Source organism: Pipistrellus kuhlii, unplaced genomic scaffold (genome assembly GCF_014108245.1).
Source record: "Pipistrellus kuhlii isolate mPipKuh1 unplaced genomic scaffold, mPipKuh1.p scaffold_m20_p_2, whole genome shotgun sequence".
NCBI classification, from domain to species: Eukaryota; Metazoa; Chordata; class Mammalia; order Chiroptera; family Vespertilionidae; genus Pipistrellus; species Pipistrellus kuhlii.
Genome location: NW_023425515.1, coordinates 1,907,543 through 2,034,911, shown reverse-complemented (window position 1 = coordinate 2,034,911; position 127,369 = coordinate 1,907,543). Strand labels below are relative to the sequence as shown.

At 41.3% G+C, this 127,369-nt stretch overlaps 2 protein-coding genes and 1 non-coding gene across 11 annotated transcripts; 2 read left to right on the top strand and 1 right to left on the bottom strand.

Annotated features, from left to right (window-relative positions):
* The first annotated feature begins 6,731 nt into the window (after window positions 1–6,731).
* Window positions 6,732–12,967, top strand: HMGN1 (high mobility group nucleosome binding domain 1). The gene is made up of 6 exons (XM_036446105.2): window positions 6,732–6,938; window positions 7,262–7,294; window positions 7,384–7,413; window positions 7,498–7,548; window positions 10,696–10,824; window positions 12,100–12,967. Exons 1-6 carry the CDS (start codon window positions 6,924–6,926, stop codon window positions 12,145–12,147), a joined length of 306 nt encoding a protein of 101 aa, XP_036301998.1. The 5' UTR covers window positions 6,732–6,923; the 3' UTR covers window positions 12,148–12,967.
* Window positions 12,968–36,560: 23,593 nt separating this feature from the next.
* On the top strand, window positions 36,561–124,753 carry BRWD1 (bromodomain and WD repeat domain containing 1). 9 transcript variants are annotated; one of them, XM_045585242.1, is made up of 42 exons: window positions 36,562–36,922; window positions 37,036–37,094; window positions 37,244–37,273; window positions 37,447–37,506; window positions 49,219–49,369; window positions 51,439–51,537; window positions 51,886–52,046; window positions 54,232–54,453; window positions 58,732–58,832; window positions 60,145–60,215; window positions 61,731–61,831; window positions 63,134–63,174; window positions 64,400–64,498; window positions 66,618–66,768; window positions 67,599–67,733; window positions 68,770–68,898; window positions 69,099–69,324; window positions 70,071–70,256; window positions 73,828–74,011; window positions 76,478–76,568; window positions 81,965–82,096; window positions 82,572–82,675; window positions 85,429–85,618; window positions 87,174–87,305; window positions 87,402–87,509; window positions 89,462–89,586; window positions 90,204–90,286; window positions 92,567–92,678; window positions 93,318–93,379; window positions 95,536–95,691; window positions 95,899–96,019; window positions 97,716–97,841; window positions 99,731–99,803; window positions 100,938–100,979; window positions 102,515–102,661; window positions 103,807–103,959; window positions 108,341–108,507; window positions 108,953–109,179; window positions 110,931–111,098; window positions 112,233–113,120; window positions 114,189–115,121; window positions 124,399–124,753. In XM_045585242.1, exons 1-42 carry the CDS (start codon window positions 36,874–36,876, stop codon window positions 124,716–124,718), a joined length of 6,915 nt encoding a protein of 2,304 aa, XP_045441198.1. In that variant the 5' UTR covers window positions 36,562–36,873; the 3' UTR covers window positions 124,719–124,753. The 9 variants fall into 9 exon arrangements, with proteins under 9 accessions (XP_045441200.1, XP_045441201.1, XP_045441203.1 ...); XM_045585243.1 differs by having other exon boundaries at window positions 36,563–36,922; window positions 82,572–82,657; window positions 85,423–85,618; XM_036447935.2 differs by having other exon boundaries at window positions 36,563–36,922; window positions 87,177–87,305.
* Window positions 63,250–63,388, bottom strand: LOC118725170. The gene has a single exon (XR_004989901.1). It is a non-coding gene; the product is annotated as a small Cajal body-specific RNA 3 (non-coding RNA).
* Window positions 124,754–127,369: the final 2,616 nt, after the last annotated feature.

The window sequence follows — 127,369 nt, the reverse complement described above, 5'->3', positions numbered from 1 at the left end:
CCCTGACTGTGCAGCAGTGAGGGGAGAGGACCTGCCTTCAGGGGAAACCCACCCTGAGTAACTCAGCTCTCCCTATTGCTTCATTTGGACAGGGCTCAAAAGAAGCAAATGGAAGACTGACTTTTCCTAACGTGTGGAAAGAAAATATGAAAGCCAAGACATCTCAGGAGAAAACAGTCTAGATCTAGTAACCAGAGATGTGCTCAAAACTGAGTGCCTTAGAGGCAGTTGCTGAGGACAGCCAGCACAAAGTGGATTCTTCTCAAGACAGGCAACCCAGAGGCAGCACTGAACTACAAGGTGAAACAAAGATGGTCTCAACTGTTCCCAAAATAGTGAAAACAGAAAGTACAAGAAGAAACAATTTAGCAGGAATGGACTTACCTATTCTTTGGTTTGCCCACTTGATTTTACTAAATGAAAATAATGATAACCACGACAGTGATGATGATGATGATGATGATGATATACAGTGCTGAGTCAAAGAGCAGACTGACAATCTTTCCAGAATGAACTAAGTGAAATCTGCAGTGTTTATTTTGGTGACTGGCACCAAATAAGCTCAGGGAGTTACCTTGAATGCACAAATGTATAGCCATCATATTTTTCATTAGCTGTCACAGAAATGATAGGTTGGCAGCCTGTTTTAAGATCCAGGATAACAATGAATGAAGTATGAGGATTTCTTAGGAAATTGAATTCTAGCATAGCTGAGTATTCAAGTATTCCCTTTCTGTTCACACACATGTATGTATTGTATATGTGTATGTGTGTGTGAGGAGCTACTCAGTATGAAAAACATAACATTGTAATTTGAGCTATTTTGCCCTTTTTAACTTTGTTAAAAAATATAAAAAATGTTAGATGCAAATGTTAAAGTATATGTAAAAACAGCACTGTGGATGTTGCTAGGTATAAATAAAAAAGATATTGCTGATTAGTTGTTGAATAACATTGGGAATATACTAAATGCCCCTTAAAATAGTTAGTTGTACGTTATGTAAAATTCACCTAAATTTTTAAAAACTGCTAGAACCACCCAGGCTGTGTAGTTGTTGGTTAGAGCATTGATCCCAGAAGCCAAGGTTGTTGGTTCCATCCCAGGTCAGGGCATATATAAGAATCAACCAATAAATGCATAAATGGAACAATAAATTGATCTCTCTCTCTCTCCCTAAAATCAATTTTAAAAAATAAAAAATAATTGCTAGTGCCCTAGCCAGTTTGGCTCAGTGGATAGAGCGTTAGCCTGTGGACTGAAGGGTCCCGGGTTTCATTCCGGTCAAGGGCACATGCTTGGGCTGTGGGCTCTGTACAATGTGCAGGAGGCAGCCAATCAATGATTCCCTCTCATCATTGATGTTTCTCTCTCTCTCTTCCTCTCCATTCCTCTCTAAAATCAATAAAAATTTTTAAAAAATAATTGCTAGAACCAAGTAACCTTAATTTTTTTTTTTTTATTTTAGTGTGCCCAGAGTGCCTCAGTTGGTTGAGTGCCCTCCCATACATCAAACGGTTGGGTTTGATTGCCATTCGAGGACTGATGGAAGGGAACCAATCGATGTTTCTCTCTCTCTCTGACCATCAGGATTTGAATTCCGTTCCTCTACATCCTATCCAATGTCAGTCTTTTACATTTTAGTCATCCTAATAGGTGTGGAATGGTATCTCATTAGACTATTTTGCTTTATTTGTGTTTCCTTCAAGACTATTGATATTGAGCAGATTTTCATGTGCTCATTTGTCACTCTTATGTCTTTCTTGATGATGTATTTGTTGAAATCTGTTGCCCCTTTTACTTAGTTATTTTCTTAGAACTGGATAGTGTTTTGAGTTCATTCTGGATACAAGCCCTTTACCTGGTATATATTTTGCAAATATTTTCTCCCATTCTTTGGTTTGTCTTTCATTCTCTTAAAAATGTTCTTTGAGGAGTAGAAAATTTTAAACTAGTAACAGAAGGCAAATCAGTTATTGCCTAGGGGCTTGAGAGTGTGACAAAGATTGGCTGAAAATAGACAGGAGGAATTTTTTCCAGATCTTTTATATGTTCTCTAACTGGATGTGGTGATGATTGCAAAACTGTAGATTTACTAAGAATCATTGAATTTTACACTTAAAGCAAGTGAATTTTATGCAATGGTCTTTTAGTACCATTTTAATTTTTTAAAAATTATTAAGGTATGAAACCCTTGGGTGTGTCAGACACTATACTAACTGCAGGGTATAAAATGATGGTGAACAAAACATCCAAAAGGCCGAAACCGGTTTGGCTCAAAGAATAGAGCGTCGGTCTGCGGACTGAAAGGTCCCAGGTTTGATTCTGGTCAAGATACGGTATGTACATTGGTTGCAGGCACATCCCCAGTAGGGAGTGTGCAAGAGGCAGCTGGTCGATGTTTCTCTCTCATCGATGTTTCTAGCTCTCTATCCCTCTCCCTTCCTCTCTGTAAAAAATCAATAAAATATATATTTTTTTAAAAATCCAAAAGAAGGCCCAAGGCCCCACAGCATTGCTTCACAGCTGGGCCTCATCTGGGCACCTCCAAAACCCAAACAAAGAAGAGGAATCCGCAGATCTCTCCATAGCTCCTGCTGGGTGGCCTCAGGCAGAGGCTAAATTGGTACCTCCTTGGAGACCCAAGAACCAATGTACCCAGGAGTCAGAGTAGGACCATCCAGATTATAACTCCTCAGATCCATAAGGGACACACTCAGGGGCAGACTCAGTGAGCACCAAAGCCCTCCTGAAGCAAATCTTGTCTCATAAGGGTATCTCCAGCATACAAGTTCTCCCATCATAGACACAGCTGATCCTCACAGCCAGTTGTCCTGGAGGTCAATTCCTCCCAGTAATACCAACAACAATCAAGACTTAACTACAACAAGACTGTGCACACAGCCCACAAAGGGATGCACTACGAGTGTCCACCTCAGGTAACTGGGGAGGCTGAACCACAGGGCACTATAGGACACCTAGCACACAAAGCCACTCTATCAACTCAGGGAAGCAGCCATTCTATCAACTCAGGGAAGCAGCCATTCTATCAACTCAGGGAAGCAGCAAAAATGCAGAGACAAAAAAACAGGTCACAAATGAAAGAAATGGAGGAAAGCAAACTACTGGATATAGAGTTCAAAACCAAAGATAAGGTTTTTCAAGAATTTTCTGGAAAAGACTGCTAAATTTAGCGAGACCCTCGAGGATATTAAAAAGAACCAACTAGAAATTAAACATACACTGACCGAAATAAAAAATAATACAGAGATCCAGCAGCAGATTAGAAGATTGCAAGAATCAAATCAAATATGTGAAATACAAAGAAGCAAAAAACATCCAACCGTTAAAGCAAAAAGAAAAAAGAATGAAAAAATGAAGATAATGTAAGGAGCCTCTGGGACAACTTCAAGCATACCAACATCCAAATTATGGGGGTGCCAGAAGAAGAGAGTGAGCAAGATGCTGAAAACCTATTTGAAGAAATAATGACTGAAAAGTTCCCTCACCTGGTGAAAGAAATAAACTTGCAAGTCCAGGAAGCATAGAGAACTCCAAACAAAAGGAATCCTAAAAGGACCACACCAAAACACATAGTAATAAAATGCCAAGAGCAAAAGACAAAGAGAGACTATTGAAAGCAGCAAGAGAAAAACAGTTACCTACAAGGGAGCACCCATATGATTGTCAGCTGATTTATCAACAGAAACTATGCAGGCCAGAAGTGAGTGGTAAGAAATATTCAAAGTGATGAATAGCAAGAACCTACAACCAAGATTACTCTACCCAGCAAAGCTATCATTCAGAATTGAAGGTCAGATAAAGATCTTCACAGATAAGAAAAAGCTAAAGGAGTTCATCACCACCAACCAGTATTATATAAAATGCTATAAGGTATTCTTTAAGAAGAGGAAGAAAATAAAGATAAAAATTATGAACAATAAATACATATCTATCAACAAGTGAATCTAAAAATCAAGTAAATAAAAAATCTGATAAACAGATCTGGTGAATATGATAGAATCAGGAGTATAGAAAGGGAGTGGACTGACCATTGGACCATTGGAGGGGTGTAGGAGGTGAGAGAAGAGATTGGACAAAAATCATATACCTATGGATGAGGACAGTGTGGGGAAGGGAGGGGGAAGGGTAGAGGGTGGGGTGGGAACTAGGTGGAAGGGAGCTATGGGGGAAAAAAGAGGAACAACTGTAATAATTTGAACAATAAAGATGTATTTTTTTTTTTAAATCTGTATGCCACCAGTTTGTTACCTGTAACCTAGGCATCTTCAGTTATCCAGGAAGAAAGATCTTTATGAGCCAAGTTCAGATCTCAGCACTGTCAATGTCTGAAGACCTTGTAGTGTCTCCCACTCCTTGGAAAACAGCCCAACTATTTAGCCTGGCATCAACCACCTCCAGTAGGCTGTGGCTATACAGTTTTCTGCCTCTTCCCTTAAGTCTTCACTGCCACTCTATCTCCATCCCTGCCACTCTGAAGGTCCCTGAGGGCCATCAGGGTCTATTAAGACCGCATGCTGTGGAATGTACTGTCCCCCTGGCCAGTTTGTGTGCTTTCTCTCCCACTAAATTACCACCCTGAGTCCTTGGGATAGATGTTCCTTCTGCAATATCTCTACCCCTAGGCCAAGCATAGTGCCTCACATTAAGAACATATCTGTGCCAGGTCCTCTCTGGTGTCATTTTCTTTTAAATGCAGATCAGAGAGAAAAGGATCAATTTTAATATTACCCTGCTGCTCCCAATTGTTCTCTCCAGAAGCAACCACTGGCAACTTTCTTGTATATTCTTCCTTAGATATGCAATGAGTGTATAATTTCATACTCAATATACCTATATTCTCAATAGATGCTATGGAAAAGCCAGGCTGAGGTGGACATAAGGAGTTGCTATTTTAAATGGGAAGGTCCGGAAGGCCTCATTGAGAGGGTGACATGTGTGCAGCCTGGAAGGAGGTTGAGGAAGAGCACTGCAGTGGTCCGAGGGAGCAACAGATGACAAGACCCTGAAGCAAGGAGTGCAGGGGGGTTGTGGTTTGGAAGGTGGAACGGGTGAAAATCATCAAAGTTGCCCAGATCAGAGGGCTGTAAGCCACTCTAAGGATTTCAGGCTTTCTTGAATGAGAAGCCAAAGCACGAGAATTATTGATCAAGAGTTAAGTCTAAAAAAAAAAAAAAAAAAGAGTTAAGTCTAATGACTTTCAAGTCACTTCCCTAGTAAAGCGATGCCTCCGTTTTTCTTCCCAATGGCTCGGTTTTCACCATGTGGAGATGCCACGGTTTTTACCTGGGCCCCTCAAATGGCCGACATTTGGTCTAGCTCCAAGCTTTGGGTTTGAAGTAGCCTCATGTTTTTTCCTCTCCAAGAATTCCAGCTGACAATTTTCCGATTAAAACCTTTTTCTATAATCACCCACTCAATTACAAGTAACTATTTCTTCACTTAAAACACACACACACACCCCAGAATAATGTACGGTCTCACTGATTCTGGGGTTCCTAGCTCAGACCCCCCGCCCCTCCCCCAAGTCAGAAGCCCTTATTTCACCTTTAAAAGGTGCTTATAGCCAAAACCAGTTTGGCTCAGTGGATGGGCCATTGGTCTGTGGACTGAGGGGTCCCAGGTTCAATTCCAGTCAGGGTCATGTATACTGGTTGCGGGCACATCCCAGTGGGGGGGGGGGGGTGCAGGAGGCAGCTGGTCCATATTTCTCTCTCATCCATGTTTCTAGCTCTCTATCTCTCTCCCTTCCTCTCTGTAAAAAAAAAAATCAATATATATATAAAAAATCAATAATGTACATATATAAAAAATCATTTATTTATTTATTTATTTATTTATTTATGTATTTTTTTTTTTTAAAGAACGGTGCTTATGTGAGCAGCGGTTAAAACCCGCAGGAACGGAGTGGGTGTGCTTCCCACTTCACTTAAGCGCCGGAGGGTGACCATGGCCCAGGAACCCACAGGCTCCTGAGTCGACCCCCGTGCACCCCCCAGTCCCGAATGGACGGGCGATCACCAGGCAGCTACGCAGAAAGAGCGGACAGCGAACACCCGGGTGGGTGGGGGGGGGGGACACCGCCGGAGTCGGCGGACGTCGCAAAGACCCGCGCCTGCGCACTCGGCGCCTCGCGAGCCGCCCGCTCCCGCTTTCCTTCCCACGGCCTCCCTCCCGGCGCCTGCGCACTGAGACCAGCTTCCCGCCGGCCTGCGAAGCCGGAGACCCTGGCTATCCTTTCTTGCCGACTGAGGGGGGCGGAATGGATCCTACTTGCATCCATTCCCCCTCCCTTCTCAGTCCACGAGAATGGCTTTCAGTGTTTCACCGCCATTCTCCCCGGATGGACGGGAACGAGTCCTGGCGGCACGAAGAGCGGGCGGGAGCCCAGGTTATCCCGGAGCGCTGTGGGCGGGGCCTCGCACAGGTCACGTGGCGCGCGCCCGCCAATCGGCAGGCAGACCGCACTTTGCGGCTCGGCTTCAAACTGCCGTGAGGCGAGAACGGCCCCCGAGGCCCCGCCCCCCTCGCCTGAGTCTGGGGCCCCGCGAGACGGCGGGCGGGAGTGGGGGCGCCGGGGGGCGGGGGCGGGCGCAGTGGTCGAGTGACGGCCCGCCTCACCTATTCCGGGCTCGGGCCGCCGCCGAGGGGGCCCCGCAGCCAATGGGAAGGGGCGGGGGCCGGCCCGGCCGGCGGGGAGGGGGAGCGGGCGGCCGGGGGACGCGGGGGGAGGAGAAGGCGGGCTCCCAATCCGGTTTCATCTGGTTCTCCCACTGCCCCCATCGCGGGTCCGAGCAGCCCGGGCGGCGGGAGACGCGGCAGCGGCCAGGCAGCCCAGGTTCGCCCAGCCACTAGGCGCGCCGCGGCCCTCAGGCACCCAGCACGCGCGCGGCCCGCCGCCACGATGCCCAAGAGGAAGGTGAGCGGGGCCCGCGGCCCGCACACGCCCCCTCGCCGCCCGGGCCCGCCGCAGCGCCCGTGAGGCCCAGGCCTGGCGCGGCCCCGGCGGCGTGGGCCCAGGCGGCGCCCCGGGGCCCAGGCGGCGGCGGGCGGGCGGGCGCCTCGCGGCCTCGTGCGCGGGGCCGGGGGACGCGCGGGGCCCGCAGCTCCGGGGAGTGGGGGGGGGGGGGATTCGAACCGGCGGCGGGAAGCCCTGACGTCAGCCGGGCATTGTTCTGCGGGCGCGGGGCGCGGGCACTTTTGTCTGCGGGCTGCGCCCACCGCGTGCGCTTCCTCCCACAGGTCAGCTCCGCGGAGGGGGCGGCCAAGGAGGAGGTAAGGGCCCCCGGGCCGGGCCTTGGGGGAGGGGCGGCTGGCGCCGCAGCCTGCATTGGTCGCTCATTTTCCTTTTCTCTCTCCCAAAGCCCAAGAGGAGGTCGGCCAGGTTGTCAGCCGTAAGTAGAACCAACCCCACCCCCGTGTCCTTCCCGCGGGCTCGGGCCCGGGGCAGGGACTCAGCCGCTCCCTTTGCCTTGCAGAAGCCCGCGCCTGCGAAAGTGGAGGCGAAGCCCAAGAAGGCGGCGGGAAAGGTGGGTGCCCATCACCTAACGGGCCCGCGTGTCATCGGAATGCTGCTGCTGCTGCTGCTGATGGGCAAGGGACCTTTTCCCTAACAAAACGCCCGTGCCGCCACCAACACCTTGATTTTTGCAAAGTTAAATGTCAGGCTCTTGAAATGTCGGCATTTCACCTTTTCGTTTTCTTTTTAAGCTTTACATCTTAATAACTAAAGTAAACTTTTTTTTTTCCTGGTCTGAGTATAAAATATGGGCATAAAGGTCGTGACTTACGGGGTGTAATGTGCCCCATGAACGCTGCTGCAGAATTTAGGGAACTTATGACTAAAAGTGTTAAACGTTAACTTGAGCTTGCCAAGAAACCCTTCATTGTGTGCGTGTGCATGGTCAGTGCTCGTCCGTGGTCGCATGCTTGTGTTTCTTCTGACAATAACAGCGAGGCTGGGCCTGCGGCCAGGAGGAAAGTGTATGTTTTCGCATGTAAAGTTCACAAGCCAGGGTAGCGGGTCCTCTTTGTCGTGTGTGGGTAGATCGAGTTGTGTTCTCTCAGAGAATGCTCTTCTGAAAGTATTTCACGTGCAGTCATGTGTAGAGTTCCCAAATCCATTTTTTCCTGACGGTGTTGGTCATGACACTTGCTGCTCTGGAAGAGATTGATGACCGCATTGCTCACCTTGCAGGTCGTTGGAATGAAGTCCCTGGGGATGTGTACATGGGAAAGCTTAAGTTGGAAAGGCAGGACATATGTAAATCATTTGTGACTTTGTTTTCAGACATGACGCGAAATCACCCTCCTCCAAGCTCTCCGTGTTCTTCAAGGCCAGCACATGGTGTGATTAATTTCTGTCCACTCACAACTTGAGAGTTTAGTGTTTTTGATCTCTTCCCCCAAAAACACCCCTTTTCTAAAAACATTTATTTAAACATTGAACAGAGTGTAAAAATCTTAATTTTTCTTTAAAAGCAAGTTCTGCTTTTGTGCTGGCTTTTTAAAAGGTGCGAGGAAGGTATGAACATAGTATGTTAGCTTAGAATTTGTCACACCAAAAGATAACGCAGAAATTCTGTGTGAACCAAGTTTGAGTTCCCCAGAAAGTTTTCTTGACTGAAGAAAAAAAAAAGGTGGATTGTATTGCAAAATGTTGACAAGAACAGTGTACTGTCATTACCCATCTTTTATTTTTTGCTTTTTAAAAAAATTATTGTTGATTTCAGAGAAGGGAAAGGGAGAGAGAAACATCAATGATGAGAGAGAATCATTGATCAGCTGCCTCCTGCATGCCCCCTACTGGGATCGGGCTCTAGCAGCTGAGCCAAACTGGCTAGGGGTTATTCTTTGCTTTTTTTTTTTTTTTTTTTTTTTTTTTTTTTTTTTTTTTTTTTTTTAATATACCAGTTGGATTAAAGACTATGCTTACTTACCTTTTAAATTGTTCTTTCTTTCCTTATTGACTTCTGTCTATATTTTGGTCTGCTTTAAAATTATTTTAATGTAAGCAGTTCAATTTTAATTCCAGTTTGGGACATCAAATGTAATAAACATTTTATTTCCCTCCCCTCAGAGGTCAACAGGTAAGTCCTCGTCTCAGTGTCCTTAAGGAGCAAGCCTGTCAGTTCGTCTTCCCAAAGAAAAGAGGATCAGTGGCTTTTTCCTTTAGTTTATGTAGTGCATCTTTGGTTTTATAATTAACCCATTTAAAGCCTTAAATGAAGGTAAAGCTTTTGATGTATTGATTATCATACTATAGGTTAGACATGCTGTTTTCAAAACATATATATCCAATATGTGCTCCTGACTTGGATAATTTCCTTAGAAGGATTTTGAAAGTAGAAGCATACATTAGAGAAATGTGTTAATTATTTTGTTTCATCTAGCTTTCTGACTATTAATAGTTAAAAGTGGTATTATTTCAGCCCTAGCTGGTTTGGCTCAGCAGATAGTGTGTGTTAGATCCTGGTCAAGGGCACTTGCCATGTTGCTGGCTCGATCTCCAATAGGGGGCATGCAGGAGGCAGCCGCTCAATGATTCTCATTGATGTTTCTCTTCCCTCTCCCTTCCTCTCTGAAATAAATTAAAATATGTTTTAAAAATAAAATAAGTGGTATTATTTCAATCCACTTCATGGTAGCAACCTGTGGAACAGTGTTGTCCCAAATATGTTCGTTTACCTAATTTAGTATTTATCCTAAAGATATGGAATGCCACAAGTGGTACAGAATACAGTGCACTGATTTTTCCCCTCTGAGTATTGATGTTTGTGAGACCACATGCCTGCCTTTGTGGCCATTTAACTCAAGTATTAGGGGTATTGATCCAACTTCTGGTGACCTAATTTTTGGTGTTGCTACGTAATTTATAGGAAATGTTAAAATATTTGTTAAACTTACCATAGATGAGTAGTATCCAAAAATATTGTTCTGTAGTGCTTTAAACGTGGCTTAAATTTTAAACCTATTTCATCATACTAATTAATATGTGTGCTTTCAGATTCTTCAAAACACCTAAATGATAACGATAAACTCAAAATTGCTCTTTTTAGCTACTCATTATATGATAGTCAACCTGACCATACAACATCTCTCAGGTGAATGGGCTATACTGTGAGGGTGATTGTCTTGTCAGCTCAGTGGACATGTGACTATTTGATTATTGTACATGCTTAAGAGAAAGTTTGAGAGTTACCAGGGAAAGAGATCCCTGCACTCATTTGTTCCGCCGTGGGAAATTCAGAACATAGTGGGAGATGAGGAAGGTGTGGGGCAGGGGTCCTCAAACTTTTTAAAGTGGGGGCCAGATCACGGTCCCTCAGAGAGCTGGAGGGCCGGACTATATGAACTACTAATTCCTACTGTAACACCTCGGCTGCGCAAAAAAACCTGGCGGGCCAGATCAGACTCCTCTGCGGGCCGCATGTGGCCCGCGGGCCGCAGTTTGAAGACGCCTGGTGTGGGGGGAAATTGTGTAGCTCAGGCCTTAGGTTTAAACATCATTAAGGCTCGCTAGGCCAGTCCTGTTACAGTTCTCCTTAGTGGACTTGGTTGTCCTGGTTACTGGGGGCGGCGGACCTTTAGGTGGCTCCTGTAAAGTGTCATGTGGCTCAGGCTGACACAACAGAACATTAACATTAAAACTATTGTGGATACTGTCTCTCTCATAGGATAAGTCTGCGGACAAAAAGGTGCAAACGAAAGGGAAAAGGGGAGCGAAGGGGAAGCAGGCCGAAGTGGCTGACCAGGAGCCTAAAGAAGATGTACCTGCGGAAAACGGAGAAACTAAAAACGAGGAGGTTGGAATGTTTGTTGTTGGTTTTTTACTCTTACAATAGATAGTAAGTTATGTAGCTGATAAGATAGTCTTTATTTTTTATATTAAGTATTTCATGGCTCAGTGGTTGGCTGACATTCCGTGCACAGAGAGGTCTTGTTCGATCCCCAGTAGGGGTGTGTGCAGGAGGTACCGTATTTTTCGGACCATAAGACGCACTTTTTTCCCCCCAGAAGTGGGGGGGAAAAGTCCCTGCGTCTTATGGTCCAAATATAGCCTACACATATACTTTAAAAAAAAAGTTTTTTTACTTGCCCGGCTCTGTGTGGTCTCTGTGTGCTTGCCCGGCTCTAAAATGGTTCTAAATGCTGCTGTTTACTTTACAGGGTTGATTACATGTGTTTATGACTGTGATGTTGGGTTTTAATGCACATAAAATATTTTAGGACACTATTTGTTTCAGAATCTTTTTTTCTTCATTTCCCTTCTCTAAAAACTGGTGCGTCTTATGGTCCGAAAAATACGGTACTTAATTTTAAGCTTTTCTATTTAAAGATCAAATTTTAATGTAATCATCCACTTCTAAATTGTAAGATTTACAAATTCTTAGTTCTAACCACAACATCTAATATGTGCTATAAAAAGACATTACTATTCTAGTTATGAGGGAAATATTGAATACGTGTTATCAAACTACAGTTGATTCTTGTTACTCGTGATGGTTATGTTTTAAGAGGTTGCTGTGAATACTGAACAGTTAGGGGAAATGCAGGGTTAGAATCCTTCAATGCTGATCATAACACTACGATCAACTGATTAGAACCTTATTTCATGTGTGTTTCTGTTTAGTACATGTTGTCGGTACATGAGCATTGAACTTGGAAAAGTTGCTTGTTTACTGTGTTAGCACGGAAACAAGGCAGCACAACCTCAGCTGGGAATGTGCATGCTGGATAACACATCATTGGCGTTATCGTGGAAGCGCCATGAGCATTAATTGGGGTTATAAATAAATTTTCATTTATTCTAGGGGTGGGGGAGAATACCAGTTGGTTGCCTTCTGTGTGTGCCCTTACTGGGAACGGAACCTGCACCCCTTTGGTGCATGGGACAACACATCAACCAACTGATCCACATCAGCCAGGGCAAGAACGGACTGTATCTTTAAGACCTAAGAGTTATACATATATATTAGTTATATATATGTATAACTTACTATGTTAACTTTTAATCTCAAAGATCATAGCAATAACACCGAAACCAAATGTTTAATCATTATTTTTCCTTCGATTTGCAGAGTCCAACCTCAGATGAAGCAGGAGAAAAAGAAGCCAAGTCTGATTAATGTCATATACCATGTCTTATCAGTGGTCCCTGTCTCCCTTCTTGTACAATCCAGAGGAATATTTTTATCAACTATTTTGTAAATGCAAGTTTTTTAGTAGCTCTAGAAACATTTTTAAGAAGGAGGGAATTCCACCTCATCCCATTTTTTTAAGTGTAAATGCTTTTTTTTAAGAGGTGAAATCATTTGCTGGTTGTTTATTTTTTGGTACAACCAGAAAATAGTGGGATATTGAATATGGGAGACTTTGATTGTCTTGGATGTCAGCTTAACATTCCATAGATGGGAGTAGTTTTTATATCCTGTAATACAAAAAGTACTAAATGGCAATTTGGAGTCAGTCATGCGTTTGCTATGTCTTGAACATTTTAAATTACTTCTATTCACATGTTTTTGGTAGAATTGTTTCCTAAAGAAAACCACTCCTTGATCTTGGCTCTCTCCCTGTCAGAATTTTGTGCATTTGTAACATCTTTGGTGTGGTAGTCCAGTTTTCCTAGTAACTTTGTCAATGTGCTGTGAAAGATTGAAAATCTGATTATGTAGTATATATGATATTAAATTGTGAATTAGTGGGACTTGGATGTAACAGCGTACCAACATTTGAAGATATTGGTACTTGATACTCTATTAAGGAAAGTTAGCCTCTAAATTTTAAGCTGGAAAGTCACTGGAATAACTGTTTAGAGAAGAATCACAATTACATGACTTTACATTTTTGGTACGTATGTTAAGAATTGTGTACAAATTGAAATGTCTGTGTACTGATCTTCAAAACAATAAAATCTCAATTATGAAAGAATTATTTGAGGCACATGGATTAAGTTTAAACAAGTTCCATATACTTCCAAAACTTCCTTAAAATTTTATTTTACTGTGAACTACTTGGATGTGAAGGCAATCTGGGATGTGTGGGCGATCTGGCTGCGACATTTGTCACCCCGTTGATCTCCAGGGTTGTAAATTACTTGAACACATCTACATTGTACTTTTTTGATAATCCTTACCTGAAGATATTTTTCCATTGATTTTTATGAGAGAGTGACAGGGAGGGGAGAGACAGACATCAATTGGTTGCCTCCCAGGTGCTCCCTGGCAGGAACCAGGAATCTAATCTGTAACTAGGTACCTGCCCTTGACCAAATAAAATCTGCAACCCTTTCATCTGAGGGCTGGTGCTTTATCCCCTAAGCCAGTGGTCTGCAAACTCATTCGTCAACAGCCAAATATCAACAGTACGACAATTGAAATTTCTTTTGATAGCCAAGTTTTTTAAGCTTCTAACGACACTTCATAATAGACTTGCCCAGGCCATGGTATTTTGTTGAAAAGTCACACTCGAGGTGCCAAAGAGCCACGTGTGGCTGGAGAGCCGCAGCTTGCCGACCACGGCCCTAAGCCAAACTGGCTAGGGCTTCGTGGTACTTTAAGATGTGTAGGGCTTTAAGATGTGTGTGTGACTGCATTGGTTCGATAATGGGAGAAATAGCCAATGTCCACCGGAGCAAAACAGCCCAGGAAGTGAGCTTGTAAGGACTGACGAGGTCGGATCTAGGCTCCAGTGTGTTCTGTATTTGCATATTTTTAAAATTTGCTTTCTTGTATATTGGACTTGGAGTTTTGCCATCAAAATAGTCTTTAGAGATGGCTGGTGTTTGGCACTAGTGCTGATTTGGCAAATGCAAAAACCAGGCCCAGAGAAGGCACTTGCCAAGATGACTGCTGAAGAGGAGGGGGCCTTGGAACAAAGTTGGAGAGATTCTCTACACTCGGTGTGTGCCTTTGCCTGTAGACTGATGGGTGGGAGGCAAGAATGCTTAAACAGGATTGCTAGGGGGTCACGCCTCTGCAAGGACTGCACAAATGACCATTTTGAACAGAGTTCACAGTGGAGAGGCAATGACATCTTAAAAGTGTGAGACTAGGAAAAGCAGATGCAAAAAGGAGGACTTTGGCAACCCCTGGGGCATGGAAAAGGACTCGAGCAGGATCCCCAGTATGTAAATTAAGTAAAGCACTCACACTTGAGCAATTTTTTTGGTGCCAGGATTTCTCCAGCTCTTATTTGTACCAGTTAAAGGGATACCTAAAAGCAAACTGCTGAATTTTAACGCACGCATCCAGCAGGGTTCATTTGTACTGTCCAGCTTCCTCAGCCCTGGGAATGGTGATTGTACCGTCAAAAAAAGTTTCTCAATTGCTCTCATCACTAATAACATTTTTTTAAAAAAAATAGTAGAAGGGTTTTTTTTTTTATTTCTTAGATTGATACCTAAAAGATTGTCTTCTCTACAGAAAATTGGAATAGAATTCCAGATCCTACTTGACTTCAGCATTATCCTTTTGTGATCAAATGAATCCTCAACCCTTTGCTGTCAAAAGAAAAAATTTTTTTTTTTTTTACTGATCCACTTTGAGATGTAATGTGGGATCAGTTACAAAAAAATCTCTTGCCCTTTCAACTACTTTTCGTTGTGTTTTAGAGAGAGAAGCACACTTGGATTTGTTGTCCTACTTAGCTGTGCATTCATTGGTTGATTTTCGTGTGGGCTCTGACTAGGTATCAGACCTGCAACCTTGGTGTATGGGGTCTACACTCTAACCTACCAAACTACCCAGCCAGGGCTCAACAACTAGTTCTGAACAAAGAACTGCATGATAAAAAAAAGTGGCTGACTTGACATCAATTCAGACATCCTAAAAGGACAAAAAAAGATAACTAATAACAATGCAAGCAAGTCAGTCTTATTTGTTAACTAGAAAAACCAGTTACCAAGCACCCTTCAGGCTTGTCAGGTGGAATTTGACCTTTCCAATGAGGATTAATCGGGTTTTAAAGCACGGAACCAGTGCCTGGTACTCATGGATGCCCGAGGGGAAAGATGTGGTTGTAGAAGTCAGTGTTCAGAAGTGGGTGTAGAAGTATGTGTAGGGGTTTGGGCAGGTGCAGGGGAGAGAAATGTGTATGTGTCTGTAATTGAAGCACAGAAGCAACTTGGGATAATTCAGTGCAGGCAAGCTAAGAATACCCTTACGCCAAAACCGGTTTGGCTCTGGATAGAGCGCCAGCCTGCAGACTGAAGGGTTCCAGGTTCAATTCCGGTCAAGTGTGTGTACCTTGGTTGTGAACACATTCCTAGTAGGGGATGTGCAGGAGGCAGCTGATCGATGTCTATCAATTGATGTTTCTAACTCTATCCCTCTACCTTCCTCTCTGTAAAAAATCAATAAAAAAAGGTATTTAAAAAAAAAAATAATACCCTTGCCGAAACCGGTTTGGCTCAGCGGTAGAGTGTCTGTCTGCGGACTGAAAGGTCCCAGGTTCAATTCCGATCAAGGGCATGTACGTTGGTTGCAGGCACATCCCTGGTAGTGGGTGTGCAAGAGGCAGCTGTTCCATGTTTCTCATCGACGTTTCTAGCTCTCTATCCCCCTTCCTCTCTGTAAAAAATCAATTTAAAAAAAAGTGAAAATTCTCTTTAAAAAAATAATAATACCCTTAATTCACTTTCTAGACAACTAATGCATTTTTATCTACGTAAGTTTTCCAAATTGGTGTTATACATCCTACTTTGTAATCTCATACTTCTATGTTAGTATAATTCTATAGCATTTGTAAGTGCTGTATAGTATTCAGAGAACATGGTTTTGTCTGATTTAGAGATTTTTCCTATTGATACAAGCATGGTGGTATGAAAATAGGGGTAATTTCTTCTAGTCTTTACAGATACATCCCTAAAGATATATCTGCCTATCACAATCCACAGTTGTTCCCATGAGTTTGCAGCAAAAATACTTAATTGCAAGACAGTTGAAAGTGTGAAAACATGCCGAAACCGGTTTGGCTCAATGGATAGAGCGTCGGCTTGGGGACTGAAAGGTCCCGGGTTCGATTCCGGTCGGTCAAGGGCATGTACCTTAGTTGCGGGCATATCCCCAGTAGGGGGTGTGCAAGAGGCAGCTGATCGATGACTCTCTCTCATTGATGTTTCTAACTCTCTATCCCTCTCTCTTCCTCTCTGTACAAAATCAATAAAATGTATTAAAAAAAAAAAGTGTGAAAACATTAGACTTTGAATAGGTAAGAAAATAGACTTAAATAGATGATGAGAAGCAGCTCAGTAACAAGTTGGTTTACATTACATTAATAATATGTAATATTTTGTTTAAAAAAACCCAACACAACAAAGACCTGAGCCCAGCCGAACGACTCAGTGGTTGAGCATCGGACCAGAAGGTCACAGTTCAATTCTCGGTCAGGGCACATGCCCAGGTTCTGGGCTTGATCTCCAGTGTGGGGTGTGCATGCCCAGGTTCTGGGCTTGATCTCCAGTGTGGGGTGTGCATGCCCAGGTTCTGGGCTTGATCTCCAGTGTGGGGTGTGCATGCCCAGGTTCTGGGCTTGATCTCCAGTGTGGGGTGTGCAGGAGGCAGCCAATCAATGATTCTCTCATCATTGATGTTTCTGGCTCCCTTTCCCTTTCTGAAATCCATAAAAATAGGTTTTAAAAAAAACACATGAAAAATAAATATAAAGTCAAACCATTTAATTCCAAAAGATAAAGGTAGTTATTTTAGACATGATTTACTTCATATATATTTCAGTATTTCTTTATTTGTAAAATGTGTTAATATTTACTTAATAGTTCACCCTGTGATTATGCCATAATTTGGCAGTTAAAGTTAGATGTGTGAGATTATATATATATATATATATATATTGATTTTTTACAGAGAGGGAGAGGAATAGAGAGCTAGAAACATCAATGAGAAAGAAACATCAATCAGCCGCCTCCTGCACACCCCCACAGGGGGGTGCAACCAAGGCACATGTCTTTGACCTGAATCGAACCTGAGACCCTTCAGTCCGCAGACCAATGCTCTATCCACTGAGCCAAACCAGTTTCAGCTGTGTGTGGTTTTTAATTAGGAATAATTTTACCCACAGTCAAGTACAGTATATTGATCCCCATATACCAGTCAGTCACTCCCAACAGCCACAAACTGTTGTCCAGATTATTTTGAAACAAAGATTAACATTTTTAAAATTATATATATGTGAAATTAAAAGTGAACAAAATTCGCTGATACCAGTTTGGCTCAATGGATAGAGCATTGGCTTGGGGACTGAGTTCGATTCCGGTCAAGGGCATGTACCTTGGTTTCAGGCATATCCCCAGTGGGGTGTGTGCAAGAGGCGGCTGATTGATGACTCTCTCTCATCGATGTTTCTAACTCTCTATCTCCCTTCCTCTCTGTACAAAATCAATAAATATATTTAAAAGTGAACAAAATTCACATAAAGCAAATTTAAGTTTTACATATTTTGTCCGGATTGGATGCAAATTCAATTTAACTTAAGTTTTCTTAAAATCCAGTGTGGCTAGTTCCATCTTTAGAATCAACATATGTCTTTCCAGAAGCTAATTCGACATGGATTAAAACCAAGGAAGTAAGTGGGTGTTTTGAAATCCTTTGAGGGCATGAGAATGTCAAGTGATGTGATTAAATGATAGGAAAGCATTGGGAGAAGGGAAGCCACAGCCCAGAGATGCCAGAGGGAATCTCAGGGTGGTACCCGTGCAGGTAGAGTTGGAGATCCTTGATTCAATTCCCAGTGGGCACATGCCCAGGTTTTGGGCTCAATCGCCAGTGGGTAACACACAGGAGGCAGCTGATCGATATTTCTGTCTCTCCCTCTCCCTCTCTCTCTCTAAAAACCAATAAAAACTTTTTTTGGGGGGTGGTCACTGCATGCCACCCTGGTTAGATATGAATGTGACCCCCCAGGGGTAGGGAGGGAAGAAGGGCACTTAGCTGAAGCCATAGTTCCTTTCTCGGAGGGTCTGAGAATCTGCAGGCGCACACTGAAGTCTGGTGCTATCAGTGATTTTCAGAGCTTACAGCTGGATTCCTGGTGGGTTCCCTCCACCTTTACAACGATACACATCTGTTAGTGAGAAAAGCTTCAGAAAACACCTTTGACTTAACTAACTTTAGGTGAGAGTAATAACGGAGAAGACCCACCTGTGTTATCTTACTGGTCTCTGACAATTAAGTCCAGGTGTCGAACTCAATCAGAGAAGGGGCCAAAATCTAAAATCCAGCCTAAATCGCGGGCCAAATGGTTTACTGAACAGTCATAAACTGTCATTGTGATGGAAACGCAGCGGAGTGCAGTGATGACAGCGCGGTGCGGGCCACATTGCAAGGCCTGGCGGGACGGATTTGGCCCGCGGGCCTTGTGTTTGACACATGTGCCTTACACCCTTAACTGGAAGGATTACTGCTGTGTTTTACAATAGTTTTGCTTCTTAACTCTAAATACTGTTAACATTAAATGTTATCTCTTTATAAAATGTGTGGGCACTTCATGTTACCCATAGAAAATTTTAGTTCAAAAACATGAAAGCTAATGATAAATTCAAATTATATGAAAATGTTAAGTACGCTCATCCATTCTGCATGATTCATAGAGAGGAAAAGCTGACAGTCTTCATGCTTGGATGTGTCCATGTCAGGACTGGCTGTACATTATACTGCACAAGGTTATAATTTTTACCAGTGCTGACTTGGGTTTTCATAAGAAATATATTTCAATCCCTGACTGGTTTGGCCCAGTGGCTAGAGCGTCGGCCTGCAATTCCGGTCAAAGGCATGTACCTTGGTTGCAGGCATATCCTCAGTAGGGGTGTGCAGGAGGCAGCTGATCAATTCTTCTTTCTCATCAATGTTTCTAACTCCCTATCCTTCTCCCTTCCTCTCTAAAAAAAATCAATAAGATATATTTTAAAAATATATATTTCAAGCCAAAACCGGATTGGCTCAGTGGATAGAGTGTCGGCCTGCGAACTGAAAGGTCCCAGGCTCGATTGCAGTCAAGGGCATGTACCTTGGTTACGGGCACATCCCCCGGTGGGGTGTGTGCAGGAGGCAGCTGATCAATGTTTCTCTCTCATCGATGTTTCTATTCTCTCTCTCTCCCTTCCTCTCTGTAAAAAATCAATAAGATATACACATGTGTGTGTGTATATATATATATGTATATATATATACACACACATATATATACACACACACATATATATATTTTTTAATATATTTTATTGATTTTCTTATAGAGAGGAAGGGAGAGGGAGAGCTAGAAACATCGATGAGAGAGAAACATCGACCAGCTGCCTCCTGCACACCCCCTACTGGGGATGTGCCCACAACCAATGTACAGGCCCTTGACCGGAATCGAACCTGGGACCTTTCAGTCTGCAGACCGACGCTCCACCACTGAGCCAAACCGGCTTCGGCATATATATATTTTTTAAAGACAGTCTTAACTGTTGTAGTAGGATTACTCACTTTTGCTCATTTCTCCTTATCTTTGAAGCTTGTGCATAGACATTGCTAAACTTGGCATTGCATTTATTTGGAATCTTAAAATATTTTTAAAATGTGGATACTTGCCGAAACCGGTTTGGCTCAGTGGGTAGAGTGTCGGCTTGCGGACTGGAGGGTCCCGCGTTCGGTTCCGGTCAGGGGCACGTGCCTTGGTTGCGGGCACATCCCGGTGGGGGGTGTGCGGGAGGCGGCTGATCGATGTTTCTCATCGATGTTTCTGACTCTCTGTTCCTCTCTGTAAAAAATCAATAAATTATATCAAAAAATAAAATAAAGACATGTGTCAAATGTGACATACTTTATTTTTTTTAATATATTTTATTGATTTTGTACAAAGAGGAAGGGAGAGAAAGAGTTAGAAACATCGATGAGAGAGAGTCATTGATCAGCTGCCTCTTGCACACTCCCTACTGGGGATGTGCCCGCAACCAAGGTACATGCCCTTGACCGGAATCGAACCTGGGACCTTTCAGTCCCCAAGCCGATGCTCTATCCATTGAGCCAAACCAGTTTTGGCCAAATGTGACATACTTAAAAAAAAATAAAAATAAAATGTGGATACTTTTGCTGAAGCCTCTAAATTTAGATTACAGAGTAGCCATGGAGAAACGTTTGCTCCTTGAATCGGACATTGGAAAGGTAGAGTTGATTTTGGCAGGATCTACCTTACCTACTGGCTAGGAGAAAATGTTCTCCCTCCGCAAATCATATTTGAATTTTACAGTATGGCTATTCAGAAGAAGCATGTACTGTTAGGAGTTAGACAGAAGTTGTCACTCTTCTGGAATGCCAGGAGGAGGAGCAAGAGGTGGCCAAAAATATGCGGTAATGATAGGAGACTATATAGCGAGGTTGAGATGCATGCTTGATCTTGGGAACACAGAAAGGACTTATTCTGAACATTTCTAGCTGGAGGAGAGGATAAAACGGAGATCCTGTGAATGGAGTCAAAGGATTTATGAGTCCTGCCGGCCAGCACGGCTCAGTGGTTGAGCATAGGTCAGTGTTTGATTCCCGATCAGGGCATATGCATGGATGTAGGCTGGATCCAAGGGTGTGTGTGTGTGTGTGTGTGTGTGCAAGAGGCAGCCAGTCAATAATTTTCTCTCATTGATGATGTTTCTAACTCTCTTTCTTTCCCTCTCTGAAATCAATAAAACATATTTTTTTTAAAAAGGACTTCTGAAAAAACACAAAGGGTGGTGATCCCTTTCAAAAATAATATGTAAAGTTGCTAAAACCGGTTTGGCTCAGTGGTCTGCGGACTGAAGGGTCCCAGGTTCCATTCCGGTCAGGGGCATGTACGTTGGTTGCGGGCACATCCCCGGTGGGGGGTGTGCAAGAGGCAGCTGGTCGATGTTTCTCTCTCATCGACGTTTCTAGCTCTCTATCTTTCTCCCTTCCTCTCTGTAAAAAAATCAATAAAATATATTTTAAAAATAATAATAATATGTAAAGCCAAAACAAGATTGGCTCAGTGGATAGAGTGTCGGCCTGCGGACTGAAGGGTCCTGGGTTCGATTCTGGTCAAGCTCATGTACCTTGGTTACAGGCACATCCCCAGTAGGGGGTGTGCAGGAGGCAGCTGATCAATGTTTCTCTCTCATCCATGTTTTTCTCTATCCCTCTTCATTCTTCTCTCTAAAAAATCAATAATATATATACACACATATACACACACAGACACACACCGCATTTTCCGGCGTATAAGACGACACTGTGATCTAGTAAAAAGCCTGCTCAGATTGGCCAGAGTCAGAGAGGCGATCTATTAAAAAAAGAACTGGTGTTGCCTCGGAAGTGGGGGGTAGTCTTATACAGCGAATATAGACCTAAACCTATGTTTTAACTGTAAAATTAGGGGGTCATCTTATACGCCAGAAAATACGGTGTGTGTGTGTGTATGTGTGTGTATGTGTGTGTATGTGTGTGTGTATATATATATTTAAAAAGATAATTTCATTAAAAAATAATTTAAAAATACTTTAGCCTGGTTGGTATGGCTCAGTGGTTGAGGGTTGACCTATGAACCAGGAGGTCATGGGTTTGATTCCTGGTCAGGGCACATGTCTAGGTTGTGGTCCAATCCCCAGTGTGGGGCCTGCAGGAGGCAGCCAATCAATGATTTTCTAATCATTGATGTTTCTGTCTCTCTTCTTCTCCCTTCCTCTCTGAAATCAATAAAATTATTATTTTTTTTTAAATACTTTAGCCAAAATTGGTTTGGCTCAGTGGATAGAGTGATGGTCTGTGGACTGAAAGGTTTCAGGTCCGATTCCAGTCAAGAGCATGTATTGTACAGTACATTGGTTGCGGGCATTTCCCTGGTAGGGATTGTGTAGAAGGCAGCTGGTCGATGTTTCTCTCTCATTGACAGTTCTAGCTCTCTATCCCTCTCTCTTCCTCTCTGTAAAAAAAATCAATAAATATATTAAAATAAATACTTTATTCACTTGCATGTAATAGATGTCTTTTATCATTTTAAAGAACTAATTATCTTTTTTTAATATATTTTATTGATTTTTAATAGAGAGGAAGGAAGAGGGATAGAGAGTCAGAAACATTGATGAGAGAGAAACATCAATCAGCTTCCTCTTGCACACTCCCTACTGGGGATGTGCCCGCAATCAAGGTACATGGCCTTGACTGGAATCGAACCTGGGACCCTTGAGTCCGCAGGCTGACGCTGTATCCACTGAGCCAAACCGGCCAGGGCTAAAGAACTAATTATCTTAATGAGTGACACATTTAAACCAAAAGCACATTCTTTGAGCATCTAAGTTATCAGTGGGATCAATGAACTAATTGAAAAATTTGAGTATCTTATAGTCTAGGCATGGAACCTAGAACTTATATTATTTCACATAATTTGTTAGCATAAGAAACATTCAAGTCTGTGAAGAATTTTTGTGATTTTATTTGAGCCAAACTGTCAACAAATGGCAAGAAACAGGATTTCAAGGGATTGGGACCATGCTCCGGAGAAGGGCAGTTTTGCACCTTATTTTATACATTAAATCAAAAGAGGAGGTGGGAGAAAGCAAAGTGGAGTTGGGGGAGAAACCTCTGGAGTTGGATTAAAAGTAAGATGGCAGACACATACATCTTTTACAAAGGTCTGTACGGGAGAGTTAACAGTCAACAATGAACAGGGTACAGCAGTGAGAGGATTTATGGTCTCTGTCCTAGTTGTGCCTGGGGGTCTGGACAAAAGGGGAGTTACCCTGACATTCCAAAGGGTTTAATCATAGATGCAAAGACAATGGACAGACCTCAGGTAAAGACTGACCTTTGTCAGGGAAGATACCGGCCCAGGACATGACTAGCCACCATAAACTGCTCTTACTAATAGTTTAAGAAAGCTTCAATCTCTGACCATCGTTTGTGGTTACTTTAGGTCTCTGAGTTTGCAAAGCTGCCACGCCAGCCGTCCCTGTATTAGTCAGGTTAGCATGTGGCCACCCCCTCCCCCTTTTTTAAAATATATTTTATTGATTTTTGCAGAGAGGAAGGGAGAGGAATAGAGAATTAGAAACATCAATGAGAGAGAAACATGGACCAGCCCGCCTCCTGCACACTCCCCACAGGGGATGTGCCCGCAACCAAGGTACATGCCCTTGACAGGAATAGAACCTGGGACCTTTCAGGCCGCAGACCCACGCTCTATCCACTGAGCCACACCGGTTTCGGCATGGGTCATTATTATTGTTCACACTGTGCAGATGGAGTGAAGGGACTTCCCCCCAGGGATGCCAGCTAACCGGTGCAGCCACGTGGCTAGGCTAGCTGGGAAATGGGCCGACTTGGTGAGCTGAGCTGCGCTTCTCAGCATCTCCCTCTCTGAGTGTTCCTCGCAGAGTGGCTCACAAAAACCACGCAGCAGCAGCAGAGGGGGAGGCAGGTGTGCAAGAGGCAGCTGATCGATGTTTCTCTCTCATCGATGTTCTAACTCTCTATCCCTCTCTCTTCCTCTCTGTAAAAAATCAGTAAAATATATTTTTTTTAAAAGAAAGAAAAAAAGAAAGGAAGACAACAGCCTGGCAGAGGCAGAGACGCAGAGACCGCTTAACCAGCTTCCACACCTGCGGGTCAGCTCCTCGTCACAGACCCCGGGATCTGCTTCTGTGGTGGAACTCTGATTATTGTTCGAAGCCAGAACTTTAAAGAAGAATGCAGGTGGCCTGACGGAGCTGACTTTGATCGTTCGTATTTAAATAGCTTGGAGTCACATCTGAGCTTATCCCAGAGAAGCATCTAATTAAGCGAAGAAGGCCGGGACCGGTTTGGCTCAGTGGATAGAGCATCGGCCTGCGGACTGAAGGGTCCCGGGTTCGATTCCGGTTAAGGGCATGTACCTTGGTTGCGGGCACGTCCCCAGTTGGGGGTGTGCAAGAGGCAGCTGATCGATGATTCTCTCTCATCGATGTTTCTAACTCTCTAATTCTCTCTTCCTCTCTGTGAAAAATCAATAAAATATATTAAAAAAAAAAAAAAGTAATTAAGCGAAGAAGGAAGTTGCTTCTCGCACCTCTTGCTGCTGTAACCAGTCACCACAAACGGAGTGGCTTACCCCGCGTTTAGGATTTCCCAGTGGAGGAGGTCAGAAGGCAAAAAGGGGTGTCCGTGGATCACAGTGAAGGACCCACCAGGGCTGTTACCCTGGAGGCACTAGGGGAGGGTCTGTTTATTTCCCTTCCAGCTCCGGCAGCCGCCCACTCTCCTCGGCTGGAGGCCTTCCTTCGTGAGGAAATGCTTCTGGAACCTGCTTCTTCCTCTGAGGACCCTTGTGACGACATTGGGCCCACCTGGATAATCTCGAGACCCTTAACCAAGTCACATGCCAAGTCCTTTTTGCCATAAAATAGAATATACTTCCACATTCCGGGAATTCGGATGTGGACATGTTGGGGTAGCCATTATTCTGACTACCACGGGCACTGTAGAACTTTTCCTTTTGTGTCTCTCTCTCTTTTTTTTTCTTTTCACTGAAGCAGAATTTTTGGACTGGGCAGGCTGTCCCGGATTCTTTGTCCACAGGAGTGGAAGAATGAATCCACGGACAGAAGGTGGTAACAGCAAAGGTGGAACTTTATTAAAGAACAAGTCCAGACTCCCACGTGGGGAGGGGGAAGAGTCCGCTGAGTTCTTTGCCTCTAATTTATTTATTTTTTAATACATTTTTTTACTGATTTTTTACAGAGAGGAAGAGAGAAGGATAGAGAGTTAGAAACATCGATGAGAGAATCATCCCATCAGGGATGTGCTCACAACCACGGTACATGCCCATGACCGGAACCGAACCTGGGACCTTTCAGTCCGCAGGCCTACGCTCTATCCACTGAGCCAAACCAGTTTCAGCTTTGCCTATGATTTATAAAGGCTGCAGGCCTTTGTGCCTTGATGTCCCCTCTGATTGGTCACTAGTCCCCGACCTGTTACCATGGTAACTCCTGAGCTCAAAGGAATATATTCCCTTAATCTATAAACATTATACCCATTTTTATTCTTTTTTTAAAAGATATTTTATTGATTTTTTACAGAAAGGAGGATAGAAGAATAAAGAGAAACATTGATGAGAGAGAATCATTGATCAGCTGCCTCTTGCACACCCTCCACTGGGGATGTGCCCGAAACCAAGGCACATGCCCCTGACCGGAATCAAACCCGGGACCTTTCAGTCCCCAGGCTGATGCTCTATCCACTGAGCCAAACCGGTTTTGGACCATTTTTATTCTTTTTGCCTATTTCACCATGCCTGTAATACCCATTTTAAAAATATATTTTTTATTTATTTTAGAGAGAGGAAGGGAGAGGGAGAAACATCAACAATAAGAGAAAATCACTGATTGGTTGCCTCCTGCACACCCCCTATTGGGGATGGAGCCTGCAGTGCCCTGACTGGGAATTGAACTGTGACCTGGTTCCTAGGTGGATGTTCAACCATTGAGCAAAGTGACAGGGCTGTAATAGCCATCCTTAGACACTTATTTATTTATTTAAATATATTTTATTGATTTTTCATAGAGTGGAAGGGAGAGGGATAGAGAGCTAGATACATCGATGAAAGAGAAACACCGACCAGCCACCTCCTGCACACCCCCTACTGGAGATGTGCCCACAACCATGGTACATGCCCTTGACCGGAACCGAACCTGAGACCTTCAGTCAACAGGCTGACGCTCTATCCACTGAGCCAAACCAGTTTTGGCTAAACATTTATTTTTATTGTGAAAGTACAGACAATTCTCGGTTTACACTGGATACAATGTACTTTGTTTCACGATTACATTGCCATCTCCCATTTATTTATTAAAAAAAAATTTCCATCATTTTGACATATGTACATATGTGCTTTATGTTTTTTATTATTTATTTACCACAAGTAAAGGTCAGGAATTGTTATCTTTCTTTTACTTTTTTTTTTTTACTTCATTACTGCTGTGTGTGTGCTCCATGTGGGTGACAGGTGCTTATGTAGGTGGGTTCTGACTTATGGTGAAAATTGCATTACCTCGCAACGTAAAAATGGATCTCCGACAGAACCAGAGGACCTACTGTATTATAGCCCTGCCAACGTAGCTCAGTGATTGAGCATTAATCTATGAACCAAGAGGTCATGGGTTCAATTCCCAGTCAGAGCACAAATCCAGGTTGCAGCCTAGATCCCCAGTGGGGGATGTGCAGGAGGCAGCCAATCAATGACTCTCTCATCATTGATGTTTCTCTCTTTCCCTCTCACTTCCTGTCTGAACTCAATAAAAATATTTTTTAGCCCTAGCTGGTTTGGCTCAATGGATAGAGCGCTGGCTGCGGACTGAAAGGTCCTGGTTTTGATTACAGTCAAGGGCATATGCCCAGGCTGTGGGCTTGGTCCCTGGTGGGGAGCATGGAGGAAGCAGCCAATCAATGATTCTCTCTCATGATTGATGTTTCCATCTCTCCCTCTCCCTTCCTCTATGAAATCAATAAAAATATATTAAAAAATATATTTATTGATTTTTTACAGAGAGGAAGGGAGAGGGAGAAAGAGTTAGAAACATCGATCAGCTGCCTCCTGCACATTCCCCCACTGGGGATGTGCCCGCAACCAAGACACATGCCCTTGACATGAATCGAACCTGGGACCCTTCAGTCTGCAGGCCAATGCTCTATCCACTGAGCCAAACTGGTTTCTGCTAAAAAACAACAACAAAAAAACCACATTTTTTAAAAAAGTATTACATATGTCCCCTTTGTGTTTCTTTCTCATTGACCCTTCCACCCTGTACCCATCCCTCCCAGGCCTTCACCATACTACTTACTGTGCATATAAATTCCTCCGGTTAACCAGCCTCCCCCCACCCTTCCCCAAACACACACTGGGGGTGGGGAACACCCATCCTTATTCCTTTTGCCTATTTCCCCAGTTAATCTTTGTCCTTCTGCCCCACTTATGCAGCTGGCTTATGTGGGGGGAGAGGAGGTGCAGAGCAGATTTTCATGGACGACCTGCTGCTCTCCACGCTGCCGGCGTATTGGAATAAACGCTCACACATGGTTCAGCCCTGTCTCCGCTTAATGGGCTCAAGCAGTGACAGGCCGCCGGACCCACTGGTTGTCCGGTTCATACCCACTTAGTGAGCACTCTGGCACTGCCCATGGTGGCGTTCATTTCATCCCCGTGCAAGCAGCATGAGCCCTCGGGCTGCAGCTCGCTGTGGCTGCCGTCTGGGAGGCCTGCTGCAGACAGACAACCCCGTCCAACCAGGCACAGCCTCGCTCTTCCTTTGGGGAGGGGAGTGTTCCGCCCGCGAGTGGCCGAATGACCTGCTGGTCCAAAGCCATGGCCAGGAGTCCCAGCTTTGGCAGGGGTGGGCCTCTCCAGCTGGGTGTGCACTCTGGCTCCCGGGAGCCTGCTCTTCCCCCACTTCCCACTCTCCCCTCCACCCCCCATCGCCCGCCTTGGCACTGCTGGGCTGCTTTGTCTCGGTCTCCCAACACTGCGTGTTCTGAACAAACGCAGGGAGGGGCCGAGAGGTTTACAGCCGTGAGCGTGTGAAACAGTTTGTTCTTTATTATCACTCACCAGTGGCTGCATTGTTTCCCGTAGGAAAGAAGTCAGCTCCTTTTGCCCACCCGAGTTCTCCGTGCCCCCCGCCCAGCTCAGCAGGGCCGGGCGGCGTGGATAAAGTGCCCTGACAGCCGAAGTCCCCCAGTGGGTGCTTGCCTCCGTGGCCTCGAGGGACAAAGTGGCGGCTTGAGAAGATGTGGAATTCTGGAATCCGGAGCCAAAAAATCATCTTAACCTCATTACCGATGTTCAGATGTTAAACCTTCCGAGGCTTTGCTATTTTATTTATTTATTTAAATGTATTTTTTATTGATTTTCTGCAGAGAGAAAGAGAGAGGGATAGAGAGTCAGAAACATTGATCAGCTGTCACTTGCACAACCCCCACCGGGAAGGCGCCCGCAACCAAGGCCAAACCGGTTAGGGCCCGAGGCTTTGCTATTTTAAAATTAAGGTTATGCCCACGCTCGTTTGGCTCAGCGGATAGAGTGTCGGCCTGTGGACCAAAGGGTCCCAGGTTCCTTGCCAGTCGAGGGCATGTACCCTCGTTGCAGGCTCTTCCCTACCTGGGCCCTGGTTGGGGCATGTGCAGGAGGCAACCAATAGATATCTTCTCTCACATCAATATTTCTCTGTCTTTCCCTGTCTCCAAACAAACAAACAACAAACAAAGCAAAAAACAAAACTCAATGGAAAAATATCCTGAGAGGAGGATTTAAAAAAAAAAAAAAAGGAACCTCTTCTTTAAAAAAATAAAATTAGGTTTATATCACGTTTGACTGTGGGTCCGGGCCAGCCTTGTGCTTGGTGAGAGAGAGGGGCCGGACTGCTGTCCAGGCTGCAGCCCAGGTGTCACATGTCCTCGCAGAGGCTGGGAAGGCCTGGCCTCGGGCACCAGCACACACTGAGCCATGGTCCAAACTCGTGGTCAGCAAACTGCAGCTCGCAAGCCACATGCGGCTCTTTGGCCCCTTGAGTTTTTAGGAAAGGCCAGCCTAGGAGGACCCTGATTAAGTTACTAACAATGTACCTTCTTATATACCGTATTTTTCGGACCATAAGACGTTCCGGACCATAAGACGCACCAGTTTTTAGAGAAGGGAAATGAAGAAAAAAAGATTCTGAAACAAATAGTGTCCTAAAATATTTTATGTGCATTAAAACCCAACATCACAGTCATAAACACATGAAATCAACCCTGTAAAGTAAACAGCAGCATTTAGAACCATTTTAGAGCTGGGCAAGCACACAGAGACCACACAGAACCGGGCAAGTAAAAAAACTTTTATTTTAAAGTATATGTGTAGGCTATATTTGGACCATAAGACGCAGGGACTTTTCCCCCCTACTTCTGGGGGGAAAAAAGTGCGTCTTATGGTCCGAAAAACACGGTAGTTTAAGTTTAAAAGATTTGGCTCTCAAAAGAAATTTCAATTGTTGTGCTGTTGATATTTGGCTCTGTGGACTAATGAGTTTGTGACCACTGGGGTAGTGGGAAGGGACTGTCCAGGGAGGTGACCCAGCAGCCCTGCCCACCCGGTTCCCCGGCCTCTCCGCCCAGTGCTTTCCCCCCAGGCTTCCTCTCAGCCGCTGGGCGCTGGGGTTCCCCTCCCCCAGGAGCCGGAGGCTCAGAGGGAGCAGGCGGGCCAGTTTCTTGGTCGTTGCCATCAGCGGGCCCGGGGGGAGCCACAGGCTGGGGGGAGGGGGAGGGCTGGGAGCCTGGTCTCTGCCCTTCCGTGTGGTCAGGACGGAGGCCCCTGGCAGTTGGCAGCTGGGATGAAACGGGCTGGCATGGGGTGACAGGGACGCTGGTGGCCAGGGGGAAGGCAGAGGCCACACGGGAAAGGCATGACAGATGTTCCCTCCCCCAGCAGCTCGTTCCTGGTCCTGGGCCCGCTCTTGCCTCTCGGCCTCTGGACACTCGGCTTTCTCCCCCCTTTGAGAAGCCTCCGTCCAGCTCCAAGGGCCCCCAAGGACAAGGCTGTGAAGAGGAACAGGCGCGCCCAGCCCACAGTCCACCCTGCGGCCTGTGTGCAGGGCAGCCCGGAACCTGCCTGGTGGGGAGGAAACCTGCCTGCCCCGGCCCAGGTTTGCCAGCAGCCTTCAGGTCTTCCGGGCTGTCCCCACACGACACCACCGCACCAGCCAGAAGGTTCCTGAGTGCCTGCTGAGAGCACAGCGGGCTCACATTGGAGGGCCTGTCCTGTCGAGGCATTTAAAAATATATATATATATTTTATTGACTTTTTACAGAGAGGAAGGGAGAAGGATAGAGAGTTAGAAACATCGATGAGAGAGAATCATCGACCAGCTGCCTCCTGCACACCCCCCATCGGGGATGTGCCCGCAACCAAGGTACATGCCCTTGACTGGAATCGAACCTGGGACCCTTCAGTCTGCAGGCCGACGCTCTATCCACTGAGCCAAACCGGTCTTGGCCTGTCCAGGCATTTTTAATAAACATCCAACAAATATTCATCGTGCACCTACCAAGTCACTGTAGCTCCAGACACACATCAGAGAGGGAGACAGAAAGAAACCTCCGCCTGCCTCCAGACTGGGAGGAGCCAGGTAGAGGCCGAACTGACAGACTTAGAGCAGGTGAGGAGGTCAGAGGTGCTGTGGAGAAGAGAGGCAGGAAAGAGGAAGGGGGGTGAGTAAGGGTGAGCTTTACTTTTCTGTGCAGTATTTGGGGTAATCAGGAAAGGTCTCCATGACAATGCAACATCGGAGCCAGTGAGTGCTCCAGGGAAGTGTTCCTGGCCAAAAAACAAAACCAAACCTGTTCGGTACAAAGGCCTGAGGCAGCGAATGCCTGGCTTGTTGGACCATCCAGGCCGCCATGTGGCCGCAGCAGGAGGAGACGAGGGCCAGAGGTCGGGAGGTACTCACGAGGCCAGCTCCTCCGGCCGGTAGGACTGGGCTGCCCTGGGTCAGATGGGAGCCATGACAGGTTCTGGCAGATCTGTCTGGTTTGCCCATGCCCTCCGCACTCCGTTGAGGTGAAGACAGAAGCAGGAGGACACCTGGGAGGCTGGGAGCTCCTCCAAGGGAGAAATGCTTAGGTTCTAGATGTGTTTCGAAGGCCGGGGCCCATCAGGAATTCCTGATGGATCCCACGTGTGATTATTACGGTGGGGGGGGGGGGAGCATGCGAAGATTGTTGACGAGAGACCAACTAGGGCCAAAAGGACTTAGGAAAGACTCTGTGAAGGAAGTCCTTTAGGGGTCTAGGTGGGTCCTTTCGAGCTAGGGGACAGGAAGAGAGCAGAGGCAGAGGACTGGAGGGGGCTGTTCTGACGGTCCGAGGGCCTGTAGGTGTGTCCGTGGAGAGCTGAGTAGTCTCAGAGTTCTGGGAGAAAACAAGGCACCACCCAGGAGAACTAACGGTGGGCGTGGGCAGTGGAATCAGCCGGGTGGCTCCATCGGACTCAGCAGGGAAGCACAGGTCCTGAAGGACCGGGGAGGAAGGGGTGCTAAACCCAGAGACGGTTAGTGTGGAGTCAGGGCTGCCTCATCACTGTGGCCTTCAGTGAGGATCAGCCGCCCGGGAATCTGTGTGCGGCTTGGCAGGGAAGGGGGGGAGGCACATAGAAACCCACCCTCACTGCCCTCTCACCCACTGCCCTCTCATCTCCTGCGGGGTGAGGCCCGAGGGCAGAGAGCCCAGCCCGGTGCCCCGGCCTGGGGACGCAGCAGGGTGCCCAGCTTCACAAACAAAGCCAGGGGTGGGGGACCAGGCGATAGGGAACTAGAAAGGATTAAATGGGGGCTGTGTTAAGCAGTACTTAAGGAAATTTACAAGTGATTAGATTAAAGGAAAGGGTAGGGCCTGGCCCGCTGTGGCTTTGTGGCTGAGCTTCGACCTATGAACCAGGAGGTTAGGGTTCGGTTCTGTCAGGGCACGTGCCTGGGTTGTGGGCTTGATCCCCAGTGCAGGAGGCAGCCAACTGATTGTTTCTATCTCTCTCTCCTTCTCCCTTCCTCTGAAATCAATAAAAAAAAGTACGCGTTAAAAAGAAAAGGGTGCCAAAACCGGTTTGGCTCAGCGGTAGAGCGTCCGTCTGCAGACTGAAAGGTCCCGGGTTCGATTCTGGTCAAGGGCATGTACATTGGTTGCTGGCACATCACCGGTTGGGGGTGTGCGGGAGGCAGCTGGTCGATGTTTCTCTCTCATCTATGTTTTTAGCTCTCTATCTCTCTCCCTTCCTCTCTGTGAAAAATCAATAAAATATATTTTAAAAATAAATAAAAAGAAAAGGGCCGTGGCCAGTTTGGCTCAGTGGACAGAACATTGGCCTGCGGACTGAAGGGTCCCAGGTTCGATTCTGGGAACCTTGATTTCAGGCACATCCCCCGTGGTGGGTTTGCAGGAGGCAGCTGACCAGTGTTTCTCTCTCATCGATGTTTATAACTATCCCTCTCCCTCCCTCTCTGTAAAAATCAATAAAATATATTTTTAAAAAAGAGAAAAGGGTAAGGAGTCCAGGGGCTCTTTGAGGAGGCTCTTTGGTGACTGGGGGAACTCAGAGAAAAAGAACCCCTTTTATGGGACAGCATCGTGTTGAGAGCTAGGTATCGCTCAAACAACGCTATAGGGATTCTCTCCAGAAATGCTCACCGACAGTCCACGTAGCCCAGCTCTCTCATGAGGACTAAATAACAATGTGGCTTAGCGCGGGGTCCAGGATATAGAAACACGTGCTATATTAGTTGTTATCCCCATTTCGACAATTATTAATAAAAACCAAACACAAACAGAGCCGTGGAGAGTTCGGTGCCCAGACGCAGACACGTTCGGAGTCCAGCTCCCACGTCCCCAAGGTCTCGCCCAGCACACGGAGTCCCCAGTGGGTGAGAAGCACGCGAGGACAGCTGCGGGGACTGGCACAGACCGGCCAGCGGGAGCACTGGGAGCACCGGGAGCGCGCAGCGACAGAGCAGGGCCAGGGAGATAAATGTGGAAACCATCTGCGGAGAGAGAGGCGGGCTCAAGTGGCATTAAGGGGACAGCTGGCTGGGATCAAGGGAAGAAAAGGTCCCGAGGAAAGATAACGTGGCCAGGAGGAGGAGGAGGGGCCTGGGGAATGAGGCTCAAGGTCTCCTTCCAGCGACCTGAGGGCTTAAAAACCTGGATTAGCCGAAACCGGTGTGGCTCAGTGGATAGAGCGTTGGCCTGTGGACTGAAGGTTCGATTCCAGTCAAGGGTATGTACCTTGGTTGCTGGGGATGTGCCCGAGGCAGCTGATCGATGTTTCTCTCTCATCAATGCTTCTCTCTATCCCTCTCTTTTCCTCTCTGTTAAAAAAAAAAAAAAAAAAAAAAAAAATCAATAAAATATATTAAAAAAAACACACACACCTGGATTAGTCTTTCTTTCAAAGTCCTCTGGAGATCTCCCAAGGTGGGGACGGTCCCTTCTGAGGGGATTTACCTACAGAAGTCAGTGTCACACTCTGAAGGCTTTCACCACCTTGCTTGTTAATGGTGGGAGGAGGCACGTTTCCTGTGCCCTAGATTTCACCTCCACGTCCTGAGGTGGTTTGGTGGCACTGTAATCACATAGTTCCGGCGTCATCTGTTCTGTCACGTCCCTCAGAAGTCTGCCATATCGTGCACAGGTGGGCACCACCTGGCGAGGGAGCCTAAATCCAGTTCACCCACATTTGCATCAGCACACTGCGGTCAGAATTTGAATGTTGTGTATCATTTCCTTTGCATAGCCTGCTCGTTTCTTTTTAAAACTCTTACAAAATTGACCCTACTCTACTCACTAGTCCTCACTTTTGACCACTCTCCTAGGTGAACAGACTGGTTTGCTCACCATTTTCCAGACACGCTGTTCACACGGAATGCGTTTGTGATTGGACCACCCCAGCGAATTCTACTTTTGTATTTTTTTTTAAAGGTTTTTCATCCTTGACAGCTTCTTAAACTTTCCGAGCCCGTTTCCTCATCTTTAAAATGAAAACAACAACAAAAAAACAAAAAAGAGGACATCTAACTTGAGTTGCCTGTGTTGAGACCATGCATGTGTTTATGACTGAATTTTCCGGTTTCAGTTCTCTCAGGTGCTGTGTGGTCTTGTGAGGTACATGTGAATGGTCTAGCACAGTGTCCAGGACATAGAAACACTCACCGCATTCGTTGCTATCCCCATTTTAACAATTATTGAGAAAAGCCAAAAAGCAAACACTGAATGGAAACCAGGTCCTCAGCTGGTTTGCCTTAGTGTAGAGAGTGTTGGCCTTCGGACTGAAAGGTCCCAGGTTCGGCTGGGTAGAAGCTGCCTGGGTTGCGGGTTCAATCCTCAGTTGGGGCCGTGCAGGAGGCAGCTGATCCGTGATTCTCTCTCATCATCGATATTTCTCTCTTTCCCCTCTTCCAACTCAATAAAAATATATTAAAAAAAGAAGAAAAACCAGGTTCTGGTTTCTTCCTTACTGACCAGCGGAGAGAGTTGTGCAGTGCCTGGTTCAGACTAAGGGAGACTGTCCTCCTGGGCTGGCAGCCTGGTGAGGGACCCTGGGGCCCAGCTTTCTCAGCTGAGAAGTGAGCATGTTAACAGCACCTGATTAAGAGCTGTGTGAAGATCAGTGATGCTTATCCAGGGGCGGGATTGCTGGCTCAGGACTAAAACATCTTAGTTTCCTTATAGTGGAGATGGGGGACAGCACTATAGCTGATGTCACCATTCCATTCATTAAGATCTAACCCTCACTTACCAAGCAACTTTTTGCTACAGCTTTCCTACTGGGGATGTGCCCGCAACCAAGGTACATGTCTTTGACCGGAATCGAACCCAGGACCCTTCAGTCTGCAGGCAGATGCTCTATCCACTGAGCCAAATGGATTAGGGCCCTACATTTTTCTTAAAAAAAAAAACACAAACAAACAAAAACCAAAAAACAAAACAAACTAATTTCAGAGAGGAAGGGAGAGGGATAGAAACACCAATGATGAGAGAATCACCCACGGCTGGCTGCCTCCTGCACACCCCCAACGGGGACCCAGCCTGTAACCCAGACAAGTGTGCCTAGACCGGGAATCAAACTGTGACCTCCTGGCCCACACTTCTATGCTCAACCACTGAGCCAGGCAGCCCCCTACATATTTCTGATCCCTTCTTCCTCTCCCTCCTTATAGCGATCACCTTAATTCATCTACATGTTTCCTATTTCAGGGGTCTACTAAGTACTTTTCCCTGCCTCTCGGTTTTAATCCTGAAATGAAAAAAACACTTTAGAACCTTTCGCTTGCTCCCAATTTTAACTTTTGACTTATTGGGGGGTCCCATCCATACCTTAAAGTCACCCCAAGTGGTTATACTGAACTTCAGTTCCTTATTCTTGAAATTATCCATCTCTTGGCCCCTTGCTGTTTTTCATAAGCTGGGACCGCTTTTTACACACACTTCTGGAAAGCTCAGCCTTCTCTAACGTTCCTGCCTCCCACAGGCAGGCTGATCTGCCTTCTTCCTCTGCTCTCCATCTCCTCATTGTCTGCTTACTTCTGTTTCCCCTAAAAGACACTGAGGTCTTTGATGGCGCAGCTGTGTGTGGCTCATTCCTTCCTCTGGTTGTCTATCTCCATCACCTGGTACAGTGTTTGCTGAACAAATAAAAGAATGGATTAACTGGTGTCCTTGATTGTTTGCTCACAAACATAAGAACTTGGGTGTAAATAATTATAAGAGAGCCAAAACCCGTTTGGCTCAGTGGATAGAGCGGCGGTCTGCGGACTGAAAGGTCCCAGGTTTGATTTCGGTCAAGGGCATGTACATTGGTTGCGGGTGTATCCCCAGTGGTGGGTGTGCAGGAGGCAGTTGGTAGGTGTTTCTCTCTCATTGACGTTTCTAGCTCTCTATCCCTCTCCCTTCCTCTCTGTAAAAGATCAATAAAATATACTTTAAAAAAGTTATGAGATCGTGGACGGTGCTTACTATATGGTCAGAACCCATACGAACCCATGGAACCAGGCGGACAAGACCAGGGGTGCGTGCCTCCCCAGTCCGATGGGGGCCCATTCCATCTGCCATCTGTATCTGGAGGGCATCCCACGGGGTAGGCATCAGGACCACAACGCGCACTACTCCACGGAGGCAGGGACCTTCGACTTCTCCCTGCTGTCCTTTAGGCTCAGACCAGGGCCTGCCCCGGGAACGAATGCAGCCGGGTCAGAGGCCCAGCATGACAAAGGGAGTTTTCTTGGCCCCTGTCCACAGGGCTCCAGCCTCAGCTCCCGGCTTCCAGAATCCTGGTGACACAGGGTTCCCCCAGAGTTTCCTGCTGGCTCCCTTGGCACGGAGGCTGCCGCTTCCTCCCAGCCCGTCCCCATCCGCCCCGGCGATGCCCTGGCTGCGTTCCCGGCCTCGCCAGGTGGACATCCCCGGCGATGGGCTGTGCATTTGCCTTAACCCCTTCTCCCCGCCGGCCCGCGGGTCTCCCGGGACTCTCTCCACCTCCGCCTCCCTCCAGTGCGTGCACCTGGCCGCGCGGCCGCCCCGCAGACGCCCGCCGCGCCCCCCGAGCCCGGGCGGGGGTCGGCGTCCGCGGACCCGGCCTCCCCCGCGCCGGGGCCGCCCCGCCAGCCTCCTCCCTTCCCTTCCCCGCGAAAGCCGCCCGGGCCTTCCTCCTCCGGGCGGGCGGCGCGATCCCCCCTTTTTAGGGTTTTGCGTCTCCGAAGAGAGCGATCTCCGTTGGGGGGGTAAAGGGGACGAATACAGGGGTTCCCGCAGGACCGTCCGTGAAAGGCCCCCTCGGGCGGGGAAGGCCGGGCGTGCAGGGGGCGCCGTTCGGACCAGGGAGTCCGGCCCCGCCGCCACCCCCGCCCGCGGCGCCCGGCCCGGCCCGGCCCGGCCCCCTCCCCGCGGCGCCGACCTCCCTCCGCCCCCCGCGCCGCCGGCCGCCGGCCGCTCACCGCGCAGGGATCCGGCCGCGCGCCGCCCCTCCCCCGCCGCCTGCCGGGCCGGGCCCTCGCCCGCCGGGTCCCCGGTGCCCGCACCCGCCCAGACGGAGGGCCGGGCGCCGAGGGTCGCTCTTCCCGGCGGGCCCGGCCGCCAGAGGCCCCGGGCGCCGGCGCCCCTCGGGGGACTACTTTCCCTCCGCGGAGGGACTACTTCGCGGAGACGTCGCTGGCGGCGCGCGCGCGCACGCGCACGCGCACGGCTGGCGGCGGCGGCGGCGCGCCTGGGAGAGGGACGCCGGCCCGGTCAGGCCTCGGCGCGGCCTACACGCTCCGTCGCTCGCTCGTTCGCTCCCATCCTCGCCCCGCGCCCGGCCCGGCCATGGCGGAGTCCTCGCCCGCCCGACGCCCGGTGCCCCTCATCGAGTCCGGTAAGGCAACTCCTCCGCCCGCGGGTCCCCGGGCGCCCCGGCCCGCGTCCCTGCCCCGGCCGCCCCTCGCGGCGCGCCCGCTCCTGACCCGACGATTCCCCGTCTCCCCTCAGAGCTGTACTTCCTCATCGCCCGCTACCTGTCGGCCGGCCCGTGTCGGAGAGCCGCCCAGGTGAGCGCGGGCCTCGCGGGCGGCAGCGGCGGCCTGTCCCGGCCCCGCCGCCGCCTGGGGTCGCGGGAGGAGGGCGCGGGGGGACCGGGGCGGACGGGGGGACCGGGCGCGGCCCCCGCCCCTCTAACCGCGCGTGTCTTCGGCTGCAGGTGCTGGTGCAGGAGCTGGAGCAGTACCAGGTCTGTGCATCGCGGCCCCGCCCGCCCCGCGCCCCCGTCCCCCCCACCCCCCGGCCGGCCTAGTTCGGGGTCGCCCGCCGCCCCCGCCCCGCCCCGCCGCCCCGCTCCCGCCGCCCCCGCCCCGGACCCGCACCCGCGTGGTGGTCACTCGTGTGCATCTCGTGTCTTTGCAGCTGCTGCCCAAGAGGCTGGACTGGGAGGGCAACGAGCACAACAGGAGCTACGAGGAATTGGTGAGACTTTTTGACATTGGCGTCCGGGGGCTCCGAGCCGCCGCCCCCCTTTTCGGGGCTCCGGCGCCCCCGGGGGCGGAGGGTCCGAGCCGCGCTCGGCGGCGGGGCGTCTGCGGCAGGTTCTGTTTTGTTTTGGGGCGGCTGTGTTTGTTTTGGGAGGAAGCGGCCCCCCGGGGGCCCCCCCAGGGACGGCGGGGCGGCGGAAGGGGCGACCCGGCGGGCGGTTTGCGGCGGGGCGGGCCCCCAGGTGTGCGGCCGGCGGGGGGCGGCGGGGGCGCGCGTGCGCGCGGGGGCGCCCCCGCCTCCCAGCGAGCTGCTCCGGCCCGTCCGTCTTCTCGCCCAGACTGGTAACTGCGGCGCTGATTGGTCCTCTTCCCCGGGCCCCGCCCACGCCCCTGGGCCCCGCCCACATCTCAGACCACTTGTTCCCCAGGAATAGCGAGAGCCTTGTGCGTCTGAAAAGGTGGAGAGGAACGTTCCTGTTTAGCTTTTTTTTTTTTTTTCCTCCTTCTTTTACCCCCTCATCGTAATAAAACTATAAATATTGGTGCTATTGAGGATATGAAACGCCTCCATCAGTTTTGCTGCTCTCAACTGTACACTTGTTGAATGCCGTAAAAAAAAAAAAAGATTAATTTTGATGAGTTTTTAGTCATCTGCTGGACATATTGTAGGTTGTAACTGCAGTTTCTGTTTTGGGAGCACCGTTAACATAGGTCGTAGCTCTCTCTTTGTTATACTTTGTCAGCTTAACTTGGTGGCCATCACAGTATTCCACTATAGGTTTTACCCATTCGTTTGTCCGTAGTGGTAAACATTTTCCGGAAAAAAAGTTTTTGTCAATTTGTGCATTTTAGGGCAAAGGATTTCTTTAGTTGCTGGGCCGTATTCAGCGTCTTGTATTTGCATAATATCTAAATAAAGGGTTCTTGCATAATCTTTTACCACATTTCTAATACGTGTAAGCAGAAGTTGTAGGACACGGTTTTCATTCCTGAGTTAAATAAAAAGGAGAAAAACTAAAGGGGATTTGTCACCTCTTTATGACCATTTACATTTTAACACAAAGTAACAAAGGGATTTTATTTCAGTTGCCAGTTTTAATGTTTGTCTTACTAGAGGTTTTTTGTTTTGAATATTAAAAAGCAAATATTTTCAAGAAAGTGAGTTCTGAAAATTCAGCATGATAGTAGAGTTTTTGTTTTATTGCGTTGGATATTTTGAGATTTGTTTTTAATGTAAGGAAATGTGTAAAGGACTGGTGTGGAGTCTTGTGGGTAAGAGATAATAGTGTTTCCAGTGAAGCATACAGTGTTGAGGTGACTGACAGTAAAGATGCTGCCAAATAGAAAGTTGTCTAAAATTTGAAGCAAGTGTAATGAATACTTACTGGAAATAGACATATTTTAACAGGCATATACATTTAGGCTTTTCTGTCAGAATTGCTTAAAACTCTTCTTACCATTTTGCTTGCGATTATTGAAAGTCTCTGATATACTGCAGTGATGTGACTGCGACATTTATTGCTCATTGCCTGCTGATTTGGTCTGTCTGGTGGGTATCCTCTTCCTCCTCTACCTTCCTCTCCCCCACCCCGTACAGCACTCAGTAGAACAGGATGAGCTTCCTCTGGAGAATTGTTTTGTTAAAGGTATGTGAGTAGCTTCTAGTTCTCCAGTGAAAGTCGTCTTTTAAAAAAGTTTTAAGAAGTATTTCCAATATATATGTAATGAATCCTCATTTACCATAAACAAATTCATTACTGGTTTGCTAAATTTATTTTGGGTTCTATTTGAGGTATATTATTATAAGCTATCAAATTTTCAAATAGAAAAAATAGAATAACAGATCATCCACTAGCCTTAGAGAGAGTGAGGAAGGAGAAAGAAAAAAAAGAAATGTTTACCAAAACCGGTTTAGCTCAATGGATAGAGCATCGGCTTGGGGACTGAAGGGACCCGGGTTCGATTCCGGTCAAGGGCATGTACCTTGGTTGCGGGCATATCCCCAGTAGGGGGTGTGCAAGAGGCAACTGATCAGTGACTCTCTCTCATCGATGTTTCTAACTCTATCTCTCTCCCTTCCTCTCTGTACAAAATCAATAAAATATATTAAAAGAAAAAAGAAAAAGTTCATCATTTGTTGCACTTATTTATGTGCTAGAGGCCCAGTGCACAAAATTCATGCACTGGGCAGGGGTGGGGTGGGCAGGGGAAGGTCTCCCTCAGCCTGGCCTGCACCCTCTCCCAGGCAGGGACCCCTCGGGGGGTGTCCGAATGCCGGCTTGTGGCTGGATGGCCTTCTGCTGCCGCACATGTTTCAGCAGCTGCTGCACATGTACTGCCTGGGCCACCATGGTTTGTCCTGTAAACACCATCGAGTGGGTGAGTCAAGCATGGAGGTAGGCTCATGCTGACTTCCTTGCGCTTACCTGAGTCACTGAGTTGTTCAGACTGACTGCCTTCTTCAGAGAATGGCTCTGGGATCAGGCCTAAGCTGGCAGTTGGACATCCTTCTCGCAGCACGGGAATCCTCAGGAGGTGTAGCAGTGTGCCAAGTGGCAGGTGGCCAGGGTGGAGCCTGAATCGGGCCGGGTGTCGTGCCACTTGGGTTCATCCCTGCCTGTGGTCGCTGCTTGGTAGTGCTGCTGCTCCTGCTGTGGCAACTGGGCTCACCAGCCATAAGCCCGGCTTCTGGCTGAGCAGGGCTCCTCATGTCGGAGCTCACTGACCACCAGGGGGCAGCTCCTGCATTGAGGTGGTCAGTGTGCATCATAGCGACTGGTCGTTCTGCCATAAGCCACTTAGGCTTTTATTATATAGATTCATTGGTTGATTCTTCTGTGTGTCCTCTCTGGGGATTGAACTCGAAAGCTGGGATGATGCTCTAACCAACTGAGATACCTGGCCAGGGTCTACCCTTTTTCATTTTTTTACTTTTTTTTATTTTTTATTTTATTTTTTTTAAATATTTCTATTGATTTTGGAGAGGCAGAGAGGAGAGAGAAACATCATTGAGGAGAGAGAATCAATGATCAGCTGCTTCCTGCAAACCCCCTATTGGGGATTGAGCCTGCAACCTGGGCATGTGCCTTTGACTGGAATCAAACCCGGGATCCTTCAGTCCGCAGGCCCACTCTCTGTACACTGAGCCAAACCAGCTAGGGCTACTCTGTTTCTTTTAACTTAAAAAAAGTTATATTTAAAAGACTGAATTGAGTTGGGTTATTGTAGAAAAAACATTTTTAATTGGAAAATTGTTAGCTGGAATTCTTGGAGAGGAAGAAGCTATTGTCACCCTTATGCCCTTTGAGCTATTATATTTTACTTTCACCTGTTTAAAAATTTTCCAGATGCTATTGCTATTGTTTTATTAATTTTGTTCTTCTCACCTGAGGATATTTTTTCCAGTTGATTTTTAGAGAGAGTGGTAGGGAGGGGGAGAGACAAGAGAGAGAAACATGATGTGTTGACACATTGATTGGTTGCCTCCGGCAAGTGCCTGAGCCTGCAACTGAGATACAGGCCCTTGATAGGAGTCACACCTAGGAGCCTTCAGCCCTCCGGCAGATTCTCAGTCCCACTGACCCAAACTGGTAGTGCCTGCTAGTGTTTTAAAGTCAATATTCATTTGCTTGCTCATCTGTATACCTTTTTTGATGTTTTAAATTCCTTTTCATGTGTCTTATCTGATTATTTTTCTTCACTGTGAACAACCTATTTTGTTATAATGATTTTTTTGTCAATTACTTCAGTTTTCCTTTTTCTTATTTTTTTTTAATTTGAAAACGTTTTGTCTGTATTTATGAAAACATGTTTTCTTTTTCTAATCTTCACCTGAGGATATGCTTTTATTGATGAGAGAGAGAGAGAGAGAGAGAGAGAGAGAGAGAGAGAGAGAAAGAAAGAAAGAAAGAGAGAACACACACACACATTGGTGAGAGAGAGAAACATTGACCAGTCGACTCCCGTACATGCCCGCCCTGACCAGGGATTGAACCTGCAACCTAGCTTATATGCTCTGGTTGGGAATTGACCCCTTGGCCTTTTGGTGCATGGGATGATACTCCAACCAGCTGAGCCATCTGGCTAGGTCTCTCTTTTTCCCCTCTAATTTAATTTTAAAAGTATTTTTATTGATTTTTAGAAAGGAACGGAGAGAGTGAGAGAAAAACAATGGTGTGAGAGCAAAACATCTATTGGCTGCCTCCTGCATGCCCCCCATTGAGTCAAGCCTGCAACCCCAGCATGTGTTTGGCCAGGAATCGAACCAGCAGCTGTTCAGTGCAAGGGAGGACACCAGCTGGGCCGCGCTGGCTGGGCTCTTTTTGTTTTTTTGTTTTAAGAAGTCTTTGTTAGCTGTGACATTCTAGTTGATTAGCTGTTGCTTTTTGAAAAGCCATCCTTCTTACTGTTGTTCCTTTGAAGATACTGTTTTCCTCTGCTTATGAAGATTTTCATTTTGCCTTGGATTTTCAGCAGTTTTACTATGATGTACTGCAGTCATTATCTAGGGCTGCATAACAAATCACCCCAAAACTTGGTGGCTCTAAACAATACAAATTTATTATCTTTCAGTTTCCGTAAGTCAGGAGTCCAGGCACAGCTGAGCTGTTTGTTATCTTAGTCTCTCTCAAGGCTGCTATCAAAGTATTGGTTAGAGCTGAAAGCTTGACTGGGGAAGGCACTGATTCCAAGTTCAGGTAGTTTAAAAAAAATCTATAATAATAAAAGCATAAAGTGCTAATTAGACTGGACATCCAGCCCACCTTTCAGATGAAGCTAGGACTTTGAGGGAAGCCTAGGTCCTGGGTGCCAGAGGGAAGCCGGTGCTGACAGCTGGGGGAAGGAAGGCCTACTCATGCACAGATTTCGTGTATCGGGACTCTTAATATATATGTGTATGTGTATATGTATATATATATTTTCATTGATTTCAGAGAGGAAGGGAGAGAGAGAGAAACATCAATGAAGAGAGAAAATAATCAATTGCTGCCTGCTGTACGCCTCCCACTGGGGATTGAGCCTAAAACCTGGGCATGTGCCTGACTGGGAATCAAACCATGACTTCCTGCTTCATGGGTCGAAGCTCCACCACTGAGCCACACTGGCGGGTCATGTAGTTTTTGGCTGGACTCAGTTCCTGGAAGGGATTGTTGTATTGAGGGCCTCAGTTCCTAACTGGCTGTTGGCCAGTTGCCACAGTGGTCTCTCCAGCATGGCAGCTTGCATGATCAAGAGATGAAAGCTGACGTGACACTAATAGTCTTCGTCTAATCATGGAAGTGGTATCACCTCAGTGTTATGTGTTTTGTTGGTTAGAAGTAACTTATCGGCTGGGAGGGGATTTCTCAAGGCTGTGAATACAGGAGAGGGGTGGGAGGCCATGTCAGAAGCTGCCTACCATATGCGCCAATGTATTTGCATTTGCTTTGGGGTTCTCTGAGCTCTTTGACTCTGTAGGCTATCAAATAGTTTAATGCATCAAGTCCCAAATGGAAAGGATAGAAGATGGGGCAAAATAATTATTTTGAAGAAATAACGGCTGAGCATTTTTGAGCATCTGGACCATTTTTGAATCTGCGTCTAGGACAGTGGTTGGCAAACTCATTAGTCAACAGAGCCAAATAACAGTACAATGATTGAAATTTCTTTTGAGAGCTGAAAACCAACTTCTGCCCATGGGCCACGAAGTTTCAATTGCACTGTGCGTGCGTGCCCGCACGTGGTATTTTGTGGAAGAGCCACACTCAAGGGGCCAAAGAGCTGCATGTGGCTCTCGAGCAGCGGTTTGCCAACCACTGGTCTAGGGATGACTCCCTCTGTGGACTAGGATCACATAACTTATTTTGTCTCATCTTTTAAAAAAAATGTTTTTAATGATTTCAGAGAGGAAGAAGAGTGAGAAAGAGAAACATCAATGCTGAGGATCATGAATTAGCTGCCTCCTGCATGTCACCTACTGGGGACCGAACCTGCAACCTGGGCATGTGCCCCTAGTTCGAACACTGGCCGGGCTCATTATCTTTTGAAGTTTGCTGGGCTTTTTTGTGTTAGAAAGAGCAGAGGCTGACCCTAGCAAGTTTGGCTCTGGGAATAGAGCATCAGCCTGTGGAAGGAAGGGTCCCAGGTTCAATTCCAGTCAAGGGCACACACATGTCTGGGCGCGATCCCCGGTGGGAGGCAGGTAGGAGGCAGCCGATCAATGATTTTTTCTCACCATTGATGTTCCCCTTACCATTCCTCTCTGAAATCAATAAAAATATGTTAAAAAAGTAGAGGCTAAAGTAATGTAATAGACCGCATAAAGAAAGTGCTCTTTTCTTAAAGTTGTTATGTGTGTAGGGCTGGGTCAGTGTAGTTGTATCTATTCTCTGGACTTGTAGCTTTAGTTGCATTTGGTTCGCACTGGCCTCCTCTTTTGAGGGTGGGATCAGGACTTGCCCTTTCAGCAGAGTGGGATATGGGTACTGGGGAGATTCCCGAGTTGTCTGTCTATAGCAGGTTTGTGCACTTTCTAAACTTGGGGAGGGCTTGCTGTAGTTTATTTGCTGCTGCTAACTTGCTGGGTTGTGGAAGAGCACTCCTTGACCTCCAGTCCTGCCCTGGGCTTTCCACCTGTTCTTTCATTCCGAGCCTTAGGGGGCCTCTGCAGCGCACTGTGGAGGGGCTCCTGTTATCCCTCCCTCACTGGGATAACACGCCAGGTTTCTGCTGGGTACGTTGGTGAAGGCCTGTGGGATGGAATTGGGGTGAGTGCAGACTCACTGACTGAGGCTCCTCAGCGTTCCTGTCAGTCATGCCAGCCCACAGGTGGCTGTGAACTTGAAGTTTGACAGGCTTATCTTTATTCTCTTTGGTCAGTTCACAGAAGGGCTCCTCAGTTTTTGAGGTGTAATTTGTAGATTTGTTTCCTTAGCTGTGTGGTGGGCTAAAAAATTATTCTTAAGCTAATCCAGCTTGTTCTCAACCAAGAGTTTGGTTATTAAATGTTTGTATGATTTTTGATTTCTTAAAATTTCTGTTAACGTGTACTTTATTTGTAGGTCAGTTAGAGTAGTTGTCGCCAATCTTTCGGACCTCACGGACCACCGGTTGGCGACCACTGAGAGCACTATTTAGCATTGAATGGCCATTAGATAAATGGAGGTTATACATCCCATTAGAAAAAAAAATATTTTTAAAAATTTTTTAAATTTTTATTGATTATTTTACAGAGAGGAAGGGAGAGGGATAGAGAGTTAGAAACATCGATGAGAGAGAAACATCGACCAGCTGCCTCCTGACATCCCCCACCAGGGATGTGCCCACAACCAAGGTACATGCCCTTGACCGTCATCAAACCTGGACCTTTCAGTCCGCAGGCCGATGCTCTATCGACTGAGCCAAACCGGTTTTGGCAAATATGTGCAGTCTTGACTTTCTTCTTCAGTTGATGGGGGAAATCACAAAGAGCTGAGAATATTTGTCCTGGTGTTCTTGAATAATCTTGCTTAGGTTTAGCATTGATGGTGTTGTATGGATATCCATCATATTGATATCTCTATTCAAAATAAACTTTGGAAAGGCCCAAATCAGTTAGTTTAATATGACCTTCATTAGAAATAAGCATATTGTCTGGTTGCAAATCCCTGTGAATGATTCCATGTCTATGAAGGTAGTGTAGAGCCAGTGCCACTTCAGAAATATAACCATTTATGTGTAGGAGAAATTTGACAGCTCTGCCAATAAGGTTTTCCATTAGCAAGTAGACATTGTTTGCTGACTTCAAGGAATACTACAGATGGACAGTGAAAGGACTTTTGCTTAGGGCCAGTGCATCCCTCGCAGCTTGTACCGGATCAGTCATTTTTTGTTGATCATGTCTGCTTTTTGACCACCTTGCCTGCCTACAACTTGCCACCTTTCTGTCCTAGATACACCTTCCCAAAGGCCCACGGCTAATGGGCTTCACTATGCTGAAGTCCTCAAGGGAGGGAGGTCTTGGCACTGAGATCCTATTCACGCATTTCCCTGTAGCTGCACCTTTCCACGCTCCTCGCTCCCCGCAGCGGGCTCCAGTGCAGGCCAGCCCAGACTGAAGTCTGCAGCTGCTGCCAAAGCCCTCAAAGCTTTTTGTTTTTTTAAAAAAACGTATTTTTATTGATTTCAGAGAGGAAGGGAGAGGGAGAGAGAGAGAGAAACATCAATGATGAGAATCATTGATAAGCTGCCTCCTGCACGCCCCCACCCGGCATCGCCTGCAACCCGGGGAACCTGGGACCCTTCAGTCCCCAGGCCAGTGCTCTGTCCACTGAGCCAAACCGGCCCATTGCTCTGAGGGGGATCGAATCCACCACCTTGGCATATCAGGATGCTGCTCTAACCAGCTGAGCGACCTGGTCAGAGCTGCTGTCTTTCCTTTTTTGAGTAGAAATTGGAAGTGGCATTTTGAACATAAAACTTCTGTGTTACAATTATGCAATAACAATAACAGTGCAAGATGAATTATGCATGCATTATTCAGAATTAGACTGAGACTCATTTTAGTATTTCTGTTGCATTGGTATATGAGATTTGAATGAGAAAATCTAACTGCTTAGAAAAAATTCTATACTGATGTTAATCAGTTGCACATATTTGGTTTTAAATATTTTGAGGCCACTTGGACTCAAAGTCTTACAATATTGCTTGATCATTTAATTACTGACTACTTCAAAAAATATATATTTTATTGATTATTTACAGAGAGGCTAATTACTCACTACTTTCATTAAGATATAGTAGAGCAGCCCTAACCGGTTTGGCTCAGTGGATAAAGTGTCGGCCTGTGGACTCAAGGGTCCCAGGTTCGATTCTGGTCAAGGGCATGCACCTTGGTTGCGGGCACATCCCCAGTGGGGAGTGTGCAGGAGGCAGCTGATCAATGTCTCTCTGTCATTGATGTTTATAACTCTCTATCCCTCTCCCTCTTTGTAAAAAAAAATAAAAATAAATAAAATATATTTAAAAACAAAAGAGCTGATTACAATGATGCAGTGATGGAGAGTTGCAGAACTAGACAGCTTGGGTTTATATATATAATTTTAAAAAAGTATATTTTATTGCCAAAACCAGTTTGGCTTAGTGGATAGAGTGTTGGTCTGTGGACTGAGGGGTCCTGGGTTCGATTCCGGTTGGGGGCATGGGCGTTGATTGAGGGCACATTCTCGGTGGGAGGTGTGCGGGAGGCAGCTGGTCGATGTTTCTCTCTCATTGATGTTTCTGGCTCTCTATACCTCTCCCTCTCTGTAAAAAAAAAAAAAAAAAAAAAAATCAATAAAATATATTTCAAAAAATGAAAAATATATTTTATTGACTTTTTAGAGAGGAAGGGAGAGGGATAGAAAGTCAGAAACATGGATGATGAGAGAAACCTCGATTAGCGCCCGCCCCCCCCCCCTCCCCCCGCCCACCTGCCCCACAACCCCCCACTGAGGATGTGCCTGTAGGCAAGGCACATACCCTGGAATGGAATCGAACTTGGGATGGAATCGAACTTGGGACCCTTCAGTCCGAAGGCCAATGCTCTATTCACTGAGCCAAACTGGTTTTGGCTTGGGTTGATATTTTTAGCTTTGCCATTTACTTAGTAGCTCTTGATTCTGGGCAGGTTATTTAATGCCTGTGCCTTGTGTGTTTATATCTGTAAAATGAGGATAAATAGTTGGGAGGTATAATAAGTTAGTATATATAAAGTTCTTAGTGTCTGTAGTCACTATGTAAATGTTAGCTATTATCATTACTGTAGAGAGGAATTAGTCAAAACCTTAAAATAGTTAGGTGTGTATGTAAGCCCATAATTTTGCCTATTGTTAATTTTTGAATAAGAATTAGGGTCTTAGAAAGTAATTTGTGCAAGGTTCCATAACTTCCTGTTTCCCTGAAAATAAGACAGTGTCTTATATTAATTTTTTCTCCCAAAGTTGCGCTAGGTCTTATTTTCTGAGGATGTCTTATTTTCGGGGAAACACGGTAGTTAGTTGTAAAGCTAGGACTCTTAACCACATCTCTTGTGGATCAGGAGAGTGTCCTACCCACTTTTATCTGGTGTCCGTTGGTTGTGTACTTGAAGCTGGTTCCAAATTGAGAGACTTCTGCTTGGAAAAGACCTCTGGGAGAGCCTCAGTTTTACTAGTGAGTCTTCGCATTTGCCTATATTTACATGTAAATGTTTGAAGATGTTGATAGTGGCTTTTCTACAAGGGTGTCCTCTTGGAAGTTTAGGGATGGATGACTGGGCCCACACACTTTGCCCAACCCCCTTCCCCACTGCACCATGGTCCTGTCACTGGGCCCGGGCCACCTGGTGCTCTTGTCTTCCTGGAAGTGAAACCCCTGGTCACCGGTGGGGTGTGTCTGAGCTTCTCCCCCCACCAGGTGGTGCCAGGCACGAGTCTGGTGTTTTATTAGCTTCTGGGAACCACTCACCCTGGTGCTCCGCAGGGGGGGTACCCCTGATAAAATTAGAATTATGTTGACGCTTTCAAGGCACTTCCCAAGATGACACTCAGACTGAGTCATCCCTAAGGTGTGTGGTTGGGTGGCCTGTCACCTGTTGCCCCTGCACACATGACATCTCATGTTTTTATTTTGTATTCATCAGTTACCAGTGATGCTGAGTATCATTTCATTTGTTTGCCATCTGTATGTCTTCTTTGGTGAAGTGTTCATTCAAATCTTTTGCCCATTTTCAAAAATAAGGCTTGTTTTTTCAATTATTGAATTTTGCAAGTCCTTTTCAGATAAGTGATTTGCAAAAATATTCTTTTAGTCTGTGGGTCGTCTTCATTCTCTTAACAGTGCCTTTTGAAAAACAACAAGTTCATTTCGGTGAAATCAAACTTACTAATTTGTGTGGATTGTGCTTTATGTCATTAGAAATATTTGCCTAATTAACGTTATAAAAATTTTTCCAGTGTTTTATTATTATATAAGTTTCATGGCTTTAGATTATACTTTAAAATCAATGTCTGCCTTGAGATAATTTTTGTGTATGGTATGATTTTGAATCGAAGTTATTTTTGATAAATGGATATCTATTTATTTCAGCACCATTTGTTCAAAAGATTATCTTTTCTCCTTTGAATCTTTATTAAAAATCAGTGATCCTTATATAAAAAGCTATGAAGTCAGATATTGTTAACTCTCAACTTCTTTTTTTTAAGGTGCTTTGGCTTTTTTAGGCCATTGCATTTGCATATGAATTTTAGATTGAAATTGTCAATTTCTATAAAAAACATGCTTTCATAGCATGTTTTTTATAGAAATTTTGTTTGGGATAGCTTTGAATCTTTACATCAATTTACTGTTTATTTAAATATTCTTTAATTTATTTTAGTAATGTTTTATCGTTTTGGTTTTTTTTAATATATATTTTATTGATTTTTTACAGAGAGGAAGGGAGAGAGATAGAGAGCTAGAAACGTCGATGAGAGAGAAACATCGACCAGCTGCCTCCTGCACACCCCCTACCGGGGATGTGCCTGCAACCAACGTACATGCATGCCCCTGACCGTAATCGAACCTGTGACCCCTCAGTACACAGACCGACACTCTGCCACTGAACCAAATCGGTTTTGGCTGTTTATCGTTTTTATTGTACATGTTTTTCACGTTTTGTCAGACTTTTTTCTAAGTATTTAATATTTTTAATACTATTATAAAACGCTTTTAAAACTTGCTCTCCACTTAGGTCTTGTCCAATAAGCATGTGGCTCCTGATCATCTGTTGCAAATATGCCAGCGCATCGGTCCCATGTTGGATAAAGAAATCCCACCCAGTATTTCAAGAGTCACTTCTTTACTTGGTGCAGGAAGGCAGTCTTTGCTACGTACAGCAAAAGGTACCTTAATTTGAAGAAGTGTTCTGCTTTGTATTAGTAGTTTAATAATTACTATAATTGTGAAGTAACGTGAGCATTGTGGAAGAAAGGTGATATGTAACAATATACCATGCTGTGGACTATAAATATAAAATTCTCTGCATTTAGCATAGACATTGAATTTTATTGCATAAGTGTTTAATGGGTCCTTCTGCATTAAAGAATGAAGGTATGGATGTTAAGCTAAAAAGTTTGAATTTATTCAGAGATGTGTTTGAGGTTTTATCAATGTGAGTTCTTAATTTTCCATTTGTAGCTCACTTATAACTTCATTGAATGTAATTGTATGTGTCTAATAAACTCTTTAAATGCTAGAAGTATTTCATTTGATATTTAGATCTTTGAAAGCCCTTTGTTATAAAGGGGAAGTGATTTTCTAAATTTGGTAGCAGTTTGAAAAACACCCAAAATGTATAATTGCATGGTTCTTTTCTCACCAACTTCATTTTTTTGCTAAGTTATTTGGTAGCAAACTGTTAAGAATTGCTGTTCTTTCTCTCTCTGTTAGCGTGGTATAAAGCATTCAGACTAAGTACATGTATGTGATATGATCTGTGTATACACCGTGGCTTAACTGCAAATGGCAAGAATGTTGGTTCTTCTGATCTTGAGCATACTTCACGTTCATCCCCGTGATTATTTTTAAGATCTCTTGCTCACATGATGCTGCCTTTTAGATGTACCGCCAGTATAAAGCTTGGCTGAGAAAGAACCAGTCTCCTCCTTGGTCCCATGCCAGACCGGTTTGTCAGCTTCAGTTGTTTCTTAGTGCTCTCTGGCTATGCCACACCGTGGCTTGAATCAGGAAACTGTTCATATTCTTTTTTCTGTGTCCCTATTCACCTGTAATTATTCTGTTTTAGGTTGTTATATAGTGGTTGCCTGGGTAGCCTGTTTTCTTTACTTGTGTCAAGCTCAATGTCGTTTTGTGATGAGCACTGCTTTAGAACTGGCAGACCTTAGAAGAGACTTCAGCAAGCTGCCCTAGGGGTAGGGCCTATATTTCTCTTTCTGTTTAGTACTAGTGCCATGGAGGACGCCTAGTAACTGCTCTTTGATCATGATAGTGGTATGAATCCATTCATGTAAAACGCAATATGCCTGTGTGTTTGGGGCACCCGAGGCTCAGTGGGGGTTTAGTAGGATGCCTTTCTTCCCGCCCTCTCTCAGTTGTGAAGAAGCTAATTTCCAGCACAGCATAGTCTGTGTTCTGCTGCTTCCTCCTGTTGAGGAGCAGACGTTTTTCCTTGGTATATTCACTGGTAGGTCAAAGGGAATGGGGTATTAGGATTAGTGTTCAGACTCACAGATTCTACATATAAGCTCTTGTATAAAGATCAGTGATGGCCCTTAAACAAGAGGAAAGCCATTTTAATTTTGTCAATATTTCCGGAGGAGATTAAACTCATGGTAATATTGGCCAACATTAATTATAAAAGTCAATAACATTTAAACACTTAATTAAATCAAGGATTTTCATGTAAATCAAAGACTTAAAAATTTCCCTACAAAAATTTCCATTTTTGGAAAGTTGAATCAGTTGTGATTAAGGCTTTTTATTGTTAATATTGTGTGGAATAATTCTGCATTGGAAAATAAAAACTAAATTTGGCTTTGAATGGGACTTGGAGTCAAAAGACCTGGTTTTGTGGCCCATCTTGACTGACCATTTGTGGTGGACCTCTTTAAAGGTCCTGGAACCTTTGAGCCTCAGTTACCTCACTTGTAAATTGGCGATGAATACCTACCTCACAGGGTTGTTGTGAGGGTCCATGAGATAATGTATGTGGAAAGCACTTTGGAAATTGTAAAGTGCTACATGGTGTTAGTTGTTGTTGTATCTGAGATGTCTTACATTTTTCCCCCCTCAGAAATAGTCTAATAAACTTCTAGGGCTTTTCTGTTAAAGTATATTATTAGTTGGTAAAACTTTGAATAAACAGTTTATTAAAATATACGTAAGTATTCTATAAAATCTTTCTTGGGGTTAACTTTCAAGATTTTATGTGTATCTAAAATTCATTTTAAAGACTGCAGGCACACAGTGTGGAAGGGCTCTGCCTTTGCTGCTCTTCACAGAGGAAGACCCCCCGAAATGCCCGTGAATTACGGTTACCCACCGAGCCTGGGTAAGTGCGGCTGGCCTTTCCGACTTCCGATGCGTTCTTTTAACTTCTTGACCAGTTTTGTAGCTGCTTTGCTAAAATGTAAAAGGAAGTACTTGGTAGTATGTTGTTTTAGTAGTAACAAGGATCATTTTTCACATTGGTTTTTCTAAAGTAATTTCTAAAAGTAATAAAAATTAATGAAAAACAATTTTATTATAATAAAAAGTCTGTACCAGTGATTGTAGTAGAACAGAACTGGAAAGAAACTTGTATCCTTGTTTCTTGAACGTAGGTTTTTGTTTTGGAGTTCTTCTTAGCTTTTTACATACTGGCACCCCCTTAACCATTTTTATTGTTTTTATTTCCTAGTGGAGATACATCGAGGCAAACAACTCACAGGGTGTTCCACTTTTAGCACAGCATTTCCAGGAACCATGTACCAGCATATAAAAATGCACAGGAGGATTCTTGGACATCTATCTGCTGTTTACTGTGTAGCATTTGATAGGACAGGACATAGAATCTTTACAGTGAGTTAACATTTTAAACTCCATTTGTTATCATCTGGAGCACTTTGGTGTTCACCAGAATCTTTTAAGAAGTCTTAAAAAATACATACATTCCATGTTTCCTATTCTCACGATTTAGATTCAGTAGGTCCAGTGTGGGCCCATAAATTGGCCTTTTAAAAAATATGTTTTTATTGATTTCAGAGAGGAAGGGAGAAGGAGAGGGAAAAATAGAAACATCAGTGATGGGAGAGAATCATTCATCGGCTGCCTCCTATAAGCCTCACACTGGGGATCAGGCCCACAACTTGGGCCTGTGCCCTGACTGGAAATTGAACTGTGACCTCCTGGTTCACAGCTCGATGCTCAACTACTGAGCCATGCTGGCTGGGCAAATTTGCCTTTCTAAAAAAATGTTTTTTATTTTATTTTAGAGAGATAGAAACATTGATGAGTAAGAAACCCGATCAGCTGCCTTCTGCATGACCCTATTGGGGATCCAGCCTGAAACCTGGGTTGTACCCTGACTGTGAATTGAACCCCAGTAGCCCCTTGGTTCATGGGTCAGTGCTCAACCACTGACCCATACCAGCTGAGCTATACATGCATTTTTATTAGTTTGCCAGGGGATTCAGATGGGGATAGACATGGCCTTGTGTGGTGGTTGTGAGACATTGATTTAGAGCGGTGGTTCTTGGGCATTATCGTCAAGGATGCTTATGCATTCCTAATACTTTTTAGCCCATTCTGTACCTACTCAGTCAGATTAATTTCTGCTGTGTATTAACCAAAATCAAACCAAAATTCCTCTCACCAATATCCAGTTCTCTACAGGTGATTCGTAATTCATATTCACATTGAGTATTCACCAGTCCAGGGAAATTGATTACTTAAACTTTGAAATTATAAAATATTATTTTATAATTATTATAAAACTATATGTAACTATTTAGAATTTAATTTACATTTTTTAAATTTACATTTTTAATGTTTTAAGGGAAAATTATGATGGACTTATTGTTCAAATTTTATTTCTCAATTGTGAGATTCAGAGTAGATACTCTATTCAAATATTTATGGATGGATGGATGTTGGCTTGTATTATAAGTTTTAGACACTGTTGTTTGGTTATTTAAAATGAGGAAATGAGGGTGCTATTCCATTATTTTTTAGTTATTTTTGGGAGCACCTACTCTTGTATTTCAGCCTGTGAAATGTAGATCTGTCCTAACACATCAAGTTATTTAGCTTAATGTGAACTAAACTGACACTTAACCATTGTTACTGAAATAGGTGAGCCATGAACTTTTATTTTTTAATCCTCATCCAAGGATATTTTTTCCATTGTTTTAAAATATTTTTTTATTGCGCTGGCTGGTTTGGCTCAGTGGATAGAGCATTGGCCTCTGGACTGAAGGGTCCCGAGTTTGATTCAGTTCAAGGGCACATGTCTGGGTTGTAGGCTCGATCTCCAGTGGGAGGGTGTGCAGGAGGCAGCCTATCCATGATTTTCATCATTGATGTTTCTGTTTCTCCAGATCTCTCTGAAATAATAAAAAATATATTTAAAAAAATACATTTTTATTGATTTCAGATGGGAACGGAGAGGGAGAGATAGAAACATCAATGATGAGAGAGAGTCATTGATCGGCTGCCTCCTGCACGCCCTCTATGGGGATTGAGCCTACAAATCTGGGTTTGTGCCCTAAGACCTGCTGTGCTTCATGGATTTTAGAGTGAGTAGAATGAAGGAAAGAAGGAATGGGACAGAGAGATAAAGAGACAGAAGCATCAATGTGAGAGAGACATGATAGGTTGCTTCTGACAAACACCCTGATTGGGAATTGAACCCGAAACCCTCCGGTGTGCAGTCTGACACACTAACCACTGAGCAACACTTGCTAAGCGAGCCATGAACTTCTAGTTGGACTTACTACTGGGTAGAGAATTTTGGGAAGATAGTATTTATAATATGATCTGATTCATAGAAATGAAAGCTTCACAATATCTTTAGGTAGACATTCTTCAGTTTGAAGAAAAAACTTTGTAAGTTTTCTTAGCATGAATCTTATAATCTACAGAAAATTCTACAGTTGGAAAGAGGAAGAGTTATAGATAACTTGAGTGACATGTAAATGGTACTCTTTTAAATGATGTGAAAGGCTTCCAAATTAACATTTATTTTGGGATTTTTTTTCCCCCTTAGGGTTCAGATGATTGTTTGGTGAAGATTTGGTCAACACACAATGGCCGCCTATTATCCACATTAAGAGGTCATTCTGCAGAAATTTCAGATATGGCAGTAAACTATGAGAACACAATGATTGCCGCAGGGAGCTGTGATAAAATAATTAGAGTGTGGTGCTTGAGAACTTGTGCCCCAGTTGCTGTGCTCCAGGGACACACAGGGTCAATTACATCTTTACAGGTAAACTCATGCTCATGGGCACATTTGTATACTGTCTCCTTTTCTTTTAAAGCTCTTGCTCTTTGGAGATAAGAAAGAGTAAAATGCTTAGTAATTATATTATCTATTTTTTAAAAAATAAATTTTTATTGTTCTTATTATTACAAATGTTCCTTTCCCTCCTGCCCCCCACCATTGCTCTCCTCCACCAGGTTCCCACCCCACCCTCTGCCCTTTCTCCACTCCCCATTGTCCTCATCCATAGGTGCACAGTTTATGTTCAGTCTCCTCCCACATCCCCCTCTCCCCTTTTCCCCAAGAATCGTCAGTTCATTCCCCTTCCATACCTCTGATTCTATTATATTCAAGTTATATTGTTCATCAGATTTTTTTTTTTAAATTTCCTTGGTTTTTAGATTCACTTGTTGATAGTTAACGTATTTGTTGTTCATAATTTTTATCTTTATTTACTTTCTCTTCTGAAAGAACCCCCTTCAGCAATTCATATAATTCTGGTTTGGCAGTGATGAACTCCTTAAGTCTTTTTTTATTAGTGAAGCTCTTTATCTGACCTTCGATTCTGAGTGATAGCTTTGCTGGATAGATTATCTTTGGCTGTAGGTTCTTACTATTCATCACCTTGAATATTTCTTGCCATTTCCGCCTGGCCTGCATGGTTTCTGTTGAGAAATCAGCTGACAATCGTATAGGTGCTCCTTTATAGGTAACTACCTTCTTTGCTCTTGCTGCTTTTAATATTCTCTCTTTGTCTTTTGCTCTTGGAATTTTAATTATGATGTGTCTTGGTGTGGTCCTCTTTGGATTCCTTCTGTTTGGAGTTATGTGCGCTTCCTGGACTTGTAAGTCTAATTCTTTCCCCAGGTGGGGGAAGTTTTCTGTCACTATTTCTTTCAGTATGTTTTCGAAATCTTGCTCTCTCTCATCTTCTGGGACCCCCATAATTCTGATGTTGGTTCGCTTGAGGTTGTCCCAGAGATTTCTTACATTATCTTCAATTTTCTGGATTCTCTTGCCTTCTAGCTTCTGCGGAGGAGTGTCTTCTGGCTCTTTATGTTCCAACTCTTTGACTTGATTCTTGCGATCTTCCATTCTGTTTTTAGGACTCTGTATAATATTTTTCATTTCAGTCAATGTATTCTTTATTTCTTGTTGATCCCTTATCATTTCTTGTTGATTCCTTATTAATTTCTAGTTGGTCTCTTTTCATATCCTCATAGGTCTTATCCATCTTTTCTAGGAAATTCTTGAAAAACCTTATAAGCGTAGATTTGAACTCTATATCCAGTTGCTTTTTGTCCTCCATTTCTTTCGTTTGTGATCTATTTCGTTGTCGCATTTCCCAGCTACAGATGGGGTGGAGTTTCAGGGTGGAGCCTACAGCCTTGGTTTCTGTCAGCCCCGCCCTATGCGGCTCCTGGGTCTCAGGGTCCTTCAGTACTTGCTGCATGGGCCTCTGAGAGAAAGGTGCCCTCGATTTTCGCCTGTTACCAAACAGTCTAGGCTTTCCCCCAATGAGCCCGGTATTGGGGTTCAGTTCAGTTGGAAGTGGAGTTGGAGGTGGCGTTCAGAGCAGTCTGGCGCCCCTGTCTCCTTCCCGCCAGGGCAATCCCGCGGCACAGCCAACCATCCCTTCTCTGCGCACAATGTGCGCGCCTCTGGGACCTCCTTTCGCTGCTCCCCCGGGGTTCCGCCTTACAGCCCAGCTCCCTCTGGATGAGCCTGGGTCCCCGGGGTTTGGCCTAGAACTGGGGTTCAGAGCAGTCAGAACTGTGGCCCAGCACAGTCGGAGCGTTTATCTCCTTCCCTCTAGGGAACACCAGCCAGGCACTCAGCCTCCCTCCTCTCCAGCTCTGTCCTCTCCAGCTCCGTCCTCTCCAGCTCCGTCCTCTCCGCTCGCGCGCGCTACGTGTCTCCGCACCTTAGGCTTTTACAGCTCTTCCGCGCTTCCTTCTGGTTTTCTCCTTGCTTCTCGTTGTAGAATTTCCAGTCAGTCGACTTCCTGTAGTTCTGGGTAATGTCCATTTTATATTTTAGTTGTATTTTATTGAAATTGTTGTGTGCGGCTGCGGCCAGGTGTTTACCTGGGCAGCCATCTTGGATTCTTCTCTATATTATCTATTTTAAATCTAGTAATCAAGAAAAAGTATAAAATATATAATTAATCATACTTCATGAATCTTGGAAGAGTGATTTAATAAATATGTAATATGGTTAGAGCTAATTTAAGTGCAGGCTTAATGAATGACTTACTGCTTCCTTTCAGTTTATGGTTGAACTAAATGAGTCAATTACAAGCTGGTGACAGGTTAATAGTTTTTCTACCTTAGCCGAAACCGGTTTAGCTCAATGGATAGAGCGTCGGCTTGGGGACTGAAGGGACCCGGGTTCGATTCCGGTCAAGGGCATGTACCAGTAGGGATGTGCGAGAGGCAACTGATTGATGACTCTCTCTCATCGATGTTTCTAACACTCTCTCTCCCTTCCTCTCTGTACAAAATCAATAAAATATATTTAAAAACAAAACAAAACAAAAACAAAACAAAAAAAACAAAAAACCCTTCTTTAAAAAAAATAGTTTTTCTACCATAAAATTTGTGTATTTTGATAAACTAATTAAAATTGCCAAAGTATATTTAAACTAATTTTTAGTCCATATTCTAGAACTTAAGTTTAAATAGTCACTTTCATCATCTAAACCCTTCATTTTGTATACTTGATGAGATGGAGATTGGAAGAAGCTTCTTTGAAGTCACAGGTTAAATCCTGCCTCCCTTACAAAGTATATAAAGATAACAAAACAGATTATAAACTATACTCTCTGAGATGTCATAATGATAAGCATGTGAATCGTGTAAAAATCACTAAACCTATTTTTTCTTTCTTTTCTGCCACAGGGAGTCCTGGTGTTGCTTTGCTGAGCTCCTCGCCTAGAGTGGCTCATGAGGCAGCGAGTTGCATTTCTTTCTTCCTGGCTTTCCTCCCCATTCTGGGGGAAGGAAAGGTCGCGGTTAAGGTTCTTAGATTAATTTGATTGTTTGGATTGATTCTTGGCTCTTTATCTTACATGCTTCCTTTCAATCAATATTATATATTGCCATCAGACAAATCTTTTTGTTGCCTTTAATGTTTTATTTGATAATTACAGCTCTTACTTTGCTGTTATTGGGCCCAGATTCTCAACTCATTTCACCACCGCTTCCCAAAATGAACACTTTAGTCATATAGGTCTTTCAGTTGCTGTCATATACCATATCCTCGATCAAGTTTGTTCATATTATTTCTTTGCCTAGTATGTGCTTCTTATTTTCTTTGTGTTTTCCTCTTCATCTTTTAAGTCTTCTTGGATATCTCTGGACCAAATCAAACTTCTTTCTCTAGCTTATTTGTGTAGCACAGTTGATATTTTATTAAATACAAATCTCAGTCTTATTCTAAAGTTATAGAATAATTTTTGCATTTTCTTATGTTTATGGGTTTTTAAAAAACGTTTAAATTGTGATTCACTTGGAATTTATCTTGTGTGCAGTCTGGAGGATAGATCCAGCTTTTTCCTCTATCGTTTATCCCTTCACCATTTATGCAAAGATTCATTGTTTGTCCAGCTGATTTGAGCTGGCACCTTTATCTTAAGTCTTATATTAGGGTCCAGTTTGGAGTTTATCTTTTTTCTACTGGTTGATCTGTCAATGTAATTACTCTGGCCATAGTTTTGATTATTGAGGCGTGGCGATGTGCTTTCAGATCCATAGTGCTAGGTCTTTACTTTTTCTTTGTAAAAGTTTTTCTGACTCTTCTTGTTTATTAGTCTTGAAAATAATCTTACTGAGATCACATTACCTTTATAAGTTAAATTGAAATAGAATTTACTTTTTTGTTGTTAATCTTCACATGAAGATATTTTTTCCATTGATTTTTTAGAGAGAGTGGAAGGGAGGGAGGGAGGGAAGGAGAAAGGCAGGGAGAGAGAGACACATTGATCAGCTGACTCCTGCATGTGCCCAACTTTGGCCCAGGATTGACCCTGCAACCCAGGTACATGTCCTTGACCAGGAATCGAACCCTTCAGTGCACAGGCTGCCACTCTAACCACTTACTAACACCAGCCAGGGCAAGATAGACTTACTTTTTTATAGGTTATGTTTTCACTATAATAGTATCACCTATATTTTTGGATTTCTTATATTTTAAGGAGTCAGTTGATGTTAATTTTGAAAAACTCTGAACGCCAACTTTAGTAGAAGCTCAGGAAACTGACTTATATATGTTATTGTTTTTTAGTTTAGCCCAATGGCCAAAGGCTCTCAAAGATACATGGTTTCTACTGGTGCTGATGGGACGGTTTGTTTTTGGCAGTGGGATTTAGAATCTCTGAAATTTAGGTAAGTGACTGTTAGTATTAACGTATTCTTTAATGTTGTTATGGTTTAGTCTAATGAAGTTTGGTTATAAAGAGAAATTATAGATTGTAGTTGGCTTTTTACTTTTGAACTTAATTTTTATTATAAAAATTTTTATTATAAACATTAGGATATGTGCTATATCAACTACTTACTGTTTATAATTTGCTATTTAAATAGTTGGATATGTAAGAGAAGCATAGCTATTCTGTGTCATGGGCACATTTTTGTGAAAGGAAAAAAAAGAGATAGTATGTATGTGAAACATTTTGGAATGTATGATTAGATACATAGAAGTTTAGGCAGGGTCATTGAAGAACCAGGAGCCCTGGGTTTTGGACCTGTGCTGTCCCAATTCAGTACATACATGTGACTATCAAGCACATGAAATGTGGCTATTGTAATTGAGGAACTGAATTAAATTAGATTTGAATATTGATACTTGATTTAGTTATTACAACACAGGCATATTTCAAACCACTTGAATATGTGAATTTAGTTTTTCAGCTGTAAGTTTTAAGAAAACGTAATACAGTATTTGATGAAAATGTTCAAATTAAGGTGTGGTATAAGTATTCATTTTGCTCTGAAAGATTTCAAAGAATTAATGTGAAGGAAAGAAGCTAAAGTTCTCATTAAAATATTAGTAATGTTGTGATATATTGAATATATTGGGTTAAATGAAATAAAGTTATTTTATTTCCTTTTACTCTTTAAAAGGAAATTTCAGAGAGGAAGGGAGAAGGAGAAATTTCAATGATGAGAAAGAATCATTGATCGACTGTCCCCTGTATGCCCTTACTGGGGATCGAGCCTGCAACCTGGGCATGTGCCTTTGACCGTAATCAAACTTGGGACCCTTCTGTCCGCAGGTTGACGCTCTATCCACGGAGTCAAACCAGCTAGGGCTCCTTTTACTTTTAATGTGACTTCTAAAAAATTTAAAGTTATATGTGTGGCTTGCATTCCATTTTTTTTGGACAGTCTGTACCTGGTGGTTTTATGCTCTGTGCTGCAGCCTTGAGAATGGGATCATTTAGACTCCTGAGCTGCAGTCACCTCAGTGACAAGATGGGGTTAGTAGGCCTGCTCTTTTTGTGTAGTAGGATCAGTGTGAAGATGGGGATTGAACAGCCTTCTAAAACCCCTCTAGCTATAATAGCATATGTGGAAATACTTGGTATACTGGGAGGCACTATAGAAATAACATCTTAATATTTAAAGTTAGCTTAAAAATCAATATTTAAACCATGTTAACATGTAGAACTAATGTGTTTTAAAACATCTTTTATAGCGCGCGTCCCTTGAAGTTTACTGAAAAGCCCAGACCAGGTGTTCAGATGCTTTGTTCTTCTTTTAGTGTTGGTAAGCACTTCTTTCAGTTTCACTTTAGCGTTTACTGAATGACCGCTTAGGCTGAGAGCCTTTCTCAGACAGATGGTAAATGACTTTGTTCATTTTTTTTGTTGTTGTTTTTTTGTTCATTTTTTTAAGTTTAATCCGTGATGTTCATTTCAATAGCCGCCTTCCTGTCTTTACTCCCCCCATTCTGCCTGTTTATGATGTTGAGTAGCAATCAGAGTCAGTGGTAGAAGAGGAAGCTCTAGGAGTTCACATCAGTGATTTCTGAGTCATGTGCCCCAGTTGTATGATATACCAAAATTGTGATTTTCCTTTCACAGGCTAAAGGGCATATTTTTGGTGGTTTAAATTGGTTTTCCACACATCTTGGTGAAATTATTCCCCAGTTTCTTTTCTTCCACAGTGAACTTGTGTGTTAACCTTTCTAATTAGGAGAGATCAAGGACGTTTTCCCTATAAAATTCTGAAAACTTCCGCAAGTGAACTTCATACTCCATAGCTAGGCTTTGGGATGTAAAGTTGTCTAGAAGCAGAGCCCCTTTTGCCAAACATATTTTAGAGCCCCAGCACTTAAGATCTTTGCCACAACCAATAAAATGGGGCAATAACGAACACTTCCATATTGAGTTAGCTTTAAAAAAGTAGAGCCCCATCTGATTTCCCCCCCCAGCACCATCAAGTAATTCTTCCACTCCAGCTGGGTTCCCTGCAGTTGAACCCAGTTCAGATATTATCTGCCTAGAGCAGGGGTGGGGAGCTTCTGGCCCTCTGGCCGTCTAAGACCCACGGAATCATTTGGTTGTAGGCCTTGCCAAGGCATTAGGGGTGAGTTAATTAAATGCTTACCACATATAGCAGGCTAATTTTTAAGCTGATAATTTTGTATGGTCTGTGCATGATGTTATCTTTATCCATCGTAATTATTGACAGAAAAAAGGTATTCCGCATCCCTGATCTAGAGGAGAGTGAGATGCTGCAGGTTATAGGCTCAGTCCTCCATGATTCTCCCATTCCCCTTCTCACTTGTGCTTCTGACCTCGAGTATTGTCCACAACTCCTCCTTGTAAGCTCTCTGAAATCTGTCCTTTTGGGTTTTTATAGAGGGTTCCTTACATAGACATAATTGAATAAACCGGTGAGTAGGGCGATTGATTAAGCCCTCCCCTTTCCTCCTCAGGTGCTTTCTAAAAGTCGTTGTATTAATATCAACTCTGTTGTGGTTAAAATGGGTTTAAGACTATCAAGACACCTTTATCACTTTGTCACTTAAGAAATTCCAAAGGTTTTAGGAGCTCTGTGCCATAAATGAGGATGAAGAGCAAATATATATTTCCTATTATATACCTAATTTTACAATGTTATATTAATTTTAAAATGTCTTTATATAGTGAATTGGAAAATGGATCTATTGAAATAAGCTTTTGGGATAAGAGATCTTGCTTAATTCAATATAGAAATTTGGTTTGTGCAGATATTTGTTATAAACTGGATTTTTAAAGCTTAACATTTTTATTTCAGGTGGTATGTTTTTAGCCACTGGTAGTACCGATCATGTAATCAGAATGTACTTTTTGGGTTTTGAAGCACCTGAAAAAATCGCAGAACTTGAAAGCCACACTGTAAGTATTCATGTTTTAAAATTCGGTAGATTAGCCGAAACCGGTTTGGCTCAATGGATAGAGCGTCGGCTTGGGGACTGAAGGGTCCTGGGTTCGATTCCGGTCAAGGGCATGTACCTTGGTTGCGGGCATATCCCTGGTGGGGGGTATGCAAGAGGCAGCTGATCGATGACTCTCTCTCATTGATGTTTCTAATTCTCTATCTCTCTCCCTTCCTCTCTGTACAAAATCAATAAAATATATTTAAAAAAATTCGGTAGATTAATTTTAGTAATATTCCTATTGATATATAGTCGAATATTACTGACAAATTGATAAGGATTTTTAAAAAATTGAATTCATTGGGTTAAGATTTTAACTTAATTGTAGAAGGAATTGTATTTAAATATCTTCACCTGAGGATATTTTTTCCATTGATTTTTAGAGAGTAGAAGGGAGGGAAGGAGAGGAAGAGGAGGAGAGAGAGGGAGGGAGGGATGAAGGGAAGGAGGGAGGGAGAGAAACGTTCATGTGAGAGAAACACATCAATTGGATGTGAGAGAAACACATTGATTGGTTGCCTCCAGCACACACCCCAACTAGGGCAGGGGAACAAACCCGCAACTGAGGTATATGCCCTTGGCTGGGAATCAAACACGAGACCCTTCAATATGCTGGCTGATGCTCCAACCATTGAGTAACACTGGCCAGGACTAAGTCAGAATCTTGATTATGACAGTTGATTTGAGTATGTTAGGTTCTTGAAATCAGAATGTTATTTTATTAATGTACTAGAGGCCCAGTGCATGAAAATCCATGTGCTGGGGAGTTGGGGGTCCCTCAGCCCGGCCCCCCTGCCCTCTCAGTCCAGGAGCCCTCGGGGGATGTCCCACTGAGACGGCTAAGCCGCAGTCTGGCCTCCCTTTGCAGGAGGCACCTGGGCTGATGAGGGGAAGGGGCCTTCCCTATCACCCTGCCGCTGCTGGCTACAGTGGCTGACGCTATCCACTGAGCCAAACTGGTCATGGCGGTGCTTAAAAGTTTATATTTTGACTTTAAACAGATGTCAGTTTTTATGCAGATATTTTACTGCATGTGTCTGTCTGTCTTTGAGATAAGAGGGTCTTAGTAGTCCTGTTAGATTCATAAATAGTCTTTGTACTTAATGTGTAATTCTTGTTTGAATGACAGGCTAGGCAGCACAAATGCAAATCTCTTGCTTTAAAATAAATGTTCTTCTAGCTCTAAAATGGTTTTGTTCTTTTTGTTTGATTATAAATTATGCTGATGATGACATGTGTTTGTTTTTTTGCCTTGAATTAGGACAAAGTTGATAGTATCCAGTTTTGTAACAATGGTGATCGGTAAGTGTGCTTTTATTTGTGGGTATGTATTTATTTTTTTATTTTTTCTTTTTCTTTTTTTTCTTTTTCCCCCAGCTTGTGTGGAGGGGAACGATCAGACTTAGACAGCCGTGCTAAGCCAGACAGAGACCTCCATGTTTATGTAGGATCACTGCAATTTGTAGACAAAGGCATTTTTCATTTGTCTACATGGTTAGTATGTGCAGGTTCCATTATTTGTGGGTATGTATTAGGTATACATGCTGTGCTGTGTATTAGTATAGCTCCGTATTACTGTATGTTGCAGGTACTTATTAGTAAATAAATAGAGGTGGGCAAAAGTAGGTGTACAGTGGTTTATATGGAAAAGATATGCAGGCTGTGCTGCTTATTACAATAGCTGTGTTAGCTGTTCCTGTACTCCCAATTCTGAGCCTATGCTTGCCAACCCCTGTATGAATGAAAAGGGTCTGGGGCAGTGGGAAACATGTGAAATATAAGTTTTAAAATTGTAGTTTCGGCTGTCTCCTGTATCTCCTTTAGTTTACATCAGCTAATTTTTCTTTTCCCCCCCAAACTGCATGAGGATTGCTAGCATAAGATCTTAAAAAAAAAACCTAGGAAGGACATGAGTCCTATAGCAATCTTGTATTAATCATGTCTTTTATTTTCTATATTTTGAACATTAGCTAAATTTTTGATTTACAGAAAAATTAGGTGAAATTTCTTGTTTGAGTAGTTAAATCTTTTCTTATCAATGACTGTGCTGTATCCTGCAATGAAATTATCACTTAAATTATATATATTTTTGTGATTCCCAGTGTTTCTCAAGTGCCTTTCCTAATCTGCAGTTTTTAACATGTGTTAAAAGATTATTTTTACACACTTGCCAGCATGAACTAATTTGAGTTTAAGAATTAAGATGCGTAGAATGGAGCTTTTGCTCCTACTGATTTTCCCAAATGGCCTTTATTTTTCCTATTTTATCCCTACAGGTGCTGTTGTCTTCTCAAAACTCAGTCTGTTTGACAAGCTATTGATTGAGTTTGAAATGTGCTTTATTTCATAGAGCCAGGCAAATCGCAGCAACCCAGATTTTTTTCAGTTTAGCTTTGTCTTCTGGCTTAACACCTATAGATTCATCTGTAGTCAAGATAACCATGTTAAAATTTATTTTTGCTTTGATTTTAACTGTAACTGTTGGTGGCATGTATATGAGTGTGAGGTCTCTTATGTGTGTTTTAAGGTTTTTAAGTGGTAGCAGAGATGGAACAGCACGGATTTGGAGATTTGAGCAGTTAGAGTGGAGAAGCATTTTGTTGGATATGGCTACTAGAATCTCAGGGTAAGTTGAGATGGTTTGTTTAAATGGGTACATCATAAGTACTTGGTCTCTCCCTGGTTTGTTGATTGCTTTGTTCAGGGGACTGGAGATACCTCCTGCCTTGAAGAGCTACGATCGAAGGGAATGGCTACTCCTGCATGTCTGATTCAGATACTTAAATCTCATGTAGCCAAAAGAATGTGTTCTTAACATTTACGTAAGAAAGAACACATAGTTATTCTACTGTTTCTTAAAACATTGACTTTTTCTTAGATATTGCATTTAAAACCACCTATAATTAAAAAAAAAAATTTTAAATTGATTTTAGAGAGGGAGAGATAGAAACATCAATGATGAGAATCATTTATTGGCTGCCTCCTGCACATCCCCTACTGGGGATTGAGCTCACAATCGAGGCATGTGTCCTGACTGGTTCATAGGTTGACACTCAACCACACTAGCTAGGCCACCTATAATTTTAAAAAATTATAGAAATATCTCAGGTATGCCCTGGCTGGGTAGCTTGTTGATTAGATCACCATCCCTACATGCCACAGTTGCAGGTTTGATCCCCTGTCTGGGCATATACAAGAATCAACCAATGAATGCATAAATAAGCAGAACAAGAAAATCCATCTTTCTCCCTCTCTCTCTTTCTTCCTGTCCTTCCCTCTCCATTCTTCTCCCTTTCTCTCCTTTCCTCACACTTCCTTTCTCTAACACTTTTTTTTGCCAAGGGCCATTTGGATATTTATTCAGGTCATACAGAATTACCAACTTAAAAATTAGCCTGCTGCTGCCGAAACCGGTTTGGCTCAGTGGTAGAGCGTCGGTTTGCGGACTGAAAGGTCCTGGGTTCGATTCCAGTCAAGGGCATGTACCTTGCTTGCGAGCACATCCCTGGTAGGGGGTGTGTAAGAGGCAACTGGTCGATGTTTCTCTTTCATCGACGTTTTTAGCTCTCTATCTCTCTCCCTTCCTTTCTGTAAAAAATCAAAATATATTAAAAAAAAAAAAAAAAAGTTAGCCTGCCGTATTTGGTCAAATACTTAATTTACCTACCCCTAATGGCTTGGCAGGGCCAGACCAAATGATTTTTAAAAAAAATATATTTTATTGATTTTGTACAGAGAGGAAGGGAGAGAGAGAGAGAGTTAGAAACATCGATGAGAGAGGGTCATGGATCAGCTGCCTCTTGCATACCCCCTACTGGGGATCTGCCCGCAACCAAGGTATATGCCCTTGACCAGAATCGAACCCGGGACCCTTCAGTCCCCAAGCCGACGCTCTATCCATTGAGCCAAACCGGTCCTGGCCCAAATAATTTCTTAGGCCTTATATGGTCCCTAGGCAGATGTTCCCCACCCCTGCTTTAAAATCACTGGAAAAAATAAACCACCCAAACAACCCAAGCATATCATGCACAAATTTTACTTTTCTGTAGATAAGATTTTTGGAATTAAAAAAAGAATTGCTATAGTAGGGTGACAATATAGTCAGTTTCTCTGACTATATTTTATAGAGAAACTTGGCGTATCGCTTTCATAAAGGCTGTAGTGCTTTGCAGACATATGTATCAAAGACTATACCATGGGATCATAGGAACAGTTTATAGGGAACTATAAATGAGATGAATACAGTCTTGTTTACAGTTTAGCAAACTGTCTGTCAGGCACTTTTCTAGATATTGGATATGAAGATGAAAGTGCCCGAAGGTCTGCCTTTATTTAGTCTGCGTCTGAATCCTCTCTTACTTTGGGTTTTGCCCTAATCTGTTTGTAGATAATCTGTTAAGGTTCACATCTGTTGGACCCTCTATAGCACATGTGTCAAACACAAGGCCCGCGGGCCAAATCCGTCCCGCCAGGCCTTCCAATGTGGCCCGCACCGCGCTGTCATCACTGGACTCCGCTGCGTTTCCATCACAATGACAGTTTATGACTGTTCAGTAAACCATTCGGCCCGCGATTTAGGCTGGATTTTAGATTTTGGTCCCTTCTCTGATTGAGTTCGACACCCCTACTCTATAGAGTTGGCAAGGGAGGGATGTGAACTTGATTTTGGTACAGATACGGAATTGTATACACACTGTATGTAGTCTACCACCCAGTGAATTTACACATTGTGCATTTTTTCTTAGGGACTTAACCTCCGAAGAAGAAAGGTTTATGAAACCCAAAGTAACAATGATAGCTTGGAATCAGAATGATAGCATTGTTGTCACAGCTGTGAATGATCATGTTCTCAAAGTGTGGAATTCTTATACTGGACAACTACTTCATAACTTGTTGGTAGGTAGTTCTTATCCTCCTATCTAATAAAAGGGTAATATGCAAATAGACCAAATGGCAGAACAACCAATCAAAGTGTAATATGCTAATGATATGCTAAGACTGCTCAACTGCTCACTATGATGTGCACTGACCACCACGGGGCAAATGCTCCAACCAGTAGGTTAGCTTGTTGCTGGGGTCCGGCCGATAGGGACTGAGCAAGATGGGCCAGACATGCCCTGGAGCCCTCCCTCGGGCCCTCCCTGGCCCAATCATGCACTGCTGGGCTCCCTCAGCCTGGCCTTTGCTTCTCACACTCCAGGACCACTGGGGGGATGCCAGTTTCAGTCTGATCCTGCAGGCCACTCCCCTTGGGAGGGTGCCAGATGCAGGACTCATGGCTGGCGACCATGGCGAGCCTCTCCCCATCAGGGCTGATTGGGTGTGAGCCCGTGGCAGGCACAGTGGGGCCGCCAGGATGAGCGGGAGCGGCAGGTGGTAGGAGCTGCAAGTGGTGTTGGACTGTGGGTTTCGTTCAATCCCTGCAGACTACCCAGAGGGACCCCACCCGTGCATGAATTTGTGCACCAGGCTTCTAGTTAAATATAACAAATCATGATATTTTGAACTATGATTTTATTTTTAAAGCTATGGAATCATATATACAAATTTCTATTTATTTGATTTATATTATCAAATAAATAGAAATTTGTATATATACTAATATAAGTTACTGTAATTGATACATTTTTGAAAAGTCCTTATATACTAACAAATGGATTTTTAATTAGAAACTTCTAATTTGCAACCCCCCCCCTTCCTTAACTGTATGGCTTTGTTGACTACAGGGACATGCTGATGAAGTGTTTGTTTTGGAGACACATCCCTTTGATTCCAGAATTATGCTATCTGCAGGACACGATGGCAGCATATTTATATGGGATGTTACAAAAGGCACCAAGATGAAACATTACTTTAATATGGTAAGTTAAGTACAGGTTATTTTCATGCATGCTTGAGTTTGTTTCCAGTACTTAGATTGTAAATAAAGTTCAGCCAGAAACACATCTGCCTGTTTTGGCAGTTTATACTTCTAAAAATCAAGGTACTTAAAACCTCATAAATATCTGACAGCCATACATATATACATACATACATGAAATTCTCTGTATAACTGTTTCACATAAGGGAAAGATTTTCAAAATTATCTATTTAATTTTGTGTGTATAGGTGAATGTGACTGTTTGTGTTTAAATTGTTAAAATTATGGTAATTATACACAGTCTGAGACGTCACATGCAGCATTACAAATTTTGCATGGTAGTCAGTCATATTAGTAGAAAGTTTAAACTCCAGAAAAGTATTGATTTTATTAATCTTTCATTATTTACCTTATAGATTTTTAGTCAATAACCTCTTGTTACAAGTTCAAAGTTTATGAATGTGCTTGTCATTCACATAGCAGAAATAAAACCTTCACTTTGGATTGGTTTATGATCCTTTATTCAGTCATTTTGAGGACTAACTTTTAGAACATCTTTCAAGATTTCTTTTAGGCTAGTGGTATCCAAAGTGAATGTCAGCCTTGAGCTGGTGGCTCAGTGGGTTGGAGCATTGTCCCGTACACCACAAGGGGCAGGTCGGTTCCTGGCCGGGCACGTACCCAAGTTTAGGGTTGGATCCCCGGTTGGGGCGCCTGCGGTAGGCAACCAGTTGATGTTTCCCACATCCGTATCTCTCTTTTTCTCCTTCTCCCTCCCTTCCTCCTGCCCCTTCCCCCTTTCTCTGTCTAAAATAATTTTTTTAAAGTTCTTTTCTGAAAATAAAAATTGACATGCTGGATGAAAAATTTGTCTTAACATTTTTTTTTCTACAAGTGATATATCATAGCAAGCTATCAACACAAAAACAGTTAATACAGCAAAGCACTTGCATACACTTGGGCATAACTTTGTTTCTTTGTTAGCATGGGCCAAACTTTTATTCAGTAATGAATGCGCTTTTTCCTGTGTTTCCCAGATCGAAGGACAAGGGCACGGAGCTGTGTTTGACTGTAAGTTTTCACAGGATGGACAGCACTTTGCCTGTACGGACTCTCATGGGCACCTTCTGATATTTGGGTTTGGATGCAGCAAGCCATATGAAAAGGTCATTTTAAGTATTTTCTTATAGCGGGCAAATTAAGTAGTTCTGAAGGATATTTTGAAAATAGGGTGTTAATTTCATTGTTTTTTCTAATTACAATTAACTGCTTAGTATTTGTTTTCCTCTAACATGTATAAACTTCAAAATGTCAATCTGTAAATTTCCTTTTTCTACTTTTTTTTGTTTAAACTTCCCTTTTCTAGATTCCTGAACAGATGTTCTTCCATACCGACTATCGACCACTGATTAGAGATTCTAATAATTATGTCTTAGATGAGCAAACTCAGCAGGCTCCTCACCTTATGCCTCCACCATTCTTGGTAGATGTAGATGGAAATCCTCATCCAACTAAGTACCAGAGATTAGTACCAGGCCGAGAAAATTCTGCCGATGAACATTTGGTTCCACAGCTAGGCTATGTGGCAACAAGTAAGTGCAAAGCCCTTTTTAATGTAATGTTTATCATTTATCTCTAGATACATATTATTGTTTTGAAGCAATTGAGGCTTAAGTTCTGGATCTCATATTCATTTACCCAGAAATTAAAAATATATATATATATTTTTTTTTTATTGATTTTTTTACAGAGAGGAAGAGAGAGGGATAGAGAGTTAGAAACACTGATGAGAGAGAAACATTGATCAGCTGCCTCTTGCACACCCCCTATTGGGGATGTGCTCGCAACCATGGTACATGCCCTTGACCGGAATTGAACCTGGGACCTTTCAGTCCGCAGACTGACGCTCTACCGCTGAGCCAAACCGGTTTCGGCCAGAAGTATTTTAATATGTATTTTCTAAGAACAAAGACATTCTCTTATGTAATCATAAACAATAATCAAAAGCAGCTTTTGTCCGATACTTTAATGCCTGTTACAGCTTTTTAAAATTTTTTTTTGTTGATTTCAGAGAGGAATGGAGAGGGAGAGAGAGAGAGAAAAATCAATGATGAGAGAGAATCATTGATCGGCTGCCTCCTGCACATCCCCCACTGGGGAATGAGCCTGCAACTTGGGCATGTGCCCTTGACTGGAATTGAACCTGGGACCCTTCAGTCCACAGGTTGACACTATATCCACTGAGCAAAACCAGCTAGGGTGCCAATGTAATTTTAATTGTAGATGTCCCCCCCCATTTGTGTAAATTATGATTATGTTGATGATATTGAATTTGCAGGTGATGGAGAGGTAATTGAACAAATTATAAGCCTACAAACTAATGATAATGGTGAAGGAAGCCCAGAGCCCAGTGTTCTTGATGGAATGATAAGACAGTTGCAACAGGAGCAAGATGAGAGGATGGGAGCTGGTCAGGATAATAACCCAAATGTACTTCCAAATGGGGAAGAAACACCACGAAGAGGTAATAAATAATGAGATATATTTTGCCTTAATATGGCTGATTGAAAGTGAAGCATAAATGAAGTCATTGTCAGGTACATATGTGAAAAACTTGAAGTTAGCATGGTATTTTTTTCAATTTAAGTATTAATCTGTAGGTAGCTTTATTAGGTATAAAGTTGATATGCTAACAAACCTCTTTTTTTAACCAATATTTTTTCTTATCGGAGAATTTTCTCTTTAATTTTAATTAATTAATGTATTTTAATCCTCACTTGAGGATATATTGTTTTAAAAATTTATTTGAGAGAGAGCAACATTGATCACTTGCCTCCCACATGTACCCCGACTGGGAATTGAACCCAAAATCTGGGCTTGCGCCCGACTAGGAATTGAATCTACAACCTTTCGATATTATGGGCGATGCTCCAGTCAACTGAACCACTCGTCCAAGGCTAATTTTTATTTTGTAATGGCAAAATAATTTCATAGAAATCTACTCTGAAAAAATTAATTTATAGCTAGTGAAGGCATTCTTTTGTTTGTAGAAGGAAACTTTAAATATATTTGCCAAGTGTACTTTCTTATCTTTTTATTATTCAGTACTGACCTCAGTGCTGAACTACATGATATAAAAATCAGGCTGCTCCAAAGACAGTCACTGCAGGCAGGGAATCAGTGAAAGATGGCATTGGCATATGCAGATCCTGCTAGGATCAATTTATATTTTGTCTTTACCATCTTTGTAGTGTTTGGACCACTGTTTTTTTTTTGTTTTTTTTGTTTTAGGGGGGGAATGTTGGGGGTCTGTTTCTCATTTATAGCTGTGTGACTGACATAGGCCCAAGGTGTTATTTCCCATGTGGACATGACACCACGCCTTTAGATTACTGATTTCACAACTTGTCCGGCTGCACAGTTTCAGCTCATTTACTGTCTTCTTTGTTTCTAGCCCAGTGACTGCAAGTCCATGATTCATTTAAAACTTTTGGGGTTGTCATGCTGTTCGTGGACTAGGACTCTAATAAATACTAATGAGGAATTAAGGTTTATTTCCTGGAAATGTATAGCATAAGGCTTTATATCTTTCAATTTTTAAAAAAATATATTGATTTTTTTTTACAGAGAGGAAGGGAGAGGGATAGAGAGATAGAAACATCAATGAGAAAGAAACATGGATCAGCTGCCTCCTGCACACCCCCTACTGGGAATGTGCCCGCAACCAAGGTACATGCCCTTGACCAGAATCAAACCTGGAACCTTTCAGTCCGCAGGCCAATGCTCTATCCACTGAGCCAAACTGGTTTCGGCTTCAATATTTTATTTTATTTTATATTTTTTAAATACATTTTATTGATTTTTCACAGAGAGGAAGGGAGAGGGATAGATAGAAATATCGATGAGAGAGAATCATTGATCAGCTGCCTCCTGCACACCTCTTACTAGGGATGTGCCTGCAACCAAGGTACATGTCCCTGACCGGAATTGAACCCGGGACCTTTCAGTCCGCAGGCCGACACTTTCCACTGAGCCAAACCGGTTTCGGCACTAGTACGTTTTTATTTTCTTTCTTTTCTTTTTTTTTTTTTTTGTAAATCAATCTTTATTGTTCAAATTGTTACAAAGGTTCCTCATTTCTTCCCCCCTCCACCAGGTTCCCATCCCACCCTCCGCCCCCTCCCCATCCCCCATTGTCCTCATCCATAGGTGCAGTTTATGTTCAGTCTCTTCCTCCCTCCCTTTCCCCGATTGTAAATTCCTTTTCAGATAGTAAATCAGTTACTTAGCATTTTCTCATATCAATAATACCACCACATGCCCAATGATACATTTCACACAAAAGACATTTCCAAATAGGTCAACCAGCCTCATCCAGGCCCCACCCAAGGCACTCACAGATCAATACCCCAGCCCTATACTAACTCAACACATCCAGATCTAAGCCTTCATCACTTGATTCAGCAGACCCTCAAGTTCCGACAAAAGTTTCCAGCCATGTCTGAGAGGCAGCCGTGGGGCAGGGGCAGGCGAAGAGCGAGCTGTTCCGGGCCTGGCTGTTTCGGGCCTGGCCTCTGTTGCTCTGGTTCGTTCCACAACCAGCTGCTCCGGGTCTGGTCACCGCCGCTCCCGACCTAGTTGCTCTGGACCTGGCAGCTGCTGCTCCGGGCCTGGCCACACCAGACCCGGCTGCTTCGGGCCTGTCGGCACTAGTACATTTTAATATAAATGTTTAATGCCATTTTAGTGGGTGAACCAATTTAATGCAAAGTGGTTCATTTCATAGGCAAACAGAACGCTGTGTGTAGAAGAATGAGGAGTTGTGCTTACTCAAGTGGATTTTACCCTAGGCCAGAAGAGCAGGTGTAGCTTGCGTAGAATTTGTAGCCTCCCTCAGGAAAGGCCCCCAGTTTCTCTGTTGCATTAGTAGGAGGAACCTCTTCACTCTGTTTTAGGAAAACCAGCACTTTGCCTGGGACTCCCTCCTCCCTCAGACAGGTCTCCATCCTCTGTGACTTCTAGCTATTGGTTGTCCTGCCTCCTGTGCCCAGCTGATCAGCTCTGCGCAGGCTCAGAGCTCACTGTTGTCTGTATTGCCCTGTTACCACTCACGCAGCTTCATTTCAAGTGTTGATAGCATTTTCCCACTTTGCAGATTTGTGGATTTTTAAATTTTTTTTTTAATTTTAATTTTTAATATATTTTATTGATTTTTCACAGAGAGGAAGGGATAGGGATAGAGAGCTAGAAACATCAATGAGAGAAACATCGACCAGTTGCCTCCTGCACACCCCCCATTGGGGATGTGCCCGCAACCAACGTACATGCCCTTGACTGGAATCAAACCTGGGACCTTTCAGTCCTCAGACCGACGCTCTATCTACTGAGCCAAACCCGTTTTTGGCACATTTGAGGATTTTTAATACCTACTCTGGCAGCTGCCTGCCTGAATGGCTCACATTATCTTTGAGGTTGCAATTACTTTTGTTAGAGCTCTTGTTACAAAGCCTTTGCAGTTTGAAGAGTCTGTCTTCAATGCTTATTTTTCTGAAAAGATGTTTTTGTTTTTTTTTTAAATATATTTTATTGATTTTTCACAGAGAGGAAGAGAGAGGGATAGAGAGTTAGAAACATCGATGAGAGAGAATCATCGATCAGCTGCCTCTTGCACACCCTGTACTGGGGATGTGCCCGCAACCAAGGTACATGCCCTTGACCGGAATCGAACCCGAGACCTTTCAGTCGGCAGGCCAACGCTCTATCCACTGAGCCAAACCGGTCCCGGCTGAAAAGATGTGTTTTAGTGTGTGGTTTTGAATAAGACAAGGTTTTTAGGAATGCAAATAAAATGTTATAATAGAAATGCTGATACATTAAAGAATTTCAGAAAGTCTAGTAAAAATGGAAATTGAGATTGATAGTTAATGTTTGTTCTATAGTCTACACTTTGATCTCAGTCACATGAGGATTCTTTTTTCCAGAGTTTTTTTTAGTAGATATTTTTTATTTCTATCTCAGAAGGAATGCTTATTATGTGTTAAATGCACATAGAGTGAACTTTGTTTTGGAATCATTTCTTGACAATTTTCCCCTAGGTTTTAGAAGACCAAGCTTAGACATCCAGTCGCCTCCAAATATTGGTCTGCGTCGGAGTGGACAAGTAGAAGGTGTTCGCCAGATGCATCAGAACGCTCCCCGTAGTCAGATCGCTACAGAGCGGGACCTGCAGGCGTGGAAACGGAGAGTGGTTGTACCAGAGGTACCACTAGGCATATTTAGGTTTGTTTTAGGATATCTATTAATATTGTTTTTATGTATGAAAATATATCTATGTGGTTATTTGCATATCTTAATCCATTAGTGGTGCAAATAATCATATAAATATATTTTAGTAATGGGTTGGAGTCTATTTTATTTTTATTTATTTATTTTTAAATATATTTCTTTATTGATTTCAGAGAGCGGGAGGGAGAGGGGGAGAGAGAAACATCAATGATAAGAGAGAATCATTGATTGGCTGCCTCCATGCCCCCTACGGGGGTTGAGCCCACAACCTAGGCATGTGCCCTTGGCCAGAATTGAATGTTGGACCCTTGTCTGTAGGCTGACACTCTGTCTACTGAGCCAAACCGGCTAGGGCTGGAATCTATTTTAGTTGTGGTAAAAAAATGTCAGACTTGTTCTCTAACTCTTTACTATGGTAAATTTTTTTTATAGCCAATCTTATTTCATCTACACAAATACCCACTTTCTTCATTATTTTGAAATCTTAAACATCATTTTGTTGAAAGCATGTCAGTATGTATTTCTAAACAATAAAAAGTTGTCTTAAATATAAGTTTATGCCATCATTATCTTAAAAACAACAAACAGTTCTTCAGTAGAACTAAATAGTATTTAAATTTCCAATTGTCTCAGCTCAGATGTCATAAATGTTTTTGGTTCTTTTGTAAGACTTATTTTTTGAAACGTAGGAAGCAAATACTGTTCTCATTAGTATCTAAAATCTTTCAGTATTTTGTCATAGTTGTGCCTCCAAGACACAAATATCTTGAAGATAATTTTGTATAAGTGTTTCCTTCATGTGTTTAGCAAGAAGTGTTTCAAGGTATGGGGGGGGGGGGATATGGTATATGTACAAAGATAATTTAATTAAAAAAAAGTGTTTCAGTGATTGGTAGAATAATATTAGATACTACTTATAAATTGTACAGTGACTTTGAGAATATTTAAAATTACAATAAAGTAGTGAAAAACTAAATCTGGAAGTAGGATGAGAAATAAAGAAAATCACCATTGTGTATGTAGAATGCTATAATTAAGCCTTAAAGTGTCTGAGTTGTATGATTATCAGACCTGAAAGTGTCTTTTTGGGATATTTTTTGTTTTCAAAACCAAGGGAAACAAGGATATCAGGAGTGAAAGACCTGCAGAACATTAAACAAGCATTTGTTCTCTTAACATAAAGGAAGACTGGAACTAGCTGAAGGCTGGAATACATGGTTCTAATTAATCAGGATCTCAGGTTCCTCTGTTTCTAATCTCCATCTCAGAGTATGGATTTTAATCTTAAGGTCAACTCAAAAGTTCAAGAGAGCTGGTCTTTATATTCTGGCCACCCTATATCTGCCTCTGTGAGGAGGCTGAGATTTAGGCAAGAAGAAGGAAGAGAGGCAGAAGGTAAAATGGACATCCTTGATGTCAGCAAGCAGCCTTAATGACTCCATATGACATGTCTGCTTATAGTGCATTGACCAGAATATCATCATATGGCCATACTAAGCTACAGAAGAGACTAGGTAATATCACTTAGAGCAACAAAGCGTCTAGGTAAAAGTTGAGATTCTGTTTCTAAGGAAGAAAGGGGAATGGGATTGAGAGTCAGCTGTCTGACACAAAACAATTTTTTCGAAGAAGAGTGTTGCTCTTTCTAGGACTGTATTCTAGCATACACATGAGAGTTTATGAAAAAGATACTGAGTGATACAATAGTGGTCAGTGCCCTTGACAACAATCCTTATAGTGGAAAGCAGGGCAAATTTTTACATAATATTGGAGTGTCATTTAGTAAGGATCAAGAGAAATTAAAAATCTGACTTTTGCCTATAAAAGTAGTATATATCTACTGTGAAAAATTTAGATCAGTGGTTCCCAATGTGGGACACATGCCCCACAGGGGGGCAATTCGAGAACGAATTATTAACAGCGAGTTTTTTGCATTTCTTATGGTCCTAGGGGCCGCATATACAGTATATAACTATATATTGTGACATATTTATGCATTTCAGCTCTCTATTATATGTATTAAAGCTTTATTTGCTATTTTTTTAATATCACTTCATATTTTTGTGTTTTTCTAACAATATCTTAGTGACTTCTTCCTCAGTACTTCAACTGCCTTTTTGTTCTCTTATTTTTCTCTCTTGTGGCTGCCATGTTCTTTGCAAGCTTGTTTAGACCAAGTTAATGGCCTTTTTGGCTTCTTCCACATGAATAGGAGTTCACTTTTTGGATAATAAGAATGATATGTCACAGGGAGGGCATCAGGGTTTCAGAGATGCTTAGGGTGGGGCATGGCCAAAAAAAGGTTGGGAACCACTGATTTAGATAATAGGTTAGTATAGCTTGACTTAAGTTTTGCTATAACCTTAGATGATTTCTAGAATCACGATGATTATTTTTTTCTGTTAATATCCTCTACTTATTCATCAGTTCACTAATATAACTGGATAATTATATTTGCAGGAAGTTGGAAGATTTCAGAATAGAGAAAGGTGAAGAGGAAAGAAATCTTTATGTAATTGGAAGAAAAAAGACTCTTCAGTTCTCACAAAAGGTAACTTAAATTCTATTTTTCTTAGGAATAAGCAAATTAGAAATTAAACTGAAATTTGTGTCTTTTGATCACTGAGAATAGTAGTAATTTTCACCTGAAATAGAACAATATATTTTGCTTAAAGCCTTCTATTTGGGATTTAAAATAGTAGACATAAGGCTATACAGCTATTAGGAAAGAGAAATAGTGTGAAAACTTGAGGAAAGTAGTCTAATGCCTAATACTATTAATAGATTCTAGAAAATTACTGTCTAGTGACCACTCAGGCCAAGAACTAGGACATTACTAGCCCATCAAAAACATTTGTGTCCATCCCCAATCACTGCACTCTCTTTTCTTCCACGGGGAACCAACTGTCTTACTTTTAAAACTATTGGTTAGTTTTGGCTATTTCTGAAGTTTATCCAAATCATGCATTTATAAAAATTTTAGATGTTACAATGGTTTGTGACCCTCCAAACTCAAGAAAATTTTATTCCTTAGTATTTAATTTCTTTATATAGAGTTTCTTGAACATTATATGGATAGCATTAACATGGAGTTCATGGAAGATACTCACAAAATGTATGTAAGATTAGTGCTACAAAACTGGTGAAAATGATTGTGTGTTTGCAGGATTTTCCCAGAATTGGTCATCAGGTTGGGTTTTAGTTCCTTGGGATTACTGTCCTTAATTCTTCATAGCCTTGTTAGATATATAATGCCCTTCAAATGATTTTAAAAAATGATTTTATTAAATTTTTTAAGAGAGAGGAAAGGAGAGGGAGAGAGACATCTATGTGAGAGCAGAACATTAATTGCCTACCTCATGAACATCCCCTACAAGGATTGAGCCTGCAACCCGGGCATGTACCCTGACCAGGAATTGAACCAGTAGCCAGTTGATACACCAGATCATCCCTAACCAATTGAAACACACCAGCCAGAGCTCAAACTGATTAAAAGAATTTTTTTTTTTTTTTTTACAGATTACTTGTTTTTCTGAGTGATAGATTTGATCCAATCGTGTTTGTACATTATTAGCTATGAAACTCAATACTACTTTTGTTTTTTGTCACCTCCTAGGCATGTTTCTTTTTAAAAAAATAAATCTTTATTGTTCAACACAAATGTGTTCCTCCCTCTCGCCCTCAATTGCTCCCCTCCACCAGGTTCCCACCCCATCCTCTGTCCTTTTCCCATCCCCCACTGTCCTCATCCATAGGTGCACAGTTTTTGTTCAGTCTCTTCCCGCACCCCCACTACCCTTTTCCCTGAGAATCGTCAGTCCACTCCCCTTCCATACCTCTGATTCTATTATATTCACCAGTTAATATTGTTCATCAGGTTTTTTAATTCCCTTGGTTTTTAGATTCACTTGTTGATAGTTATATATTTGTTGTTTATAATTTTTATCTTTTATTTTCTTCCTTTTCCTAAAGAACCCCCTTCAGCAATTCATATAATTCTGGTTTGGCGGTGATGAACTCCTTTAGCTTTTTTTGATTTGTGAAGCTCTTTATCTGGCCTTCGATTTTGAGTGATAGCTTTGCTGGGTAGAGAATTTTTGGCTGTAGGTTCTTGCTATTTATCACCTTGAATATTTCTTGCCATTCCCATCTGGCCTGCATGGTTTCTGTTGAGAAATCAGCTGACAATCATATGGGTGCTCCTTTATAGGTAACTCCTTGCTTTTCTCTTGCTGCTTTTAATATTCTCTGTCTTTTGCTCTTGGAATTTTTTTATTTTTTTATTTTTTATTATTTTTAATATATTTTATTGATTTTTTACAGAGAGGAAGGGAGAGAGATAGAGAGTTAGGAACATCGATGAGAGAGAGTCATTGATCAGCTGCCTCTTGCACACCCTCTACTGGGGATATGCCTGCAACCAAGGTACATGCCCTTGACCGGAATCGAACCCCGGACCTTTCAGTCCCCAAGCCGACGCTCTATCCATTGAGCCAAACCAGTTTCGGCTGCTCTTGGAATTTTAATTATGATGTGTCTTGGTGTGGTCCTCCTTGGATTCCTTTTGTTTGGGGTTCTTTGGGCTTCCTTGATTTGTAAGTCTATTTCTTTCCCTAGGTGGGGGAAGTTTTCTTTCACTATTTCTTCTAGTATTCTTTGGGTGTCTTGCTCTCTGTCATCTTCTGGGATCCCCATAATTCTGATGTTGGTTCACTTGAAATTGTCCCAGAGGTTTCTTACACTATCTTCAACTTACTGGATTCTCTTATCTTCTTGCTTCTGTGGAGGAGTGTCCTCTGACTCTTTCTGTTCTAAATCTTTGTCTTGATTCTTGCCATCTCCATTCTATTTTTAGGACTCTGTGTAATATTTTTTATTTCAGACAATGTTTTCTTCATTTCTAGTTGATCTAGTTGATCCCTTTTCATATCCTCATAGGTCTCATTTATTTTATCGGGCTTTTTTAGGATATTCTTGAATAACCTTATAACTGTAGTTTTGAAATCAATGTCTAATCTTTTCTTTTCCTTCTTCTCCTTCCTTTGTGTCCTGCTTCTTGTCTGCATTTTAGTTGTTTCCCTGATTTGATGGAATAGTTTTGTGTGCTAGGTGTTCTGGTAGAGCCCAGTAGCACAGCCTTCCCAGTTACCCTTGGTGGACAGTCTTGATGCAGCTCTTTGTGGGCTGTGTGAGCAGTCTTGTTGTTAAGCTTTGCTTATTGTTGGTATCACTGGGGAGCGTAGATCTACAAGCCAATTGGCTGTGAGGATCAGCAGTGTCTCATCTAGGAGGGCTTCTGTACTCCACTTGGATGGGGCGGGGTCTCGGGGTGGCGCAGGCAATCTTTGGTTACCTGTCAGTCTCTCCTTAGAAAAGTCCTGTTCGCGGTGAGTTTCGGAAGATTGGTTGTAGGTGCACGCACCTCTTTGGTAAAGGCGCAGACAAGATTTGGATTCCAGCCAGTACCTCCTTAGAGAAAGCCAGCCTCTGGGAGAGCTTCTGTGCTCAGCTTGGATGGGGCGGAGTCTCGGGTTGATACAGACAAGCTTTGTTTTCCCTTCGGCTCCTCCCCAAGTCCCTCAGTAATGGCCTCTGGCTTCACACACCTCCGAGAGATCTCTGCCTGCTGCCTGACAGTCTGGCTTCTCCCTGACTAGGGCCGTCTATCAGAGCAATAGGGTGGTTCTGTTTTCCTTTCGAACAAGAAAGCCAGCTGTGAGTTAGCTGTCCACCCTCTCTGCGCGCCGGGAGTAAGCCAGTAGCGAACTCAGCAGGGCCCGCCCTCTCCGAGCACCGGTATTAAGCCAGCGCCTTTTCTCGCGCACAGTTCTCTGTACCTTCACAGTTCCTGAGGTTCAGCGTGCCTTCTCTCTCCTTCCCAGATGGCAGAGCCTCCTCTCAGCTAGCCGTCCGGCACTTCAGGGCAATGCCTCCCCTGTTTTCCAGTTCTAAATTAAAATTTGTTGTGGTAGGCTGCATTCGGGTGTCTACCCTATGCCGCCATCTTGGTTTCTCCTCAATACTAGTTTTTGCTTTAACAAAAAGTAGTACTGACAAATTAAGGAAAATTTAATTCATTTTTAATTTTTTAAATTTTTTTATTTTTTAGATAGAACAATTATTTTATTCGAGGGGGAAATGTAGTCAGTCAAATGGCTGTAGTTTTTTTTTTTTAAATATATTTTATTGATTTTTTACGGAGAGGAAAGGAGAGGGATAGACAGCTAGAAACATCAATGAGAGAGAAACATCTATCAGCTGCCTCATGCACACCCCCTACCAGGGATGTGCCCGCAACCAAGATACATGCCCTTGACCAGAATCAAACCTGGGGCCCTTTAGTCCACAGACTATGACGCTCTATCCATTGAGCCAAACCGGTTTCAGCTGGCTATAGTTTTTTTTTTTTTTTAAATATATTTTATTGATTTTTTATAGAGAAGAAGGGAGAGAGATAGAGAGCTAGAAACGTCGATGAGAGAGAAACATCGACCAGCTGCCTCTTGCACACCCCCTACCGGGGATGTGCCCGCAACCAAGGTACATGCCCTTGACCGGAATCGAACCCGGGACCTTTCAGTCCGCAGACCGACGCTCTACCACTGAGCCAAACCGGTTTTGGCTGGCTATAGTTTTTTAACTGAATCGACCAGTTAACTCAGAAAACAGGCAGTCAAAACTACTTGAAGGAGTAGCTCAAACAATCCTCAAACAGATTTGTTTATTATAACCATAATCAGTATTAGATGTAATTCATTTTAAAACAGATTTGTTTATTATAACCATAATCAGTATTAGATGTAATTCATTTTAAATCAGCCATTGATATATTGAAGTGATAATACACACTATTGATTATCAAATAGGAGGCACTATGTGCAAATTTATTTGTATATTCAAGGAATATATGCTTTTATTATGTGATTTCAAATATGACTTTGGTGTTTGAGGAATATAGCTTGCCCCTTCCCCTTGCCCACCAGCATCACCTTCACTTCCCCACCCTCTCCCCGACCCTCACCCCAACCCCTTAAAATATAATCTAGCCCTGATTAACCTGGTCCTGTGTATCAAAAGGTGGTCAATTGGATTCCAGTCAGGGCACATACCTGGGTTGTGGGTTTCTTCCATTCCTGGTTGAAGATGTACCCGAAGGCAACTGATTCATGTTTCTTTCTCACATTGATATCTTTTCTCCCTCCTGCCCTTCCTCCTTCTAAGCATGCCCTTAGGTAAGGTTTAAAAAAGATTAACAAATACAATCTATTTTATTTGGCCTATGTAATTAAAAAAAAATTATTGGTGAGAGACACATTACTTGTTCTATTTACTTATGCCTTCATTGGTTGCCTCTTGTACGTGCCCTGACTGGGGATCGGACCTTGGCCTATATAGACCACACTCTTACCAACTGAGCAAACTAGCCAGGGCTATTATTTGGCTGATTTTTAAAGATTTTTTTGTTTTGATAAAAATATATTTTAAAATTTCAAGCAGAATTGAAAAGTGCTCACAACAAATCATCCACAATTTAAACTATGGACATAACTAGAGTTAATAATTTGAGGTTTATTTCAGACATAGTGACATATTTCTTAAGGTTGGTTACTACTTTGTAATATATTCACTTCTAAGATACATATTTTTAAAGTGATAAACTTTTTGGGTTATTATTTCATTCATGGTCAATAGACTTAAAGTTTTATTTGGAAAATGATAATCTACTGTGCCCAATTTAGCTATGCCTTCCAAGTATCTTAAAAGTAAAGATGCCAAGGTTAATTTTAATAGCAGATGGTCAAAATAAAAATAAAGAATATTTTCTTTTATATTTCAACTATTATTATTTGCCTGAAATATTTTTGGGAATTTGATAGAATGCCTATTTTTTTGAAATTGTATTTATTCAGAAATGATTTTCATTTGCATGTTTCTTTTATGTTACAGTCAGATTCAGCAATTTTGATGTCATCGTTTAGGCAGAGGACATGTAGGCGTAAATGTCCAAATTACAGCAGAAGAAATGTTGGACGGATTGAGTTGTCTTCTGGAAATGAGTCTTCAAGCTCTGTGAGACATGTGAGTTTATAACATTAACGTATATAAATAATCTTAAATAAATGTCGAATGTCTTACTTTGACTCTACCCTGAAATGTGTGAAAATACAGTATTCTGTAGAGGTTATAATGGAAATTTCACATTTTGAGTTTTAACAAAAATGATGCACAGAGAATGAAAAGACAAACTACGAAATTGGAGAAAATATCTGTAAAACTCATATCTGATAAAGGATTCAAAATATGCCACGAATTATAACTCAACAATAAAAAAACCCAGTTTAAAAATTGGTATAAGATCTAATAGAAAGCCCATCAAAAAAAGTAGATGGCAGATAAGCATCATATGGCATTAAGGAATTGGAAGTGAAACTGGTGAGATACCAGTTCATACCTATTACAGTGGTTTAAGTTCAAAACGCTGAGAACATTTACAAGACTTTTCATTAACTTCACTCAGATCAAGGTTTTTATTTTATTCCCCCTCATGAATCAGACTTCCTGTGATCAAAGTGAAGGTTCTCGTTCATCCGAAGAAGAAGAGTGGAAAAGTGATAGAAGAAGTGAAAGCGAAAGCGAAAGCGAGAGCGAAAGTTCTAGGTATCTGGTTTTGTTTTTGATCTTTTACCCATGTTAGTGATAGAATTGTATTTGAATGGCATTCAAGATGCAAGAGCTTGCAATTATAGAACATTGAGTTAACATTGAGTTTTTAATACATGTAAAAGGAGAAGAAAACTGGCTAACAGCTGTTTCTATGGAAAATACTTTAGGCACTTTTATTTGACTATAAATATTTGAGCTAGGAGTATAAAACACATTACTGAAAACATCTAGTCAGTCTTGGGCTGCATTAGCACAGCCCTGGCTGGATGGTTCAGTTGGTTGGATCATTGTCCCATACACCAAAAAAGGTGCGGTTTGATTTCCAGTCTGAGCACATACCTAGCTTGCAGGTTCAATCCCTTGTTGGGGTGTGTGTGGGAGGCAACAAATCTATGTTTCTTTTTCTCATTGATGTTTTTACCACCCTCTGCCCTCAGTCACACTCTCTAAAATCTATAGAAACGTGTCCTCAGGGGAGGAGTAAATAACAAAAACGACCCATTATTAAATTCATTATGTATTATGTTTTGTTTAGTTTTGCTATCCATTTCCCATGTTCACATTTGTTCCTCGTCTTGGTAAATGTCACCTTAGTCTTGATAGATGCTTTAAGCCATAATCTGGACATAATTCTCTCTTCTAAATGTATCACAAGTCCAGAAAATTTTCTTCTAAATATGATTCAAATAATCTTATTTTTATTTCCACTTATAGTATGTGGATCCACAACACCATACTGCAGTGTCTTATTTTATTTCATTACTAGAGGCCCAGTGCACGAAATTTGTGCAAGGGGCTCGGCCTAGCAGTGCCACCTTTGTCCAGAAGGTTGTCTGGAAGGTCATCTGGACGGTAGTTCGCTGTTCAGCCTTCTGGTCTAGTTAGCATATTATGCTTTTATGATGATTAAGAAAAGCTGGAGTGATTTTTAGAACACTTGTCTACTCCTAAAAACAATTTTTTTAAAAATTGTGGCAAAATGTACCTAAGAAAATGTACCATTTCTAACTGTACAATTCAGTAGTGTTAATACAGTACATTCAGTGTGTGCAACTGATCTCCAGAACTCTTTCCTCCTGTAACAGGTATACCTGTTAAATTCTTTGTTTTACCTCCATTTTCCTTTCTATTTCTATATTTAGTGTCTTTTACTTAAGCTTTTCTTGAGTTTTATCATGCAATGCTTTAAAAATTTTTTTGAATAGCTCTTTTTATAATAAAAAGCTTTTGGAATATGTGTGTTTGTGTGAGTGTGCATTATTGAGCCTGAGAGCTAAGTGGCTGGCCAATGATGGCTCCAGTAGAGGCCTTATGTGTTTTGCTTAAGCTGGTGATAGGCTGGTGGCTAATATTCTGTCTAGTTTCCTGTTTGACTTTTTATTTTTTAAATATATTTTATTGATTTTTTACAGAGAGGAAGGGAGAGAGATAGAGAGCTAGAAACGTCGATGAGAGAGAAACATCCGACGCTCTACCACTGAGCCAAACCGGTTTTGGCTCTTTCTTTAAATCTTTAACCCAAGAGCCGAAACCGGTTTGGCTCAGTGGATAGAACATCAGTCTGCGGACTAAAAGGTCCCAGGTTCAATTCCGGTCAAGGGCATGTACATTGGTTGCGAGCACATCCCCAGTTGGGGGTGTGCAGGAGGCAGCTGGTCGATGATTCTCTCTCATCGATGTTTCTATCTATCCCTCTCCCTTTCTCTCTGTGAAAAATCAATAAAATATATTTTAAAAAAAGTAAATCTTTAACCCAAGGATATTTTTTCCATTGCTTTTATAGTAGATAACAGTGAAAAGGGAGGCAGGAGAAGTGAATGAGTGGGAGAGAGAGAGAGAGAGAGAGACAGACATCAACATTAATTGGTTGCCTTTTGTATGTGCCCTAACCCCAGGGCTCGGGAAAGAACCTGCAATTCAGATATATGACCTTGACTGGGAATTGTACCCGAGACACTTGGGTGCTCAGGCTGACACTCTAACCACTGAGCATACCGGCAAGGGCCCATTTGACTCTGCTTTTTAATTTTTTTTAAATATATCTATTGATTTCAGAGAGAGAGAAACATCAGTGATGAGAGAGAATCATTGATCCGCTGCCTCCTGCATACCCCCTATGAGGGATTGAGCGTACAACCCAGGCATGTTCCCTTGACCAGAATCAAACCCATGACTCTTCAGTCCACAGGCTGACACTATCCACTGAGCCAAACAGTCTAGGGCTTGACTCTGCTTTTGCTTCTGGATGGGCTAGAACTGGTATCTCTCTTGGGTCTTCTGTCATATCTAAGAAAGTCCCTCTCTTGGCAAGAAGCTTGGCTATGCTTTCCTTGGGCTTCTCAGTGTATTCACTTAATGGTTAGTCAATCTAATGGAAATTTCTAGTCTATTATAGAGTCGGCTCCAACTTGGGCGGGGGTGTTACCTATGGTTCTGTGTGACCTCTACTGTTTTCATAACTAATTTTTAGAAGTGGAATTACTTGTCTTCCATGAGGTCTCATCTGTATTATACTTAAAAAATTTTCTCAGGCTTACCTTCTTTCCTAATTCCCCGAGTTGGTGAAGGTTTCTCTTTCTTATGATCTTTGGTCATTTCAGTATTCATTGATGGAGAGGGCCGGTTGTTCAAGTTGAAGCTTTCTGGGGTCTGTCCTTTCCTCCTCCTCTTCTCTAGGTTATAGTAATAATTTGCTATGAGGGCCTAGATTCTGGTTCCAAAGAACTTAAAATGTGTTCCTTTTCTAGTGACTCTTCATCTCGATATTCTGATTGGACAGCTGATGCAGGCATCAATTTGCAGCCTCCTTTACGAACTTCATCTCGTCGGCGTATTACTCGGTTTTGTAGTAGTTCAGAGGATGAAGTGTCTGCTGAGAATTTATCTCCTCCAAAAAGGAGACGAAAGAGAAAGAAAGAAAATAAGCCTAAAAGAGAGGTAAGAAAAATATAACTTTAGAAATAACATCTTATGCACAGTTTAAAGAGGCGTTTCTGTCCACATTTAAAATTAGAAATCTTTTTAAAATTAAAGTCTTTATTGACAATGTTACATCATCTGGAAGTAAATGTGAAATGCAAACTTATTTTTGGAAAAGCTATTTTATTATTAAATCTTCTCTTTCTAACCTGCTTTGGGTTGGACTTGAAACTTAAGCCTTTTTTAATCTGAAACTTACAGGGAAAGTTCTATTTTTCTCAGGATCCAACCCTAACATTTTTTTATTTTATTTTATTAATTCAATACTGGAAATACACTTCAAGGCATTTTTCTCTTGTTTTGCCTGATATTGCTTTGTTTTCTGTTTTTATTTGCTATGCTCTATCTTCATAGTTTTTTCCTAGCTATAATATAACTTGTCTTTACATGTACAGTGCATGTGCTCTTATTGTGCAGGTAGCTCTCAATATTTAAAGATGCCATGTCTTTGTACTGGTTGCCTGTTGCCGTATAACATGTCATCCTGAAACTTAGCTGCATAAAATAGGAAACGTATTATATCATGTTTTGATGGGTTAGTAATTTGGGAGCTGATTAGGGTATTTGGACTCATGAGGTTGCCTAATCATGGTTGGATTGCTTTGTCTGAGGCTTGATTGGGTCTACTCTAGATGATCATCTTTGAAGCTCATTCATGGGGTCGTTGGCTGGAAACTTCAGTTCCCATTGCATGAGCTTCCATAGGGCTGGCTGCTTGAGTGTCTTTTGTGATGCAAAAGCATAAGCGAAGGTTAAGCCCTGATGCCTTTTATTTCCTAGTCTTAAAGTCCAACATTGTCACTTTGGCTTTATTTTGTTTGTTAGAAGCAAGGTGAGCTCATATTCAAACGGAGGATACTTTGGAGAGTACAAGTATATAAGAATTGTGGTCATATTTTATAGTCGCCAGTCTTAAAACCACAGGCGGTTGCCTGTGGTTACTAGTCTGTGGTGAAATTCATACTGGTGGTGTCTCAGGCAGAGCAGGCTTTCTAGTGAAGAGGATTTAGGTTGGAAATTAGCTCCTTGCATAGGATATAAAACGTTATGAAGAATGTTAAAATCAAGAGATTCTAGGAAAGTGCTAGGTAGATCTAGAATGCAAACTAGTGATATGATCCTGTGTGTGTACAGGAACCAAATATGTATGACATTTCAGAACTAGTCATTAGGTGACATGTAGTAAGTAGTCATTCTGAATGGTGACATTTCTTTTATTTTTCTTTAAAAAAAATATTTTATTGCTTTTGTACAGAGAGGAAGGGAGAGAGATAGAGAGTTAGAAACATCGATGAGAGAGAGTCATCGATCAGCTGCCTCTCGCACACCCTCTACTGGTGATATGCCCGCAACCAAGGTACATGCCCTTGACCGGAATCAAACCAGGGACCCTTCAGTCCCCAAGCCGACGCTCTATCCATTGAGCCAAACCGGTCTCGGCTCTTTTATTTTTCAATCAAAGAGTGCATGCTGCTCTTTTCTCTTCTACCAAACTCTGTTTTCTTCCCCTTAGCAGAATTTGCAGAGAGCGACTCTGGCAGAGTTAACAGATAATATGGAAGATTTATATGAATGTCATCCTCCAGTTTGGATAACTGACACCACACTTCGAAAATCTCCATTTGTTCCACAAATGGGCGATGAGGTAAGAGTAATAAAATTTAAAAATATGAGTATGGAACATAAGATAGTAATGTTGCTCTTAAATTTTTATTTTTTTTTTAATGTATCCTTTTTGTAGGTTATATATTTTCGACAGGGTCATGAAGCTTATATTGAGGCTGTCAGAAGAAATAACATTTATGAACTGAACCCGAACAAGGAGCCATGGAGAAAAATGGATCTTAGGGTAAGATGATAGTATTAACATTTAGCACATGTATAATTAAATTACTTGAGCCTATTAAGGAACCTGGGAGCATATTTCATTATTATTAAAGTATCTTTATTGATTTTTAGAGAGGGAGAGGGAGAGAGAGAGAGAAACATCAATGATGAGAAGCATCGATCAGCTGTCTCCTGCACAACCCCTTCCGGGGATCAAGCCCACAACCTGGGCATGTGCCCTTGGTTGGAATCGAACCTGGGACCTTTCAATCCGCAGGCTGATGCTCTATCTCCTGACCCAAACCGTCTAGGCCCTAGGGCCATATTTCATTATTGTCTCCATTTATTTCCTATTTAAAAATATTTTTTTATTTTTAAATATATTTTTATTGATTTTTTTTTTTACAGAGATGAAGAGAGAGGGATAGAGAGTTAGAAACATCGATGAGAGAGAATCATTGATTAACTGCCTCTTGTACACCCCCTACTGGGGATGTGCCCGCAACCAGGGTACATGCCTTTGATCGGAATCGAACCTGGTACCTTTCAGTCCGCAGACCAACGCTCTATCAACTGAGCCAAACCAATTTCGGCAAGGTACATGCTCTTGATCTGAATTGTACCTGGGATTCTTGAGTCCACAGGCCGATGCTTTATCCAATCATTTAGGGCCTCCTTAAAAAACTGTCTGCTGTTACCTCTAAGCCTTAAGATCTACCATGTTTCCCCGAAAATAAGACATCCTCCGAAAATAAGACCTACTTACAGGTTTCCTTCTTAGTGAAATATAAGGCATCCCCCCTTCCCCCGAAAATAAGGCCCCCCTAGGCTAAACATGAGAGATTTGGTCCACTGACTCTGAAAGAAATGGAGTCACAAGAAATTCACCAGGAAATTCAGGAATTGGATTGTTATGATAATGTTCCAGAAGATGATGACATGATTGTCATTGAATAAATGAATAAATTTTGATACTGTAGGATTCACAGTTTGTCTGGTTTGTGTTGACAACCACCGTACTACCGTACCGTATACAGGTAATAAATTTCCTTTATTTTCATTTAACAAATGTGTACCGTATTCTTTATGGAAAAATAAGACATCCCCTGAAAATGAGACCTAGCACATCTTTGGGAGCATAATATAAGACACTGTCTTATTTTCGGGGAAACAGGATAGTAGGAAGACTTATGTTTATCATTGGGTAGTCTTCATATTATTGATTGACATGTAAAATTATAAGGAAGGCAGTTTTGTATCAGTAATCTTAAAATGTGCATACCCAGGACAGATTTTAAAAAGCAGTATAAGTTTCTTTTTTCATATTTCTTTATTAATTTCAGAGAGGAAGGGATAGGAAGAGAGAGAGAGAAACATCAATGATGAGAGGGAATCATTGATCGGCTGCCTTCAAGCAGTTCAAGTTTCAAAAGAAGAAACACAAATGAGAAAAAAGGCTTAGCTTTGTGCATAATTTAGAAAAACTTCAGCTTCCCTGTACCGACACAGTTGTCATTGTGATAGTTGAGATGTCCTCTAAGTGACTAACAGATGGGTAGTTGATATAGTGTGGATACGCTAGACAAAGGGATGACTCTCGTCCCCTGTGGGGCAGCACAAAATTTCATCGTGTTACTCAGAATGGCTCACAATGTAAAGCTTAGAAACTGTTTATTTCTGGAATTTTCCATTTGGACCATGGCTGAACACAGGTAACTGAAACAGCAGAAAGAAAACCAAGAATTGTATTTTCTAATGTGAATATACTCCTTACATTAGTAACCGTATTAAATGTCTATCTTGAAAAAGATGTGCAGATTAACTTTAGCAAAAATAATTGTAATTAATAGTCACTTAAACTGGTCTGCTAAATTGTGAGTTGGAAGCCTAAATTGTGAGTTGGTTAAATTTTGCAGTATGTGGAGAATTAGAGTCTTGAAGAATTTATTTAATTTTTTAAAAAATCTGTTGAAGGATCAAGAATTGGTCAAAATAGTTGGAATACGATATGAGGTTGGACCCCCTACACTCTGTTGCCTCAAACTAGCATTTATAGATCCTGCAAATGGAAAACTTATGGACAAGTCTTTCTCTATTAGGTATGTGTTCTTTTTTATGAAATTAATTAAATTTAGATTTTTCTCTAAGATAAAAAAATAAAATAAGAGATAAAAAACCATTTAGATTTTCTCTCTTTCTGGTTAGCATACTCTTTCCATTAGCTGCAGGGTAAACAGTAGAGCACTGTGGACAGCCTAACATTTGGGTGTAAGTTCTGATAGATGGGAACTCTCTAGAAGTAAAAGTAATTTTATGAACTTGTGAATGGTAGCCATTAGCTACATGTGGCCATTCAGCACTGGGAATGTGGTTTCTTTTTATTTTTTAATAAGGCTAGTTGAAGTTTAAAAATTACATATGCGGTTCCCATTGTATTTATTTTGGACAGTGTTGCTCTAGACTAGGGGTGTTGAACTCAATCAGAGAAGAGGCCAAAATCTAAAATCCAGCCTAAATCGCGAGCCGAATGGTTTACTGAACAGTCATAAACTGTCATTGTGATGGAAATGCAGCGGAGTGCAGTGATGACAGCGCGGTGTGGGCCACATTGCAAGGCCTGGCGGGACGGATTTGGCCCACGGGCCTTGTGTTTGACACATGTGCTCTAGACTATAGCCTGCTACCCAAGGAGTGTAATAATCTTATTTTTGTTTAGATATCATGATATGCCAGATGTTATTGACTTTCTTGTGTTGCGTCAATTTTATGATGAAGCAAGACAGAGGAATTGGCAGTCTTGTAAGTCTATCCTTAATTGCATTTTATATATCCTTTGATTGGTGGATGCAAACTTATAAATTCTGGAAAAAAATATAAGTGACATAAGTTTATTTTGCTTAGGGGTTTGGTGCTTACTACTACTTTTTAGCAAACAACATTATGATATGTGATGTTTTGAAGGGATATTTCTCATTGTGTAGACACTTTATTTCCTTTCAGACTTCCCCATACTGCATTATTTCTAATTATATTTAATATGGCCCTGGTTAATTCACAAAATTACCATATGTAAAATAATAAGAAAGTTGAAAAATAATGCAAAGTAATGTCTGGCATACAGAATATTCTACCTCGGATGTCATGTCAAGTCAGACTTAAATAGGCTGATTTGAAGAAACCATTTCTTTAAAAAATAAAAAGCTTATGTTACACTTATGCTTTATAATCATGGGGTATATGGGTGGACAGAAAAAATAAAATCATGTCAGCATGGGCACTAACTTATATGTGGTTTTTATGGTGGCAATTGAAGGTGAGCTGATGGGCTTACTTGCTTGGGTCCTTAATTTGTGTGGATCATTAATCTCTTCAGGACATAATTGATGATGATAATTAGGCCAGTAATATCTGTGACCAATTGTAATGCCTGTTTTATAGGTGTACAGAGAGTATTACTTTTTATTATGCAGTGTTATCTTGGGACGCTCATATTGACATTAGTCACTTAGAATAGCTTTTTCTGCTATTAGTTTTGGTCTCTTACTAGAAATATTAAGTTTTACCCAGGCTGTGTCTTTTGGTGTACACATTCATAAATGATGTTAAGACCTCAGATACTATAAACAGACACTTTTCAGATAAATTTTAAGTCATCTGTACTGAAACAAAAGATTGTCAGAGTGTTGCTGTTCTTAATAAGCTATTTTTACCAGTAATGTCAGACAAGTAATCAACATTATTTTAGGACTAGAGGTAAAGGAAATTTTTTTGAAGAAAAACATCTAGCCACACATACACAATAAGAGACAGCTAGTCATACAGCCAAGTCCCAAAGAGCTTAAAGTATCTTATCTGTTAATATTTTTTCAACCTCCATGATGTGTCAGTGAGAAGCTCTTATTTTTTTCTGCCAACATGTCTTTTCAAAAATGTTTTTAAACTTCATTTTTACAGCTAAACTGTAGAGATGGATTCCTAATTGCCTCTTAAAATTTAGAGGGTTTTGTTTTATTTTTGTGGCTGAGAAATTATTATAGCTAATATTCTGTACTAATTAATTCATTTTTGCTTCCCTATCATATCTTAACCTATTCTCCTGAAGTTTGAGCAGTGGCATTAGAGGATTTTGCTTGTTTCTATTTAAACTATGTTGAGAACTTTAGCAGAAGTTTACTCTCATGAATAGCCCAAAAAGGTTTATTTCAAAATTCCTAATGGAGATCCAAGATGGCAGCAGAGTAGGTGGAAGTTATACTCACCTCCTCCCAGGACAAAACTGAAATTACAACTAGGAAATAATTTATAAGTATGTATTTACTACTAGAGGCCTGGTGCACAACGTTCGTGAACAGAGGCGGTCCCTCAGCCAGGCCTGCACCCTTTTGCAGTCTGGGAGCCCTCAGGGAATGTCCAACTAATGTCCACGCGGAGTGGGCCTAGGCCTGCAGTCGGACATCCTTAGGCATTCGGACATCCTTAGTGCTGCTGCAGACGCAGGAGAGGCTCCCATCTTCGCTACTGCACTGTGCTTTCCAGCCATGAGCCCAGCTTCTGGCTGAGCAGGCTCCCCCTGTGGGAGCACACTGACCACCAGGGGGCAGCTCCTGTGTTGAACGTCTGCCCCTTGGTGGTCAGTACGCATCATAACAACCAGTCATTCCACCATTTTGCATATTACCCTGTTAGTATATAGGATAGGATACTTGCTACACAAGTGTTTATTGATAGTATACATTATTATAAAAGGTTTTTTAATTTTGTTAAGCTTTGTTCTTCATGTGAATGTAACTTATTTTGGAGTGGGTGCTGGGATTAACTAAACAATGGAACCTAGTCATAAATCATTTTAGCCTATTATGTTGTATGGTATGTACCTTCAGTAAATTGCTGAGTGTAATCTTTTTTACATCTATTTTATTCCTGAGGATTACTGGGAGGTGGGGATGGGTGGCTAATTCTAACATTAAAAATGCTTTGATTACATTATCTTTACTGAAATCTTTATCTTGTGACATTTCATAAATAAAAAAATGTCAGTATTGCAAACTGGTGTCTCAGACTGGGTCCTATCTCTTCTAGGTGACAGGTTCCGTTCTATCATTGACGACGCCTGGTGGTTTGGAACGGTGCTCAGTCAGGAGCCCTATCAGCCGCAGTACCCCGATAGCCATTTCCAGTGTTACATTGTCAGGTCTGTATGCACATGAAAGTCAGTCATCCATAAACACTTGTTCACTGTAGTGGGCTGTTGTGTGAACAAGTAATGCATTTCAGGTTTACACACACACACACACACACACACACACACACACACACCCAGTTTTAAACTGTCATATCAGTCTCACCTCTCCAATGTCTCTTTAGCTAGTAACCCTGGGAGTTTTGTCTCTGCTTGTTTTCCTGAGACCTTTTCTGTAGCTTCCTAATATTTTCTCCACCTTGATCCTGACACTGCAGGATCATAGTCCAGGGACACATATTATGTCATTTCCTTTGTTAAAAATACCTTTTCTGCCTTCCCATGGGCTGCGGAATAAGGTCCACATTCTGAAGTGTCACATTGAAGACCTTCCGGCAGTGTTTTTCTTCACTGACCTGGCTCAGGCCACACAAGATTTCTGGTTTACCTTGAACCTGCCATACACTTTCACACATTTCTTACCATGTGTCCTTCTAAACATTTTTACTGTTAGTATTTAAGCTTTTACTGCTACAGTGCAGTTAATTTTTACATTTTCTATCTTCCTGTTTACTCTTGTAGTGGATACCACTTATTAGCCACCAGGTGAATTTAGGAAAGGTTAACAGACTTTTCTTTGGGTGTTACCAGGTGGGACAATACTGAAATTGAAAAGCTCAGCCCATGGGATATGGAACCAATTCCTGATAATGGTATGTCATTGTTAAATGATGAAGTATTTTATCTTTATATTTTTAAGTTTGTTCTCTTACTAATGCACATAGAGTGAATTATATTCTTTGAGACATGTTTTCAAATGATTATGGTAACTGTGAACTTTGCTAAAAGAAGTCAGCAGAATTATGTGAATCTGGTTCATCATTTCTTATCCAGTGTTTCCAGCTGGACGCTGCCTGTGTCTTAGGGGCCCACTGACATTCTCATGTAAGATTAAGCTCTGCCGAACTCCTTCCTGTGGGCTCCTGTCCTTGTCCTCATTCTCCCGTTATCCTGTCTTCCTTCAGAGGGGAGCTCGAACTTGACTTCCGTCTTCACTTCACCTCAGCCGTCTGTCTGTGTGGCCTCTTCCTTTCCTTAGAGAGAAGGGCAGTGCCTGCTGTGGACCAGCTCTCCCTTCAGTGCTCGCTGGCCACTGCTGCTGCTACTTCTGTGGGGCCTGACACTGAACCCTGGTCATTCCCTGCCAGTGCTGGTTCCCTTTCCTTTCTCCTGAGTTTGAGTTTACCTCCTGTACCTTAAAACAGCTTTCATGTGTCTTAAACATTTTATCTACTCAGTTATTTCCCTCTTGCAGACTTTTGACAGGGGGATGTGTTCTATGTCTTTTGCCTCCTGTTTCTTCAGTCTCAAGCTTTCCTTTTCTATCAGTGTTTATTCAGTGTAAAAACAAACAAAAACGTCTGTCCTCTTTCACCCCCACCATTTTTTGAGACATGAAATCTCTCTCCATGAGTGTCCTGTGTCTGCCTTCGGGACCAGCCCCTTTTTTGTGTTTACTCTGGTATGGCTCCATCAACCATGGTGGTTTACTGTGGAAATGAGGATTTTTATGGAAATGAGAAATTTCCCCCCTCAAAAATGTATTTCTAATAACTACACCCTTGAAAGTCACCAGTGATCTCCCTTTGTTAGATTTCATTTGCACTTAGTATCTTACAAATAATTTTTCAATGTAGAAAGCATGTAATAGATAAGGGAAAACCAGCATTTTTGAGGTCTTACTCTGTTCAAAGAACTTTGGGCATGTCATTTAATCTAATCTTGCTCTGAGGTTGATGCTCTGTTACAGATGAAATAAGATTCAGAGAGTTTGCAGTAATTTGTTTGTCATATGCACATCTATTGTAGAAAGGGTAGGAGTTGGATTCTAACCCAAGTCATTCTAACCCAGACTCCAACCAGTGTCCCCCTTCCCCCCCCACCAAATATGTTTTTATTGATTTGTTGAGCCTGCAAGCCAGGCATGTGCCCTGATTGGGAATTGAACTGTGACCTCGTGATTCAGCCACTGAGTCAAATTGGCTGGGCTTTATATTAAATTAAATTAAAATTTTGATTAAATTTCAGAAGGGAAGGGAGAGGGGGAGAGTAAGAGAAAATCATTGATCAGCTGCCTCCTACACGTGTTCCCTGACCGGGAATCGAACTGTGACTTCCTGGTTCATAGATTGATGCTTAACCACTGAGCTATGCTGGCTGGGGTTTATTGCATTTTCAAAATTTTGTTTTGGAGTAATTTGAGACTTAAAGAATGTTACAAGAATAGTACATTGAATTTATGAATACCCAGTTTTCTCAAATGTTAACATCTTAAATAATTTATAGTGCAGCTATCAATCAGGAAGTTATCATTGATACAATTCTAATCCATAGGCCTTCAAATTCGATTGTTGTCCTAATGTCCTTTCATATTTTGGATTTCATTGCTGTGCCATCTTAATCTCTTTTAGTCTGGGGTCCCTGTGTCTTTTCATTCTTTATGTCCATGACACTTGTGAAGAGTACTGGCCAATTACTTTGTAGAATTTCCCTCAGTTGGGGTTTGTCTTCTGTGGTTTGTTTTGTTTTGTTTTGTTTTCCACAATTAAATCCAGGGTTTGCATTCGGGACAAGAGTGTCAGAGAAATGTGTTTTTCATGCATGATATTGGGAGGCACATGATACCAATTTATCCTGTTAATTTTAATCATTTGATTGAGGTGGTGTCTGCCAGTTTTCTATTAAGTAACTACTTTGTCCTTTGTAATTAGTGTCTTGTTTATAGACCTTTGCATTGAATTTAAATATAGTGTATATTTGTTTTTTGTTTTGTTTTACTCTTTCTGTTCTTTTTTAATGGAATCCATAGTTGATCCACCTGAAGAATTAGGAGCTAGTATTTCTGTTACTTCAGATGAGCTAGAGAAATTGCTCTACAAACCACAAGATGGTGAATGGGGTCAGAAATCGAGGGATGAAGAATGTGAACGAATTATTAGTGGCATAGATCAACTTTTGAATCTCGGTAAGTTTTTTTAGTATGAAAAATTTCATGTTCAAGCTTTTCCACACAAGTATTTAAAAAGGTACCATAATTGTGGTTGTGTTTATTACTATAATTCTTACTTATTACCTTTTGGTTAAGCTTGCAGTATTAAATGTAGCTTTAGTGCATTTTATCACTTAGGGGTTAGGAATTTATTAATAAAAACTCTTCTGTCTGCCCTGACAGATATAGCAGCAGCTTTTGCAGGTCCAGTTGATCTGTGTTCGTACCCGAAGTACTGTACTGTAGTGGCTTACCCTACTGATCTTTACACAATTCGAATGAGACTTGTTAATCGATTTTACAGGTTAGTAGAAACCTATTTTAAAAATAGTTTGAAAAGATATTTGGTTGTACGAACTAGAGTAAATGAGGTAATGGTAGTTGATGGTGACAGTGGTGGAATGGGAACTAACACTTTTTGTTTCATTTTCTTCTTTTATTATCATAATTTCTTGATCCGTAAGACATTGTGTTAGGTGCCTGTGGGAAAGTATGATTAGAACCTGCATGAGAAAAATTACCAGATTTCATTCCTTAAGTAGTTTTTCTTACAGATTATATTATGTAGTCTTTTTTTCTTTCTTTCTTTCTTTCTTTTTGAGAGAGAAACCGAAACCGGTTTGGTTCAGTGTATAGAGCATCAGCCTGCCGACTGAAAGGTCCCAGGTTCGATTCTGGGCAATGGCATGTACCTTGGTTGTGGGCACATGCCCAGTAGGGGGTGTGCAGGAGACAGCTGATGGATGTTTTTCTCTTATCGATGTTTCTAACTCTATCTCTCTCCCTTCCTTTTTATAAAAATCAATAAAATATATTTTTTTTAAAAGAGAGAGAATATCAGTTTGCATTCCGCTTATTTATGCATCATCAATTGCTTCCTGCATGTGCCCTGATTGCCCTGACTGGGGAGCAAACCCTATAGCCTTGGTGTATCTACAACACGAACCAACTGAGCTAGCCGAACCAACTGAGCTAGCCAGCAGGGAGAAGTTAAACCTTTTATTTGTATCTTTAACATTCCTATATTTCATTTCATTTAAAAATACAATTTAATTTAGTTGAGTGGACTTTGGCCTTTGAAAGATTAATATCCTAAAGCCATGTGTGTTTTATCTCTGGCTTCTAGAGCCCTATAAAATTTCCTATTCTCAGTGATTTTTTTTTTTAAAGCCGTCAATGGTATTTTATTTTTTATAATTCAACTATTTTGAAAAATTTTATAAGCCCTGGCCCATGTGGCTCAGTGGTGGCTCAGAGCACCAAGAGGTCACTGGTTCAATTCCAGGTCAGGATTGCAGGTTCAGTCCATGTTAGGGGGCGTGCAGGAAGCAACCGATCAAGGAACTTCTCTCATCATTTATGTCACTATCTCTCCCTCTCCCTTCCTCTCTCTCGAAATCAGTAAAAACATAAAAAAAAAACACACACACACCCTGATTTCTTGAGTTCACATTGTTGGTATAATTTAGCTCTGTAGTCAAACATGGAAATGTGCATTTGATCAGAAACCCCTTTGTTACTTTACAGTGAGATTGACTTTTAGGATTGATGATGTTGAGCACATTTTCTTCATTGAGTCTCTTCAAATGTCCCCAGAGGCATTGTGAAAAGGGACCATTGCTCTGTTGGTTTTCTGGATGTGATTAACTGATCTGTTAAGACTTTTGGTCCTTAAATGTATTCTCTGCAGTTTATCTTCAGTATAATTGCTTATGACTATGATCAAGGTGATAGCATGAGAAGGTTATTCATTGTTACTTTGCACATTCTAAAATTTTTTTTAAATTTATTTCAGAGAGGAAGGGAGAGGGAGGGAGAGAGAGAAACATCAGTGATGAGAGGAAATCATCAAATCTACTGCCTCCCATATGACCCCCCCCACCGGGAATTGAATTGCACCTTTGTTTTAATTAATATCATGCTGGCTTGACATGCTGGATGTTTTTACTTGGTTTCTGTCTTTTTATTTTTAAAATATAAATTGCCTTTTTATTTTGAAGGAGGCTGTCTGCATTGGTCTGGGAAGTCAGATATATAGAACACAATGCCAGGACATTTAATGAACCTGAGAGTGTAATTGCAAGATCAGCTAAGAAGATAACTGACCAACTTCTAAAATTTATCAAGTAAGTGACTTCATCTTATAGATGTGGACAAGTGAGTGACTTTGCATATTGTGTTCTTGTAGCAATCCAGTGCTTAATTTTTGCTCTCTGAATTTGATAACCTTTTAATGTGTTACTTTAAGTGACAATACTGTACATACATACTGTGATTGTAATTTCTGTACAGGAATGAGAAATTAATCCAAATTTTTCTACTTTTTAACATTTTGAAATAATTTAAACTACAGACATTTGCCACATATATGTATCCCTATCCATTTAGGGAACATTTTTATTTTACCTATTTGTGGTGTCTGATGAAATGCTAAGGAGCTAGTCTTGAACAGTGCTATTGACTGTAGATGTAACACTTAATTGTGTTTATTTAAAATATATTTTTATTGATTTCAGAGAGGAATCAATAAAGGAAGGGAGGGGGGGGAGGAGAGAGAGAGAGAGAGAGAGAGAGAGAGAGAGAGAGAGAAACATCAATGATGAGAGAGAATCATTGATTGGCTGCCTCCTAGAGGCCCCCCCTCCTTGATAGGAATCTAGGACTCTTCAGTCCACAGGCTGATGCTTTATCCACTCAGCCATACCGGCTAGGCCAGTGGTCGGCAAACACATTAGCCAACAGAATCAAATATCAACAGTACAGATTGAGATTTCTTTGGAGAGCCAAATTTTTTAAACTTCGAACACCACTTCCTCAAAATAGACTCGCCCAGGCAGTGGTATTTTGTGGAAGAGCCACACTCAAGGGGCCAAAGAGCTGCATGTGGCTCGCGATCCGCAGTTTGCCGACCACGGGGGGTGGGGCATTAATTGGGTTTTTAGTTTTTATATCAATGCCCTTTTTCTGTATCAGGATCCTATCCAGAATCCCCATCATGCTCACTGTTTTCAATTTCTTCATTTTCTTTAACCTGTTCCTCAGTCTTCCTTTCATGACCTCATCATTTTTTGTAAGTATTAGACAATTACTTTGTTACTGATTCTTAATTTGGGTTTGTATGGTGTTTCCTCATGATTAGATTGAGTTTTAATCTTTGGATTAAATCTGTGTCCTGTGAGATTGTTTGTATATGTGTGGATATTCTACATAATTTCCTGCCTTGGGAAATCAGAATTGGAATAGTGCAATGAAAACTGACCTGGAAATCAAGATCCAAGGTCTAGCTTAATGTCTTCTAGTGAATATTCTGTGTGACTTCGGACAAACGATTCAGCCTTTAAAATTAGTTTTGCAATTTGATCCTATATGCCTTTCCTCCCTAGTTATAAAAATCCTGTAGAACAATACTGTGTTAGAGAAGATAATTTATAAGTAATGCCATCATTTTCAATATGTAGCAACAGTTGCAGTCTATGTCACTTTTTTGGGAGGACTTGGACTTATTACCTCTTTCCCAGAACATACTTCTGTCTTTCTCCAGGAAGATCGCATATCATTTCCTTCTCCTTTATGCCTGGATATCACTGCTTTAGGATTTGTTCTGTTTACAGTGAGGTTAAAATATAATTTGTTTTAAGTTTTACTTCCTTTTTTTCTTCTATTCTCTTTTATCTCAAATCAGCCATTTTCCTGTTACTCATCCTATGATTATTACTAGTGATGATACTTAGAAAAATTTATCTGTGTATTCATTAACTGAGGTCATATATACGTTATTCCTTAATTACCAGCTTAATTTTTGTGTATACTTAACTGGAAAAAAAAACAAAAACCCTTACTTTTCATATTCTAAGATAGTTGTTTCCACAGAGGATAGAGTAAAAACCTGGTATTTCTCTGCTTGAAATTAGGTATGCTTAGTTGAGCAATTGTTTATATCTAACCTATAGTTTGAATCTTTGGCAACAATAACAACATCTGCATACTGTTAAAAACATGAAAAATTGTTTTTTAGGAATCAAGACTGTACAGATATCTCAGAACTTTCTAACACTTCTGAAAATGATGAGCAAAATGCCAAGGCTTTGGTATGAAGTTTGTCAATTTTACAATGATTTTTGTTCATTCCAAATGGTAACTTGAAAGAATGAGTGAAGTATAATATGTTAACTATACCAATTCTTGCTATATTCCAATTTACTATGAAAATAGGGCACTTGATAAAAAACATTTTTTATTATCTAGATAGTGACATAATTTGTTTTAGCCAATAATTGATTATCAATATACCAAACAAAATATGTCTAAGTGAACAAATTTTCGCTAGAGGAAGATACATTAAAGAAGTACCTTGGAAATTTTTTTTTTTTGTAAAACCAATCAATATCTGAGCATGGACTTAATTGTAGTTGAGAATTCATGAGCATTACCATGCTCAAGTACCCTAGAGTCCTTCCCTCGGGATTGTCTTGAAGTGTCAGTGAGGCAAGTAGCACTGATGCTGCCCTATTTGAGAATCAGGCTGTTGGACCTGGTTGCAGGGAAGATAGTCTTTAAAAGCAATATGGTGTAAAAAAACCCCACCAACATGGCTTAATTTCTACACAAACTTTAGTCCACTGATTCGCATGCTAATTTATATTGGAATAAAAATGGGTACAGGTTTAGGGAATAAGAAAATGTGGACAGACCAAATTGTAGGAGACACAAAATTTTTTTTAATATATTTTATTGATTTTATACAGAGAGGAAGGGAGAGAGAGAGAGAGAGAGTTAGAAACATCGATGAGAGAGAGTTATCGATCAGCTGCCTCTTGCACACCCACTACTGGGGATATGCCCGCAACCAAGGTACATGCCCTTGACCTGAATCGAACCCGGGACCCTTCAGTCCCCAAGCCGACGCTCTATCCATTGAGCCAAACCGGTCCCGGCTGTAGGAGACTCTTTATGGCGTTTCTGCATAGAAATAAAACACAAACTGAAAGCTGCTTTTTATAGCTATATTTTGGAATCAGTGCATGTTCTTAGGGAATGTGTAGAGTATTTAGAATAGTTGGTTTGTTGGAATCTGTGTGCCACAAAGATTATCTAGTATAGTCTGTCTTTTGAAATTTTGTTAACAAGTTATAACCTTGTCTTTTATATACTTTTAAAATTAAAATTATTTGCATTTTTAATAAGAATGTTAACACTTAAGGTATTCTGATTTTTGTTTCTAGGTTGATAGTGATCTCCCTAAAACATCTTCTGGAAGAAGAAGAGTAAGTTAATCTGCCTAATTGATCTTCATTGTTTACCTATTCTTTGTTTAAAATCAACCAAAAGTCTTAGGTGTTGTCTTTGAAAAGTTACATTGATATAGAGATGGAATATTTTGTAAGAGAAAGGAGCATAATCATGAAAGCTGGGTGGTTATTTGAACTATTTTCTCAGAATGAGATGGAGTTAAAACAGTCAAAAAGTAGGGCTATTGCAATCCAAGCTGACAAAAGTAGGAAAGTGTGGCGTGTGGGCAGGCTGTGCACAGGTCTGAGTGGTGTAGAGTGTTCATGCTAGAATAAGCAAAAGGCTGTGTCTGGTTGTTTTTGGGAGCAAATGATGGAGATACTGGAAACCAAGGTTTTCATTTAAAGTAGAGAATAAACTGCACTGTCAAATAGTCAAATGTATTTTGAGGGATATGCAGATAGGTAGTAAAGAAAGTGAGTTTATTACAATAAGAATCTGGGAGTAAAGGATGGGAATCTAGTTTAGGATAGTGTTTGCTTGGAATGGAAAGGAAGGGAAGAAGAGACATTTGAAGGGAAAAATTGGTGACAACCTTTTTTAAAAAAATGAGGATTAGTTGGAGGATGTATGGAAATAAGTTTTGGATATTGGGTAGTTAGAATTGTAGTATCACCAGCAGAACTCTTAAAGTTTTAATGTAATATGTTAGTTAAAAGTCAAGGTTTAATCCAGGAATGTTAAAAAATGTTAACATTTTAAATTTCATCCAAATACTGTTTAAACTTAAGCTTTTAATAAAAATTTTCACAATATGCTTGCCCCAGATAATATTGAAAAGTTAGACTTGAATTTATGTCATCTGATTTGTAATTTTCATAAAATTCTCCTAAGCTTTTAGTACCTGTCTATAATGTGTTTGCTATGGCTGCTCTAGCAAATTATAAATCTGGTGGCTTAAACAATAAAAATGTTATGTGACATTCCGTAAATTGGAAGTTTGACATGGTTTCACTGGGCTAGAATCAGGGTGTCAGCATGGCTGTGTTTCTTCTGGGAACTTTAGGGTAGAATGTGTTTCTTCACATTTTCCAGCTTCTAGAGGCTCCTGGCCCCCTTCTTCCACCTTCAGGTCAGCAGCATAACATCTTCCAGTCTGACTTTAACCCTCTGCCTCCCAGTTGTAAGGAGCCTTGTGATTGATTACATTGGGCACAACCAGATAATCCAGGACCATCTCCCCATCTCAAGAGCATGCCTTTAGTCATAGCTGCCATATAGAGTGACATAGTCCTGGGTTCTTGGGATTAGGATGCAGACGTCTTTGAGTCATTATTCTGATTCTTCCTACCACATCACCCAGTGTGGTATTTCACATTCTGTGAAAACATTTTCTAGATGTGGGAGATCAGTGCTGGATCAAAAAATGTTTTTAGAGTAACATGTTTCTAGATGTGACATTGGATTTTTACAGAAAAGTGGATTTTTTTCCAAGTAGAAAGTCAAATATGGTATTATAGTGTCACCTTTCCAACACTGAAAATACTTTCAATTTGTGGATATGTTTTAGGGCCACGATTGGAAAAAAAGGAGCAGCAAAGCCACCAGCTATGTTGAAAGCAACTGGAAGAAACAGTGTAAGGAACTAGTGAACTTAATTTTTCAATGTGAAGATTCTGAGCCATTTAGACAACCTGTTGATTTGGTTGAATATCCAGTAAGTTGCCATTTTTTTGAATGTTTGGGGCTTTTCTTATTTTGTGTAGAGGAGATCGATGTAGAGGTATTTAAATTAAACTCCTAAAGAGTAAGATGTCTAGCTTCATGTTAACCTTTTCTCTTACCATTTAGACAGTTACATAATAATGGGAGGATTCTACATGGTATCTATTATCTAAGTAGTCCCAGCTCCAGGAAAACTATAAATGGTATAAAAAGTGTCTGTTTTCACTCTAGTAATAAAGGAATGGAAAATGACCTTAAGAAAAAAAAATCAGATAACAAAGCACAAACTTACTGTAGAAAGCTTGGAATTTACAAAAACGTAAAGCAGGAAATAAAAACCAGTCCGAAGCTGGCTCTTCCTTTCCCGACCCCTCTTCTCCCACCAGGTGTATACCTTTGCGTTTCCCTCTCCTAAGCTCCAAGGGCCCTTCTGCATCTGTAACTTGTTTTGTGAGCCTGCGGTCCAGCTGGCTTACTTCTACTACCTTTGTAACTTTCTCTTACAATTTGGGAAAAAAAAAAATACCAGTCTATGTCCTGCTACCAGGTATAATACATCTTGGTTATTTCTTACCTTATCTTTATGACTGGGTCATGGTTTTTTTTTGTTTGTTTGTTTTTTTATTATCAATGATTCTTAAGCTCCTTCTAATTTTTTCCTCTTCTATAATCCTCTATATTAAAAGGGTAATATGCAAATCGACCAAACAGTGGAATGACCAGTTGCTATTATGCGCACTGGCCACCAGGGGCAGATGCTCAATGCAGGAGCTTCCCCCTGGTGGTCAGTGTGCTCCCACAGCGGGAGTGCCACTCTGCCTGAAGCCCTGAACCGGGCCCACTGCTGGCGAGCTCAGTGGTGGTGGCGGGTGCTGTTCCCACCTCCATGGCAGTGCTAAGGATGTCCAACTGCCAGCTTAGGTCTGATTCACATGGAGAGTGGGCCTAAGCCATCAGTTGGACATCCCCTGAGGACTCTCAGACTGAGAGGGCATGGGTTGGGCTAAGGGACATCCCCCTGAGTGCACAAATTTCGTGTACCAGGCTTCTAGTTTTTAATATTTTAGAGATCTGATGCACTTATATTTCTATAAGCAGGAATGAAATTTTGAACTAATTAATGTTTTTAAAACCTAGGACTATCGAGATATTATAGATACTCCAATGGATTTTGGAACTGTAAGGGAGACTTTAGAAGCGGAAAATTATGACAGCCCCTTGGAATTTTGCAAAGACATCCGGTTGATATTTAGCAATGCAAAAGCATATACACCAAACAAAAGATCAAAGGTAATTTAAAGTGGTTTATAAGAAGAGAAGAGCGTTATCTGTATAGATGATAATTTCTGCTGGCTGGGAGAGGTTGGAACACAAAGATGAGTGAGTAGAGCCAGGCTGCTGTTGAGAATAGAGCTGCTGCCCCTGCCCAAGTATCTGCTCTTGCTGCCTCACCACAATAATGTCTGTCTGTCCTGCAGCTTTATGAACAGGATTGGGTATATGATATTTTGTTTATTTGTTTATCTCTTGATAGACACTTGAGTTATTTCTGGGTTTTTTTGTGGCAGTTGTGATTAATGCTGCACTGAACATTGCAGTACTGGTAGGTACAAGTATCGGTTAGAGTTCTTGCGCTCAATTTCCTTGGGTATGTAAGAGTGGAATTGCTGGCTCATAGGTTAATTGTATGTTTAGCTTTTCTAGGAACCACTAGACTGTATTCCATGATGTCTGCATCTTTTTATATTTTCTCAGCCAAGTATGAGGATTCTAATTTCTCCAGATCCTTGCCAATGTTTTTTTTTTTTTTTTTTTAAATTGTAGCCATTCTAGTGAGTGTGAAGTATTACTCTCATGGTTTTGATTGGCATTTCTCTTATTACTTATTACAAATTGTACCTGAGATTTATTTTAATCAGGTATGGTAAGAAGCATATCTGGAGATGACTGCCATGAAGGAAGAAGTTTATACTAACAGATTCCTAGAAATGAGGCACGCCTCACCATGCAGGCCCAAGGGGGATGCTCCATCTTTGGTCAGTAGGTGGAGGCCGGGAAAGGACTATAGCACAAAGCCTGTAGTCCTGGGCTTTTCGCAGGAAGGCAAAGCTGGGTGCAAAGTCAAGTTTCGGATTGGCTAGCTTGAATATTTCCCATAGCTTTGGCCTACAGGGGTGGTCTCCAGGTGTGTGTCTGGTTCCTGGTGTGATTTAGGATGGGAATGGAATATATGTGAGAGTTTTATAAAAAAGATAGAGATATGCCAAGACCAGTTTGGCTCAGTGGATAGAGCGTCAACCTGCAGACTGAAAGGTCCCAGGTTCGATTCCGGTTAAGGGCATGTACCTTGGATGTGGGGACATCCCTGGTGGGGGGTGTGCAGGAGGCAGCTGATCGATGATTCTCTCATCAATGTTTCTAACTCAACCCCTTCCTTTCTGTAAAAGAAAAATATATATATATATATATATTTTAAAAAAAGATAGATGAACTCTGGATTGTTTTGTGTGTATCAGAGGCATGTTTGTTTGTAAGAAAATTATTTGCTATCTCAAGGAATTAGCTAGCCATGTGAGGGGCAATCTTTCCAGGATCAAGTTTCCCAATGCCAGAGCATCAAGATTACAGAATATAGTCAATACACTAATTTGAACATCTCTTTACATGCTTATTGTTATTGGCCACTGATATCTTCTGTGGAGAAAGTGTTTTGCCCATTTTCTAATTGGATATTTTTGTTGTTGAGTTGTAGAAATTTGTTAATATATTCCAGATATTAATCTTTGTCAAATACATGTTTTTCAGATATTTTTTGTCATTTTGTAGTTTGTCCTTTCACTTGTTGGCAATTTCCTTTGATGTATAAAAGTTTTCATTTTGATGAGGTCTCGTCTATCTTTTTCTTGTGTGTGTGTGTGTGTTTTGTGCTTTTGGTTTCATGTCTTAAGAATCCATTTCCAAATCCAGTGTTCACCCCTATGTGTTCTTCTAAGAGTTTTGTGTTATAGCATATATTTAAGTTGTTGATCATATTGAGTTAGTATTTGCATACGGTGTGAGGTGGAAACATTTGTCCCAGCACCATCTATTGAGGAGAATAACTTGGCACCATTTTTGAAAATCATTAGGCGATAGATATATGGGTTTATTTTTGCACTCAATTCTATTTCATTGTATGTATGTATTTGTCCATCTATCTATTATATATCAGTACCACAATGTTTTGTTTACTGTAGTTTTGTAGTAAGTATTGAAATCGGGAAGTGTGAGTCCTCCCTCTATTTTCTTTAGCAAGATTCATCTACTCACAGTCCCTGGCAATTCTTTGTGAGCTTGAGGAATGGCTTTTGTCATTTTGAAAAAGTCCTTTGAATTTTTTATAGAGATTTCATTGAATGTATAGATTGCTTTGTGCAGTATTGACATCTTGACACTTTTAAGTCTTCCTATATCTTAACGGGGGATGTCTTTCTAATTATTTAGGTCTAATTTCTTTCAGTAGTGTCTGTAATCTTTAGTGACAAGTCTTAACACCTCCTTGGTTAAATTTGTTCCATTTATTATATTAGATGGTATTTGAAATTAAGTTGCTTTCTTAATTTCTTTTTCTGATTGTTCATTGTTGGTGTATTAGAAACACAACTGATTCTTTTTTTTTTTTTTTAAATATATATTTTATTGATTTTGCACAGAGAGGAAGGGAGAGAGATAGAGAGTTAGAAACATCGATGAGAGAGAGTCATCGATTGGCTGCCTCTTGCACACTCCCTACTGGGGATATGCCCGCAACCAAGGTACATGCCCTTGACCGGAATCGAACCCGGGACCTTTTAGTCCCCAAGCCGACGCTCTATCCATTGAGCCAAACTGGTCTCGGCACAACTGATTCTTGTACGTGATTATTGTGCCCTATAATTTTGCTGAGTTCATTTATTAGTGATAATAACTGGAATGTTTTAGTATTGTTATATATAGAATCATCATCTGTGAATTGAGATACTTTTACTTCTACCATTCCAATTTGAATGATAATTTTCTTTTTCTTGTCTAATTGCTCTCACTAGAACTTAAAGCACATTGTTGAATAGCAGAGGTGAAAGCAGGCATCTTTGTCTTATTCCTGATCTCAGGGAAAGATTTTCAGTCTTTCACTATTGTGTGTGATGCTAACTGGGGTTTTTTATATATGCCATTCTTATTGAAGAGCTGATAATTTTAGCACCCACTTTTGTTAAATGATGTTTATTTTCAATTCAATGTATTTCTGAATTATACATAAAAGCTAATAATGAGAAAACATGAAAATGGTGATAAGATAATCAGGGTTTTCAAACACTGTTTGTTAAAATTGATGATTTATACTAGACTTCAGGTTTCAATGAAAAGAATAAGTTTACCATATGCACAAAATATTGAAAATAATTGTTAAAGATCATATCAAAAATCAGATTAGGGATTGCAAATTTCACATATATTAATTTTACAGCTATATCTACACTAATAAAAGAGAAAAATGCTAATTGTACCTTCGCTACGCCCACAGCCAATCAGAGCAAATATGCAAATTAACCCAACAAAGATGGCGGTTAATTTGCATACACTAAGGCGGGGAGGAGTGAAGACTGAAGACAGCATAGAAGGAAGAGGGAGGGAAAGGGGAAAGCACAGCAGTTGAGGCTGTGGCAGTGATGGTGCATGTGGCCAAGGCAGCCTCAATGGTGGTGGCTGGCGGGGTGGGTGGCAGCCGCTTGCAGGAATCTTTCTGTAATGGGTCCCTAGTATTTATATGGTAGATATATGAAACTTTTTTTTTCTTTGTAAATATATTTTATTGATTTTTTACAGAGAGGAAGAGAGGAATAGAGTTAGAAACATCGATGAGAGAGAGACATCGAACAGTTGCCTCCTGCACACCCCCCATTGGGGATGTGCCCGCAACCAAGGTACATGCCCTTGACCGGAATCAAACCCGGACCTCTCAGTCCGCAGGCTGACGCTCTATCCACTGTGCTATATGAAACATATTTTTAAAGGTTCTTTAATGTTAGGGTTTCTCCACTGTCAGCCATGCATCAGAGTGATTCTTAATTAGCTCTGGAACATTAGACTAGTGCACTTATTCTCAGGAATGATTGCGACAAGTAAAGAGTACTTCCTATAACTACATAGCTGTACCAAATGTTACTTATAGTAGTACTTAACATCACATTGCTGTTCTTCCCAAGATTTGACATTACTTAATTATAAAAATAGTTAAGACACAATCTTTCATTTGTAGTAAAATTTTAGGCCATATTTTCCTCTTTCTGCTGGATGCAAGGTATTCTTTTAGATCTACGGGTCATCAACGACAGTCAGATTTCAAGTAGAGACTGGTAGAGACACTGCTCTTTTGCTGCCTAAGTAGCAATTTGAAAACCAACAAACTTCCATTTAACTTTCAGAAAAGGTTACATAGAGGTTTGCACATGTAGATGTGAAAATTGGAAAAGCCAAGATACCTGCTCTTTCTTGCAGACTCTTGTAGATGTCATTGAAGGGAAGGGGTGGGAAATAGTCAGAGCCATTATCTGTAACAGTAATACAAAACATTACAAGTAGCCTCAATGATTACATTGTCATTTTTTAAAAGATATTTTGTGGTTCTAGTTTTGCTTTTATGTTCTTGCAGATTTACAGTATGACCTTGAGGTTGTCTGCCTTATTTGAAGAAAAAATGAAGAAAATCTCTTCTGATTTTAAAATTAGTCAAAAATTCAATGAAAAACTTCGAAGAAGCCAGAGATTCAGGAGACAGCAAAAGTGTAACCGTGCCAGTCAGGCTAACAAAAGTGCCAGGTAAATTGGTTATTGCCAGCTTTCTATGCAACTTTGTAAAATTTCAGGTTGTGATAATGTCTTTAATTTTATTATGCAAAAGATTCTTTTTTGGGGGGGGGGGGGGGGGGATGCTGGAAACTAGAGGGAAAGTTGGGTCATATTGAGACTCAGATTTATAATGTGAAAAATGCCTACATTACATAAATGTTTCTCCCCAAGCATTTAATCCCAAGAACCTGAAATATTCAATGTGATTTTCTGTAACTGTTACTTGGGTCATTTGTTCATTACTCCAACTTATAATAAAACAATATCAAGTTTAGAGTAGTGCCAGAATAAGATGTCAATAACGGATATTTTAATATTTTGATCTAAAATTATTCTCAGATTAAATTAATAATATACTTTTATTTAAGTGTTTGTTTTGTTAAATGCTGTTTCTTTTGTTCATATGTTTAACCAGAAATACCAAGCAGAAGCGTTTAAAATCACAGACAAGAGTAATTTCTGAGTTGGTAGGTTCTCCTACCCAGTCTACCTCAAGTCAGGCCGCTTATTCTGCAAGCCACAAGACCAGGGCCAGCGTCTCTTCGGGTGACTCTTCTGGGGACTCTTCCGATTCAACAGCATCCTCAGGAAGAATGACAAGCAGTAGACCCGTCACTCTCACAAATGGTTCTCCGTTATCTGGTGAGAAGTGAATGTTAAGTTATTCAACTGCTAGTGCTCAGGTGTATAATGCTGCTATTAGGTCTAGTAATAATTAATGTCGTTTTCTAATACTTTTTTAAATCGAATTTATTTAAACAATATAACAAAATTTAATCAACAATATAGTTGCCATTGTTTTCTACTACTTGTGCCCAATGCTCAGGAAGCATTTTAATCCCTCTGTTGTAAAATTCTTGTGATTTTGATGCAAAAAATTCAGTCAATGCATTTTTGAGGCATTCTTCATTATTAAATTTTTTTCCAAGAAGAAAGTTTTGCAAAGAACGAAACAAATGGTAATCGGAAGGGGCAATATCAGGAGAATATGCAGGTTGAGGGAGAACTTCCCATTCCAACTGGCGCAGTTTTTCAGCAGTGATTCTTGTAGTATGCGGTCGTGCGTTATCGTGGTGAAGAATTACGCTCTTCCGATTAATCAGCGCGGGTTCTTTTTCTCTTAAAGCTTGGGCTAACCTTTCCAATTGGGCATTATACACTGTACTTGTAATGGTTTGGGTAGATGGTAAAAGTTCATAATGAAGAATTCCTTTAAAATTCCACCAAACACACAACATCACTTTTTTCGCATGGAAGTCAGGTTTTGGCGTGGGCTTTGGAGTCTCATTTTTGTTCAACCATTGAGGCCGCCTTTTCAAATTAACATATAGCACCCATTGTTCATCTCCGGTAACAATTTGCTCTAAAAACGGCAAACGGTTTTGACGAAAGAGGAGCGAACTGCAAATTGTGACTCTTTGATTACGGTTGTTGTCGGTCAACTCATGAGGAACCCATTTTCCAAACTTTTGGACTTTGCCAAGTGCACGCAATTGATTGGAAATTGTTTTTTATGAACAATTTAAAGTTGTCGCAAGCTCTTGTTGGGTAATTTGAGGATTTTGCACCAAAAGATCTTGAAGAGCTTCTTGATCAAAATTGGTCACACGGCCTCGACCACTCTTGTCATCTAACGAAAAATTTCCCTCGTGAAATTTCTCAAACCAACGCTGGCATTTTCTGGCGCTAACTGCATCTTGACCAAGAGCACTACAGATGTTTTTTGCAGCCTCACTTGCTTTTCTTCCTAATTGGAACTCGTAAAGCATGCAGTGCCGAATATGCTCTTCATCCGCCATCTTCTTAGCCCTAGTTTTGCAACAAAAACCAAACCAAACACAAACTTTTTCAAGCAAAACTTGTTAATTGCACTTCACACGTTCTGTAGATACCACATGTTTGAAGGTTATGTCAATACAAGTCAATGCCAAGCAAGATTTTAAACGAATGTTTAAAAACGACATTAATTATTACTAGACCCGATAGTTTCATAACAGAAGAAGTAGATGGGGGCTAATTAAGTTTTTAAATGCAAGTTTGTTTATTCAGCATATACACTACTTTCTGAATCCAAAAGCAGGAATAATATGCTACTTTCAGAAATAAGAGAACAAACTTGATTCAAAATGCTGATTATGTACCTTTTTTAAAATTTTTATTTATTTATTTATTTATTTATTTATTTATTTATTTATTTATTTTTGATTATGTACCTTTTAATACCAAAATTTTATCAGCTGGTTGTTTTTTTTTCCGAACAACTTTTAAAAATATACTCTTAAGTACTAGTATTTTAGGAATCTGCTTTAAGTCTTTTGTTATGAAGTAACTACTTATATGTGTAAAGGTAAGAGAATACGTGTAATGAACTGTTGGTGCTTTATTTTTCTTAGAAAGTGAAATGGAAGATTCCTTAGGCACCTCTTCCTCGTCCTCGGCGTCTGAGAGTTCCGAGGAGAGCACAGGGAGTGCAAGAGCCCGGGAGCCGTCCTTGCGCAGGAGGCTGGCCACAAGTGTCCGAGTCCGAGTGACCAGAACCCGCGCTGCGCAGAGAAGACCTGGTGAGAGGCGCGGGTGCTCTGGAGCAACGTGTATCATGAGGTTCCAAAGCTAGACACTGAATGGTCTATGGATTTAATGTATCTGCATTAAATGGCCTTCCGACTTTTTGAAAATTGGGGGGTAGTTGACATACGGCATGATATTAGTTTCAAGTGTTCACGATAATGACTTGATAATCGTATACATTGTGAAATGACCATAAGTCTGTAGTTACCATCCATCACCATATATAGTCACAGATTTTTTTCTCGTTTTCTTGAGATGAGGACTTTTAAGATGTACTCTCTTAGCAATTTTCTCTTTAAAAAAAAAAAAATTATTGATTGGTTTTAGAGAGAGAGGAACATCGATTTGTTGTGCCACTTACTTTTGCATTCATTGATTCTTTTAAAAAAATTATTGATTTCGGAGAGGAAAGGGGAGGGGGAGAGATAGAAACATCAATGATGATTGATTGGCTGCCTCCTGCATGCCCCCTACTGGGGTTGAGCCCGAAACCAGGGCATGTGCCCTTGACTGGAATCAATAAATTTTTTTTTTAAAGTTTTAAGCCTGTCCTGAGGATGTGTTTTACTGATTTTAGGGAGAGAGAGAAGGGAGGGTATAAAGGAGGAGGGAGGAGGGAGACAGGTACATTGATGTGAGAGAGATTCATTGATGGTTGCCTGCCATACACACCCTGAACAGGATTGAACCCGCAACCTTTTGGTGCACCGGATGCCACTCCATCCAACTGAATCACCCTGGGCACTGCTCTCTAGGAGTTTTATGTTTTAGTCTTACATTCAAATCTTAAATCTATTTTGAGTTAATTTTGGGGTGTGGTTTAGGAGAGTAGTCTAGTTTCATTCTTTTGCATGTACTGTTCAGTTTTCCCAATACCATTTATTGAAGAGTATCTCCTTTCCTGATGTGTATCTTTGTCTCTCTTTTCATAAATTAATTGACCATGTATGTGTGAGTATATTTTTGTGGTGTCTATTCTGTTGCAACCTTTTAAGTCTTTTAGATTTAGAAAGGAAATCTGTTTTGGCAGTAAAATATAAGGAACATCAGTACTAAAATAGTGAAGTCATTTAAAAAATGTTGAAATAAGGAAGACCTTTCTAATCTTATTGTTACTTTATTTCTAGGTCCAGTTTCTTTAGAAAATGGATGTGGCAGAAAAGCCACTCGAAAGAGAGTCTATTTAAGTGACTCCGATAACAATTCATTGGAAACCGGTGAAAGTTTAAAGGCCCGAGCTGGAAATAACCGGAAAGTGCTCAGAAAGTGTGCCGCTGTGGCTGCCAATAAGATAAAGCTAATGAGTGACATAGAGGAGAATTCTAGCTCTGAAAATGTCTCTTCTGGCCGTAAGCTGCCTCACCGCAATGCTTCTGCTGTGGCTAGAAAAAAGTTGTTATATAACTCTGAAGATGATCAGAGCTTGAAGTCAGAAACCGAAGAGGAGGAGGAAAATCAACCATCACCAGGGTCCAGTTCTCATGCTGCCCAGAATACTGTCAATGAATCTGAAAATGGAGATTCAGAGTCAGAAGGTGACTTGCAGGAAGTCCGGAAAAATTGGCATGCTAATGGTTACAAGTCCCATACTGCAGCAACTTCTAAGACAAAACTTAAAATAGAGTCTTCTGAGGAAAGTCACGGTTCAGATCATGGACATAACAGAACTAATGACCCATCAACATCTGGGCAGAAACTTACGGCAGGAAGTGTCTCAGGGGAAGAGGAGGAAGCAGATTCTGAACCAAGGAAATACCCTGTTAGGAAATACAACACAACTCGCAAGAATGCCACCTTCCTTAAAAAAGCAAAGGTCTTCACTGATTCAGAGGACTCTGAATCTGAGGAAGATAGAGGAGATGGAAGATGTCACAAAGTGGAAACAAACCTACCGTTAGGAAATTTGAATTGTGAACCTGTGGCTGCGTCCCACTGTTTCTCAGATCACGTGTCTGAAACTGATGTGGATTCAGATGATGACAAAACAAAAGAAAAACCAGACGATTTTATGAGAGGTAATTGAAAACGTCACTGATTTATTCTATTGCCCTTTCCTTGTAGCATACATTGTTTTTCTTTCCTGTGAAACCTTGCCAGCTGTTTTCTCTCCACTCCCTGCATTCTCCGTTAGTCTTTTTTTTTTTTTTTTTTTTTCCATTTCTCATATTCATGTGTATGTGTGCCTAACTATTTGTTGGGTGCATTTAGTTTTACTCACGCAACAGGCAATTTGGCCTTAACACTATTACTGTTAAAGATTTCACTTCTTGTGTTGCTGTTGGAGATGGGTTTAAGAAAACAAAGGCAAGCACATTTATAAACTGTTGTGATGAGAGTTTGAGAAAAGGACAGAAAAGGGTAGGGCTGATTGAAAGGAATGTGGTGAGTAATAATAGCAGCTAACAACATTTTCCAAGATTTTCTGCATATCATGATGTTTTTCTAAATGCTTTATGTTGTTTTGTTTTTAATCTTTGACCAAAGATATGTTTTTGTTTTTATTTTTTAGAAAGAGAGAAACATCAATGTGAGAGAGAAACATCGATTGGTTGCTTCCCATATGTACGCTGACCAGGGATCAAACCTTTATGTTTATTAATCAGTTTAATCTTCATGTCATTTATGAGATAGGGACTATTGTTAATTTTACTGATAACTGGAGCACAGAGAGGTGAGATAAGTTGCCGAATTAAGATTGTACTGGTAAATGGGGATTGATAAAAAATTTTAAAAGAGCAGAAGGCAGCTAAAGCTAGGATGAAAAGTTGGTGTGATAGGAACTTGTGAAGTTAAGAAGTGCTGCAGGCAGGCTGAGAGTAAGTGGTTAGTTTGCATACCCTAGTGTATTGGTGAAGAGTTTAGTCTGTACTCATGTAAACAACTTGTTTTAATGTCAGGTGTTTGTGCTAGAAAGACCTGGGTTTTATTGAGGGGAATACTTGTGAATGGTGCTGAGGCCAGCACATCACTGCTCCCATCCCACTCACTGCCATTCTCCTTCCCAGTTAATAAGAATGAAGAATTATGGACTGATGTCATATAAATGTTGTATTGAAGTTTAAAGGAATATTCTTAATTTTTAGATTCGACATCACAGGACCATGGACAAAGCAGAAAAGGTTCCAGGAAAAGGGTGTGTTCCAGTGACTCCGACAGCAATGTGAAGGTGGCTAAGAAACCCTCCAGAGCCAAAACGGGTCTCCAGAGGGTTCCTCGAAGATGTGCAGCCACCGCTGCCAGTAAGATTAAGCACATGAATGATCTGGAAGATGCTGGTTCAGAGAACGTGTGCACTAGAGGCAAGAGGAGAAGGAAGAAGCCGCTCCGGTTTGCATGTTCCACAGCTGAGAAGATGGGGAGTGATTCTGAGGAAGATGCCAACTGTGACGTGCCAGACGAACAGAGTGCCAGTGAAGGGGAGCTGTCCGAGGCCGACTCGGAAGGGAGCGCAAAAAGCATTCACCAGCCTCTAAATGGAGACTCCGACTCTGAGAGTATGCCGGACTCAGAACATAAGGCCAGGCCTGCCAGGCGTACCAATAGGCACAAAAATGTTGCACCTTCTAGAACGAAGAGTTCGTTGTTTGGATCTTCAGAGGAAGATTCAAAAAGCCATATTCCAGTGGGGGAGATGGGTAGAAAATTTTCTCCCGCATCAACTTTGGAGCAAAAAACTACTGCAGAGACTAACTTCGAAGAGGAACTGAATTACGGGCTGCGCAGGTGGAATGGCAGAAGACTCAGGACCTATGGGAAGACTCCTTTCAGTAAGACAGGAGCGATCCAGGACTCTCCGGAAGCAGCGAAGCCGGAAACAAAAAGGAAGAGACTGCATCCTAAATCGGGAAATGTGAAGAACTCAGAAACAGCAGGGAATTCAGAGCGCGGACCCGACACTAGTCCCAAATCTGATTCAGAGCTGGGATCTGTAACTGAATCAGATGCTGACTGTGCTGTTGATACAAAATCCAAAAAGAGGAAAACAAAAGGAAAAGCAAAAGTAAATGTTAGAAAAGGTAAAACTTTTACAGCTAACGTATCTAAAACTGTGAGGCAACAAAGACAGAGCAAGCGCCCTAGGTTAAATGTGGATGATAATGACTGGGAGGATGTGGACTATGCAAAGTCTAAGCGAGTTCTTCGACGTTCCAAAATTAAAACGAGAAATCAGGGTAGAAGGACTGTGAGATACCATGATGGGGATGATGATAGAAGCTTAGAAAACGTGTTAGATTCTGATGATTGCACCTTATGACCTTGAGGGAAAACCAGTTCATTTAAAAAGGAAATGGACTGGAAGTTATGGTGAAACCTGGCTGTTAAAATTATTATTTTTTTTTTGTCCTACAATTCAGGGAATATATTTATATTTTTCTATGAAAAGTTATGAATGTGACTAAATCATGACTGTTATTTTTTATTTGCACTTGCTTGCCTTTGTAGCAGCATTCAGCACAGGTGCCAAAATATGCTTCATTTTGGGGGCAGATCTACTTAAACAGTATTTAACTACATATAGCAAGAGTTTGAAATACGTTAAACACTAGACATCCTGGTTATCAAAACCAATGAGCATTACTTTCATGGTCGCAAGTGCCATGCAGATATTTTTGGAATTTGTCAAGAGGTGGTAGTTTCTATCCCGTGTCATATTGTAGCATAACAATTTCACAAGACCTATGTTTACAGATTTTTCATAAATATTATGTCCATACGGACATTGTAATCATGGGAGGTGTTACCATGATTAGTAGTAGGCAAGGTACCTACCACTTTTTTTTTTTTTTTTTTTTTTCCTTTCCCTGGCTACTTGAGTAGAATGCATTATACCATATTTGGTCATTTTTATTGAAATTGTTTCCAGTTTTCTTTCCAAATGCTGTTGAGTCTTTCTCTCTTTTTCTTTATTTTAAAGGAAAATATTATTATTTTATAAACTTGAATTTATAAAGTTCTGGTAAATTATTATTTTTTAACTTTTTTTTTATAAAACATTTTGATCATATATTTTAATTCCTAAGGCCAGACCATAGTGCAAGCATTTTCTTTTAGATTGTGCTCTAACTAAAGGCTATATAATTTTCTTTTCATGATCTGCTGGTTTCCATGTGAGGGATGTAACCAAACTCTTGGTCTTTGATAGTCTTACTCTATGACATAGAGGAGTTTGTGTGCCTTAGATTTAGGGAGAGTTTATTCTTTAATAGAGTGTACAGAACGCAGAGAGTATTTAAATTATAGTTCCCCCCATTTCTATTGAAACCGTAGGGTTGAGTTTTGTTAAGTGTGCAATTGCAAATCTCATCTATATGGGAAACTAGTGAAACATTTTCTCCATCTCTTCGTTTTAGCTCACTGCTGCCAAGTGCAATCTCAAGCATTCTTTGCTGGGGCAACTTAAGTGTAACTTCATTAGTGACCTCTAGTTTAAACCTAAGAAAAGTCATATTTTGTTGGAAAATAATTTTGGAATCCATTTAAAGCGAAACTTTTTATCACATCATCAAATATCATAGTACACTTTTTTTTTTTTTTTGAGCCAAATATTTTTACTTGATAAGATTGTGCTACTCCAAACAGTATAGGTGGCCATTCCTAGCTTGTTTGTGCCTGAAGGTGGACTTGATTCAAATGGTTTACATATTTTGTAGCGAAGGGGTATGTTACAGTACTCCCACCTTTACTATTTATTGGCCCTGTTTGGTTTCAGACTAAATTAACCGTTTTCTCCTGTGTATCCTCACAGTGGCAGATAGGGGGAAGCACCAGACTCTGGTATTAGTGTTAGAGAATGTTCTTAAGTGTTGTTGCTTTGCAGTTATCTATTCTGTTTGACATGGTAGCTGTATTTTCTCTCCTAGACATTGCCAGGTGAGAGAGGTGGGAGCCTGCCTCTCCTTTGCGTGTTTAGAGATGCTCTTCCTCTTAAAGCTTGTGTTAAGTGCAGATAGACAGTTCGGTGCAGGATGGTTGTCCTTCACTCTTGACCTGAAAAAATTAATGGAATGCTCTTACTTTCTTAATTTTAAGAAGTGATGATAGATGTCATATCCATTAATTTATTTAAACTTTTCTTAAGCTTCTCCATTTTATCTCTAGTCTCAGGGTTCTAACTCCATGTTTACCATCATTTGCAAAATGGTACCAAAAGTCCGTAAATAAATATGGAATACATTCATAAACACATGAATTCTTTTGGTAAAATGCTAGTTTGATCATTTAGGCTTCATCAATAGAACTATTCTTTAGACTAAATTAACTGGTCATTGACTGGCTGGTCAACTAATTCCTACTTGTTCATTTTTCCCCCCAAATTGTTACACCCTTATTTATATAAGAAGTATTCTGGTTTCATCTGGAAAAAAAACCAAACACAAGAATTGTCCTGGTAACTTTGAATGTGTGGTTGGCAATGGTAGCTTCTCAAATTCTGAAGTAAAACTAAGGGATTATATAGAGAGAATCATTTTTGTGGGGTTTTTTTGGTCATGGTGCTATTCCTAAGGTTAACTGAATATGTGACTCACACTCCTAAATACCTTTAAGGAAAATTAATAAATAATTAATAGTTCAAAATGTTTACATTGAGCACTAGAACGTTTGATTTTTTTTCTACTTTATGCGAAAAGGGCAGGGATTTAATGCACAGATGTACTTTAATAAGTTTGGGATCGGTTTGTGTTTTTCTTGTGAGAAAAGATAAAAGGTTACAAATTGAATGTGAACTGATGAAGGGCTATAGCTTTCCATTGCACTTGACAAACTTAATGGTATATGAAAAAATACTACTGTGTTGTGTATGTCCAGAGTCCTCTGACTTGGTTCATTTATGGTTTAAACAAAAAGGTTTGAGGTACTTAGGTTTGATTTTTTTTTTTCTTTGAGTAACTAATTTTACCAAGCATATTAAGAAAAAAGAATTCAAATGTTTAAAAATAGGTGAGATTTTAAAAGCATTTTTTTTCATATTCTACTTTTAAAAAATAGGTATATTGACAATGTATAGTAATTTCTGAATAAAAGAAAAAATATATCCCAAGATAATTCCTAGGATGGTCGTTCTCCCTTTTTTTATTTTAGGGCAAAATCTCTGATTAAATGCTTTCTCAATTTAGTAGTCCTTAGAAAACAATAAAGCAGTTACAGCTTTTACATTAAAAACAAAAGTTTCTTTTAAGTAGTAGAGCGTTGTACCTAAAAAGGAAATTAGTTTTATAATAAGGAAACAGAAGGAAAGAACTTAAGTTTTAGGAAAATTCACTTCAAATCTAGAAGTGCAAATGGAAAAAGGAGCCAGAAACCAGTAAAAATACCGCCTGAGTTAACCGTGGTCCAAAAACAAGAATAAGCACTTCACCAAGTTCTCCACTTCAGCAGCTGATGACATCTTCAGTACAAATTCTTATTTAGAGTAACATTGGGTCCATACTGCATTCCCTGTCTTTCTTCTAGCCTTTTTCAAGAAGAACATTAGAACACAAAATTTATTAACTTCACTGTATAGTATTAAAAACTAGGCTGAAAGGATTTTTAATCTCTTCTGCAAGTACAAGCTGAATTTGTACCATCTGAACAAAATGAGGGTTTTGTATATCAAAATGCAAGAACGTCATTAAAGGTGCATATAATATTTTTGTTTTTTTCTTTCTATTCAATCGAATTGACTTTTCAAAAAACATTTAAGTGGCCAGATGAGGTCTTTTTGGCTTTTCCTTTACTATAGCTGAAATACCAGCCCCATATTTTTCATTGATATTAAGTCCAAATGTTTACTTTGTCAGGTGTCTTGGAGCTGTCACCAAGTACTAAGTTTTCTTACAGCATCTGGAAATTACAGCTCAATTCTGGTATGAAAGGGTGCAACCACTCTCCTCCATTGTAGAAGAAGTTTTTGTCACTAAGTACACCGTGCACTTCTGCAGTGGATATCGGGGAATAATAAAGCAGAAACCCTAAGAAATTTGCAGCCTAACCATTTTATTCTTGTATTTGGGAATAGAAAGACCAAACTAAATAAATTTGTCAAAGCTAGGGAGAAAGTGAAACCTTGTGGGAAAATATAGTCCAACTACATTAGTAAATGCTAATCCTGCTTGTAACTCAATTGTGAATTAACAGAAAGGATTGAAGTGTACAGAATATAATGACGAGGGCTGTGTTCCTCTTCTTACATTCAAAGAGTATTTTATAACTATTTTCTTAAATTGCAGATGTTGCCTAAGGATACATGGGAATTCTCAAAGTTCAGAGGGTTTTACCAGTCACTGCCAAGCTTGTTCCTAATATCAATACATTGTTAATATGGTAGGGAAAATGTCTAGATTCTGGTTGCCCAATCAAGGATTGCTCTTCAGATTTGATGGAGGGATGCTGAAGAGTGGGCAGGGCAGTCACAACATTTGGGTCCTACCAATCAGTAGGCTCTTAAGTTTGACAGCATATCATAGAGTATATATATAAATGTCAAGAATAATTGTTTCATTCAGTGTAGTGGTCAGTGTTGCAGTGTATTTTCTGGTCATGCTTTAGTTTTGAAGTTAATTTTACGGTAAGTTTTATCATTTGTTAAAACTTCATGGGGATTTGAGTGCTGAGAGAGAGGCATTCTGACCTAATGAAATGAGAAGACCAACGACAGACTTGACCTCAGCAGCTAACCCTACTTACTGATGGTTCCAGAGGGAAAGTATTTGGAAATGGTTGCCCTTTACAATTAGTGGTTAAATGTGAGAGGAATCTTTAATTTTCAATATATTGAGCTATATTTTCTAAGTGCTGATCAATATTGAGTCCTTGGACTGTACGCATTCAGTTCACCTGTAAAATTCTCACTGTTTTACTGAAGCCTGTCAAAGAGGTAAAAATCTTTTAATTTTCACTCCCACACAGCTCTGCTTTCACTGTCAGCACATCTGAGCCTTCACGTTTTCATCTAGAGGCCAGTTTTTTAATCAGTTACTCACTAAAAGAATAAGAATATAATAAGTTTAGGCTTTTTTTCCTTTTTTTAAACGACTTCAAGCCTCCTGGCTGATTCATTAAGGTCAGCAAAATGGAGCCAGTTTTCCTTGCAGCTCATCTTGTCTTAAGCAGGGTTACAAGCGGGGTGAGCGGGAACTGGAGGGGTCATGAGCTGTGCTTGGGTAGGGTTGCCCGGATTGTCTGGGCCCCACTGCCTTTCACTAGGGAAGCAATAAAGTAAATTGGAAACTCGGCATTTACTTCTGATACCCTACCCTGCCTCCCTTAGTTTGAGATGTCTCAAAAAATTCATTAGGCAGATAAGTATCATATCCCTTTCATACTTCAGAGAGCTTCCATCACAATTTTAGAAAAAAGTTAAAATGCCCATCACAAAGCTTGTGAGAATCTTAAGTACGTTACCAGTTAACTTTTCTAGGGATGAAAGCCTGTGTGTAAACAAAACAATTCAAGGTTCTCTGGTACCCTCACTGGGTGTATTGTAAACTATAGATGAACTTCAGTTCACTGATAAACCATAAACGTGACCCCGCTAGTGGAAAACAGCTCTATGGAATTATTTCTGACATCATTTGACCTGACACTCCATACTACAGAAGACTTCTTAGTGTTACCAACTCCCCTAGGGAAAATTGTAAACAGTTAAACCCAGAGAGTTACAGAAAACATTATTTTACAGGCATTCTCTAAAGACACTTCAAAGCCATGGGATCCGTTTGAAAACAGGCTTTGGGGGGGATGGATATCGTTAAGTGCTCTATGCTTCCCGAGTTTTGGTCATTTCATGGCTTAGCAGTGAGGGGAAGCAGTGAAGGAATCTCGCCCGCTCTGATACAGGCTCACCTGAAAGAGACCATAATTTGCAACTAAAGGTTTCCCCTCTGTATGGAATTGATTTACCTACCAACCACACGAATCGATGAGAAGTAAGAAACAGGCTAGTATATTGTTTTCAGCAGCACGCATTCTTTCCCATTCTCAAATTTGTTTTTAACCCAATAAAAATGCCAATCAGATTAAAATTCTAAATGCTTCTATAACAATGATGTGTAGTTGACTTTGGATTTAGGAAAACAATTTTGTATCAAATATAATTGGAATAAAGTAAAATTGGAATATGAACAATTCTTAAAATATAAAAAGATTATTGCTTTCTGTCAAAGCTGTATTGTCTATATCCATTTCTCTTCATTACAGACCATCTTAGAATACACAGTGATGTGAGTCATGATTTAAAGTAACCTGACCGAGGACTACTGCAGATGTAGATTTCTACTCTACTGAAGTTTTTCCATACCCAAATAGGGGTTCCTTTACAGGAGAGCAGCAATGCTTCAAGCATACTGACTGTTCCAACACGGGACTGACCCAAGACCATCTGGGACACTAGGACTAATACTATCTTGTTAGTGACACTATTATCATATAGGATCCTCCAAAAAATTTAAGCTTGTACACTAACATATAAATTGGACTTCTAGCTGAATTATCCTGTATATCTAAAAACTAGTTTTCCAAAAAAAAAATAAAGCACTTAGTAATTTACCAAGTTCTCAGTAGTAAAATTAACACTGACATGTATGTATTATTTTTATTCCACACAAGTTATTCAAATGCCTTAATATCTTTTTTAATATGGATTTTTTTACAGAGTAGAAGGGAGAGGGATAGAGAGTTAGAAACATCTATCAGCTGCCTCCTGCACACCTCTTACTGGGGATGTACTCACAAGCAAGGTACATGCACTTGACCAAATGGAATCTGGGATCCTTGAGTCCCCAGGCTGACGCTCTATTCACTGAGCCAAAGCAGTTAGGGCTTGGACTGTTTAGGAAGTTCTCGTTTCATGACATAAAACTAGAGAGAGAGCTCTGTCAAGTTGGAGTTGCTGTATGCAAACTAATTTCACATATTCTCTCCCACTTACTTGAAGTTCAGATTTCCTTAATTTTTAAACTCCACTCAGTTTCTTTTGTAGAATCTTAACTTTTTCCTTATTTTGAGTTACAAATAAGCATTTACTAAAATGTCTTAAGTACTTACCAGGTTCCTAAGTAGGGTACTTCCAGCACTACAGCTTAATATCATTTTTTCATACAAAACTTTGTTGTAATAGGATTTTGTCGATGCTAGTCAACTGGGTATGTGTTGAGAATGGACCAGTTGTCCACTTTTAGTGCTTTTTCAACATGCAAGTGGCTGCAGTTGAGTAATACTAGTATTACCTACCACAAGTACAAATTTCACCTTAATTTTGCTATCTAGTTTTAACCGTTTATCTGATGTAGCATATTAATATACAGGTTTGGGCAAAAGTAGGCATACCATTGTAATACAAGTAAATACAATAATAATTTAAGAATAAACTTACATGGACTCAGTACTGTAAATTTACTTTTGCCTGCCCTGTATATTCTAGCTTTTGCCCACACTGAGTTAATGTGCTAAAGACTGGCTTTGGATCTAGGCTTAGCTTGCAGAGAACTAGTGTTTACAATTTAAAAATTCCTAAGAAGAAATTCTTCCAGGTGGTAAAAAAAACTGCCCCTGAAGCCACTTCCCATTTTACTCCCTGACTTTATATACACGTGACTCCACAGAGTCCCAGGGGGGTGGCCATGGTGATCAGCTCAGTCTGCCAAAAAGTCATTTTTGCAATTTCTTTGATTTACATTGAACACAACGTTTGTTTAAAAAATGTTTTAAAATTGATTTTAGAGAAGGGAGAGGGGGAGAGAGAAGCATTGATGAGAGAGGAACATCAACATGGTTTGGCTGCCTCCAGCAAGCCCCTATTTGGGGATGGAGCCATCAGCCCAGGGAAGAAATGAAGCAGACTGGGAACCAAACTGCAGCCTCCTGGGTTCATAGGTTGACACTCAACCACTGAGCGATGCTGGCCGGCCTAGACAGTTGATTTTTAATGACTTCAAGACTAGGCTGCCAAGAGACAAGGCCTAACATTCAGGGGTTAATGAGCTTAGGGTGCATTTTTATCAAGAAGTATGTCTGCCCCAGAAGCGGGCTAATTCATCTTGTGTTTGAAACGTGAAGATCTAGCTTTGGCTCCACCTAACTTGCTAAACATGGAGTAAGTAGTTAGGCCCACCATCATGTGGCTCAGCACAGCGCAGTGTGATGGAGGACCTGCCGTCCTGGGCTCTCTGTCCTACTGTTTGTCTGGTGGCCCCTCCACTTGCTAGCTCCTGGCTACCAGGACACTTCCTTAAAGGAAGCCTTCCTTGCCCTCAGGGGAGGTTGTTTCTGGAATATGCTCTCACAGCACTGCACTACTAGTTGTCCTCAACAGCACTTGCATATATGTAGAGTTAGTTTGCTTCTGAATTTTTACCCTGATCCTCTGTGTGCCTGGCACATACCTAGCTCAGGAAATACTTGAATAATGAGACTAGGATGTAACAATTCCAGTTATATAAAATGCTCAAATATTTGGGGGGGGAAAATCTCGGATTAAAACCACATTTCAGCCCTATAAAAACAAATATAAAATTCCTTTTTATCTACTAACCAATTTTTTTCCTTTAACCAAAGGAAATGCTGGTATAAATTAGAGTTAAATCCTTGTGATAGTGCTGACGCTGGTCATCATGATGGGATTTCCTCCTTGTTTAGGTTCTAGGAAAATTATTTCAGAATTCCTATTGAATATTTTAAAGCAGTTCAACATGGAGTGCTGGCAATGATACCAAAAGTTAAGACCTCTATATGGTTCTATTTTAAAAATTCAGATTTTAAAAAATTAAGATTTTAGATGAATGACTTTGATGCTGAAAGTACTTAACCCCATTCTCACAAGTCTGCTACTGTTTGAATTGACCGTTATCAGTGACCGTTACAGATGGTTTAAACGCACATGTGTCAAACACAAGGCCCGCGGGCCAAATCCGTCCCGCCAGGCCTTGCAATGTGGCCCGCACCGCGCTGTCATCACTGCACTCCGCTGCGTTTCCATCACAATGACAGTTTATGACTGTTCAGTAAACCATTCAGCCCGCGATTTAGGCTGGATTTTAGATTTTGGCCCCTTCTCTGATTGAGTTCGACACCCCTAGAAGTATGCCAGGTGGAGGGAGCACAGCTCTTATTCAAGACTTTCTTTTGTAGATAAAGCGATGCAAGGTTATTTCATGGTCAAAAGCGGGTCGTAATTGATGATCACTTATGTTTTCATTTAGCAATGTGAGTAACTTTGCCATTTATTGTTTAGGAATGTATTGTTGAAGAATGTAAGTAGTGAAATCTTGTGTTACAAGATTTTTGCATTTACACGAACTTTCACTCGTTTTTCAGAATCTGTTCCTAGAGACAGAGATCCCAATACAAAAGTGAGAACACGTTTGCGTAATCAGAAGGATGCAGTGCAAATGCCTAGTGACACTCTGAGAGCAAAAGTGGTGCCCGAGAGAGTCCCCCGCAGATGTGCTGCTGTTGCTGCAAATAAGATAAAGATAATGAGTAACCTAAAGAACACGATTTCCGGACCAGGTGTCTGGAGTAGGAAGAGTAGCAGAAAACTGCCCCATCGGAACGCTTCTGCTGCGGCTAAGAAAAGATTACTGAATGTGTATAAAGAGGATGATACAAGTATAAGTTCAGAAAGTGAAAAATAGCAAAATGCTTTTGTTTTAGTCAGAGCAGATCCTGGGAGGAAAAGCAGTGACTATGAAATGTGTACGTGGAATTGAAAACAGGGCCACGGGTGGACTGGCAGTTGCATTCTGCTCCTAGCTCTCAAGGACGTCCCTGGTTGGCACCTTCGGAGGAATTTCTTGAGAGCCATAATGCAGAGTCCCAGTGGGTCCCAGGAAGGCTTCCTCTCAGTGAGGTTTTGTACAGACACTACAAAGAACTCTGAATAGGGAACAGTCTGTGTGTGAAGCCTGTGGGTGGACAGGCAGGCAGAAAAGTCTAATGCCCGCTCATAAAATTCCTTTCAGAAGAAAGGGTCTTGGAGAAATTTCTTGATTCCTAAGAGGAAGAAAATATAATCGTCCCTCCATATCCCAGGGGGTGGGGTTGGTGCTAAGACTTCCCCAAATCCAGAGATGCTTCTATGGTGTTTATATAACGGACACACACTCTCTCATATACTTTAAATCGCCTCTACTTAGAATACCTACTAAAATGTGGATGCTATGCAAATAGTTATACTGGACTGTTCAGGACTAATGACAGAAAAGTCTACAAAGCAACTGTGGTTAGCCTAACTAGTATACATCAACAATGTGGCTTTTCCCCTAGTAGTCTATTCTTTGTTTTTTTGTTTGTTTTTTTTAAATATATTTTATTGATATTTTTACAGAAAGGAAGAGAGAGGGATAGAGAGTTAGAAACATCGATGAGAGAGAAACATCGATTAGCTGCCTCTTGCACACCTCCTACTGGGGATGTGCCCACAACCAAGGTACATGCCCCTGACAGGAATCAAACCTGGGACCCTTCAGTCCGCAAGCCGATGCTCTATCCACTGAGCCAAACCGGTTTCGGCCTAGTAGACTCTTTTTTTTTTTTTTTAAAATATATTTTATTGATATTTTTACAGAGAGGAAGAAGGGAGAGAGACAGAGAGCTAGAAACGCCGATGAGAGAGAGACATTGACCAGCTGCCTCCTGCACCCCCCCCCACCAGGGATGTGCCCGCAACCAATGTACATGCCCTTGACGGGAATCGAACCTGGGACCTTTCAGTCTGCAGACCTACGCTCTACCACTGAGCCACACCGGTTTTGGCCTAGTAGACTCTTCTTGAGTTGTGGTTGGTTAATCCCCAGATGCAGAACTCGTGGATATGGAGGGTTGACTATAATGGGAAGTGTACAGGGTCTAGAGCAAAAGCCTAAAGGAATAAACATTTAAAATCTCAGCCTGCTAATTTTAAGGGTTTTGCATTCGAGTATAAAAACTCGGACTCACAGGACCATGATGTCATTCTTACAATACAAATGAGGCACACTTCACTAAGTGCCATCGAGCATATTTGACTTTCGAATGAAGCAAATATGTACGTTAGCAAGATGCAGTTCCTCCCGTTCACAGCCCCAAAGTCCACGAGGACTTGAGGATTTGGTAATCCAGGGGTTTGAATAATGTTCTGAAGTAGTGTTGGAAATGGAATCCATTCATGTTTTATTTTGTTTACAATATTGGAATTCATATTGAATGATGACCACTTGATATGACTGATTCAGGGAATATATATTTTTCTATGAAACCCATGAATGTGACTCACCACTTCTTTTCCTCATTTTTACTTTCAGGGAGCAGCATTCACAGATGCCAAAATGTGCCTCGTTATGAGGCAGGTCTCCGTTTTAATAAGTTAGAAAATACAAATTACAGGTCAGGATCAAGAGTGTCATATTTTTAGATGATACAGCAACACCCTCTTATGTTTCTCTAGAGCACCTTACATGTTAGAACTTTATGAACACTGAGCAAATTTATTACAATCTCAGCACAGCACACTCTAATGGCAGTATGTCTGGGCTATTTCATTGTGGCTTCAAATAGGACTAGAATCCTGGTCTTAATATTAAGAATTTCTTGGCCATGAGGTATAATTTGTTAATAGGTATTTGTTGAAATGAAAATCACCAGGTTAAATGAATGCACTGTCAAATCTTTAACATAGCACATGCTATTGGAAAACTGAATTGTTAGTTGTTTCCCATTGAAAAATATCTGTGAATATTAATATGATTTGCATGTGAAATCTGAAAAAGGAATATATAGAAACCTAACGGTTTCTATATATTCCTTTTTCATTAAAAGACTTATGTAATGCATATATATATATTTTTTTTTGTTACACAGATTCGCCAAGTGTCTAGATTACTTGAGAAATTTGTTTGTGGTTGCATGTCTACTTAAAAAAAGGCTTTTTTTGTTGTTTTCTTTTTCTTTGCATAAGCCAGAATACTTCTATCCTACAGTTCATGTCCTTTATTCTGTTTATAGTATACTTTCAACTGAAATACTGATGCCAATGTCTTGTTACTAGTACAGATGAGAAAGGGGAGAATTTCAAATAAATGAAGTTTTAGGTGCATGGGATTTGCTTTTTGAAATCTAATGAAATTAAACCTATTTCCAGTCCCATATTTACACTTAATTTCATAGAAAATTTTTATTGGGTATTTTGCCACCTTTATCTCCCACCACAAAATGAAAATATTTATCTCAGTTAAGATTGCTTTATGTAAAAGGTTTTTTTTTTTTAAAAAGATGTTTCTAGGACCTTTCAGTGTAATGAAAGGATTCC

Bases quoted from the DNA above. Each gene is read 5' to 3' on its own strand.
- HMGN1 (XM_036446105.2), top strand. The intron at 7,414-7,497 runs GTAAGTAGAACC...TTTGCCTTGCAG, and splicing joins GGTCGGCCAGGTTGTCAGCC to AAGCCCGCGCCTGCGAAAGT. The intron at 10,825-12,099 runs GTTGGAATGTTT...TTCGATTTGCAG, and splicing joins GAGAAACTAAAAACGAGGAG to AGTCCAACCTCAGATGAAGC.
- BRWD1 (XM_045585242.1), top strand. From the start codon at position 36,874: ATGGCGGAGTCCTCGCCCGCCCGACGCCCGGTGCCCCTCATCGAGTCC. The intron at 49,370-51,438 runs GTACCTTAATTT...TTCATTTTAAAG, and splicing joins TTTGCTACGTACAGCAAAAG to ACTGCAGGCACACAGTGTGG. The intron at 58,833-60,144 runs GTAAGTGACTGT...CATCTTTTATAG, and splicing joins TTAGAATCTCTGAAATTTAG to CGCGCGTCCCTTGAAGTTTA.